The 144,179-nt window shown below is 45.4% G+C and overlaps 3 protein-coding genes across 8 annotated transcripts; 1 reads left to right on the forward strand and 2 right to left on the reverse strand.

Moving 5' to 3' along the window:
• Nucleotides 1-4,426: 4,426 nt before the first annotated feature.
• On the reverse strand, nucleotides 4,427-102,617 carry LOC126538912 (N-fatty-acyl-amino acid synthase/hydrolase PM20D1-like). Its single transcript, XM_050185610.3, has 11 exons — nucleotides 101,959-102,617; nucleotides 94,112-94,247; nucleotides 90,255-90,487; nucleotides 89,594-89,817; nucleotides 71,774-71,893; nucleotides 69,576-69,651; nucleotides 51,122-51,183; nucleotides 49,201-49,279; nucleotides 40,321-40,392; nucleotides 36,307-36,475; nucleotides 4,427-18,780 (listed from the first exon to the last, which is right to left on the reverse strand). Exons 1-11 carry the CDS (start codon nucleotides 102,067-102,069, stop codon nucleotides 18,554-18,556), a joined length of 1,509 nt encoding a protein of 502 aa, XP_050041567.2. The 5' UTR covers nucleotides 102,070-102,617; the 3' UTR covers nucleotides 4,427-18,553.
• On the reverse strand, nucleotides 75,610-82,599 carry LOC129386835 (uncharacterized). 2 transcript variants are annotated; one of them, XM_055075088.2, is made up of 6 exons: nucleotides 79,849-82,599; nucleotides 79,679-79,787; nucleotides 78,924-79,002; nucleotides 78,747-78,815; nucleotides 77,843-77,955; nucleotides 75,610-77,148 (listed from the first exon to the last, which is right to left on the reverse strand). In XM_055075088.2, the coding sequence occupies exons 1-6, from the start codon at nucleotides 80,127-80,129 to the stop codon at nucleotides 76,975-76,977; spliced, it is 825 nt and encodes a 274-aa protein (XP_054931063.1). In that variant the 5' UTR covers nucleotides 80,130-82,599; the 3' UTR covers nucleotides 75,610-76,974. The 2 variants fall into 2 exon arrangements, with proteins under 2 accessions (XP_054931063.1, XP_054931062.1); XM_055075087.2 differs by having other exon boundaries at nucleotides 75,610-77,157.
• A 61-nt stretch (nucleotides 102,618-102,678) lies between the features above and the next one.
• Nucleotides 102,679-114,020, forward strand: LOC126538911 (inosine triphosphate pyrophosphatase). Of its 5 annotated transcripts, XR_008614114.2 has the most exons (5): nucleotides 102,679-102,851; nucleotides 105,632-105,844; nucleotides 107,871-108,170; nucleotides 112,107-112,224; nucleotides 112,305-113,182. XR_008614114.2 is itself a non-coding variant. In XM_055075085.2 (4 exons), exons 1-3 carry the CDS (start codon nucleotides 102,753-102,755, stop codon nucleotides 108,159-108,161), a joined length of 603 nt encoding a protein of 200 aa, XP_054931060.1. In that variant the 5' UTR covers nucleotides 102,679-102,752; the 3' UTR covers nucleotides 108,162-108,170; nucleotides 113,516-114,020. The 5 variants fall into 5 exon arrangements, 4 of the variants coding, with proteins under 4 accessions (XP_054931060.1, XP_050041566.1, XP_054931059.1 ...); XM_055075085.2 differs by lacking the exons at nucleotides 112,107-112,224; nucleotides 112,305-113,182 and adding an exon at nucleotides 113,516-114,020; XM_050185609.3 differs by lacking the exon at nucleotides 112,107-112,224.
• Nucleotides 114,021-144,179: the final 30,159 nt, after the last annotated feature.

A 144,179-nucleotide genomic window follows, 5' to 3' on the forward strand; every position in this document is an offset into this window, starting at 1 on the left:
GCTACCGGAGAAGTCAGCTCTGGAACTAAGAGGCGCCGGCTGGGGTCAAGCGTGACAACCTGGCTACGAGGACCCGCTCAACTCGGTGGGTTCTGGGAATCCAGTGCGTATGTGAGTTGTGAGCCCTCCCCCTCAAAGGTGGGTCGACTACGCCCTAACGACTGTGGACGGTCCGATCGGACGAAGGTTGGACAGCACTTTTCCCTTCCCCAGGGATCTAGGGAGGACAGAGGCTTTTTAAGCAGCAGTTTGTCGGCTGCTAGCGGTGTGCTTGTAGCTTTGTGCTCACGTGCTGTGTGTTTCGTAGTGGGAGCTTCGTGCTCCTTTTTAGTCATGCTAGGCTGTTGAAATGTATCACCTGTTTTAATGTAAATAAACCCTGTACTCCTAGTTCTCGATGAGAGCAAATTCTTCCCTACAACCACGTCCCAAGCGTGAGTTGGACGACGGCATGGGCCAGCTACCCCATAGTTCATGCCCGACTGCAAACCTTACAACTGGATGCCAGTAGTGAGATCGTCCTACCACTCGTAGACAGCACTGAGACCTCACGGACTTTGGGACATGGTGACCGACCGGTATCCCGATCAAGTTGGAGGCGACTTGGGATTGACCACCTCTTACAACTGACTGGATACGGCGGAGAAGGACTGGTGATATGGCGCTGCTTGAGTGGGTAAGCGTTTAGTTTTGGCTGTAAGATTTACCATGCTTCAATTTCTCTGTGTTTGTAGATTTGATTCGCTGGGGATCTTTTACTTGTATTCTGATTTGTGTGGGTATCGCAGCAAGTATTGTGTGACAGCAGAGCCAAAGCTCAAAGTAGCGACCATGGTCTTATTGTGTTTGACGAGAGCTGACCTGTTGTGGTTGTGTGAAGAGGTCGAGGTAGACTTACAGGAGGACTTGACGGAAGCAGAAATTCGTAAGACCATTCTGCAAAGTGGCAATGATTTGAAATTCATCGAACATCTAGGTAACCGAATTCTAAAGAAAATGGGAACAGGAAGAAATTAGGCAAAAAACATGAAGCTAGGCAGAAACTGAAAAGCATATCGCAGGAAAAAGGCCTAACAGAAGTAACGTGGCAGTGCGTTGCTGCATTGAACAAAGAGATTCACGCTTTGGAGCAGTCAGTCGAACGAAGTCAACAGCAGCTTGAGAAATCTGTAAGCTCGACGCAGGAAAGTGGGAGAAAATGGATAGCAGATTTTGGTCGAAAGCCCAGAGAAGGAGTAGCACCTGCGAGATTAGCAGCACATTCATAGGTGAACTCGAACTGCTAGCAGCTAACGATGCCTTAGTGGCAACAGAGGCCGTTAAAGGCCGTAGTGAGAGCGACGAGGTGCTGTGCCAACAGAGCACTGTAGAGACAGCTAGGCCAGCTGCGAATGAATTGGTACAGTCACCGCGTGTGCCCATCGCTTGTAATGTTAACTAGGTTGTTAACGAAGTACAGAGTACTGCTGACCCGACAGACGTGAGCACCCATGTCAAGTCAGATCTGCGTGCCGCAGTGAAGTGCCAGTTGGACAATGCAGTTGAGGGCAGGTCGCAGGATTGCGAGCTGCGTAGCTCAAGGGAAGACAACTGCATTGTTCAGGGATCGGTGCAACTGTCCGCCAGTCTAGGTAGCCAAGAGAGGGATGATTTAGTTAGGAATCATTCAGACTGTGCGGGTGAGACAGCGATCGGGGCCGATGAGCTGTGTGCCGATGCACAGCGTGAGCTGGGCAATGCAGTAGAGGGCAGTTTGCAGGAGTGCGAGTTGCATAGCTCGAGTAAAGACTGCTGCATTGTTCCAGAGTCGGTTGAGCTGTCCGCCAGTCGAGGCAAAGAGAGAGTTGATTTAAATGAAAATCACTCAGACTGTGTGGGTAGGAGACTGATCCGGACTGACGAGATGTGTACCGGCCCGCTTGAGGAGCGAGAAGGCGGCATGAAAGAGAATTCAAAGCGAAAACGCCGTAGAAAGAAGCACGGTAAAGATCGGAAAGCGGTAAATAATGTAGCGCAGCCAAAGACGGCGACAGACGCAAAAGGGCAGGGCGCGAGGAAAAGAAAGGTGAGATCGTCGTTGACGACGTTGGCGCATCCAGTACCTTCGAGCCACCGGACAAAGAGAGACCGAGAAGCAGGTTTTGCGCGAACGCGGACAAAGGGCACGAGGCAGTTATGTTCCTCGTCGTTCCGTCACTTTTCGGGGTGCAGCATGTAGTGCGAAGGAGCGCAAGGTGGCAAGACGAGACTAAATGATAGGGAGTCACGACGCGGTCAGTCGAGTTCGTGATGAAAGCCTGGTGTGTGTGTGTGAAGACTTTTATTGTAATGAGGTCCGGAGGCTCGACTTCTTAAGCCAAGGCGGGCCGCTCCCACGTTGGCACTGTCACGCCAAGCCTTTCAGCGACATCATGGGCCCTCTGGACGGCCCTTAGTTGGTCCTGAAACAATGAGCTTTGAATCCTTTTCTCCCACTGTGTACATTCTTCAACGAGATTGGCGAGAGTCGCGGGACACCCCGCCAGCATATGTCTGATTCCAATGATGCCTGGTGCCAGGACGCAAATTGGCCAGAGACTGTAACGTCTTGAAGGAGCTGATAGTGCTTCGGTCCTTTTGTTGTTCCTGTGTAGCCAGAATAGCTTACGAACCGCGACCACCTCGAGTACGGCTCAAAAGTATGAGTCAGTCTTAAACGTTTGGAACGGGAGGCCAAGACAGCTTTCGTAGGAATGAAACATGTTTTGTTTTCTTTTTGAGAATTTGAAAATTTTCACGATTGGAGACTGGAATTTCTTTCAATATGTAAGGTATCAGCTTTGTTTATATTTTGGTTTGAGAAGCTCCGAGATTTGAAAGATGCGTTTTCTGTTTACCTTTAGTTTCGCGAGGTGTTAATTAATGAGTAGATAGTTATTATTTTTATTGTGAGTAACCTGAAGTCAAGGTTATCGGTGAGAGGCCTATAGTAACGCGCGTGAATAGTTCACCTTCTTTATTTCTACAAGAGTTTTCGAAGTTTCTATGTTGAAGCGCGTAGGCTTTCAGTAAGTGCGTAAATTGCATGGAAAAGCGTTCTTAGTTCCATTAGCGCATGTCCTGTGCAGACGGAAGGAAGCAGAATGTTTATGACTGGGTTGCTCGTGTGTCTTGAGGGTGGCCGCGTTCTGACTTCTCTAGTAAGTGTGCGTCGAACTAGTCATTAGAAGACGCATTTGTTTAAGGGTTCTGCGGAGTCCGTAAGTTACGCAAGTTTAGTTTCTCGTTTAAGGTGCGTGTCCTGTATGGACTAGAAGAAACAAATCGCAACAAATCGCGAGCGGCAATGTTACTAGCCACGTTTACACTGATACGTTAGAAGTGTACCGTATTCATACGCTGACGCTTGCAACACGGCTAAGATATTCGCCCACTCTTAGCGGAAACGTGCCGTATTAGGATAGTAGTGAAGACAGATGCCGCAGTTTCTGCAGCATGCCGGCCATATGTTTCTGTCACTGGCAGCTATGCGCACCCATCTGTTTCTGTCCCCTCAAAGTGGACATGGCTACGTTATTGCCGCAAACTTGCCGATATTAACGATATTATTCATTACTAATACGAAAGAAACTGTTTCAATGCACGTAGTGTACTCACGAGAAGATAAATCACGTTCGGCGCATTCGGCTTGCTCCGCCAGCCGCCATTTTTGTTGTGGTGTCCCGCGGTACATACAGCGGCAGCCGCATATTTGTTGACCGGTTGTCATCCCGCAGCAAACGCGGGATGAAAAAAAAATTTTCTCTTTTTGCGGGAAACTTAACCCACGTAATGATCACACCCCTGAATTCGCGTCAATTTTTTTTACAAGAAAGTGTGATCATTATGCGAGTAAATACGGTAATTTCATAGCACAATTTACACATACTTTTTTTAAGTAAAGGTAGTCGGACATTAGGAAATACAGAATTTCGCTGAGCTGGTTGTTTTAGGTCTCAAAGAGTGTTCTACAGCTTCACATTGCCCAATTAGGTGGGGGGGAGGGAATAAACAATGTTAAGAACTGGCAAATAGGCCGGCCAGTGATGCATACGCCTGACAAGCTACTTTGTACTCCAGTAACTGGAAAGAGGAGCATGCCATTTGAGGAAGGAGGCCAAACACATAACAGGCAGGTCTAATCAAGCAATGAAGACCAAGCCAATGCTGTTTAAGAAGTGAAAGTCAGGATGTGGCCTCAAAACTAGATTTAAAGTTCTACCAAAGGTCTGAAAACCTTACGACAATAGTTGGTTGTTCTGAGAAGCAAGAACAGCAGCCTGCATCACTTAATTGCATGCATGCTGAGGATCAAGCATACAGCATACAAGCCACAGTTTCGGGAGCATGGCACAGCTACCCACGTGAGCTGCCTGCTCAAGACAACATTACACCAAGAAAGCCCACATGTATCCAAAGCATTTTATTTGCATGCCCCGAAAATGTGTTACAGATTGTATTTTAGTTTACAAGTTCACACTAAGACATTCTGCACCGATCACAAAATCAAATGAGGCAGTCGCAGTCCAGAAGATATAAGATAAATACAAGGCCTTCAATAGTTGCACACACCATATGGAAAGCACTGAAATCTAAATATTGTACAGAAATAGCCTGATGCATATGTCCCTAGAAAGTTCAAAAACAAGATCCAGCAAATCCGTTCATCAAATATTTGATGGAATGGTCTTTCGATGCTTGTGGACAGGTGGCCTCAATAACCACTGTCTCTAAATGTTGACTCAGGTGATTACAGATGAATAGTTATCTTAATGATAGCCTAAATTTACAGCAGCACCATAAATTGGAAACTGCATCAATGGCAAAGTTAACTTTAGCTAAAGCTCCGTGAATTTCCTATTTCATTAATGACTAAAGTGCACATGTTGCACCTCAGGATTATGAAGCCTGTCAGTTGTCATGGCATCTGCATTTTGTGCAAATATGAAGATTAGAACCAGTTTCAAGATGGCACTTCCAAACTTGTAGTGAAATGCACTGCCATTTCCATGGTCATTTTCTCACAAACCCTCCTTGAGCAATGTTGACAAAATGCGTGAAACACCGAGCTATTTGGTCACAGATTTCTGGAACTAATTTTGCAAACTCCACTAAACAAGCAATTAAACAATTTCTGGTGTATACCACTGCTATTATTATAGGTCAGCAAAAAAATTTTTCTTCCCCTATTAAATGGAAACAGTGATCACTGCAGTTCCCTGTATAGGAGCTATACTTATTTATTTTTACATGCTGCAGCCCACATGGTCTACAGTCAGAGTGAGCTAAAGACCTCACAAAATGCGAATAGCAAAGTCATGAGCATAAAGATTCAGCAGGACATGCAAGCGGCAAACACATATACTAACTAAATAGTGTAGAACACAAGAGATATTCAGTAGTAAAGACTATACAAAGCTGGAAGGCACAGCAGAAAAGTGTTGTGACAAAGTGTAACAGGGCACCGTCTAAAACCATTAAGCATCTCCAAATGATTGTAACAACTGGGATAAAAAAAAAACAATTTTTGCTGGGTATGTAACATACACCAAATGTTACTGGCCTGCATAACATAACTTCATGGACACCAAATCGCAGCCCAGTGCAGAGTGATGTGAGAGTAAGCCTAACAAACAGCAGGTACAAAATACTATATATTGTGGCACATAGAGGCACTCAAAGTGCCCAGTAGGCATCAACAGAAAAATGCAGGTGCACAGCCTCTTGACTGCAACAGCACTCATCAGCCAGAGGCACTGTGAGCATGCAATTGCTCCACGAATTGAGGTGCTGAACACTCTCTCACTTCCAATACCAATGGAAACGGGTTTTACCATTGCGATTAAGCCTGCGGGTTATTACTTTTGTGTAGAATAAACGAGTGTTGAGCCAGTTTGGGCTCTTTCATTTTTAACAGCCAATTTCTTGTACCAATACGACAATCGGCGATTACTTGATCAACTGTGCCATCGGTGGTTGAATTGTCTCAAAAAAGATATATCAGGTCTGACTGGTAGAGAAGAAATATGGTACTTCAAGTACATCAGTGCTACCGTCAGTAAAAGCTTGGCATGGCATGACAGCCAGAAGAAAAAACACGGAAACAACAAAAAGTTACCAGTTAAATAATAGCATTAAAGTATCTCAAACAAGAAAAAAAAACAATCTTTAGACTTTTTTTGCAGTAAGATGTTCAATACTTTAAGATATTTATGTTTTATCATACTGCAATGGAGTCATTGTTGATTATTGTATTCTGTATGCAATTATAAAAAAAGAGAAATTTGGCATCTAATTTGTCTTCTAATATCTAGCGATGTTTACTCCAAACAAACTTTGGGAAAATATAAGTGTACTAGTTTGAACAGATCTATAACCCGCCACGGTGGCTGAGTGGCTAAGGTGCTGTGCCGCTAAGCATGACGTCGCGGGATCAAATCGTAGCCATGGCGGCCGCATTCCAATGAGGCCGAAATTCAAAAACGCCCGCACCCCGTTCATTGCGGGCACATAAAAGATGCCCTGGTGGTCAGAATTAGTGCTGAATGAGTCCACCAATATGGGTGCCTCATAATATAATCGTCGTGTTAGCACGTAACACCCCAGAATTCTATTCTGATCAGACATATGTGCCCCTTTAGACTTAAAAATTCATGCTGCTGTATAATACTTACAATATGTGCACAGTGTGAGCATATTTTTCAAATGAAGCTGCAACAAATAGTTTCTTACAATAGTGTGTTACGTTTACAAGGCCTATGTATATGTGATGACGTGATTTGCTTAATCTTATATCGAGAAATTGTAAACAATTCAGGAAGAGGGCAAATTCTAACCAGGCATCTGAGGGCCCTTTCTTCCAGATTCTTCCTAGTTTTTAATATTTGTGAATCGAAACACAGCAAAACAAAATGCAAGCTAGATCATTAGGCAAAAGTAATTAAAGTACTGATATTTCATCTTCATTTTTTTTTGTCTTGAATGAAAGTCTCAGAACTAGAAACTATAGAAACAATACTAGCAAGTTGCAGCGCAACCTGAAGAATTTAGTAGCTTTTCTACAGCTGGTTTCTGTGTTGTTCCATAGGACGTTACTGTGTTGTGATGCAGAAGGTGGTCATATGGGAGCAGGAACCCGTGATGTTCTGACACTCGCTTGGTCATCTGCTAAGCTGCTAAATCGTACCTCACAAACGAGTAGCGGCACAGGACACAACTTGGCGAGCTGCAGTTCATGCCAAACAAAACAATACAATGTGAACTCTATAGTGAGTTGTCTCTTTGCAGTTAGCCCATGGTCGGACCCAGTCCTCAAATGGTGTCACCTCTTCAGGCTGGAACACACTACCCCGTAATGTAATGTGTCCTTCACATTCTCACGCAAGGTGATGGACATCTGAAGTTACCTCTCTTGAGCATTTCAGACTCAACCTAAGAAAAAACACATTTCACCTAATGCATTGTGGCCCGGGCTTTTCTGAAATTCTTATCATTGTTAAATGTAGATCAACCATGATTATATCTGTGAATGGCAATTGTATCTAGAATAGCAACATGAGAGCATTAAACCTTTTCAAAACGACTGCGAAGGAGTCAAATTACAAAGCGTGATGCAGAGGTGCAATGTGTTTGGATATGTTCAAGAAAAAAGAGCCACAGTTACTGTGTCTCAGCTGCAAGTGAGTAAAATATTATATATTTTAGGTAGTAGCACTTAACCTAAGCAAAATATAAGCCTATCGGCATATTACCTTGCCACCAGCACGTGACAGAACTTGTTTATTGTTTGCCATGGAGATGGGAGGCAAAGATCTGTTCATGCGCCGGAAGCTATATGCATTACAGGTAGGGGTGTGCAAATATGAAAATTTTCAAATAAAAATCGAATATGAATACCTAGCTTCGAATATAGAATAATGATATGCACATGCATTTATTAGCAAGTTGGGTTAACTTGTTATGTTGGAACAACGCAATTGCATTGCCAATATTAAAAACTAGACCAGTAAGTCATTATACTAAAATATTGTGCATTTGGATCAAGTTAACTTGGAATATTTAGTAATTCATACCAGCTGTCCTCGACAGCCTCTGCCTTATTCATTATCATCATCGGCCTAGTTAGGCCCACTGCAGGGCAAAGGCCTCTCCCATACTTCTCCAACTACCCCAGTCAGGTACTAATTGTGGCTATATCATCCCTGCAAACTTCTTAATCTCATCCGCCCACCTATCTTTCTGCTGCCCCTGCTACGCTTCCCTTCCCTTGGAATCCAGTCCGTAACCCTTAATGACCATCGGTTATCTTCCCTCCTCATTACATGTCCTAACCATGCCCATTTCTTTTTCTTGATTTCAACTAAGATGTCGTTAACTCGCGTTTGTTCCCTTACCCAATCTGCTCTTGTCTTATCCTTTAACGTTACACCTATCATTCTTCTTTCCATAGGTCGTTGCGTCGTCCTCAATTTAAGTAGAACCCTTTTCGTAAGCCTCCAGGTTTCTGCCCCGTACGTGAGTACTGGTTAGACACAGCTGTTATACACTCTTCTCTTGAGGGATAATGGCAACCTGCTGTTCTTTATCTGAAAATGCCTGCCAAATGCACCCCAGCCCCTTCTTATTCTTCTGATTATTTCAGCCTCATCATCCGGATCTGCGGTCACTACCTGTCCTAAGTAGATGTATTCCCTTACCACTTCCAGTGCCTCGCTACTTATCGCAAACTGCTGTTCTCTACCAAGACTGTTAAACATTACTTTAGTTTTCTGCAGATTAATTTTTAGACCAACCCTTCTGCTTTGCCCCTCCAGATCAGTGAGCTTGGACGCAGGGACCGCATTATGGATCCCTCTTGGACTTCATTAGGTCAGCAAATCTTTTTTCATTTATTTAATCATCCTTATTCACCCCATCCTATACCCCTGTATGCCGAGGCATTTACCTTCGCAATAAAAAAAAATCAGTGAGCATGCATTGCAGCTGGTCCCCTGAGTTACTAAGCAAGGCAATATCATCAGCGAATCGCAAGTTACTAAGGTATCCTGCATTAACTCTTATCCCCAATTCTTCCCAATCCAGGTCTCTGAATACCTCCTGTAAACACGCTGTGAATAGCATTGGAGAGATCGTATCTGCCTGCGTGACTCCTTTCTTTATTGGGATTTTGTTGCTTTCTTTATGGAGGACTACTGTGGCCGTGGAGCCACTATAGATATCTTTCAGTATTTTTACATACGGCTCGTCTACGCCCTGATTCCGAATGCCTCCATGACTGCTGAGGTTTCGACTGAATCAAACGCTTTCTCGTAATCAATGAAAGCTATATACAACCGTTGGTTATATTCTGCACATTTCTCTATCACCTGATTGATAGTGTGAATATGGTCTATTGTTGAGTAGCCTTTACGGAATCCTGCCTGGTCCTATGGTTGACAGAAGTCTAAGGTGTTCCCGATTCTATTCTGATTACCTTAGTAAATACTTTGTAGGCAACTGACAGTAAGCTGATCGGTCTATAATTTTTCAATTCTTTGGCGTCCCCTTTCTTATGGACTAGTATTATGTTAGCGTTCTTCCAAGATTCCGGTACACTCGAGGTCATGAGGCATTGCGTATAGAGGGTGGCAAGTTTTTTCGAGAACAATCTGCCCACCATCCTTCAACAAATCTGCTGTTACCTGATCTTCCCCAAATGCCTTCCCCCTTTGCATAGCTCACAAGTATTTCTTTACTACTTCCGGCGTTACTTGTGGGATTTCAAATTCCTCTAGACTATTCTCTCTTCCATTATAATCGTGGGTGCCACTGGTACTGTATAAACCTCTATAGAACTCAGCCACTTGAACTATCTCGTCCATATTAGTAATGATATTGCCGGCTTTGACTCTTAACGCATACATCTTGCCTATTCCTAGTTTCTTCTTCTCTGCTTTTAGGCTTCCTCAGTTCCTGAGAACATGTTGAATTCTATCCATATTATACTTCCTTATGTCAGCTGTTTTACGCTTGTTGATTAACTTGGAAAGTTCTCCCAGTTCTATCCTTGCTGTAGGGTTAGAGGCTGTCATACATTGGCGTTTCTTGTTCAGATCTTTCGTCTCCTGCGATAGCTTACTGGTTTCCTGTCTAACGGAGTTACAACCGAATTCTATTGCACACTCCTTAATGATGCCCATAAGATTGTCGTTTATTGTTTCGACACTAAGGTCCTCTTCCTGAGTTAAAGCCGAATGCCTGTTCTGTAGCTTGATCTGGAATTCCTCTATTTTCCCTCTTACCGCTTACTCATTGAATGGCTTCTTATGTACCAGTTTCTTCCGTGCCCTCCTCAAGTCTAGGCTAATTCGAGTTCTTACCATCCTATGGTCACTGCAGCGCACCTTGCCGAGTACGTCTACATCTTGTATGATGCCAGGGTTAGCGCAGAGTATAAGGTCTATTTCATTTCTAGTCTTGTCACTCAGGCTTCTCCACGTCCACTTTTGACTATCCAGCTTGCGGAAGAAGGTATTCATTATCCGCATATTATTCTGTTCTGCAAAGTCTACTAATAACTCTCCCCTGCTATTCCTAGTGCCTATGCCATATTCCCCCACTGACTTGTCTACAGCTTGCTTTTTGCCTACCCTGGCAGTGAGGTCGCCCATCAGTATAGTGCATTTTGTTTTGACTTTACCCACTGCCGATTCCATGTCTTCATAGAAGCTTTTGACTTCCTGGTCATCGTGACTGGATGTAGGGGCGTAGACCTGTGCGACCTTCAATTTGTACCTCTTATTAAGTTTCACAACAAGAACTGCCACCTTTTCGTTATTGCTATAGAGTTCCTGTATGTTACCAGCTATATTCTTATTAATCAGGAATGTGACTCCTAGTTCTCGTTTCTCCGCTAAGCCCCCGTAGCACAGGACGAGCCCGCTTTTTAGCACTGTATATGCTTCATTTGTCCTCCTAACTTCACTGAGCCCTATTATATCCCATTTACTGCCCTTTAATTTCTCCAATAGCACTGCTAGACTCTCCTCACTAGATAACGTTCTAGCGTTAAACGTTGCCAGGTTCAGATTCCAATGGCGGCATGTCCGGATCCAGGGATTCTTAGCACCCTCTGCTGCGTCACAGGTCTGACCGCCGCCGTGGTCAGTTGCTTGGCAGCTGCTGGGGACTGAGGGCTGGGGTTTGATTGTTGTATTCATATAGGAGATTGTGGCCAAGTAGTGCACCAGGGTGGCCAATCCTGCTCTGGTGAGGGAGTGCGTTACCGGTTCTGGTCACCGGGATCAGGCCGCAGTCCAGGCCTGTTTATGCAATTTCATCAACATGCGGATTTTTTTTTTTAATCCGGTGGAAAATTGTGTGGCACCGGGATTCGAGCCATGGTCCTCTTGCACGCGAGGCGGATGCTCTATCTCTACGCCACCGCTGCACTGCCTTATTATACCGTATCAAATGCCTGTAAACTGGAGGGTAATTAGTGTAAGTGGTCAATCATCGCACTTGTTGCCAAGCAATAAGCTCAGAACTGGGGCTGGCACAAGAAAAATTTAAAAAGAAGTATGCACCTTCGCGGTCCGCCAACCCGTGCCTTTTGCTACTGAGAGAATGGCTTCCTTACAATATGTAGACGTTTAGTGGCTAAGCATGCTTTACAGGCGAAATTTCACTGCGACATCAATGAATTCAGCACGAAATCGCCCCAATATTCTTAGATTAGATAGAAACAAATGCTAAGAACCGTGTTTGCTCCCGCCCAGCCAGCAATACATTCGTCTTGATGGGAATATTCGTAGTCAGTCGAATATTATAACATTTTCGTATATTTCTCAAATCGAGTATGAATATTAAAAATATATTCAATAATATTCGAACTTTTCGAATAATCGCGCAACCCCAAATACCAGTTAGTGGGTTCAAATGGTAATGTACACCTACAAGGGTGTGATCAGGAAGTTCTCGGAACAGGCCTCGACACAAGCTAACCTTTGGCCAAGTCTGACCAAGCACAGTTGCGTTCTGCCCATGTCGAGGGGCTACTCTACCAGTAGAGCTGTCATCTTGTACGGTTACCTATGCCTGTAACAGATCTGGTCTTATTAATTTCTTCCCCCTTTTCTTTTTTTGCCACCAATACTCTAAACATCCGCAGTTTTAGTTCCCAGTGCTTGTGGAAGGTGAACGTTACCAATGGGTCTCATTTCCACTGGGATGTGCAGAGTTGTCTCCGCATTGTTGCGGAGGCAGATGCGTGCCTCATCCTGCTGCAAATATCCGCACCGGTATGTTTTTGCCCTTCAGCAACCAGCTTCAACTTCAGATATCAAGGCACTGCCGTTTGTGTAACCGTACAGATTGTTCTTTATATTTCCTTTCTTGCCATTGTAAATCTCCGTGGTATTTTGTTTCCATCCTTCACATCCAATTATCTCTATCTGTTTCTTTCACTTTTTTTAAAAAAGACTTGATTTATTTACACTTTCAATTACCCTGCACTTGGCTGCCAATTTTCTTGACCTCTTCCTCCATTTCACATCCACGTGATCTAGGTAAAAATATTTTTGCACTTTAGCCAGCCATTTCTTTTTATCCATGTTTCTGAGTCTTTCTTTAAAGCTATTCTTGCTCTGTGCTTCTCTTGCTTTGGAAGAACTTCAAACCATGGTTTTACCCTATGCCTACAATGTCAGTCAGTCCACCGAGCTTTGGTTAACTTCCAAAGCCAGTAAAATATCCGATTTAAAGGGCCCCTCACCAGGTCTGGCCATTTTGAGCTGACAAACGCGGAGCATACAATGCACGCGAACGATTGTGTTTGCAAAGATTACATCGCTACGCACCGCATTTCAATCCGAACGCCATTTTTTCTTCTCCTCGCGGCCGCCGCATTCCAAGTCAGGCGTCGAGATACTCGTGTCCCTGCGCCTACGTACTCGTGTCCGCAGTGTGACATCGCTCATGGTGACATGTTACTTCGAGAATTATTCAAGGCAACATCTGTTGTGTGATCTGTTGCTTGAATTGACAAGCTGACGTTCAGAGAAATAATAAAACACACGAACGGTATGTCTGTTTTTTGTTTTACTTTGCACCAAAGCAAGAGAGATGTACCTCTGCTTCGTTTGCTTGTTCCCATGGACGTGTGTTCCAGTGTGTGATCATGCTCTACGATCCGCTTGTTCTGCCTCAGTATTCGTGTAGCACTGAATTATAGCGCTAGTCATGTGTCCTTGTGCACAGCGCGCAAAATTGTGCACTGCGTGGAACGAGTCAATCACAACACCTTGCACGCAATGCAGTCAACAAAAGTGCGCAGCGCTGAAAAAAAAAAAAGCGAGAAGAAAAAAACTGAAGGCGGGACCTGTGATGTATGTGTCACGCGATCATCGAGGTCCGGTATGGGAGAACGCAGGGAAGGAATTTCACTTGCGGAGGCTAGACGGCGCAAGTGGAGAGAGTGTCTTGCTATGCAGTGGAGCTCACCTCCTGAAATCATGGGTTCTTGGCACTGAAATATTTCTACCTTGTCTATTAATAAGCCGATTTGAAAACTCTTGCATCAAAACGCTCCCTAGAGGACACGTAACAATTTCCAATGTATAATGAAAATTTACTATTTCCTTTAAACCGCAGAATGGCATTTGCGAAGGTGAGCACAAAAGCTGCCACCGTCGACCTGGCGATCAATGCAAGAGCTAGATGTTGAGTGATTTGGCAGCATGAGAGCACCCTTAATTTTGCACCAGCAATATGCCTTATTTCATTTGGTGCCCTACTGTTCAATGCAAACTTTGCTTCACCTCTCCTCCTTGCCTTTCTATGCATTCTTTTCTCTCTCTCTCTCGCTTCACTTCAAGTACATTCATTGAACAGTGACCCCTAGTTTCTATTTAATTTCTAAATTCATCTGCATTAATGACTATATCCACAAAACTCATTTGTCAGCTGAAGAAGACACAGAAGTAAACTCGTAAAAGAGCAAAAAGCACAAAAGTGTTGAAGCATGAAATTTCTCGCTTCTCACTTCGAATTGTGACCAGCCTTGTTAGAATTAGGCATGGTATGAACTATCACAATGGAATGTGTGATTGGTACACAACTGGGTAGAATAAGCTCTCCAGACCCAAAATTGAACTGCAGCAATGTGCAAAATTAATCTAGTTTCTCTTGCATTCACATTGCATTTCAGTGTGGTGGTGCAATCACAGGTACGCATGACCATCGGAACAAAAGTTGTGCTTAGAAGTGCACACCTCGACAGACAAGAACAAGTCATTGCAAGTGAACTGGAAAGCGAAACCGAGGGGCTCGATTATTCCTTAGTCACAACCATGTTAGGTGAGCAGCCCATAGCCTTATATAAACTTAGTCATTCCACTTATATGTGTTCATTAGCAAACCTCCTAAGAAGGAGTCCCCTGCACACACTACATGAGAGGCTCAAGTACTCCAAAAGGCCTAGGGGAGACGGCTGCACAAATTTATCATGGGAACCATGACGGCCCAGGCAGGTGTGACCTGCCGAAATGCATAACGCAGGGTAAACCTTTAAATGTTGCAAGGACGACGAGTCTATATAGAAGAGTAACCTTGGACCCATTCAAAACTTTAGCCAATTGGTAGCACCCAGCCAACTGTAGCAAATTCCTGCTATAATGAATTTCCCAGACCACAGCAACAATGAAAAACTGCTGTTTGAAAAACCTGTTGCCACGAGCACGGCAAAAAGAGCCAGAGAGAAGGGCTGTATAGAGACAGGCTAAGCATGAGAGCATGTGAATAAGCTTCATTTTTATATTATTTGGATGTAACTCCTTTTCTTCCCACTTGCTTCTGACAGCATCCCTTTACACTCCGTCGATTACTACTTTGTGATAGTGCTACTGTGAGCAAAAAGATGTTATATGATGAATGCATCAAACATGAGGGGTACACGTGCGCACGTCCCATATATCTGGGCACACCTCTTAACCTCACGAAGCCGGAACACCATTCCTCATCATGAAAATTTTTACAATTTGGTCGCCTTCATTTCTGATCATTAGTATTATGAAATCAATAAAATGTTATTTACGTTAGAACGTACCAAGTACAGCAGTTATTTATTTGTAAATGTTTTGCTGAGTTATTTCCAACTGAAACTTCACTCCACTGTGTCCAAAATGCTGCTACCAGTTCTAAATTTTCAGCATTTGGAGGCATCAAATCCTTCACGTCACCTTTGCTTGAAGGCACAGTTGCCATGACACTAGGATGGACAGTTGGCTTAGTTGTTATTTCGTTGCCGGTAAACAAGTAAAGTGCTGGGACGATGAGACACGAAGATAGGGGGCACATAAAGAAAAGCTTGCATGCGCTCTCTTTCTTCGTGCCTGGTCATCCCATTACTCTACCAAGTTTCCCAGTGATGCCGTGGCACTTTTCATGGTGTTATGAACTTTGATTTATTGATTGATTTAGGTTGGATCACAAAGCACAATGAGGGCACTGAGAAATGCTGTAATGAGTACCTTTGGTTCTTAACAACTGGGGTTCTCTAATGTGCACCTAAACCTGGGTGGACCAGCATCTTTGTGCGTTCTGCTCCCATGAGTCAGTCAGTGGTGGCTGGGACTCAAACTTTATAAGTACTGTATTCAGAAGCACTGCATTTGGCAGGATTGTGCGAATGCATAGCCATATTGAATCTTTGTCGATGCATAACAAGTGTGTAAGCCGTGTCGTGCCTGTCACACGGACTGAACTCTCCGCCTCCAACTCCCCTAGTGAGGTAAGAATATTGTGGTGTTTGGACGTGAAGGCTTGAATCGCAAGCCTTCTCTTACTTTTTTTAAAGACTTTAGCTTGCGATATCTTTGTACAATAAATAATAAAAGATTTGTTTGTTTCGTGGAGTCCCAGTGCAGTTCCAGCTCAAAATATCATTCTTGATGTAAATTTTACTGGAGTGCAATCTGTTGTAGTGGGATTAGACTACAATGAGACTTTCAGCAGCACTTTCGCTTTTACGGAGCCTTCAGAATGACATTACATCATAGAGGTGGCCATTCAATAATGTCCAACCTGTTCACATGCAGGATGGCAATAAAGCAGGAAAATATAGCCGGTGGGTGGTGCACCAATCTATGAGTCTCTTTCTCGTAATATCCACCTGAGTAGCTCTGAACATTGAGTTCACCCTAAAAGTGTGTGCCCAGCAAATGATTACTGTAAACGCAATTTCATTCTGAACACCAACATTTTCCTATTGTGACTCACTTGTCATAGGGCAAGCATGAACAATGGACAATAGTACATAAAGGTGTACAAAAAAGGAATGTATAATCAGGTCACACTAACACAGCTAGGTTACACTTTGTGATTGCCATATGCTTCACTACTGTTTATGCCAGAAAAACAGGTATGCACGAAAGCTGGACATTTACTTACAGGGTGCAAACCTGTACAATGTCACATGCTGTTTTCAACAACTCGCTCACGAATAAAAAAACTAAACTACACTGCGTAAAAACGAACAGCAAACCCAACCTGGCAATCAAGTGGCCATATCCCACAGTCAAAATATGTGAGATCACACAGGAAGACGACGACTTCACAGGCGCCCCACGAAGAAACAAGGGGCAATCTGCCTCCAGCTCCAAATATTTCCGCTTGCTTCTTGTGCTGAATGAACGCTAAGGGCATTCGACAACGCTAAGGGCATTCGACAACCTAGCGCAATGTTTACCATCTGCCATTGGTATGCTGACACTGGTGCAGATAGCTCAATGTGACCACTGAACAGCGTTGCAACAAAGAGTCAGTCCAGGCACTTATATGTCATTAGAGAGTTTTAGCCTACCACCTCCATTTCACTACCAGCACTGCAGCTAGCTCTCTATGCACTAATTTTAGCTTTATGCATCTGGCGTGGCTTAGATAGCAAGCGCAAAGCTGGCGTAACGGTGGTGGCAGCGTAACAGTAGAGCATACGCAAAATGCTAAAACTATCATTTCAATAAATGCACAAATAAGGACAATCCACTGTGATTGCATATGATATGTCCCTGAGATGCAGAACCAAACAGCCCTCACTACTCATAAAGAGACACCGCAGATAAATGTTAAGTCAAGCTATATGGCTAGGTTACGCCTTAGTAGTGGCAAATCAGTCAGCCTCATTGCGTATGCTGGCTAAGTAATGCCAAAAGAAAGAAAATAAGGAAGACATGTGCCGATGCTGCTTTGAAATTACCGTGTGAAGTTTGCATGACATTACGTTGTTTGCAAGTGCATGTTCAGGGTTAATCATTTGTCAAAAAGACATGTCACAGTTGGCTCCGATCTAAGCCAACACGCATCTTGGCAACCTCTAGAGCATAAAAATGGCCTTAGTTGCGCAAAAATGTTATATGAAGTCTGCAACAATACACTGACATCACTAGCACTGCAGTTTAGGTGCAAAATGCAATAACGCGAAGATTGGCCTTCACTTTTTCCATTAAAAGCAAACTTTGCTTTTCCCCACCAAAGAAATTCAAATAAGGTAAGGTATGGAAAGAATACCTTTGGAGTCTAAAATGGCCTATCATTTGTTGTTAGTGTCCCTTTATTTGAGTTGTTTGGTGACTGACTGTTTGATGCACAATATTGTCTCATTCTGTTTTCTCACTTCCTCACTGAAAAAAAACAAAAGATTGCATGCCCAACCTTGCTCTCTATACCTTACTGCAGTGCTTGGAGCTTGAAAGACTAAAAAACAAAATACAGAAAAAGATGATTTGTCAGCATAACTTTCAAAGTATCAATCCATTAAATATCTTTGTAAAGTTCAGGACACTTTGCATATCAGTGTGTAACATGTCTTATTGCACTTATACCATTCAAATGCAAATGTACACTTTTGCAATATTTTAAAAATATCGGATGAATGCGTATCAATGATCCAGTCAGCACCATAAGCCGCATTTGTGGATGCTGCTGACAAAGTGATTATGAAAATGTGTATAGGACTGCTACAGGACAAGAAAATGTGTGACATGCGGACTGATACTACATGTATATAGGCAAAAGTATATTTCTTATCACATTTTTAGTTATTTGTATCATAGTAAAGAATGCCTGTGAAAAAATATACAGAGACATTGCAAGTGACCTTTCTATGCTTAGCTACAATTTCACTGCCACAGTTTTCCATGTAATACTGACAATCTTGCCAACTGACACTCGTGCAGTGTTATTCAGTATTACAGCAATGTACAATCAGCCAGGAGTGAAATGCAATCATTCATGCACAGAACATCCCTGAACTTTCCATATGCGCTATGTTCAGATGTGCTGAAGCATACGTGCTTTGTGTAATGGTGCAAAAGCCACACATGCTCCCTCAAACCATTTGCAGGGCCGTTTCACAGCACAATTATACATGTTATATGGCGCTTCAGAATGCCGGCTGCTAAAATTATTTCATTTCACTAATGTTGATGTTACACATAGGCCAACTTCCACGAGTCAATACTGCACACTCTGCTGACACGAAGGCTGAAGCAGGCGTGGCAGCCTAAAGTTCGTCACGTGACTGGTGTGAAATGCCAGCATGATCAGCGTAACGCATAATGAGCCGATAAAAATTGACAAGGCGCTCGTAGTTCAGGCGCGAGATACGCTCGTTGTCACCATGCAATCGACTAGAGGCCTCTTGAGGTGTCAGGAGTACTGGTGCGAACCGGTACACGTTTCGGGTAAGGTCCAGATAGTACCGTGTGTCCGTGTTTCCTAGTGCCAAGGCTGCACGAAAGAAAACCAGGCACATGTGAAGTTGCCCATTTCCCAGGTTTAAATCTAGCTGAAGATAGCTGAAGCAACTGAGAGCACAAAATCATGGGAATTATAAATGGGCGAGCAGAATGTGTCTGTGTGCAAAAGAGTGCAGATGCAAGTCACCCACATTATGTATACGGTGGCACAAAAAGACCCCTCACACATCAAAGTGTCTTGCTTGCTATTAGCAAAAGCCAGCAATACTGAGTAGCGGGGAACATGATGACCATAATGAGCACTACAGTTTAATGTGATAACTACATCAGGTGTGTCAAAGTACTACACTTGGAACATCAAAACGCCGGGAAGTTTAACGGGCAAGGGAACAATCAAGGTGTAAATACAGACTGCAGCATTTATTAACCTTGCGACAAGGTGTATTGTCATTCACAACCTTGTGGAACGTTAGGTAAATCAAGGGACTGCAAGGGCTGTCCGTCGCACGGGGCTCGCTCGCGATCACGGCACGGTCCTCTTCTTCCTCTTCAGTTGGCACATACGCAGGGGCGCGTCTGCTTCATTACAATGCCCTGGGATCAAAGCGTAGCCTTCCTGGCGACTCAGGGCGTGGAGCAGATGAGTGGGTCGTAATACGGTTTCAGGCGGTTGAAATGTATGTTCTCTCGTCCATGATGACGCAGGTCTGGTGACACTGTGAGTGGCTCGACGATGTAGTTGACCGGTGAAGTGGCCTCGATGATACGGTATGGAATGTGATAACGCGCCAGGAGTTTAGAAGAAAGGCCAGGAACGTGGGCTGGTATCCAAAGCCACACAAGTCAACCAGGAGCAAAGTTGTGCGGTGGTTGATGAGCACGGTCATGTCTTGTCTTTTGGCGTTCTTGTGTCTCACTAGTCAAGGCACGTGCCAGCTGACGGCAATCTTCAGCCTATTTGGCGACTTCGGAAAGCGGAGTACACTCTGTAGCGTCAGGTTGGTATGGTAGTATGGTGTTCAAGGGGCATGAAGGCTCTTGGCCATACACAAGGAAAAAAGGGGAAAAGCCGGTGGTCGCTGGCGTCGCGGTGTTGTATGCAAACGTAACAAAAGGGAGTACGGTGTCCCAGTTGGAGTGATCGGATGAAATGTACATTCGCAACATGTCGCCAAGTGTGCGATTGAACCGCTCGGTCAGACCGTTGGTTTGGGGATGGTACATGGTCGATTTGCAGTGAATTATCATGCACTCGGTGAGGAGGGCTTGGACGCCCTCTGACAGGAAGACTATCACTCCGTAGTTGTCGGGGAGCACCATGGCGAAGAACAAAATTGCGAAGGATGTAGAAACCAACGTCACGGGCGGTTGCTGCTGGCAGAGCTGCAGTCTCAGCGTAGCGAGTAAGGTGGTCTATGCCGACAATAATCCACCAATTTCCCTACCCGCTGCATGGAAGCGGGCCGTAGAGGTCGATGCCGACACGGTCAAATGGATGAGATGAGCACGATATAGGCTGCAACGGTCCTGTTAAATGCTCGGTAGGTGTCTTGCCTTGTTGGCATGTAGTACAAGAGTGAATGTACTTTTGCACAAAGTTGTACATGCCTCGCCAATAATAGCGCTGACACAACCTTGTGTAAGTTGAGGACACCGGGATGAGCGCTTAGGGGATCAGCGTGAAAAGACGCGCAGATGTCAGAGCGCCTATGATGAGGTATAACAAGGAGCTATTTCCGACCGTCGGGCATGTAGTTGCGGCGATATAGAATGTTGTACCGCACGGAAAAGTGGGTTGCTTGGCGACGCAGTGCTCGTGTCGAAGGGACATCAGACGGAGCGTCAAGGTATTCAAGTAACATTACAAGTGTTGGGTCCCTGCGCTGCTCTGTGAGCGTGTCAGCGATGGTCAACGGTGACAGTGTGGACAACGAAGGTGACAAAGACGCCAAATGAGGCATCAGTAAGGAGCGAGAGAGCGCATCAGCGTCAGAGTGCTTGCGACCGGAGCGGTACGTGATGCGGATTTCGTACTCTTGTAAGTGAAGGGCTGAACGTCCCAAGCGTCCCAACGGGTCTTTCAAGGAAGAAAGCCAACAAAGGGCGAAATTTCTGTTACGTACGCTTTCCCAGCACCAATGTTCGCAATCAAGAACATAAAAAATGGCCCAGTAGAGTTACGCTCATCTTTACTGCTTCATACGATAGTGGAAGACAATTTTTCAGCCCCAATGTACAGTACGTTACCAAATTGCGATCGTACGATATGTATTCCGGCTGCTAGATTCCATGTAAACAAGAAAATGTTCAAAACGCGCGCAGTTCAGAACATTATATAGCTGCCTGCCACGGCAGCTTCACTGCTATACACACCCACCTGTCTCACATGAAAACGACGGTGCGCACTGGGTTTCTCATTTCAGTACCAGCAAATCTTCTCTGGGGTCGTTGCACACGGCATTCACAGCTATCACCACCAATCCTACTACGATAAGCATCTTCGCCTATCTGTTTTACAGCACGTGTTGCGCAGTGCCATTGACAGCGTATTGCACGCTTTTGGTGGGCGATAATCCAAATGAGCCGCCGTTCCCTGCTGCAGGCGCCGCAACGTGGCCATCACATTTCGCTTCGTTCACATCCACTGTTGCCTGCCAGCTCGATTTCATTTCAGTTTCCCATCGCCCTCTTAAAGCACCACCCATTAGGAAAACCACAATATGCCTCTCGGGCTGCCAGGGCACCACCAGCATGACATGCATCAATGTCTTGTGCCGCAACGATCCGCATGACACTTCTTACGCAGTTGTCAACAATAGTCAAGTCTGTCATTTTTTTGGTTACTTCGGGTCGTACGTTTTCTCAGTTAGTACGTTTTTGTCGTCATTTTCGCCAGAACGTATGAACGACGTTGTATTGGAATCTCGATAATACGATCACGGCTAATACGAAATTCTGGATGATACAAATTTTTCTGTAGTCCTGGCCGAGCCCCATTACTTTGCAACGTGCTAGAGAACGGTTGTTACGAATCAATATTCGACCCGTGTCGGTTGATACGGAAATTATCGAAGACACTGGAAATTCTAAAGTGTTCTTGGCGAAAGACAGACGCTGCTGCCGTCTGCGCTCCGCTTCCCTGGCTTTGCCGTTTGGTGAAATGGCCAGTCGCTGCTGCCGTCTGTGCTCCAATTCATTCGCTTTGGTGTTCGGCGATATCGCCTGTCGCTGCTGCCGCTTTCGTTCTGCTTCCCTGACTTTGGTACCCCCCGATCTAATCAGTCGCTGTTGGCATTTCCGTTCTGCCTCCCTTGCTTTCGCATCTGGTGACATGTTCAGTCGTCGCATGCGCATTCGCTCCTTGTTCTTCTGGCGTTTGGTGTTGGGGGAATCCGGCGTCCGCTGCCGCTTCCCCGAACCGCTTGGCGCACAATCACTGGGCTGCTTCGGAGCTATGCGTCTCACTCACTCGACTGCAACGAGACGTTTGGCGAAGGAGCGGCGGTGCAGCCAGTGGGGGGGGGGAACTCCCCGGTTTCGGTGGCAGATGTGATTGGCGCCATCTCTGTATTGGGCAAACCCGAAAATCCGTTTACATTGCATGGCCTCGTAGATTGTCGCGCGCACGCGCGCCGATACAGGTGGCTGAGCCCTTCCCCCCCAAATCCTCTCCAATTGCCCTCCCTCGTTACTCCCTCACCTTTGACTGTCTCCCTGCGCACGCCGTGCGGCCCCGCCGGCCCGGCGCCAGCTCAGCCCGCTGCATGACGTTTCATGTTTCGTTATTTGCTCTTATCACGAAGCGTGCACTGCTGTGCGTTGACCGGCGTGGGTAGTTTCGTCAGTTTCGTGGTCCTCGGTAGCTGTGTGCTTGTGCTCCGCAATATTTCACCCGTTTCACGACTCGTAACGCTTGTGCATCGTGCAGTGGTGCACAAATACCTCAAAAACAAGCCCTGCAAGGTTGTTCCGGTTGCCTAAAGACAATAGATGAGCGCTCAGACCCAAGGACACCAGAAGGCGCATGTACACAAACAGCCCGGTCCATGTGTGTGCTCCATGAGGCTCTGGGCGTCGTTGCGCCTTGATTGTGCAACACTTGCCTCTTTCCGGTAGAGAAAGCTGAGAAATAGATGTTCCTTCTCATTGTCACCTGGTCTATGACTTGTATTTTTCTGCGCCAAGTCTCATTCTGGAACTTCAGTAACTTGCCCAGACTTCCATAGCGCCCTCAGTGCTTTTTCTGCGTGTCACGTTCTACAAACGTACTAACAGCTGAAAAATTACTGTTCGTGTACTATCTCAGTAACCGCCGATGGGAAAACCGCGCGAACAACCTTCATGTGTGGGCATGATACGCCTTTTTTTCTCCTGGAAAGCATGAGAATTGCAAGTGTCCTACATGCAGATTTGTGCCGTTCATGTTTATTATACAAAGGAAAAAAATTAAATTATGGGGTTTTACGTGCCAAAACCACTTTCTGATTATGAGGCATGCTGTAGTGGAGGACTCCGAAAATTTCGACCACCTGGGGTTTTTTAACGTGCACCTAAATCTAAGCACAGGGGTGTTTTCGCATTTCGCTCCTATCGAAATGCGGCCGCCGTGGCCGGGATTTGATCCCGCGACCTCGTGCTCAGCAGCCCAATGTCATAGCCACTGAGCAACCACGGCGGGTATTATACAAAGGAGTGCCCAGTAGGTGCGACTTGGTGCCTTAAGTAACGTAATTTTATTGCTAAGCATTACATTCGGGTCGAAAGAAAAGTCGTGTTGTTGGCTTATTTACCTGGTCTTTGATTGAAGAATAAGCCTTTCTGCGAATGTTTTCTATGTGCTGCTGCAAAAGCCAACTAGCTTCTGTTCCCCTTGCCACCGTTACTCAAGTTGTGGCCAAGTGCAAAATAATGTGATGTGTATTTCAGTTTTTAGTACAATGTTATTTTTGTTCTGCCATGTCTTTTTCAGCAGTAATGAACATGTCACACATTGCATATACTTTCGTGCAGATTTATAAGTAAGCTCTTTATAAGTAAGCATTTTATTCTATTTTTTAGGTATTTTGCGTGCCATTGTTTTTGCCATTACCAGTGAGTTTTCCCTTCTTATAGTTGTCATGACTATGTCATACATGTCGTCCAATTTGGTGAAATATCTCAGTGCATATATCAGAAGCTTGTCTACATTTCGGTCTTGAGGGCGTTATATAAATATCGTTTTTTTTATGTGTGTGTACATGAACCGGCATTCGCGTTTTACAGCGCTTTCCTTTGTTATTTCACCGTCTGTGAACTTTTGTGCTTAGTAGTCTTGTATATGTCATGCACCTTTCACTCTTGCTCATTTTTTGAGCGTGTATCACACCACGTTATCAGAAAAATCTGTTTTCCGTAACGAAGTCAATAAAGCGAGACTAAACATCTGTTCTGTTGGAAGTGTAGTTTTTTTTATGCCCCGGCACATGCTGGTATAATACAAGTATCGGCAAGACTGCGTGCGTGCCAAAGCATAGCCCACGGCGCACCACGCGCCAGCTCGCAAGCAATGCCAATGCGCTGCTTGCGAGCTGGCGCGTGGTGCGCCGTAGCACGCGCGCGATAAAAAGAAGCGCGCCGCCTACAGGTAAAAACAAAAAAAGGGAGCGGCGCGCGCGGCGTGGGGGAAAGGGTGAAAGTGAGCGGAGCGGACCGGGTCGGCATAGTAAAAACAAAAATAAAATAAACAACGTTTGGGAGAGGAGGCGCCGCGCGGCTGCTACTCCTACTGCCATGACAACGTAAGCAATCGGGTGCGCCGCCATTTTGCTTCTGCGTCGCCCATTGGTTAGGGCCGTAACTGAAGGGGACCTTGGCGCTAGCGTCGAAAGAGCGTCTGCTTGAAAACAGCCAATGGCAGCCATGCGGAGATTCGCCTCCTTGGTGCAGCTGCCACCGCCGACGCGCGCGCGCTCGTTCTACAGCTTCTACAGCTACTGTGTGACGTCACGGTTGCTATGCGTAGCTGCGCCCCCCACTGGCGCGCCGGTTGCTAAGAAGGGGAGGAGGTTGCGCCGCTGCGCGGAGGAGAGGTCACAGTTCGCACTATTCCAGCGCACGGATGGACGCGACCGCAGGCACGAACCCCACCGACAGCAGTGAAAGAGAACAGCGCGCAATAACGCCATTTCTCCTCTTCTCTTTTGGTGCGGAAGCGCGGACGCGGAGCTAGACGCGTTTTTAGGATTGCTAGTACGTACAGCGGGGCGTGGCACTTTTGACGGAGCTCGACGTTTCCGCGCAGGCGCGAGTAAGAGCGGGCGCGAGAGAGAAAATCTGGGGGCATTTGTTCCTTGAATATATGACTCAGCCTAGGCACTATGGAGGAGGTTTCTTATAGCATCCTCGATCACCCGCGCCGGTGCGCACCGGGGCGCCTTGGTGCGCACTTTCATCCTCGGTCAACCGCACCGGTGCGCACCGACCATCCTCGATCACCGGAAGCGCACCCTGTTGGAGCGGTTTTCCGTTGCCCCGTCTTGCACCGAGAAAATCGGCGGTGCGCCGGGGTGCAATCCCAGCAAGCACTGCGGGATGTGCGACGCGCGCGCGCACTGCCGACTGCAGAACCGCGGACGCTCTGGCCCGATATCTGCGCAAGCTGCGGTTGCAACGAAGTTGATGGAGTTAGCTAGTGGAGATGTCGGCAATGAGAAAGGAAGCGCTCCTAGTTGCTGCAGTCGATGAGCTTTTTTTCAAGTTCGTCTGACAGCGAAGACGATATGCTGGTCGACCTCGTCCAAAAACAATGTGGTGAAAAGGGGCCGGAAGTGGACAGGTTCGTTGAACAGGTCGTCAGGAACGGGTCGTCAGGATTAATTATAAAATCCATTGGCGTTTGCTTGCAACCAGGTATGTCGGAGCACGCAGTTTGACAAGGTTCGAGCGCTTGCCGCAGATACTCAGCAGCTGCAATAAAATGCGCGCGCGCGTGTTCGCGCACGTTTTTCGCGCTAGGGGCAATGTAGCGCTGCAGGGTGCAGTTTTGTCCTCGATGTTGACCCTCCGCAGTGCGCCACCACGGCGGTGCAAAGCGCACCATTCCGGTTTCGGGGCAACTCCGGGGCAAGGTGATCGAGGACGCCATTAGAGCGCGTTGTATTCGTTTGTCCCCTAGACATGCCGGCATTGCACAGTGCGGTCGAGTTGGTTTATACGCTCCGCCACTGGCTGCCCGCGCGGTGAGGCAGTGGACGCGGACGCCGCTTGTTGGTCGCTGTGTCTAATCTTCTGACTGGTGTTGTATAAGTCGCGGGTCGCTTTTTTCGTCGCGACGATAGATCAGATTTTTTACAAGCACTGCTCCAGGAGGGCACATGTAACCGGCAAAGGAGGCCTCAGGAGAGCACCTGAGGTTATATTAAAGCAGGCGGCGCAGGATCTCCAGGGCACCCAAGCGGTAGCGGGGGGATCAAAGCTGGAAGCAGGGCGGCCCCAACCCACAGGCCGCCCTGCTTCCAGCTTTGATCCTCCCGTTGCCGCTTTTGTGTCCTGGAGGCGCCACCAATGCGAAATAATGACACGTTGTTTTCATTAGTAAAAACATGATCGAATAAATATGACTGCGTCGAGCCGCCAACTTGCGATGCTAAGTTCAGCACTAGCGCGCCTTGCGACTTCTGCCGGCAAGCCTAGGGACAAGCGCATACAAGGCGTGCCAAGAAACTCCTCCGTAGTACCTAGGCAGAGTCGTAATTTCAAGGAGCAAAACTCCCCACATTTCCTCTCTCGCACCCGCTCTTACTCGCGCATGCGCGCAAACGTCCGTCGTCTCCGCAAGTGCCACGCCCCGCTTTACCTACAAGCTGTTGGAAATACACGCGCCGGACGCGTATTTTCATCCGCTAGCAGCTACAACGGGGCGTGCCACTTTTGACGGAGCTCGACGTTTCTGCGCAGGCGCGAGTAAGAGCGGGCGCGAGAGAGAAAATCTGGGGGCTTTTGCTCCTTGAATATATGACTCAGCCTAGGCACTACGGAGGAGGTTTCTTAGATTGCGTTGTATTCGTTTGTCCCCTGACATGCCGGCATTGCGGAGTTCGGTCGCGTTGGTTTATACGCTCCGCCGCTGGCTGCCCGCGCGGTGAGGCAGTGGGCGCGGACGCCGCTTGGTGATCGCTGTGTCTGAAGGGACAATGTTCTGACTGGTGTTTTATAAGTCACGGGTCGAATTTTTCGTCGCGACGATAGATCGGATTTTTTACAAGCACTGCTACAGGAGGGCACATGTAACCGGCAAACGGAGGCCTCAGGAGAGCACCTGAGGTTATATTAAAGCAGGCGGCGCAGGATCTCCGGGGCACCCAAGCGGTAGCGGGGGGATCAAAGCTGGAAGCCGGGCGGCCCGTGGGTTGGGGCCGCAGAGGCCGAAGCGTGCCTGGGGGTGTTCGCATAAAACATTGGCTGTCCGCGATAGCGGACAGCCGATCTTATACTCCCCTGGCACGCGCAGGCCTCTGCGAGCCCCAACCCACGGACCAGTCCGGCTTCTAGCTTTGATATCCCCGTTGCCGCTTTGGTGTCCTGGAGGCGCCGCCAATAATGCGAAATAATGACACGTTGTTTTCATTAGTAAAAACATGATCGATTAAATATGATTGCGTCGAGCCGCCAACTTGCGATGCTAAGTTCAGCACAACCGCGCCCCGCGACTTCTGCCGGCACGGCGCGCCTAGGGACAAGCGCATACACCGCGCCCCAAGATACTCCTCCGTAGTACCTAGGCAGAGTCGTATTTTCAAGAATCAAAACTCCCCACATTTCCTCTCTCGCACCCGCTCTCACTCGCGCATGCGCGCAAACGTCCGTCGTCTCCGCAAGTTCCACGCCCCGTTGTACCTACGAGCAGTTGGAAATACGCGCGCCGGACAGCGCGGAGGCCGTGACTGGGCGCGAAGAGTTTGAAGCGGTGGCACTTTTGTTGCTTTTGTGCTTTTCCTCCATTTCCGCGTGCCATCGGACGGAGTGGCTGCTGTGCTTCGGGCCGCATTCTTTGTGTTAGACGTGGGCGACGGCGAAGGACCACCACCGGCGGCTGAAATGCTGCACGCGCTCGAAGTTCTGAGGCGTGCTATGGCCGCGGATGAAATCAGCGACGACACGTGCACGCGTTTTTTATGGATTTGAACAAAGTCTGCTAATTGACCTGACAAAGAAAATGAAGCAGAAGGACATTAGATACTTTTTCTTCAACAAATAAATGCTTTTTACGTACGCGTGCTTGAATGAGTACAACCTTGACTCTTTAATCTAGCCAGTTTTAATTGTTTCAAAGATACGAATTTCGGCTAATACGAATATTTTTCGTGACCCCGTGAGATTCGTATCATCGAGATTCCACCGTACTAGGTAATTCAATATACCAAAGCTTGCCTACAACGAACCTAAACAAACTTTTGTGGTGTGTTGTTACATACAGATTGGTTAGCTTTAGTAGGGAAAAGAGGCAAGGAAGGAATCCATGTATTGCAAACAAAATAATGTGTACACTAAAACTTTATTTATTTTGATTTCACGGGACCGAAAAGCATGCCCAAATTCACTGAGTGTCACAATAAAAACAATAAACGAATGGCTACTACATCAACACACCTTTATTTACGCAATGAATTAGCAAATCTGCATCTATTTTGCACCAAAGCAGTGCAGAAGCTGCAATTCTCATCATCTCATGACTGATTAGCACTGTACTAGCAGCAAAGGCCTCGTCACTTCATTCGCAGTGTGGTTGCAGAGCACAACTTCATTCGAAACACGCATTTCACTATCGTGTGCACATCACGATTATATTTTAGCCAGTAAGCTGGTCCCTAACAAGTTGTCCATCCACTCCGATATAGCTGGTGCCCTTTTACAGCTTCTGCAATGTCTGTGACATTGCGTGCACAGCCACTGCACTGAATCAACGAAACTACTATTTGACGCAATTGCTGCAGAGATAACTGTGGTCACTGTGGATGCGATCATGGACGGAAATTACACAATTATAAAGGCACATGGCCTACGCGGTGTTATGCGCAATGGTAAATGCAAATAAAAGCTATAAAGGCACAAATGGGCACGAAGCGTTCGTTCCCGTCATTGCCGTATGGTTTCCAGTGCAGGGTTGCCAGATTTGGCTAATTTGCGCCAAATTGGCTACTTCTTGAGGCTGTTGACGGGGAAAAAATGCCTTGGCTACTTTTCTGGCTACTTTTGAAGTAGCTTGACTATTGTAAAAATTGGATAGGAACTTGTGTAGCTCATATTATGCAGCAGCATTAGCAAATAGAGAATTTTAGTTTAGGAGACGCAAGCAGCTTGCGTACGCAAAAACTAGGGGCGACGGTACTGCGCATGAGCAGACCGCTACGTCTACTTGCGTCCTTGGGGCGGCCAAAAACATCGCTGCCCCTAAGCGGTCACGTTACCCACGTGACTCTCGCGGTGTACGAGAACTTACGAGTAGCTAGCAGGTAGATAATCTTATAAATCTCTCGCCAAGTGTCGACAGACGTCGTTTTTATATATGTTAGAGAGGTATAGCGTGTCCAGTATTCGGGTAAACGCAGGCGGACGGGGCATTGGGGCGGAGCCGTAAACGAGAGCGGCCTGCATGGTGCACCCACCTGGTGGCGCAAAGCTAAAACGGACAAAAACAGCTAATATTGCTGTAACCAAGTCTATTCTACTTCACTGCTGGTGTAAATTTTCCGCACTGGCGTAATCGTGTTGCTGGCGAAAATTTACACCCGCAGCAAAGTAGAATAGACTTGGTTACAGCAATATTAGCTGTTTTTGACTGTTTCAGCATTGCGCCACAAGGTGGCTGCACCATGCAGGCCGTTCCCGTTTACGGCTCTACCCCAACGCCCCCCCGTCCGCCTGCGTTTACCCATATAGCGGACACGCTAAACCTCTCTATTAACTGCTTTTAATAACAATAGTTTTATGTGCTTTACTTCATATGCATGAGTTCATGTTTTTAAAAAATGATAACGCAGCAAAGATCACACCTGCGTGGCACTGCGAGCGCATGCAACCTCACTGCGGCTTGCGTTTGGGGCCGCTAACACATAACGTGTTTCTGCTTGCGTACGCAAATGCATCCAAGCGCTTGGGGCCCCAACGCCTTGCGTCCCCTAAACTAAAACTCTCTAATATTTAGGCCAACGCACGATGACGACACTTCAAATCTTTTTAAGCTGGTCAATCATCATCGTCAATCTGACTCTGGCGCTTTCATTTCATGCAAAGGATTTCGCACTGGTGACGTCACAGCGTGTTCCATCTCCGCATCAGGCCTTCCGCACATTGGGCTTCTTCGATTTTCAGAGTTCTGGCAGCCAGACGGCAGCCAGCTAGTGCCGATCCTGATGGGAAGTCAACGTGAGATGGGATCCTAAGACAACCCGAAGCTGCCCGAAGTTTGCAAAATCTAACAGTTGAAGAGCTGGCCTAAAACCCCTCAATCTCCCAAAGTAGCGCCATTCATTTCCCTCCTCCTCCTCTCGGTGCGGCCTCGACGGTGGCGCCGCCGGTGCTGGGCCTGCCATAGCAGACGACGGCTAACGCGCTACGGGAGGAAATCCGCAGAAAAGTTTGTTCGAGCCCTGCAGAGCAGTTTAACGCGACAGCGTTAAGGAGCTCATGTCGCAGAAAAGCCGGTGTCGTCGGCGTCGACCGTGAGCGATAAATCCCAACAGGCACTTCATGAATAAAAAACAACTTGCAAGATGGGCTGGGTGGGAATCGAACCAGGGTCTCCGGAGTGTGAGACGGAGACGTTACCACTGAGCCACGAGTTTTTTTTTTTTTTTTTTTTTCTTTAACCACTGAGCCACGAGTTCGATGCTTCAAAGCGGTACAAAAGCGCCTCTAGTGAACGCGGTGTTGCCTTAGAAACCAGCTGTTTCTAAGGCTCAAGTGTGCGTCGCTTGCTCAGGCGCACATTTCGTTGTCGCGCCGAACGCTGCGTTGCTCGACGCTCACCGCGTCCGATGTGGGGCGCGTAGTCGCTGCGCCGTAGCGCGTCTTACACCCCTTGGCGGGTCGACGGGAACGCTGTCGCGTTCCACTCTTGAAGGCGAAGCTTAAGCGTCCTCCAATTTTTTTTTCAATGGAGATCTTTCTTTGTCAGTCGGTAACTGGACTTTAGAATTTCGCGTTGGAATTGCGGAAGGAATAGAGAAAAGGACCATTATTCAAGGCGTATTTACGGCGTAAAGCGCGCGACGTTGAGAGTTCATGTTGCTGAAACACGACGCAAGCACGCGGTGTACTCAAACACGCGCGTAATTACCAAAGTTTCAGGTGTTGACAGCGTGAAAGTATGTGTACGTGGTTTCGTAGGTTCATTTGCGTACCTGCATGAGGATACTTTTGTTCGGCCGGCGCGTGAGAGATTCCGGCTGTGTGCGGTCAGCAACGCCTGGCAACAGGGCCGTTTTTTTTTTTTCATTGCGGGGTGATTTGGTAATCGTGACGATATATAACTTGAAAGAGCGTAGGTTAGGGCGTGTTGGTATTCCATAACTGAGGTTTTTTAGCGCACGAAAAGGGACGAAAGACAGTGGCGAAACGAGGACACAGCGCTACCTTCCAACAATGGTTTTATTCCACAAAGCGGTAGACATCTTTGATATCATCTTAACTTTCCATTACACATGTCTCGTTGCTGTCTCATTTGACTAAAAATCAGTACATATGCGCATGCGTACGGTTGTGGGTGTTACCTATATATATATGTGTCTACCGCTTTGTGGAATAAAACCATTGTTCGAAGTTAGCGCTGTGTCCTCGTTTCGCCACTGTCTTTCGTCCCTTTTCGTGCGCTAAAAAACCTCAGTGACGATATAGTTTTTTTTTTTACAAGTACTGCTCCAGGAGGGCAGATGTAATGGCTAACGGAGGCCTCTGAAGAGCACGTGACATTACAATAAAGCAGGCGGCGCAGGGAGTGTTCGCATACAAAATTGGCTGTCCGCGATCTTATACCCCCTTGGCATGCACAGGCTTCGGCGAGCCCCATCCAGCCCTGGTTCTATCCTTGGTGTTCCCGTTGGCGCTTTGGTGCCCTGGAGGCGCCGTCAATAATAACAAATAATGACAAGTTGTTACAACTAGTAAATAAAATTTATTGAAGAAATACAATCGCGCCGAGGCGCCAACTTCTAAAGCAGCGCTAGCGCGCCCGCGCGAGTATTATGAAACGCCAACGAGGAATTTACCGGCCCACGTACGACTCTACGATCAAAGTGCACGTTAAATATCCCCAGGCGAGCTAGATAAAGTTATCCGGAGCCATCCACTACGACCTCCATCCTAGCTTTAGTCGCTTCGCAACGTTAATCACCACAAACCAAATGAATACATGCGGGCGTACATTCGAAGCTAAAAGAGTGCATCGTAAGTCATAGTGAGCCTTGCAAAAGCGTCGAGAATGTGCTAACGTCTGGTGGAGCTCAAAACACAGCCTGATCAAAGTCGCTTTTATATCACAGGCCAGCTGCAGATGCGTGCATTTCACCGCAAGACGAAAATACATGAAACAAGGAGAGCTCATTCGAAAAAAAAAAAAGAAGTCAACCAACGCGCTAAAAACCACGCACAGCATGAACACACACACTTTTTCGAAGCGGAAGGCGTGAACTAGGCTAAAAAAATGGCTGTGGCTTAGCTAAGGTTAAGCCCAGGATGCGAAGCATACTAGAGTAGAAGTACTCTCAGATACACTCGCAACTTCATCCTTTACCTCAGACTCTGTGGAGGAACGCTGCTGTTTAGCCGCGTACTGTGCACGTCGCTTGGGAAGCCGAACTTCTCGTTCTTCGGCCGTTTCCGTGGCTCTTTGTAACTTGCGCTTTGCGGTCTGACGAGCGGCCCTTTCCTTTCCCGCCATCGCGCTATACAACTGGCCTCGACGAGAGCGCGCCACTCTTTTATACAGCTGTTATGACGCCAGTGCCCTAGCGGGAGGAACGGGAGTTAGGCCGCAGCACCGGCTGTGCGACCGCAGGCGAGCGCAAGAGTTGAGCCCGGCTTGCAGCTGTTGTGACGTCAGTGCCCTAGCGGGAGGAGCGGGAGTTAGGCCGCAGTACCATCTGTGCGACCGCAGGCGAGCGCACGAGCTGAGACCCGGCTATGAAGCTACGCGGCCGCAAGCGAGCGCACGAGTGGAGCCTCCGCTTTTGCAGCTGTTATGACGTCATATGGTAGCTACGCGGCCGCGCGCGGCGCAGCAAGGAAGAGCGTGGTTGTGCGGCTAGTATGCTTCGCATAAAAGAAGAGGTTGTGAGTAGCCGTGGCCCCTACTTCACAGAGCCGTGCGTTCTTTGCCACTTCCTCGAAGTCAGCCCGCCCGATCCTGTGAATCCACACTTCTTCTTGAGTTGCGCCCGCCGGATGGCAAAGCAAAAGGCTTTTTGCCCTCACTGTGTCTGTTGCGGCAACCGAAGGCGCAGCAGCACAGCATCGCAATTAAGTTCTCGGCCTTACACATTCTATTACGCTAACGCACTCCGTCGGTCCGCCTGCCGTACTTTCGTCGCGCAGGCCCAATAACGGAGGTCGGCGCGCGCTGGAAAGAAAAAATATACAAAAGCGCGGCGCCTGCTTCCACGTGACACAGATTGGCCAATGGGGGAGCGGAGGAGGCTGGGGCGACAAGAGGCGTGGAGGAGGACGCGCCAGAGTGAGCGGGGTGGTGGAAAGATCTAAGAATGGCGCTACTTTAAGCTGGCCGCGGGATAAACGTAAACATGCTACCAGCATGTCAGCGGCCGGTCTGGCTGGCACGCTCTCGGCGTAGTCGGTCCATTTATGTGTTCCCAGCTTGAAAATACACAGCTGTATTCGGGAATACGATCACTCTTGCGAGATTTCGCGCGATTGGGCATCTCACTTTGCAGAGCGTAGCAAAAGGCCTGCGACGCGTCCGATGTCAGGACGCAAAATCGCACGTAAATAATCGCGAAAACAATCGCTCGAGGATGCCTCGAGCTTTGACATTCTTTGAGAAATGTGTGCCAAGATTAACTCAGACATTTACACCTGAACTAGAGCTGTGATTCTGATTTGTGATAATATTCTAGTCATATTACATGCTGATCAAAGCGCTCTTAGCTATAGTCATTTATACATGTTTCATAATATTTTTTTTATGTTCCTACATTTACTAAAAGCAGCTTTAAGTGTTGGCTGTGATCTTCAGAGTTGCATAATAAATGAAAATGCAACGTTTTTCCATAACGCGGCTAATTTTTGGCTACATTTCTGTATGTGGCCAAAGTTAGCTACTTAACTTGCTACTTCCCATAATTTTTTGGCTACTTTTCAAATTTTGGACCTGGCAACCCTGGTTTCCACTAATGTCTACGACAACGTCGACTCCATTATGTGGTTTTGGTTGGACGCTAGCATTGCTATCGTTGTTTTGCATCGCACATTTGTGGCACTCTGCATTGAGAGAGTTGTCTGCATTAACCAGTGTGCAGTCAAGTAAGTCTGAATTAACGAGTTTGATTTCGTTCAGTAAGGCTTACGTTTGCTGGGACCAGAGGCTGAGCATGATTTATCCAATTTTCTAAATTAACAGTGGTTGAATTAAGGAGGTTATACTTAATTATCGAGGTTAGTAAGCAGTAAGTAGTGCCCGTCCCTTAAAGCTGTTTTTCGGCATCGCTAGCATAGCATTCTCGATGTCGCTACAGTACCTGCACAGCTCACGCACTACAGAATAATATCTCTCCTAAATGCCCCATCCAGGGTATTTGAGTAGCTTTATGATGCTGGCAGCTGACGCCCTGAGTTAGATATATTATCCAATGTCCAGCTGGTTATGAGGGATTTATCTTACGTAAGTATCAGTCAGCAATTTTCACATGTTTGACATAGAGAATAATTTCCTTTACCCAGGCTCATTATAAAGAGGTTCAACTGTACTGCAAATGCAAGAATGAAGCACAAACAACAGAGCGCCTGGGCTGAGATATGTTAACAATTCTTCTTTGGTTACATTACAAAAATGAACTCTGTTGCCATGGTCTCACCTACTGTACAGCTTATCAGCATTTTGTGAATGTGTCAGGGGAGTGCTGCAAGACTGAAATTTCATGCAACGTTTGTTGCTGCATGCTAGTGTAAAGAAATTCTTTCATTTTTATTCTTTTGAGGTGCTTGCTCATGTACAGCAAAGACCGTTGCATAAAATCAGAAGCTTGCAGCACTTCCCTTCCACATTCACAATTTGCTGGTGAAATGTGGGTGCCACTACTTGAGCATGCAAGATGATGGATAATGTGGACAGATAAATTACGGAAAGCACTCATCTAAATGGTGATGAAACAGCAGAAAATATTTCGCTGTGCTTTGGCAGTGCGCTGCGGGTTCCAGTGCATGGACCAGAGGCTTACCAAATCACAATTCATCACAAGAAGAACCCCCTCCCCCTTCTCCCCCTCCCAAACTTCTCAATCTCGGATTAACAGGAAAGACAATTTAATGACATGGTAGAAATAACAAAGAAATTTTGACTCCTCCAACTTCTGTGTAGCAAAGTTTTACTGTAGCAGTTGCTTCACTGCAAAGCTAAAACTTTCATAGCAAGAAAAAATAATATTAGCGATACAAAGGGAGAGGAACAGAATGTGCAGGTCAAGTAGGCATTGCATCCCTGTGCCCATCTTTTTCTAGCATGCTTTCTTTTTAAAAGGAGCATCATTGTGAAAATGTCACAACACTCAATTATGTGATGTTCAATAAAAAGAGACATGAAAAGTGCCTTTTACTAAAAGAACATATTCTAAAGGTAATGTTTCATTACCATTTATATCACAAAATGCAACAGTGCAACATATGCTAAAGTTTTCATTTGCCAATTTTGCACTTGCATGACATATTGCTGTAACTTTTTCTATTTTTTGTCCCTTTTGTTTCCACTGCGTGTACAATGTTGTGAAACCTTCCTTCTCACTGCTCTCTTTCACTCTCTTTGACTGGTTTTGATTGGTTTGTTTGCTTTTGTTAACAGCCTTGTGCAGAAGAGGCTGGGAACTTTAGTCATGCTGCTCTTTTAAGAGCAGTTTTTATCCGCAGCCTCTTCTATCACACCAGTTGAAAATAAAATATCATTGTTATTATTACAGGTATTCTACGTGTAGGGATACTGTACAAGTGTAAATAATCACGCCATATCACTAACTCACCTTTATGCCTGCCTCCTCAATTTCTTTTTTTTTACAGTTCGTTTCCTTGCGTCACATCTGTTTTGCCTGCCACATTTTCCATTTCTGTACATAGTGTCATGCGTATTAATTTTTGAGTGCACCAGTACAAAGGCCCCTTAGCTGTTCCTGGGCATTATAATAAACGTTTCATTGACTGACTGATTGATTGGTGATTATTATTATCTAGGTTCATATTTACATCAGTATTTTATTGTGTTATTCAAGAAATGTGTATTGGAGTAACACTTCTGGGTCCAATGTAGAATTCTAGAAGGCTGTCAATGATAGTAATGGTCTAAAAAAATAACAGCACCCACCAGGAACAGAAATTGCCTCGGGGAAGATCTTCCGTACGCTGCAGGCGATGGCACGGAAACCAAGCTCTTGCTCACTATGCGGTGACACGGGGTGTGCCTCCATGGCATGGAGAACCTCCAGGGAGACATTGGGCAGTCCACCCAGCAGCTGCCGGTCAAGCTCTATAACCTGCATTCACACACATGATTAACGGTGCCATGTTAGCCATTCCGTCGCTTGATTTACCGAATTTCTTGTCTGTCCAGCAACGTTTGTCAATCTGTAATCGACAGCTTTTTAGTGAGCTGAAAAAACAATTGCAGACATTTTAGCAATTTTGCTGTAATATTGCTTTGAAAATGGCCTTCTAGGACAAACTTTATCATTGAAAAGTTACACCTAACAGGCCGAAATTGGCTGTACGCCCCGTGGGCTCTGTCACCGTGATGAAGCATGCCATTACATGCGTAGTCTTCACATTGTGCTTGTGCTTCACAGCACAGTGCATTCACGGGCTTCACTTTGTGCTCACAAAATGCATGCCTTTTTTTTCCAATTCTTTACAAAATTGATTTGCGTGTTGTCCACTTTCACTAAATACGTTCGATTAGTGGATGTTCACAAGCATAGCAGTAAACTAATTTACCTAGACTTGTTACAGTAAATTGCATGGCGACATTTAGACCTCGGCAGCTCCAGGCCAATCTCAACCTGCTTCCGTTTCTCACGGATGTTAGGCAAATCAGTAACTGCCAAGTGGTGACTTGTATAATGTTCAGCTAATTGCCATCGCCTTGTTAACATGCAACCAAGTGTGTGTCGCAGAATTAAGCGAGCGCTGTGAACTAAAAGAATTTAACAGATAATGTGAACCAAGTGCCTTTTCCTGCTAGGAAAATGTAATTTCGTTTGCATCTTCTCTTTTTAACCTTACATTCTAAAGGTAAATGCAGAATTGAAGCTGTCATCATCTGTAGGAAATGCCCACTACACAACCTGCAGGTAAATTCACTGTTTACATCTGCAGGAACTGTAGAGAAATAGTAAATGTTCCGATAGAAATTTTACATAATGTTACCCTATATAATAGACTTATGTTAATTAGCTGGTTAATTAGATGTTTCTGTTTATTCAATCTCGACTGAACATCCCAGCTGGCATAGAAATCATTATCTTGATTAAAATTGGCCTTTGCCGGATAGTATTTCGAACTTGACTGGAAAGTGCGCACTTAATTGCGACCCTTCAATTTGCCGCGTCTGTTTTTGGAGGATCTTAAGGGACAGTGAATATGCTGAATGCACACTACCCCTGCTGAAAACCCCACTTTTGGTCTGTCATAAGAACATTTTCAAGTGAAAATCGTGACTCACAATAAATTATTACAGTGTTTACATGATTCTAACATGCACATTTTTTTTCAAGTAATATTTGTTTAAAAATAAACCTGCTCAGTGAATTGCATGAATATGAAATAGAAACCGCATTCAAGATGTTCGCAACAGTCTAGTGTCAGAGCCAAAACCAGCACCATCACCATCAAAAGATGGTGACCAATGGTGACAGACTTTGGTCCCTGCATCTCGCATACCATGCTTGCATAACATGACGACGATGCGCTGCTTTCAGTCTTTGATTGAGAAATTGCATTAAAAAATTGTTATATATGCTAAACTAGCGGGAACATCACGTTTTTGGCATTCCAGAGAATTGCTTGCGTAAAAGGACGAGCCAGCGAAGTGGTTTGTAAGGTGTGGGCCACCATCTAGTTTGCGATTGTTGCGTGTTGTTTGATAAATGCAGAATATTAAGTGCACAATCAACCGTTCAGAGGACATGTTGTGAGTGGTAGATGGCATTGAAGTGCTGTCTGAGAGTTGTGACAAACGACTAAAGATACAGATAAATATATTCTGTGAAGGTAAGCTTTGCTCATTTTAACCTTTTTTTGCTGCCTGAATCAGAGGCATGAGACATTTTTCTGGCTAAGAAATTGGGTACTTGTCAGATTTCTATGTTTGTTCTGTGCTTTGAGCCCACATAACGCTAGTGCCCATTTGATTTCTGTGAGTGTTAGAATCCCGCAAATGCAGTTAAACCTTAATACAACAAACTTCAGTATGATGAAAGTCTCCATATAACTAAGTATTTAATGTTTTATAACTTATTGATCATAGAATACCATGTTTTTTGATCCTCAATATAACTGTGTTTATGCACAATTTCAATATAATGAAATTTCACAGTTGCCATGAAGGAATACCGAGGCTACAGAATATTGTCATGTTTCAGTGACATTTGTAGTCAGTCGTAGCAGCAGTGGGACATCCAAGTCCTTGCAACATACAAGGTGACGCATACAGATGCTGGTAGAACACAGACAGCGCAAATAAACATTTAAAACAAAACATTGCCTACCAGACACCGCTGGGATTCAAAAGGGTGATACTGCAGCAATGTGCACATGGGAGCCGGACACACTGCCTACTACACTGTCGTGCGACTGATACTTCATCTAAGGTTCGTGCCACACATAAACTCTGAGTGGTGGCATGTGCACATGCATCTTCGAGGCAACAATCGGCCATGCTATTGCAAACAAGCATGATGTGCAAATCGTGACGACTTTGTTTCTAAAAAGAAATGTAATGTGCTGATGTTAAATCCTTTGTTGTGACGGTAATGAAAACAGCATCAACTGTTGAGCAAATAAAATTCTTAAAGGATGGATGGTGTCACTGATGTCATGACTATGCCCCGAATTCATCTACAACGTAGCTCTTATGATTCACAGCAGCCTAGTGCAAGACATAGTGTCGGTACTGCAAATGTAGAGAAAAATAGTTAATCCTTGGTGCTAATCTCGTAAGTATGACAAAAGAACAGCATCATTTCACTCAGAGCATCTATTGTGGCTGAAGTTATGATCACCGAGGCATGTGGATAAATTCTGAATGGGGCCTATGAGATGACTCGCCGAGGCTGAAAAGAGAGAAGCCTTTAATGTAGCGACTCGAGAAAGTCTGTCGCCTTTGCGTGCACACACAGGCATGCTTACTTTACTTTCAATTACAACATTATTCTTCCCACTGAATCTTCCCTGGTTCTAAACAACTCTAGAACTATTTTATTTTTGCCCATTTTTCTATATAGTTGAATGTTATTGTTTCAACAACTATCAAGCAAACAGGCAAGCAAGAAATGCTGTCACATTGTAGTGACAGCATTTCACATGCCTTCTGGAAACTACTACCCAATTCATGTCACACATACAATCTGATTACACAAGGTTTGGTGAGAACATACACAACAGATAGAATCAATGATAACATTTGAGCAAGTTCCAAATTATGCAGCCATGCTTTGCACTGAGCGATAACTTCAAGTTGATAGTGGGTGAAATGTAGTCCCAGGAAATAGGATAAGTAAGTACACATGTTAATATGACAGTCTCCACTTTGACAGAATGCTGAAATCCCAGTAAATGAGTTTACAACCGACAGAATCGCTGAAGTCTTTTTTTTTTCCTATGCGATGACTAACATTAAAAGCTTTCTAACGTCGAAAACGTTCCATATAAGAAATACACGATTTAACCGAGTTCAGAAAAATCAGGTCAGACCATACTGTCTTTTCTGGTTGACTTCCATAATGACACTTTTATGCTAGATTATAGCAAGGCTTATTGTGCCCACAAAACAGTGTTTATGTGCATTATTAACGTCCAATCATTCTTTTTCTTTATGTTTTCTGATGAAAACGTAGGATAACAGTGTTTGTTAATACATGAGTACTTCTACCATGGGACGGAGACCTGCTTGCCTTTCTGCATTTGCATCAACGTGGTGAACCTCACGAATGCAGCAATGCAATGCGAGCAATGCCACCATGGTTAATGCACAGATGAATATGTAAAAAAATCTATCATTTGAAACCACAATACACGAGTGCCCTTGCATGCTGCGAAGTGAAACCTAATTATGCTGAGACAGCAATGCTCGCTTTCACAACACTAGAGCACAGCATCCTCTCACCTCAGCCACCGACTGTGAAGGGTGCACCCGGTGGTTGATGTAGGCATGGGCCTCCGCTGGAACCACGTTGTCCTGTGGCAGCACAGTGGAGGGGGGGGGGGGGGGTAATGTTAAAACCTGCTTGTCACGCCTGCATCACAAATAACTTGCCCAGCATTCTAGCAACTGTTCTGCTTCACTGCGGGGATTGCATGCAGACTGTTTATTTATATGTGTGCTGTTCATGATACACGTGCAATATGTTTCTTTTTTTTTGCAAACATGTGCATGTGTATGTGAGTGACTGCCACTATATGTTGTACCTTTAATTCCTTCGTATCATCTATGAATCCTTCCCCTCCCTCCCCCTTGTATTGACTTTCGGCACTGTGGTTAATAATAGATGTATTTCACTAACAGTAAACTCATACTAGCTGGGCGGGCAGTTTACTGATAACCTTGGAAGGAAGAGAACGTGCTATGTGCATTTATTGCTGGTACAATCATATGGGGCTGGAACTTGGAGAATAACAAATGAACTTTTGAACAACGAAGAACCACACAATTAACAATGAAACAGCAAACAATATGTGCAACATTAGGAGACAGGAATGTAACAGTCTGGATAAGAGGTTGGAAGTGCATGGCTGATATATACTTGTGGAAATTGAGAGGAAGAAGTGGAGTTAGTAAGCAGGTAATCACACTCTAGAGAGGGGTACATAAGAGTAAAAAAGAAAAGAGAGAAACTAAAGACTGCAAGAAGCAACTACACACTCTCTGTAACAATTGTACAGAAAACATGGATATCGTTGGAATGTATGACTGTTTCAGCAGGCGTGTTTATCCGTTCTAAAAGCAAACTTTCAATACCCTTGAGGAATCATTTTGAATGCATTCTGTCGAGAGAAACAATTATCCCACAAACATGTCCACGGCAAGCTCAAGGGGGCTCCCACAATTTTTACTCAATTTGCTGGCACACGCAGGGGTCATCTTAGGCACAGATTTTCGCCAACTTCTCGAATTTACTGCACCTCAATAGCACCAATGGTTGCTCCTTACTGTATGCTGCTGAAATCAGCTGATGCCACACAATCCTTTATTCGTAAGCCTAATCACAGTACACAGCTTCTCACATTTGTGTTACACACTGCTATGAACACGAACAAACAGATCAAGTGGATGACAAGCTGTCGAACTAAGATCCTTGCAGCTTTGTTGTTTGCTAACATTTGCAACACACACTAAAAAGCTCAAATCCACATTCTTTTACATTATTACGGAAAATGTGCATTTAAGCGAATGTGTAGGAAGATCACGTTTCTTCCAGGTACACAAAAGTGAATATGACTGGCCATTCTACCTGCTCCACTAAAAAAACATCAACAAATCTCGATGCCTTGAAAATGCAATTTTCTAATTCAATAGTGAAACAAAAAGTGTCATTCGAGAAAATTGCCAGACAAAGAAATTGCCATAAAAAATTTTGCTACCCAAGGAGATTGACATTAAAGGAAGCAGCCATCCACAGAAATGATTGCCATACATGTTACTGAGAGGCATGCCACAAAAGTGCGCATTCTGGTCAATCACTTGTTAAATAGCAGCCACATAGAAGTTGCTGCACTGAGCAGCTTTGATGGAGCAGCCAGTGCCCTGCCCTCCCCCTCTCTCGATTTTATTTATTTATTTATTTTACTTTGTGATACTGTCAATCCAATAAGGGATTTTTACAGGAGTGGGTTAGAAGGGTCTGTAGACATTGTATTACAGGCGTTTACATAAGAAACAAAAGGGTACTTAGTAACTGTAAAGGATAATGGACCTATGTTAACAGCAATAAGTATGGCAATAACATAACGCACAATCAATTTATTTCAATTACATATGATGTTTTGCATAAAGACAGAAAAAGGGAAGAAAAGAAGGATAAGCATATGAGATATACAATTGATAGCATCATCCATAATTTCGCACCACAGATTTCCAAGAACACTTGGTAATTAAAACAATGATAAACACAATGTTGATAACATCACTTAGTCGTGGCTGACAGTACTGTTGGGCCAACAAATTCAACAAATTTGTCAACAGTGGGCTGGGCGACTACCGTCTGGGCTAAAGCATTCCAGCCGGGAACAGCTCGCGGGAAGAACGAAAAGCTAAATGCATTGTTAGTGCAAGAACATTCTTGAAGTGTAAGGTGATGCTTGTGACGGGTTTCTCTGGATGTGTTATAGGAAATATAGGTGTTAAAATCCACATGAACCTTATTATGCAGGGTGAGAAAAAAAATTTGAGTCGGTACAGCATCGCACGACTGCTTAGTGTATGGAGGCTGATCTCGGATAGCATCTGAGTAGGTGAGTCGGTGTGCCAAAATCGGTTACATTACTATTGATTTGACAGCAATGGGCAGGAAAATACAGCTGGTACATACTACTTTGAACAGGCATTCAAGCATATAATATGCATGGACAAGTTATCCTTACATGAAAAAAAAAGGCAAAAACAACATTAGGGCGGAAAAAAAAGGAGAAGATTCCAATGACAGGAGGGCCTTTATGTTTCTCTATGTGTGCCAGAGCTAATGCAAAAGCTGAAAATGCAACAAAAAAGAAAAAAAAAATTTTCAAGATGCAATCATTCAGGAACACATACAACATAAACATTGTTGAAGATTGCTGAAGCAATCTTCAACATGCAGTCAAACTATGCAACAAACAATCTTCAAACTATGCAGTCTAGAGAAAAATGCATCCTGGTATGGACATTGAAGTCAGAGCTGCCATCTGTCTGGGACAGTGTGCTCTACCATTTTAGCTACAAAGGAGGCCAGCAAATGAAGAATAAGAATGTTAAAATATTTCAGACTTGTATATAAATATTGTGTAGACATCCCAGTGAGAAATGAACAGCCCAATATGGACAACTATGTTGATTTCAAGTAAGCTCCAAGGCAATGGCAATACATGCAAATAACAGGGAATTAACATTATTTATTGATTTATTCTAACAAGATTTTGACAATCATTCCATTCAATCTAACTGGGACTTGTTCTTAGATGAAATAAATGAATTAGTCACTAATTATATACCAACTCATATTATTACTTTAAAACCTCAAGCACCTTGGCATCAGGCACCTTGTTAACCAAAAGAAACATTTTTTTTTCCCACTTCGCTAAGAACTGGCCCGCTGAATCAAGAATCAAGGTTTGTCACCAACTTCTGTTGTTCAAACTAAGGAAACTAAATCTGGATCCTAAGCTCCTCACCCGCATTGATTGTTTCCTAACGAACTGCACTCAGTTTGTTGTAGCTACTGCATACACTTCTCTTTTCAGTGGCATTCACTGAAACCAAACCCAAAACCAGGGTTTGGTATTGGGCCCTTTTCTATTTCTCATTTATATTAACGGCCTTCTGCCTACAGTGTCCTCTAACATACATCTGTTCACTGACAACTGTGAGATATTTCAAGAAATAACTAATGAAACTAAGGTTAGCCAACTACAACTTAATCTTAACTCAATAGCTAAATGGCGTAACTCCCAGTTAATTACACTGAATATTAACTAGTGTAAAGTACCACATGTGTCCTTCGTGGTTCACCACTAAAATATTTGCTGCCTAAATAATGTTCCTCTAGAAACAGTCACCATCATCAGCCTGGTTACGCCCACTGCAGGGCAAAGGCCTCACCTCTCCCATACTTCTCCAACTACCCCGGTCCTGTACTAATTGTGGCCATGTCGTCCCTGCAAACTTCTTAATCTCATCCGCCCACATAACTTCCTGCCTCCCCCTGCTACACTTCCCTTCCCTTGGAATCCAGTCCGTAACCCTTATTGACCATCGGTTATTTTCCCTCCTCATTACATGTCCTGCCCATGCCCATTTCTTTTTCTTGATTTCAACTAAGATGTTATTCACTCGCGTTTGTTCCCTCACCCAATCTGCTCTTTTCTTATCCCTTAACTTTACACCCATCATTCTTCTTTCCATAGCTCGTTGCGTTGTCCTCAACTTAAGTAGAACCCTTTTCGTAAGCCTCCAGGTTTCTGCCCCGTACGTGAGTACTGGTAAGACACAGTTGTTATACACTTTTCCCTTAAGGGATAATGGCAACCTGCTGTTCATGATCTGAGAATGCCTGCCAAATGCACACCAGCCCATTCCTATTCTTCTGATTATTTCAGTCTCATGGTCCGGATCCGCGGTCACTACCTGTCCAAAGTAGATGTATTCCCTTACCACTTCCAGTACCTCGCTACCTATCGCAAACTGCTGTTATCTACCGAGACTGTTAAACATTACTTTAGTTTTCTGCAGATTAATTTTTAGACCAACCCTTCTGCTTTGCCCCTCCAGATCAGTGTGCATGCATTGCAGCTGGTCCCCAGAGTTACTAAGCAAGGCAATATCATCAGCGAATCGCAAGTTACTAAGGTATCCTGCATTAACTCTTATCCCCAATTCTTCCCAATCCAGGTCTCTGAATACCTCCTGTAAACACGCTGTGAATAGCATTGGAGAGATCGTATCTCCCTGTCTGACTCCTTTCTTTATTGGGATTTTGTTGCTTTCTTTATGGAGGACTACGGTGGCCGTGGAGCCGCTATAGATATCTTTCAGTATTTTTACATAAGGCTCGTCTACACCCCGATTCCGAATGCCTCCATGACTGCTGAGGTTTCGACTGAATCAAACGCTTTTTCGTAATCAATGAAAGCTATATATAACGGTTGGTTATATTCTACACATTTCTCTATCACCTGATTGATAGTGTGAATATGGTCTACTGTTGAGTAGCCTTTACGGAATCCTGCCTGGTCCTATGGTTGACAGAAGTCTAAGGTGTTCCCAATTCTATTTGCGATTACCTTAGTAAATACTTTGTAGGCAACTGACAGTAAGCTGATTGGTCTATAATTTTTCAATTCTTTGGCATCCCCTTTCTTATGGACTAGTATTATGTTAGCGTTCTTCCAAGATGCCGATACACTCGAGGTCATGAGGCATTGCGTATGCAGGGTGGCCAGTTTTTCTAGAACAATCTGCCCACCATCCTTCAACAAATCTGCTGTTACCTGATCCTCCCCAGCTGCCTTCCCCCTTTGGATAGCTCCCAAGGCTTTCTTTACTACAGTAAAGGCATGGCAGTAAACTCTTACAAATATCTGGGTGTCCATACAACTGCAAGCTTGTCATGGTCAGTTCACACCAAGTACACTATTAGCAACATTAACCGCATGTTAGGGTATCTGCGCTGTAACTTTTCTAGAGCTACATCTAATCTAAAATACTTTTTAAAACTTCAATACAGTCGAGACCGCTTATAACAAAGCTGAGCATTACGTGGCCTCTGTTCGTTATACCCCAAAGTTTGTAGTAAATGGACAGGCCTCAAAAAAAAAAAAAGAAAAGATGGCTAGTCAAAACACTAAATTTATTTCTTTGCTAAGAAGTTTGTGATGCTAATCTGTTTCTGCAGTGCAGACCCAACGAGGGCGGACTCCAGTTTATTTAAAGCAGAAGCGTGCTCTTCGCCAAGGCCCTTGGCATAGACAAGTTGCCTGAGGCTCTCTATTAAGCCCCTTGCTACAGGCACGCTTATGGGTGCTGGCTCCGAAGTTTCATCGTCATCCAATTCCTCCGCGCCTCTCTCCACCCGCACTTTGCAAGCGATGCTCTCTTCTGTGCACGGTTCCGCAATATCAGAGTCATCATCCGCCAAAATAAAGCCATTGCAACCAGTGTCAGCCCCCCATCTCAGAGTCGACGACGCGCTGCCACAAATCGCCACCGGACCGATCATCTTTGGAAGCATCAGGCTCGGCATCAGGCACTGCGTTGATGAAGCTGGCCTTGCAGAAGCAGTTCCACACACAAGCGGCCGTCACCTCTGTCTAAGCAAACCGGCAGGTCGGCGGCCGGGCGGTCGGCGGCCGGGCGATCGACAGCGATGAGCAAGCGCTCCACAGTATGGCGCCTATACGATGCCTTAAATGCGCGTATTAGGCCCAAATCAAGCAGCTGCACTTTCGAAGTGGTATTGGGCGGCGGGAAAAGTAGAGCGACTGCTGTCGGAGAAGATTACACATTGCGCGCAGAGCAGTTGTCGAGCACGAGCAGCACGAGCCTTCCTAGCCTGTGTATGTCGCATTAAAACTCGCCCAGCCACTCTGCAAATAAATTGCACGTCATCTACGCCTTAATATTGTGCCTGTAGCACACAGGTACACAGCTCTGAAAGAAATGCAGCTTCTTTTATTTTCCAATTACAAAGGGCACGTGTCGGCCACTGCCATCCATATTAGTGCACACAAGTACTGTAACATGCACTTTACTGTCCTTGCCACCAGCACCTGAGTCGCCTTTTGTGGCGCGAGTCTTGTGCGTCATCATCTAAGAGAATAACGTAGGTTCGTCTGTGTTATACACGTCCTGCTCCGTGTAGCTTGAAGTAATGGCTCGGTTTCTTACAAGCCAAGTGGCAACGTCTTGATCACCTACCGAAGCCACCTCGCCGACAATCGATTTAAAAATAATCCCATGCCCACTTTGAATAGATGTAGCCAGCCGTTGCCTGGGCAGAAGCCAGGACGATCTAGCAGGAATGCAAAGTTTCTGGCTTTGCCCAGCATCATTAGCCAACTTATCGGAATGTTGCAAGCCCGTGCGTCGGTGAACCACTTAAGCAGCGCGTCCTCTACGTCCACATAGGTGACCTTCTGCAGGTGCTTTCTGTTCGTCGAGTCGGCGGCAGAGCTGGTGATCTTTTCCTTGTTCTTTAGAATCGTCGAGATGGTTGACTTAGACACGTTGTACTTCTTCACCAACTCGCAATTTTTAGCACCTTGAGACACTTCCTTCAACATTGCTCGCTTCGTTGCCATGTTCAGCGTTTTCGTTTCGTGACCACTGCAGGCACATCATTCCTGCCCGCCATTCTGAATTACAACTATGGCTTGACTAGAACAAAGCGAGGAAGCATGGAGACTAGTGTGGAGAGGCCTGCTTCTCGGTAAAGGCCATAAAACAAAACTTCTGAACTTAAGCCGGCGCTGTAGCGCACGCGCCGTGACAGCAAGGGAGTTGCAAGAATGAGCGAGGAGAGGGGAGCGGAGTAGCGAGGACTAAAGCCCCTTAAGCTCCGTAGTGTAGTGACACTCCCCTCGTCTGCCTTCACTCCTCCTAATTTCTCCTCTCTTTCATGCTGCCTCCTTGACCATGGCACCGCCTACACTGCTCGAGCTTAGCAACGGCGCCAACATGCACTCCTCGCCACTCTGTTGACGCTTCTCGAGCAAAAATGGCATTGATGCACAGCGCGAGGGCCCACGTGATGCTATTAGGCAAATACCGACGCGGCGTCGGCTTCGGCCAGAGTGCGCGAGGAGGAGGCGGCATTCTTCAAAGCGTGGCAGTACTTTACGAAGTTTAAGGGGCTTTACCGAGGACGGGTGAGAGGGAGATCTTGCAAGCCACATGCCGACACTCGTGGGCAGCGTGTGATGGTGAAGAGAGGGTAGAGGGGCACGAAACGGATAGTTCACCTCGGAGGAGGCTTGGGAAAACAGACCACGTGCGCAAAAGGGTCGGAGGTTGTCGTTATTTCGCCTCGCGGCGGCAGGTTTATGACGTCCGTTCGCTGTAACCGATTGGCAGGACTCAAAGACGTTCGTTATACGTCTGATTTTATGCCACTGAAATAATGTATAGTTTGACCGTCGCATGGCTCTCGTTCATTTTGGGCGAAAGTTCATCTTAAATAGGGCCATTATATGCGGGCTCGACTGTACAACCTGAATTAGAATATGCTATATCCATGTGGGATCCTGGAGATAACCTAATTACTTTGCTGGAACTTGCCCAAAATAACGGTGCTTCTTTCTTTCTTTTCTATTTATAGCAGAACTGCAAGCATTACTCCAATTAATTGTAATTTTGACCTTTCTTTGCTGTCTTTTCACCTTAAGGTTGCACTTTCACAGTTTTTATCATCATCCTACATTGCATGCACAGTTGTTTACAAGACTACATTATTTATCCCATTGTACTCACCACTGTCATAAAGTTAGGAGTGATCTAAGTCTTACAAAGCATTTTTCAGGGAAAAGACGGGGAATGCGGGAGATGGCTCCTGCATTCACCTTGTTCACGTTTTGCTCAAAGCAATTTTCAGTTATTTTTGCCTTGCATGTGTATAGATTGTAACCACCTTCCTGCTGATGTTGTGGCAATTAATGATAACACTCTTTTTCCTTTTATAACCTTTTATAACTAGGAACTTTCGAATTTTTTTTAATGACATCTAATATTGCATAGCAGAAAACTTTTTTCACTGCATTTGTTTACAATGTACCCTGTATTGTACCACTCCTCTTTATGATGCCTCTGGCACTGACGGTAGGACAAATAAATATGTAAATAAAATTCTGCCCAATGAGACTCGCACTATGCTTCTGCATAATTTCCGGCCAATTGAAAGCGAAACTTTTTTCTTTAACCATTTTCTGTGACAATGTTCCAACTAGGTGAAATATAAACAAAGTTGCACACTTGTTGGAATAAACGAAAATAGCTGAAAAGTGTCCTGCTATTAGGTTTGCTGCTCGGTAATAGTAGTAACTCTTATTACAATACTGTAAGGAATGATAATGTAAAACATCATATTTTCCTAATTTTGATGTTTACACATCACGAAATACAAACACAGGAAATTTAGAAGAGACTGCAGATAGCTAATAGCCCTTGAAGCCAGAAGGGTGTTTATGTGTTGACAACAAAAGAACAATATCAATTCATTATTCCATGGATGTTCATTGTCCTCAGTATTGGTAGTCGTGCCCGTGATCCAACATCATGTTGGAACTCTTGCATGGAGCGTACCTTCACGCCGCCAGCAATGCGAGTGACCGTGGTAGTTGTGCGGATCATGGAGTCCAGCTGCTGGTTCCGTGACATGAACCTGCACATTTGCAGACATATTTTTTTCATTGCCATCATCATCGCCATCCTTATCCTTATGATTGGCAAAACCTGCTAGACACTGGTTAGGATTGCCACTTGGCTAGTTTTTCATCGGCACAGCTCGTTTTTCCCTTGCAATGCCGGCCGCTAGTTCAACCCATATACCGGCAAGCCACTTGCACATCTTCAAGTTTACCCCTAAATCAAAACATGTTACGCAAGAGTTCTGTAGGCTGAATTCTTGCAAGAAAATTCATTTCCAGTTCCTTAAGCTGTTCACTGTCATGAAATGGTCGGATTATCCAAAGCTGCGAGACTGATAAGTGCATCCCTTCACTTTTATTTAAAAAGAAAGAATTTTAACCAAGTGCAACTTGTGCTTCTCTCCCAAACACATCTTCTCTGGGGCCCAGCCACACTGCTGGCTGTTCTAGTGCCAACTTGCATGACCACTTTGTGTCAAATCCCAAATAATTGCACATCGTCAATTTTTGCGGCCTCGCACATCCCTGGGCTATGGAAACAATGCTAAATGGGCTGTTGACTTTACCCGCTGGTTGAAATTATTAATACGTGCCAAATTTTATAATGCCTTTCAATGAATTTCATTCATGCAAGGTCTGTGCTCAACATATCACCAATCTACTTTGTTTTTATTTTGTTTGTACCTTTGCATGCAGTACTAATCACAAGAAACATACTTAATGAATGTGGCAGCCCCAACATTGACACAAAAGATTATTAGCCTTGTGCGAGTATTAGATATTTTCGAATTTTCGATCGAATATTATGCTATCTGAAATTTGCTTGGGATCGGATTGCAGTATTCAAATTTTTCTAAGTATTAGAAAAAATGAAGAAATATACATATACTATTCCACGTATAAGCCTCATTCGTAGTCACAACACCCTCGAGAAAAATAAATAAAGACATTTGAGCGTATTATCACTGGAACTGAGGTTAAACAGCGCGAAAAAGACGAGGACACAAGGAAACAAATATCACAGACAAGCGCTGACTGCCAACTGGAAGTTTATTTGAAATTCACCGGACATTTATACCTTTTTCAGCATCGTTCAGAAGAATGATAACCTTTCAGAAGAAAGATTATAATGTTGTTGATTTGCAGATGTTTTTGCGACTGATGTGCACATGCCTATGCTGAAAAAGGTATAAATGTCCGGTGAATTTCAAATAAACTTCCAGCTGACAGTCAGCGCTTGTCTGTGGTATTTGTTTCCTTGTGTCTTCGTCTTTTTTGCGCTGTTTAACCTCAGTTCTAAGTATGAACCAACTAGCCCTCATCAAGATCTTGCTAATCACTGCAAATCAGTGCATGTAACACCTGAATATTTGTAAAAACATATTTGTAAAATCTATTTGGCGCATGCAGTCCACTTGGTAAGTCTTGAAGAGTCGTTTGCGTAGTATTCGACAGATGGCCAGCACAATCATCATCAGCTAGATTTGGCACACGACATATAGCTGCAGCAAGTTCCGGGTGTGATCATTACACGGGAAACAAAAAATCTAATTTTAACGACAAAACTCAGGGGTACGATCATTATGCAAGTATGATCATTATGCAAGTAAACACGATATTCACCCACCCCTAGGTACTAGAAATCTTGCTGGTGGGAGGAAGCGTAATGTGATGGCATCTCATTTTACACAACCACACAGGCAATGAGTGCACTTGTCTTATCTCGAAAGTGGAAGTGCCGGCTATTCACGCACAGTACAGAGCACCAAGGAACCGAACCCCTTGCCAGCCTTTTGCCCCAAAATGTTAGTTCCCTGTGACGTGTACCAAGGGAGGGGAGCCAATCAAGTGCTCACCAGCTGATGGCAGGTCCAAGAAGCCACATGTTGGCCAGTGCAAGTCGTAAGTGGAACGGTACCTGCAAGGATAAATCATCTCGTGAACGACCACTTCATGCCTGGGCAGCACAGAGGTGCTGTGTTGCACAGGCAAGAAACTACAGCAGAAACGAGACAGGCAGGGTGCTGATTTCCAACCGATATATTGCCATAGGACACACATACTTATAGGCACATGTTGCACAGGATGAAACAAACAAACAAACAAACAAACAAAAGACAATACACTACTATTTAACACTTGCACAGAAAAACAATTTCTGTGTCAAGTAAGGAAACGGAGGTGGTGCTGACACATTGCTCTGCTACCAAGCCAATCATATCTGCTTCAATTATCTCTCTAGTGAGCTGATGTTCTGCTCTACCTCTAATGCTGCATCTGTCATACAATGGAGCACAACCTCAACATATAACCTGCCATACAAACTCTCTTCATATTTGTATCCCAGATAGGAGTTCGATCATTAAAACATAAACTGCAAGCTCTGTTTCCTCATGGCTAAGCATGAGCAGCTCATACTACTATATACTAATAAAGGAGAAATGAGACATCCGCCTAATCATAATAATTGCTACAAAGAAAACCCATACGGCTTCCTCTAAAGAAAAGCCTGGCAGTTGAAGAAAAATTCTGCCTGCTCCAGGACTCGAAGCTGGGACCACCGCCTTTCCCAGGCAGCCGCTCTGCCATCTGAGCTAGGTTAGTGCTTCTTTGGAGCAATTGCTACAATTAGGTGTATGTCTCATTTTCCCTTTATTAATTGCTTCTCTTCACCTTGCGGGTTTCTGCAAAACTACTATATACTGTTTGATAACAGTCATCATCATCATTAATCTTTGTTATGTCTATAACAGGACTAATGCATCTCTCAGCGATCTCCCACTGAAGTTGACTTGTGTCACTCAACGTCTGCAGATTTTACTACAGTAGAACCTCGTTAATTTAGATTTCATGGGACCGCCAAAAATCTCCAAGTTAATCGAATGTTGAATTATTCAGGGTATCAAGAAAACAATAAACAAATGCTTACCACATAAACACACGTATTTACTGAATGAACCCGCAAATCCTGTTTATATTGACACATGTACTTATCTTTATCGGGCAACCACGTTTCGCCGCCTAACAAATGTCATCGCACAGCATGGGACGCACCTGCATGTATCCGAAGTTTCTGGAAAGTTATCGATGCTTCTATCCGCTGTCTGTTGTCGCGGAACCTTATGTTATCTGATTTAATCACCTGACGCGAATGGTGTAGAACTTTGTGGAAGGCACGCGGGTCCGAACGATTAGTCTGGAACATTCGACGACTGTTCTTTAAAAGCCGACGCGCTTGACCCGCTGATCAGATTTTCGCCGATCGCCGAGCGTGTTCGCCGCTATCGTTGTGCTATAAGTGTAGCCTGTTTTGTGGGCACAGGTTCGCCCAATAAAAGTTAGTTTTGTCGTTCACAGTATTTCTACTGTGTTATTCAACGTCACCACCACGTGACATCTGGTGGAGGTGCTTTATGTTCATGTACCGGACGCCCCCGACAAGCCGTAATTCAAGCCCGGACCGCAAAGACAACACCAGCGCCGTCCCGGAACATCGAGCAAGCCGCCGGCTACAGCAGCTGCCCCCGGAACACGGAATTCTACCAGAGACGACCAAGAAGAGCGTCAGAGAAGTTCGTCCAGAGATGACCAAGAAGACAGCCCCAATGGCAGCCGGAGCAGCCCCAATAGTTCTGCAGCAGCCCAGGGAGCCACCGACGTTCCGCGGTTCCACATTTGAGGACCCGGAAAGCTTCCTGGAGACGTATGAGAGGGTCGCTAAGTTTAACAGTTGGGACAGCGACGACAAGCTGCGGCATGTCTATTTCGCATTGTAAGACGCCGCCAGGACCTGGTTCGAGAATCGGGAAGCCACCTTAACGACGTGGGACCTGTTCCGAAGCGGCTTCTTACAAACGTTTACAAGCGTTGTGTGAAAAGAGCGAGCCCAAGCTCTACTAGAAACCAGAGTGCAGCTGCCAAATGAGAAGATCGCGATCTTCACGGAGGAGATGGCCCGTCTTTTCCGGCACGCCGACCCGGAAATGTTGGAGGAGAAAAAAGTTCGTTTCCTGATGCGGGGCATCAAGCAAGAACTTTTCGCCGAACTTATTCGTAACCCACCGAAGACTGTGGCTGAGTTTTCTGCAGAGGCATCGATGATAGAGAAAACTCTGGAGATGCACACCCGGCAATATAACAGCCAGGGGCACACGCCGCAGTATACCATCCAAGGACTGGGTTCGGACGACCTTCAAGAGACTATCAGGGCCATTGTGCGCGAAGAACTGCGCAAGGTCCTGCCTTCGTCGCAGCCTCAAGTAGCTTCGATCGCTGACATCGTGAAAGATGAGGTTCAGCGATCGCTTGGAGTTCCTGAGGTGCAACCTCAATTACCGCAGCCCCAGCCAGAAGCGATGACCTACGCCGCCGTCGCACGCCGTCAAGGTCCCCCTCCGCGACCACGCCAGGGCCCTGCAACGACACAATTCCGTCGTCCGCCGCCACCAGCGCGCCCACCCGTCGCCCAGCGCACCTACGCGAGGAAGACGGACATTTGGCGAGCCCCCGACCACCGCCCGCTCTGCTATCACTGCGGAGAAGCCGGCCATGTGTATCGCCGATGCCCATACCGGGAGATGGGACTGCGAGGTTTCGCCGTCAACGCTCCGCGCCCGCAGCAAGGTGAACGCCCTCGCGATATTGCCGACTACCTCGTCGCTACTCAGTGGAGCTCTCGACGACTGTCGCGTTCGCGATCACCAGGCCGCTACCTCTCGCCGCAGCGCCGACCATACACTGGCCCAGCCCGGGGCCGGTCAGCGAGCCCGTATCCGGAAAACTAAAAGCAGCAACCGATGGAGGTGCGGTTGCTGTTCGTCGAACTGACGAAGATCCTCCGCCGCCGACGAAGACGACGAAGAAACCATCTCGACGACCTAATGACGACACGCCGCCGTCCCGACGAAGTCAGGAAGCCAAGACTACACCGACGAAAGACGACTTGACGTTCCAGCTTCAGTTCAACACGACGCAACCGTGATCCGACGCCAAGACCCAACTGCAACGCCAGACAAAGAACCACCGACCTCGACGTGCTTCTCGACGGCCACGCAGTCACTGCCTTAGTCGACACAGGGGCCAATTACTCCGTAATGAGTAGACACATCGCCGCCCAGTTGAAGGTTAAGACTGCATGGGAGGGCCCCCAAATTCGGACCGCTGGAGGACACCTCATTACGCCGACTGGAATCTGCACGGCAAGAATAACCGTTCATGACCGGACTTACCCTGCCACCTTCGTTATCCTCCAACAGTGTTCACGAGACGTCCTTCTCGGCATGGACTTCCTGAACCAACACGGCGCAATCATAGACCTGAAGTCAAAATCGATAACGCTGTCGGAAGATCAAGCGATACCGCCGGAGAGCTTTCGTAGTCACCACGCCTTGAGTGTTCTCGAAGATCAAGTGAGCATCCCGCCTCACTCGAGCATTGTTATTTCGGTCGGCACCGAAACACCCGCTGACGTAGAAGGCGTCATTGAAGGCGACCAACGTCTACTAATCGACCGTGAAATTTGCGTCGCAAGAGGGATCGCTCGACTGCATGGAGGGAAAACTGAAGTGTTGCTGACAAACTTCAGCCAAGAGTTCAAGCACATCAACAAGGGCACGACGATCGCGTACATCGAGGAAATTCTGGAAACCAGTAACGCGTTTGTCCTCTCGGATTCTGCCGCATCTACCCCGACGACGATGGTTCCCGAACCAGACTACGACATTAATCCAAGTTTCCCCGTGATTAAGCAACAGCAGCTCAGAAGTCTGCTCCGACGATACAAAGGCTGCTTTTCGACGTCATCAAGGATTCGACAAACACCAGTCGCCAAGCATCGCATAATCACTGAGGAGTGCGCTCGACCACTCCGCCAGAGCCCTTACCGAGTTTCGCCGCGAGAACGTGCAGCTATAAGAGAACAAGTCGACGAAATGCTGCGCAACGACGTCATCCAGCCGTCGAAAAGCCCGTGGGCATCCCCTGTGGTCCTGGTAAAGAAAAAGGACGGAACCCTACGTTTCTGCGTCGATTATCGTCGTCTGAACAATATCACGAAGAAGGACGTATACCCCCTTCCACGAATAGACGACGCATTGGATTGACTCTGCAACGCCAAATACTTCTCGTCGATAGACCTCAAGTCTGGCTATTGGCAAATAGAAGTCGACGAAAGAGATCGTGAAAAGACGGCCTTCATCACCCCAGACGGCCTCTACGAGCTCAAGGTTATGCCATTCGGACTGTGCTCGGCGCCTGCAACGTTCCAGCGCGTCATGGACACGGTGTTAGCAGGATTGAAGTGGCAGACCTGTCTCGTTTATTTGGATGACGTCGTCGTCTTCGCCGGAAATTTCGACGATCACCTCAGGCGGCTTGCGACAGTACTAGAGGCCATCAAGTCGTCAGGGCTTACTCTGAAGCTGGAAAAATGCCGCTTCGCTTATGATGAGCTTCTGTTCCTAGGCCACGTAATCAGCAAATCTGGTGTTCATCCAGACCCGCAAAAGACAGCTGCCATCGCACAGTTCCCGCAACCCATCAACAAAAAGGCAGTGCGTAGATTCCTTGGCATGTGTGCCTACTACAGGCGCTTTGTCAAGGACTTTTCACGCATCGCCGAGCCGTTGACACGTCTAACTAAATGTGATGTTGAGTTCAAGTGGGAAACACCGCAGGCCGACGCATTTGAAGAACTCAAACGACGCATGCAGTCGCCGCCGGTACTTGCGCACTTCGACGAATACGCCGATACGGAAATCCATACTGACGCCAGTAGCCTAGGCCTCGGTGCCGTTCTAGTCCAGAGAAGAAACGGAGCCGAACAGGTGGTAGCTTACGCTAGCCGGTCGCTCTCAAAAGCGGAAGGCAACTATTCTACGACCGAAAAGGAATGCCTCGCCATCGTTTGGGCTACAGCTAAATTTCGCCCTTATCTTTATGGCAGGCCATTCAAAGTCGTCAGTGACCATCAGGCGTTGTGTTGGCTAGCGAATATAAAGGATCCTTCAGGACGACTGGCGCGGTGGAGCCTCAGACTACAAGAACACGACATCACTGTAACCTACAAGTCCGGACGAAAACACTCCGATGCCGATTGCCTATCACGCGCACCCGTTGACCCGCCACCGCAAGATGACGAGAATTACGATGCCTTCCTTGGAATGATAAGCGCGGTAGACTTCGCTGAACAGCAACGGGCAGACCCGGAGCTAAAAGGCCTCGTCGAATATTTGGAAGGGCACACCGACGTTGCCCCAGGGCATTTAAGCGCGGATTATCTTCCTTCACGCTTCAAAACAATCTACTCATGAAGAAGAACTTCTCACCAGTCCGCGCCAATCCCCTTCTTGTTGTCCCGTCAGGACTTCGTCCAGAAGTATTGCACGCCCTACATGACGATCCGACCGCTGCACACCTCAGATTTTCCCGGACACTATCGAGGATACAAGAAAAGTATTATTGGCCGCGCCTGACTGCCGACGTTGCCCGTTATGTCAGAACATGCCGAGACTGTCAGCGACGCAAGACACCGCCGACAAGGCCAGCCGGATTACTACAGCCAATCGAGCCTCCTTGCCGACCATTCCAGCAGATCGGGATGGACTTGCTGGGACCCTTTCCGACGTCAATCACCGGAAATAAGTGGATCGTCGTGGCGACGGACTACCTCACCCGCTTCGCTGAAACAAAAGCACTGCCGAAAGGTAGCGCAGCCGAAGTGGCAAAATTCTTTGTCGAAAACATCCTGCTGTGACATGGCGACCTAGAAGTCCTCATCACCGACAGAGGTACGGCCTTTACAGTGGAGCTCACCCAAGCCATTCTGAAATACAGTCAGACAAGGCACAGGAGGACAACGGCCTACCACCCGCACATGAATGGTCTTACGGAGCGACTGAATAAGACCCTCGCCGACATGCTAGCGATGTACGTCGACGTCGAACACAAAACCTGGGATGCCGTCCTGCCGTACGTAACATTCGCTTACAACACGGTGGTGCAAGAAACAACACAGATCACGCCGTTCAAGCTGGTCTACGGCAGGAACCCGACGACGACGCTCGACGCCATGCTGCCGCACGTCACTGACGAGGAGAACCTTGACGTCGCTACCTACCTCCAGCGCGCCGAAGAAGCCCGACAGCTCGCCCGCCTGCGGATCAAGAACCAGCAGAGGACCGACAGCCAACACTACAACCTCCGATGACGCTTCGAGTACCAGCCCGGTGCCCATGTTTGGGTTTGGACCCCTATACGCCGACGAGGACTGAGCGAGAAGCTTTTGCGTCGCTATTTCGGACCGTACAAGATCATCCGACCTATTGGCGCACTGGACTATGAGGTCGTGCCAGACGGCATTTCGCTATCACAGCAGCGCTGCTCACGACCTGAAATAGTCCACGTTGTGCGACTCAAGCCGTACTACCAGCGTTAATGAACTTTGGGGTTTCGCGTAACTGACCTTTGAACTTTATTTCTTTTCGTTGTTTTGTTACTTATGTTTAATAAGTGCCCGTTTGTATTTCACTTTCTTATATTTGTAGCATCGGGATGATGCTTTTTAAGAGGAGGGTATTGACACAAGTACTTATCTTTATCGGGCAACCACGTTTCGCTGCCTAACAAATGTAATCGCACAGCGTGGGACGCGCCTGCATGTATCCGAAGTTTCTGGAAAGTTATCGATGCTTCTATCCGCTGTCTGTTGTCGCCGAACCTTATGTTATCTGATTTCATCACCTGACGCGAATGGTGTAGAACTTTGTGGAAGGCACGCGGGTCCGAACGATTAGTCTGGAACATTCGACGACTGTTCTTTAAAAGCCGACGCGCTTGACCCGCTGACCAGATTTTCGACGATCGCCGAGCTTGTTCGCCGCTATCGTTGTGCTATAAGTGTAGCCTGTTTTGTGGGCATAGGTTCGCCCAATAAAAGTTAGTTTTGTCGTTCACAGTATTTCTACTGTGTTATTCAATGTCACCACCACGTGACAATATTTTGCACAAAAGCAGTGCAGAAGCTGCAATTCTTGTCATCTCATGACCGATTAGCACTCACAGTGGCGAAGGCCTGGCGACTTCCGCCGCAGCGTGAGACACGCTTTTCACTAATGCGTGCACATTCGGATAATTTCTCTCCAGTAAACTCACCATCTACAGATCATCCGTACATCACTATGTAACCAGTGCTCTCCATCCTCAACAGCTCTGCAGTGAGTCAAACTTAAACTACTCTTTGCCGCAACTGCTGCAGATGGAACCGCGGTCCCTAACAATGCGTTCATGAATGAAGACTATGCAATTATGAAGGCATGCAGCCAATGCAGTGTTATGCGCAGCGATAAATGCAAGGAAAGGCTTTAAGACACAAATAGGGATGAACCGTTCTGACGTTGATGCCATTCGCATAGGATTTATGGTGACGACTATGGCGATGTGGACTTTACCGCTTCGTTTCGGTTGAATGCTAGTGCTGGTATTGAACTTTTGTGCCACAAATTTGTGGCACTTTGTGCTCACAAAGCTCCTTGAGTTGTCTGCATGAACCGACGAGCAGCTAAATACGTCCAAATTAACAAGAATTTCACTGCATTAAATAATGCTGCATATGCCTGCTGGGACCAGCAGACAAGTCCAAATTATCCGATTTTCTGAATTAACAAGGGTTGAATTAGCAACGTTTTATTTCTCATTGCACAATGATATCCCCTGCCCTCCTTGACCGTGTTTTCCTTGACGTGTCAATCGTTCTGTTATACTATAGTAGGCTGCTGATTATCTGTTCTATGCGCTACATAATCTGTCAGCTCCAGTTATTGTTCTTTATCTCAAACTAGAATATCGGCGGCCTGCATTTGCTGAGTAATGCTTTCTGCAATTTCCCCATCTTGGAATATAATCTTTATATTTTTCGTTCTATCAATAATTGCATGGCTGTTACCTTCTCAATTTCTTTGTTATCTTCCGAGTTTCAGCTTGATGGGTTAGTGTTGCGATATTTCACTGAATAAATATTTTACAGCAAAGCTGTATATGCCTAGGCGAAACACTCGTGGTCCGACCACGGAAACCCTACTGTGGGGGTATGAGCCACTGTTTAGGGCGGGTATGAGTCATTGCATTCATCTTAAGTGACAGACGGAAAAATTTCTCGTTGGGTAGGCGTAGAAATGCTTATGCATTAAAAACATATACATTTATCTATGTATTATTGTATGGAAGGGACACAGAGGGGGACGGGGTGAAGACAATGTCAGCCCGATCCAGCGGCTCGTGTGGCCGAGCTAGTTCGTGAAGTGGAGCTAAAGTGGCAAAGTTAGCCACCGCTGCCAAGCGAGATCGCCAGCGGTGACGTCGGGCCGAGATCTGGGGTTCAAAAATGTGTGGCTCCGGTGTGTTACTTGGCAACTACAGTGCATAACTGAGTCATAAAGACTATGATTAAAGCATTACGAAACACAAATACGTAACGTAATTCAGAAAGACCTTGATGAACCCAATGGATTAGCACAATGAAATGCTCATTGCACCCCTCTGTGATTACGCAAAGCACAGTGTGCAGCATTTCAAATAAACAATGTGGTAAACCCAAGCCAAATGTGTGCGTAACCTCTTTAAGAAACACAAGAACGTAACCAATAATTGAGAAAGAGTTTAATAAACTGCTGGAATTAATGCAGAGATAAAAATACTGTGGCTGCAGATTTCAGCTAGTAATATTTTTTTTTAATTTCCAGCGACAATGTCAACAAACTCCCGTTCATGGCATAGTGACGGCACAGAGCTCCCTCAGTTTAAATATCCTCTCATACAGAATCGAATGTTTGGTATTCCTTTCCATATCACTGAAGTACCTAAGACAGCATCAAGTAAAGCATTCCTTTACCATCGCTTTTTTTTCTCTGTTCTAGCTTAATAAGGGCCTGCATATGAACCACACCTTCCATTTACCTCTGTCTCCTTGGTACTATGTATACAACTAACACTTCCTTTTTGCCTTCTTTATTTGGTAACCTCGCCACATTTCTCAATATGTAACGACGTAATCTTGAAGCTCTGCTAAAAGAAAAGCAAGTCAGTCAGTGCATTCACTCTTTGCACCGATATTTTCAGGGTGCTTCCTGTCATTTGGCTGCCCGTGGTTTCACAGCTATCTTAACGGCACCGTAATGTAAAGCGAGCGTGTTTTGCCTGCAGATGAGAGTCGAACTTTACAGCATTCTAACACTCTGTAGTGCTTTAATGCATACTGTTTCAACTAACTTGCACCAAACTTTAAATAAAAAGGTGCATCATATGTAAAAGCAACCACTGCAGTATTATTGACTGTCCTCTCGCGCAACTCCAAATGTTGATTACTATAAGCTGAAGTCGTAAATTATAAAAGTGAATTACCTAATGTTTAAAGTACTGATTTAAATGCAAAGTATTCAATGTAGATGTTGTGGAGCATATTGCGAATGTCTGAATTAATTATTTTCGTGAACATAGCTGTTGTGGTCTTATTTGTATCGAGGTTCCAAAGAAAGCATATGAAATCTGAAAAGTGCCATGAAAACAGGCATTTGCATAGTGCATTAGTGCCCGTAAACATGCTTCAAATGAATGATCAAAACTGCTAATTTAGCTAATTGGAATGTTGGATTCATAGTTACAAAAATGCAGTGCAAACAAAAGGGATAAAGAAGGAAATGCCAGAAGCAAATTAAATCTTGGGGAGAAGCGTTGACCTACAGAAAGCCAGAATATGCACTGGGTTGAGAGTCACATCTGTTTTGAGTGAAATTTTCTGAGCGGAAATTAACTGCAGTAGAAGATAAACTTAGTGGTTTGACGCAGCGCATATTCAGATATGGATATGATCACTTGATAGTAAAGTCGAACCCACTTATAATATTCAAGTGGCACAAAAATTCCGTTGTTATAGTAGATACTTGTTTTAACCGGGTTGCATGGAAAAAGAATCAGAATGGGTGATGGCGTAGCTGTTCCAAGAAAATTATAATGGCGGGGAGGCCAGTTCTCCTCCCCACCACCTTGGTCCAGCTTCTGACTGTGTTGACTCGTTTAACTGTTTAACTCTGCTTCCTGTGTGCTCTGATCGCATGTTGTTAACAAGCTGCCGCTGTCGGCGTTCAAGAATTGCACAGAGGGGTCACGGGTGGCAAGTTATATAGGTGCTCCGCCGAGGCATCACTTTGGTGGCCCCAGAAGGCACCTTTTAAAAGATGCGGGAAGGCTGATGCGACAGCACCTCAGCTTGAGGAATCCAGAAGAAAGGCTGGGACGTGATCAGCATAAGCCTCTTGCCACGTACTTCCCAGTGGCTTGCATGAGAAAACCACATGTCCGTCAGCCTTGCTTGCTTTACGCGAAGCTTGCCAACATCCTTCTTTAAGGCATCCAGGTGCTCCATGTAGTGAAGCGGAAGGTCCCTCGTGAAAACGAGCCCATAAGGGACTGAATCACCTACAGGACCTCCCGCGGGAACAATGTTGAGGCAGCCTGCCCATTTGCGTCATCCCTGCCGTCGTCGCCATCGCTATCCGATGCAAGCACGTTCACGATGATCACCTCATCGGCTAGAAGCACTTAGTTTCCAAATCTATAGCCATGCACTTTCTTTTCACCGGCTCATATGAGGGCCCAGCGAGCAACCTGGGAGCAGCGCAGTTGGCATGGTCCATTCGTGTTCAGAGGGGAGGAATGGTGACGGGAGAGATGTGCGCGAGGCTGGCAGCACGCGGCGGCCATTGGGGTGGTGGGCAATCGTGCATCGGCTCACAACTAACTTTTTCTTTTTTTGTTTTCAAGGATTCTGCATTCCATTACCTTTCAGCAGGGACACCCAGCAGCCAGACTTCATCGTTATAACCGATAATGTGGCATGGTGACATTGTAGTAAGCAGGTTATTTTCCCATAGAAAACATACAAGAGTTGACGGTGCCGGAACTTTTCATTGTTATAACTGATACATTGTTAAAACTGGTATTGTTACATGTGGGTTCAACTGTAATCATCCACTTGATAGTGGAGAGGAAGAGAAAGAAGTACCCAGGGCTCCTCAATGCTCTGAGCCTCTCGCTGTTATGTAGTTTTTTACGGTTTTGCTGGTTTCGTGAATGCACTTTCATCAAGAATGAGCAAGCAGACACTCGCATGACCACCCGAACAAGGTCAGCTGTCTACTTCATTGCTCACGTTTGGACGACATGCCTTTGGCAGCTCAGGCCAGCTCCATTGCTGGAAGAGCTCAACGCCTGAAGCCATGGACTGTGACAACGAATACACCACAGCCACGGACCATGGTACGAATAAGAAGATGCGCCAGATGTCAAGCAAGCAGGTTCCATCTAACCAGAGTAAGCAGCAATCTTTCATGGTTTCTTAGGTGCCGTTTACAGCGTCGCACCACCTGAACAGTTTTTAACAGAATATTTTTGAAGTGTGGCCCCTGAGCAAATCAACAAATTCCAGATCAACTCTCGAAAAAACATCCTGAAGGTAGATGCAAAATATTGAACTATAGTTAACAGAAGACTATTCCGACATGAAACGGAATTCCCATCCATCCCTTTATTAATTACGGGAAGGCGTCAATGACTGGTGTAATTTCTGATGTCGACCTTGAAATCAAAACACGGACCTCACTAATCTGTTGAGTTGATCGGTGCACATTCGTGAGATTCACCGCTTGGGGAAGACCCAGTACCTCAAACTAGTATTTGCTTCGTCGACTTTGCCACGTCTGTCAAAGTGGGGTACGTGATACACCGCGTCCGACCATGTGCCGAGAGGTCTATGCAATGTCAGAAGCGTCTCAAGACAGGCCACGTAAATGCTGTGTGCCGAAATCAAGTGACCTGGTTGTGGTGGGCAGCATAATACCGCCCACTGTGAGGCACCTTCATTGACATGTCCCAACTGTCCTGGCTCTCACCAAGCAACGTCGAAGGACTGCCTGAAGGCGCAACAGGAAGTTTGTATTCTCCGAAAAATGCCAAGAGACAAATCTTCCCATAGAGAAGCTGCTCAATCGGTTCGCTGAGACAGACAATGCTCGCGTAAGAAGTGCCACCCAGTGACTTCAGAAGACCCGCATTGCGGGGCGCAGGGGCCAGGAAAACCTCTGCCTGTGCCAGCACCAAAGACCGTAACTGAGCCTACTGCAAATTTGTGGTCGCTGAGAACAGGCGGCAAACAATCGTCGCCCCTGGGTGGCACAAACACGGGGTGGCCTTTGCTGCCCTGTAGACCCACTGGCACAACGCCCTGCCGTAGTGTTCCTCTACGTCGAGGAGTGGGTGCTAAGGCTAGTAAAGCCGATGACCCCATAGGAAAGCAAGGAGCCAAAAAGAACGACAAGGAAAGCATTGAAGAAATGTTGAAGTACCTGCTAGAATCAATGCGTGCGATTCTCTGTAGTCGGCAGACTACGGCCGCTAAAAGCACCATGCATGTCCTCAATGTACTGGAGCCGCTTATCGCTGCTCTTTACCTAACTTAAACACTTTTCTGGGCACCTGTACCGCTCACACAGGAGAAGCCCACACACAAGCTTCTTCGTTGCACGTTTTTGCCAAGTTTCAATTACATTGCTGACTCAAGCCATGCTGCCGGATAGTGAATGACACTTCTGAAATTTCTTGGATTTGTTGATAACCATGATAATGCCGAACTTGCCTTTGTTGTGCATCCCTCTTCTATCATCACCCCTCATCCAGTGTGTACGTCCCCTCCCCCTGTGCAGAGTAGCAGGCTAGAACACGTTAGCTCAGGCCAACCTCTCTGCCATCCCTGAAATAGGTTCTCTCTCTCTTTAATTGATAGTAATGAGCAACTTTGGTTTTCTGCAAGACAGTACAATGGTCTGGGAGCGCTTCAGGCATGAATCAAGAGTGCTGCAGTTAACGCATGAAATGCCAGTCAATGGCGAAATACAGTTTTTAGATGTCCATTTGAAGTTTGAAAACAAACGTGTTTGCTGGACGTACCATCCAAGATCTGAAAAAATAATTCTTCCATTTAATTCAGGCCATTCGAAGAGAGTAATAAAGAAATATGGCCTTTTTGTGTCTTATGTCCTCGGTTAAGAAATCTTGTGCACGTCACGCACAAGATAGCGTTTTCACACATAAACGCATTTAGAACAGGCTGGATTTCCTTACAGTGCTGTTACTGCTGTATGTGAAAAGCTGCTTTAAAAAATAAGAAAGCAGGTGAATTTTTTGCCAAATGATAAAAGAAAGCATAGAAATAAAAAAACATTTCGCTGTCGTTCTGTACGTGCACAAAATCGCACGTGGTCTTATGAACGTTGGTATGAGATATGGAGCTAACGTGCTGTTTTCCTCAAGCCATAGATTACAATACATCTGTTTGTTAATTGACAAGTGCGCATCGAAATTAGCTGGCAAAAGAGGGCCTTGCCCGGTTCGTTACGTCAAGTAAGTTGTTCCCTGTGCAGTAGGCATCGTTTACAAATCATCCTTATCGTGCGAAAAACTTTACATAGGACAAACTGGTAGATGCATTAACATGAGATTAGGGCAACATTTCACACCTTTCAGAAGCACTCCTATTTTGCCTGTGGATTCACACTGCAACAAATGCAGCTGTACACCAGAATTCAGCAGTTGCTCGATTTTGTATGAAAGCACACACCAGACAACCCGTGAACTAACAAAGTCGTTTTTCATTAAGAAACACAAAAAAACATGCATCAACCAGGAATCACTAACGTTACATGACAAAGATTATTACTACATTGACAAGTTGTTTTAGACTGTTCATGCCAATCAAGATTATGTCACACCTGCTGTTTCTGTATCTTCCTAGGATGCTGCCTAATTGTCTGGCTTTGGTTTTTCTGCGGTCTTTGTTCTGTTTTCTTTACTTCTTTTCGTATGTGTATAAATTCAGGGTAGTACATACCAATAAAAATTCAGCTGTAAGGTAGCATTCATGTGAATTTCCTTCTTTGTCTCTTGTTCTTGCACAAAATTTTCGTAACCATGAATGATCTAAGCAGCATGCAGACCAGATGTATGAATAGGCCATAAGCAAACAAGACGGTTCAGAGGTAACGGTGCTGGCTTCTACTTTTGCCAAAATAATTTGTCTGCCAAAGAGATAGAGCAAGTGGAGCCACAGGATATACAATCAAATCCACTTATAACAATACTGGTTTTAACAATAGATCGGTTATAACCATGAGAAGATGCTATACTATCGACTGTTGTATGCTTTCTACGATGAAATAGCCCATTTACTACAATGCCCCCATGCCACATTATCAGTTATAATGATAAAATCTGGCTCCTGGGTAACCATGCCAAAGGTAATGAATTGCAAAATCCCCGAAAAGAAAAAAAGTCTCAGTGCCCTTCCACTCTGTGGAGAAGGATTTCCAGCGAAGCTGTGTATGTGGGCCCCTTAATGGCAAACTACAGCTCTGCTGCAGGTCGGCACGGTATTGCACTATCTTCGGGATTGGCCCACGTATGGGGAGAGCTTAGCGCCTGCTTCACCTCTGCCACGGGTCGGCCTGGCGTTGCACTATCTTCGGGATCAGCCCACGTATGGGAAGCACTTCTGTGAGCATAGCTATAGGGGCTTGTTGGTGCGGCATACCTCATTTTGTTCTTGCGCAAGCTGAATGACAAGGACAACAGAAAGGCACACTTGACACACACAGCACTTCACGCCTGTTTCACTTCTGCTGCGGGTCGGCCCGGCATTTCACCATCTTCGGGATTCGCCCACATAAGGGGATTGCATGATGCCTGCATCACCTCCACCGCCAGTCCCCCCAGCATTTAGCTATCTTCGGGATCGGCCCACGTATGGGGAGCTCTGTCCTTACACAGGGACACACGATCCTGGGGGAACTGGCCCTTAACAGCTTCGCTGTAATTTGCTGTCAAATAGCCAAAGTCCTTGTGTTAATTAATTGATTAAATAATTAATGACGACAAACGCGGGAGCAGTGGCACAAGCGCGTTTGTGCGGTAATGCCGAGGGACACCAACGAGCCAGCTGTGCAAGAAGACGACGACGCTGGAGCCAATCCTGCTGATGATAGTTTTGTGTTAACAGACGGTCATGATCCTGGAGGAATTAGCCTTTAACAGCTTCGCTATAAAAAAGAAAAAGAGAAAGTTGAGCCTCTGCACCATTTTTCGCCGCCTCAACAGCCACTGCATGCTGATTTTACAGCCTTCTCCGCATTGCAAGCCTCATGTGCCTCTCTCCTGTTGCCCTTCCGCCCCTCTGAACATAAACGGACCGTGCCAACTATGCTGACTGCTTTGCTCTTCCCCAGATTGCTCGCTGGTCCTTCATTCAGCGCAGTTCTTCTAATAGAATAGGTCGCTCATGCTCGTCTTTGTTGGGAGCATCGAAGTCGTTCATGGCCACGTGGCTTCTCAGCCTCGTTTGACTCGCCGCCGAAACTGAAGATGGCTGATGCGCCCGCTGATCGTCGGCAATGCACGACGTTGCCCGTGAAAAGAAAGCGCACTGCCATAGATTTGGAAACAAAGTGCTTCTAACTGATGAGTCGATTGTCGTGAACATGCTTGCATCAGATAGTGACAGTGATGACGGAAGTGAAGGCGCGGTAGGGCAGGCTACCTCAATGTTGTCCTCGCAGGTGGCCCTGCAGATGATTCAGTCCCTTTGGGTCTTCATTTTCATGAGGGATCTTTGGCTACACTACATGGAGCATCTGAATGCCTTGGAGAAGGATCTTAACAAGCTTCGTGTAAAGCTAGCAAGGTCGACAGATATGTGGTTTTCTCGTGCAAGCCAGTAAGATGTATGTAGCAAGATGCTTGTGGTGATCTCGCCCCAGCATTTCTTCTGGATTTCTCAAGCTGACGGGCTGATGCGGCAACCTTCTCGAATTTTTTAAAAGGTCCCTGTTGGAGCCACCAAAATGATCGCCTTGGCAGAGCTCGCACGTCTCTTGCCGCCCATGACCCCTCTGTGCAGTTAGTATAGCAGTGCCATTCTTGAACGACGACAGCCAGGGCTTGTTATGCACGATTGGAGCGTGCAGGAAGCAGAGTTAAACAGTCAAATAAGTGAACACAATCAGCAGCTGGACAGAGGAAGGTGGTGGGGAAGGGCACTGGTTTCCCCGCAATTAGTTTTCTCACAACAGCTCTGCCATCTGCCTATTCTAAATTTTTTTTTCATGCAACCCGGCTATAATAATTATGGCTTATAACAATTATTGGTTATAACAATGGAATTTTTGTGGCACTTGAATATTGTTATAAGTGCATTCGATTGTAGTGACAAATAGTGCATAGAAATACTTGAATCCATATCAGCTGTTTGGTGTTGGCAGACTGCATGGTTCAGGAGGTTACGGTGGCGGATGGTGATGCATACGAGACAACTGTTGTGGCCATCACCTTGAGGCCATTACCCTTTGCTTGAGGCCTACTTAGTATGCTCAGTGTATGTGCAGCATTAATAATTTATTTGAAACGTGTTTGAGGGCACTAAAGTCGGTGTGTGCAAGCGCCTTATCATGCAGAGGCAGAGGCTACAAGTACTCAGCTAAGTGAAGCGAACAGTGCTTAATTTCTTTCTAATCACACATGCAGCATACAGAACAACATGTTGAAAACTGTCAGCAATGGCTCATACCCCATGAGCAATGGCTCGTATCCCCGTGAGCAATGTCTCGTACCCCTGTGAGCAATGTCTCGTACCCCTGTGAGCAATGTCTCGTACCCTAGCGAGCAATGTCTTGTACCCTAGCGAGCAATGTCTCATACCCCTGTGAGCAATGTCTCATACCCCCGTGAGCAATGGCTCAAGCCCCCGTGAGCAATGGCTCATACCCCCGTGAGCAATGGCTCATACCCCCCTGAGCAATAGCTCATACCCCCGTGAGCAAGCAAAAAATGCAATGACTCGTAGTCCTGTAAGGTTCATGGCTACTCACTTTGCGTGAATTAGCTGCAATGACACTACCCCTGTAGTCATTGTGGGTCATTTTAATGTGAAGGTGTCAGTACCGAAAAGGGAGTGGTTTACGCGTTCCATGTTCCAGAAATATTCCTTTCGATACCACACTGATCCGGCCAAACCACCCACCCAGCAGCGTACATGCATCGATTTGATTATTGAAGAATGTGATGACAGTTGCGAGTGGAACAATGACCACCGGTCGAAACAATAAATGAGTGTGCATACTGTTCGTCACGATGACCACCCATTTAGACAATAAATAAGTTTGTACCTTTGTTCAAAATTATGTATCACCTCCGTGTCATGCGCTAAACAGCTTTGCTGGTCAAACACCTACACAGAGTGGAATGGCTCATTATTTTTTTCCCATTTTTTTATCAGTGTGACTTACCTTCATTACTACTTTCGTAACTTTATTGGCTATCGAAGGCCTGTTTGGTTTTCATTTATCAGGAATGCATTTTGAAAGGACATGCTTTTTTAATATGTCCTAGTAAGCTCTTAAAGGTCTTCTAAGCTCTTTAAGGTATACTGCGCAAACCTTCAATATTTTGATAGTTTATTTTGGTTTTTAAATGCATACATCACCATCATCAGCAGCCTGGCTAGGCCCACTGCAGGGCAAAGGCCTCTCCCATACTTCAACTATCCCGGTCATGTGCTAATTGTGGCCATGTTGTCCCTGCAAACTTCTTAATCTCATCCATCCACCTAACTTTCTGCCGCCCCCTGCTACGCTTTCCTTCTCTTGGAATCCAGTCTGTAACCCTTAATGACCACCGGTTATCTTCCCTCCTCGTTATATGCCCTGCCCATGCCCCATTTCTTTTTCTTGATTTCAACTAAGATGTCATTGCCTCGCGTTTGTGCCCTCACCCAATCTGCTCTCTTCTTACCCCTTAGTTGCAGCGATGGAATAGAGGTAGAGCATCCGCCTTGCGTGCAAGAGGACCGTGGTTCGAATCCCAGTGCCATGCAATTTTTCACCGGATTAAAAAAAAATCCATGTGTTGACAAAATTTCATAAACAGGCCTGGAGTGCGGCCTGATCCCAGTGACCAGAACCGGTAACGCACTCCCTCACCAGAGCAGGATTGGCCAGCCTGGTGCAGTACCTGGCCACAACCTCCTATATGAATACAACAATCCTATCAATGCATACATGTGTGCATAAATTCTAAAAAAAGGAAACAAAGATTGTTTGAAAGAGAGTGATGTGTTTCATTCTTCACTTCTATAGTTAGTGCTGCTCCAGCACTGATTGCCTGCGACTGATTTCTCATTTGAGCTTGCCAAAGTGTTAAATTTTGGCTAGAACCCACCTCTGGAGCCAGGGCAGTGAACATCTCGGCCACCATTGAGCGGCTCAGCTGGGCAGGCTGGCACCGGCCGTGGAAACTGCATGGGACAGGACGTTTCACTTAATTGAACCAAAACCCATGCAAGTAGGACTGGTTGGCCATCATCCTCATCTCTGACTTGCAGAACAAATGCCTTTTCTGAGACTCTGGCAATCAAAATGCCATTGATTGGGTACCAAGTGCAGGAGTTTGAATGTTACGCTGACTGGTACATTTTGTAAACAGCTGCAATTTACCAGCGCAGCATGGACAACTTTATGGTATGTGACTGAGCTTCATTTGATGGGAGCAACATTAAAGGTATAGCAATATCATATCCGCAGATATGGAAGCTTTAAAGCTTGTAAAAATTCCATGGTTTCAACACCGGAAAGGGGAGTGGGGAGGAATAGCACACATTTTTCTGAATGTTTGCCCTGAGGACACACATCTTGTGGGATACATGCACATGTTATTAATCGCGATTTAATGTTAGACAGAACACATAAGAAGCAGCAAGCTTGGAACAGTGCAAACTGATAGAAAAGATACCATTTTTAGATTGCAGTGGCCTTTTTCAGCAATTTCCTTGTTGGTAATTTTCGCCTGCTTCAAGAACTTATCTGAATGAGCCTCCTCTAAGCAGGTGCCCCCTCAGGTGTCTCTTTAAGATCACAAGACTTCTAAGTGTATGACTGGAGACCAACAAACAAAACGTTTTCATGAGCAAACTTTAACTGTTGTGATATGGTGGAACATTGTACTACGAAGCAATACTAGAGACAAGAACATTAAGAACTAGGACACACATGCTGTACTTCATGTGTGCCTAGTGTGCAAGTTTTTCACATCTATGTCTGTAGTACTGCTCCACAGCACAGTGTTCAAAATATGTACATAATAGCACTCGAAACTGAACCTGTAGACAACTGACGAGCTTGTATAAGTGAGAAACAACTGCTTTCAGTAAGTATAAGGTGCACCATGACAATGATAGCAATGAAACATGTGAACAGCACGCCACCAGAACAGCACGCCACCAGGTATGGTGCTCTGTTAGTTGAATCGAAGAAGTCTGACGCTATAGCGTTGCCCTTTGCTGTAAGAGATGAACTAGGTGGAACTGGCCAAATAATAATTATAGGCTGCCTGAAAGCAAACTACTCTCATTTATTGAAAAGAAATCGTTCAACACAAGTTATCTGTCCAGTGTGCTCGGTCAAAGACTGGTGCCTGTGCGTAGCAATCGCAGCTTTCATGCAACAAAATAGACAACTTTTAGCATAGCGTATAGCAGGAAACACAAAGAGTTAACATTGTGTGCTCCACACTGCGCACGCACTATACTTGAATCATGCTGGAGCTCTTAAGTACGTACGCTATTTTCTGGATTTAGCGTTCAATGCTAACGCACATAAGGGGAACCTTACGTAGGGCAACACGGCATCACTTCAAACCACCTGCTTCGGATCTATTGAGCCACTGGCCTGCCCTATTCGTCTCATTCGTTCCCCACTAGTGCTCGTATTTGCTTTCGATTTGTGTGACGGTGCTTCAACAGGGGCGTACTGGCGACACGTGAGCATTGTTTTCGACATACAATCTCAATTAGTGGCACAGTAGGCTTAACGAGAGTTTGCTCACGTTTGCTGTAGCCACGTCGAGATGGCGCCAAAGCCTGCATTTTGCTCATTCGCGCAGTTAAAAAAATACGGCCACAAGTCAAGCCAATGTGTCACGTTTTCTGCGGCAAAGCAATTAGTGTGACCAATGCTGCGGACACGATGCGTGTGCACTTTACGAATGAAAACAAGAGGAACTTCCTGAAGGAGGTGTTTGCCTTGAATTAATTCGCACAGGCGTCGAGATGGGTGCCATATACGTTTGCATTAGCGTTGCCCGCTCATGCTAATGGAAGCATTTTACGCTGTACTAAAGCTGTCTAACACAATTCCAAACAGTTCCCACTTGCATCGGTATCTCTTCCTCAAAACTAAAGTAATCATAAATTTTATAGGAGGATGCTCGCTTTGCAGCATGAGGTAGATGAATGACGGTAAACGATTATATTTCCAAGGCCTCCATCCAAGCTGAAATCATTCCCAAAATAGCACTGGTTTGGTGTTCCCGTTATTATCGACATATAGGTAAGACCCAACAGCCCAGCCTGATATCCTCACCCAGAGAGTGCCTTGGACAGCGTAACGATCGCATTGTTCACAGGTGGCGCTGCCGAGTGACCGCTGGTACCACGTGCAGACACCCTAGCCAAGATGGAGCCTTTCTCCGTCACTGCCACCCTGTGTCAAGAGAAGCATGGGGCTGTGTGGTAGGAGAATATTTATTTATATTGCTTTTATTTTCACATACATTATCTGAAAAGAAGGGGCTAAGGCAGATGCCTAACAAAGGCCCCCACTACCCCTACATTGCCAAGAGGAGAAAAGCAACAAGCACACAACGAAACAACACAGAAACATCAAGAACAGTAAAAAGTCAATGCAAATGGCAAATACAAAACATACAAGAAGCTAAAATTGTTCAGCCATATACACTTCACAAGACGAGTAACAGCATGTACCATATTCATTCGAATTTAAGACGAGGTTTTTCTCCAGGCTCCTTATCCTCGAAGTTACCCCATGCCTTATCTCAAATTTTGCCTTTAAATCTGGCTTCACAGCAGCGTGAGCTACGATGCCATGGAGCCACATAATAAAACGCAATTTGCACTGCCGTGGAGCCACACCTACAGGCTAAATTTACAAGTAACTCGCATTCCATGTGTTGAAGCCCCCTTCCCTCCAATTCCACAGTCACCATTTTGTGCTTTGGCTGTGTTAGTAGTTCAGTATTTCAGGCAGTCCCAACTGAGCCTGAATAGCGATTCAGCTACTTTCTTTCACCTTATATTAGTGTGCATACTTTAGTTCTTTAAAGGGACACTAAAGGCAAATACCAAGTCAACGTGGACTGTTTAAATACCATTCCAGAAACATCGCAACACTTGTTTCGTGCCAAGAAAAGACTTAGTTTACGAGAAAATTACATCCAAAGGTTCCGAATACCTTTTAAAAATTTAAATCTCCCGCCACCCATCTGCGGGAGTGGGGACGTTGCATACACCATCACCGCCCTTCGCTGCCATTGATGAGCAAAACTGCTCCCGACAGCCGGCGGCACCGAGCACAGACAGAGCGGTGGATTCGACGCTGCAGCTGCTTTTTGGTCAAGGGGCGTAGACCGTTCAGGCATCCCCGACATCACATGAAACTTGAATTCTTTGCTACTTGCAGTATGCACGAGTTTCGCAAGCCAACAAAACCAGCACAGCTCTATGCGATAACGAAACTGCTGAAATGTGAAAGCGTGGGTGACGCAGAGTCGAGCGAAAATGAAACCCTTCGACCACTCGTGTCATTGTCAAGGGTAGCTTCAATTAGTTCCTGTTATCTAAAATTGAATTAGAACTGGATATGTAGCATTTTATTTCATCTTCTAATACAACACAATGACGTTTTTTTGCAATGAGTAGTTAAGTACTAGTGACTGAATTTAACTGAGGAGTGCTTTCGTCATCGGACAACTGCTCGAATGTCGTGGGGGAGTCTCTAATCATGTCCTGCATTTACCTCAGTTTCTCGATTATTAAAGCCCTGTTCACGACAATATTCACACCTTAGAGATTCTCAAGCACTAATCTATCACTTTACCTTGACTTAATATTTGCCTTTAGTGTCCCTTTAACTGTATCCCTTAACTGCACCCTGGCCTTATAATCGTGACTGCATTATAATTAATTAAATATAATATATATAGTACCGCTTTCCCAATATCTCCTACCACAGCCATCAGAACCATACATGGCAGAGGGCTCCAAAACAAGCAGGGGTGCGCAAATGGTACAGTAAAGACTTTTAATTCAAAGTTGTGAAAACTGGTAAAAATATTGAAATAAGCAGTGTTTCGAGATAAGTCATGTGAACTTGTTGTGGGCCTCCCAATTTGGGAACTCTTTACTGTCGACGCCGTCAGCAGTCGATGCGTGTGGTACGAGACCGCGTGGAGTGGTGCCAGGTGACTTGATGCGAATTTTCTGCTTTTGTATGTCATGTAGATTGGTCTTTACGAACCAATGATAATTCACAGAAACCAGCTGCCCTAAAAGGAAAAAAAAAAAAAGTATTTTCTGGAAGAAAGACTGGAAAGCAATGCTTTCTAAGCAAAAGAAGATCACCATTAAGCATAGTATGGCCTACGATTAATCTGGAAACCCTATTAGTGTTTAGACTAACTTCACTACTTCTTCAGCTTCAGAGGAAATAAAGCACTTCAGTCTATTCGACAGACAGTTTATCGATAAAAAATATTTTACAGATCTTCCTATACGAACCGAGTTGTTATCTGTGCTGGCATACCAATTTGGTGTTCCCTTTAAAAAGAATAGAGCATACTATGCATCTCGATTCATAGGTAGCTAAGTTACTGATAGCTAGCAAGATCCCTGTTAAGTAATGTGATTAGCCTCCTGAACATTTGCAGTATACTGTGTTTTTTGCACAAAGTTTGCAAACATAAAGGTTGGTCAAAAGCGTGGCAGTTTGGGCGAGTTGGTGTGTCATGACTTTTTTAGGCTTGTAGCGCAGCTCAGAAAGAGCAAAAAGGAAGGTGGAAGGGGTTCTCCGTTCTGTTCTCCATTCCCTTTCTTTACCCCTTCCACCTTCCATTTTGCTCTTTCTGAGCTGCGCTACAAGCCTAAAAAATCATAAAGGTTGGTATTAAATTTTCGGATATTCTATTCAATATATGGCTTTTCTTTCCTGAGTCAATTCGAAATCTACTATTCGAAATTCGCACGCTCCTTGTCAATGCTGTGTCTGCGGAGATGAAATTTGTTGTACATTTGCTGCAATTTTATGTTTAACCCTTTGAGGGCAGATTTTTTTCTTAAGGAGTTACTATTTCAAAAAAAAAAAAAAAAAACACTGGAATTTTTCTAGGGTAACCATAAAGTGAGAAAAAAATATTTGTGTTGGTATATATATGTACTCTTCATTCATGAATAACAACAGTTACCAACAATAACAAATTTGATGCATTCTTCAAGGCTTTGAAAATGTGCACACGAGAATATTTTGCAAGACTCAAATGTTTCAGCTCTTACACAAATATGTACATCCATAGCGTAATCGAACTGTATAGGTGCGCGCACTCAGGAAAACTGTGTGGTTGTGTGCCCATCAAAAAAGCAAAATGTGTGACAAGCTTCCGCTAATCTTCATCTTATCGCCAACCAGAGGCAATTAGTTTTCGCGAGTCTCAAAAGAAAAAACAACAACAACGGAAATGCATGCACGGCAGCATCCTTCCTATGGGCACCCCAGTGACCATTAAACGAGCGAGAAACAAGCGGTCGCCCTTTGAGCGAATAGTAACGAGATAGCCATCAGTTTTGCAAGTGCAAGAAGAAGGCGAAACCGCCCGCGGAACAAAGCCCAATCCGCCACCCGCCCGCCCGTGAGCGAACTAGCAGCGCTAAAGCAAACCATGCAAGGAAAACTGACAGAGGGAGACGCGCAAAATAAATTCCCTGTTTTCCCACACAGTGGCAGCACATGACAGATAAAGAAAAAGTTAGGAAATTGGTGCACTTTTTAAACACACAGACGGCACCGTAAATATACGGCATCAACCATTTCAGACTTTGTTTGCCGCGCCGTATATTTACGTCATTGACCCTCAAAGGGTTAAGTGCGCACTCTTGATGATGCAAAATATTGGAAAACTATTTCAAAGATATTCACATTTACAAATAGTGATTGTATGATTCGAAGACTGAATCGAATAGGACACTATTTGATTCATTAATCAAAGGTATCAAATATCTGCACAACCCTTATAAAGTCAGTGGGATCATTAATTCTTATAAACAAATTTGTACAGTATGACCATGCAAAAAGGCATTCATCCATTTGCAGACGTCAGACTGAGGTTGACCATGGTAAAACAAAGCAGAGTCCCAACACAATTATATTCTATAATGACAACTTTCCATAGATGAAGAGCCTCGCATGCTTCCACAGGGATCCACGAGCGAAATTCCAGCTTTTAGCAATCCCAGCCTGTTCTTGGCATTACATTATATTGCCGTAATCTATTCTTACATAAACAGTACTTTCCCAAGCTGCTAGCTGCACGTCACAAGTCGCACAACTGGCCCACACATTGAGCACTGACAGGTGTCCAAAGCGACGAAGCATGGATTCTGCAGCTGCCTTGCAAGCTCGGCACCAAGTACAGTGCATCACGAAAGTACGGAGACCCCCGATCGTCACTGTAGCTTGCCGACGTGTGTATCATAGCCGAGGACACCAGCTTCTGCCACTGACGAGAATAAGGCCCAATCTGTTCACCAAGTGTTCAGCAAGTGTAACGTATAAGCAAAGCTGGCAGTGCACTCCAGTGACTACACTCCATTTCATGCATGAGGTGCAACGCTGTGGAAGCTATGCAAGAAGTTTGGTCACCAACATTTATCACTCCATGTGTTCCTTCTATGCTCAGCTGCACGCCTGCGGCGGTTGCTCATGCAAGCATGCACGTGAGGCTGCAAATAATGAATACGGAAAAAAAAATTATGAAAAGCAAATTGATTCAAAACAATGTGTTAGCAGTCGTATGAGTACATGGTTCGCTTGCTTTTCAGGATATAATTTATTTTTGGTCAGAGTTGAGCCTATTATAAGGATCGTTTTCACAGAAATTGGCTAAAGAACACCCAACTACTTCTAAGCGTGAATGAAGCCACCGCAAAAGGTATCTCTAGCTTCCACAACGTTGCACCTGATGTACGAAACAGACTGTAGACCAGTCGCATTGACACTTCTGCACCTAACTGTATGGGTTCCCATGCATTCTGCTGATAGTGCCAGTAGCTGTTTGGAATGGTAAAGATAGCAGCAGGAGCCAAACTATTTCGCTCTTAAAGAGACTAAACAGCAAAACTAGTTGACCTGTATACATATATACAGTACGGTTACATTACGTTTACACAATAACACCTGTACAATAGGAAAAAAAAAAGTAACTATATGTACTACTATGCCAAGGAGGCTTGACGAGCCAGAAAAGATGCGAAAAACGAAGAATTGCCTATGTACGCGCTTGAATTCACCATAAAGAAAAATTTATTTCTGTGGTTTTAGGAGCTTGCCATAACATTTAGAATTTGATGGCACCTGCTTATGTGTAGTTAATTTTTTATCCCTAAAGATCAACTAAGTTGCACTCTAAAAAAGCCAAAGGGTAAATTTAGTAGTTTAATAAAATATTTGTGTGCCACAAATGCTCAAATACAAGAAAATTCTTGAAATCCATTTTGTCACACTGGCGCCATCCGTGTCAGGCTCCGCAGCTCCTGCAGCAGCTGAGTGTTCTGCTGCACTTGTTGCTCAGCAGCAGAAGCAAGACGCTCGGTGGCTACTGCTTGGCGCAACGTCGCCGCGCCTTGACTTTCCACTGCCGTTCTCAGCTGCTCCGCCGACCGGAGGAGGTCCTGTATTTGCTGTATAGGGACAGGTTAGAACCATACAATTATTAAGAACGTCTTAACCCTTTATTGTGCAGTGTACCTTCTATGCAATAGTGAGGTTCAATCTTCAACACACTCACTTAAGATTTCAACTCAACCACAATGAACAAGATGGCACAAGTCCTTAAGAAATTTCCTCTGAAGAAGCACTTTAAGCGGCATATGCATGCACTTTTAGACGCAGTGCACAAGAAAAATCCACACTTTGAACAGTGAAGACTGGTAAGCAAAAGATTCTCTCTAGATTGAGCGAACTTTTACAGGGACCTTACAGTTGCCCTTTTTGGCTGCTTCAAGTACTGCACCGAAAAACTTCGTCAAAGGTAATAACCCCCCTCATGTACGGCATCTTACAAAGCCACAAGCAGATGGTGCGAGAGGCACCCCAATTTTCTTGCAATGTTGTGTAACGCCATTATACAATACAATGGCCAAATCGGCAGGTATGCAGAGGTTCTACGACGTATGTCACCTGCTAATATCACGTGAGCATAGGTAATCTAACGAGTAATATTTATGGAACAGTACTATCAGAAGTAGTGCAGTAACATAAATCAGCTAAGTGCTGTAAGAAATACTAAGCATTTTCATTCACTCAGGAAAGCCTTTCGTGTATAGGGTGAAATCATGAGAATGATAACCTAGTTGGAATGCTTACGTTGTTGTGCTGTTGCGAGAGTGCAACAGACTCGGCATATTTCGCAACGACAGAGGACAGCAGGTCGTCCACTCCCTGCTCTGGCCTTCGGCCCCGTCCTGTCTGCCGTGGCTCTAAAAGTAGGGCAAAAGGGGCACCATTACTAATTTCCTCACATGCAACGCAAAACTTGTTTTTGTGCGTTATTGCGAATTGTTTACCACTGCTCATTGCAACTAGTTTGTATCAGAGATCACATATACCAAAATGTTTTCTTTAAGGAAAATCAAGAAAATGCCGTGTTAATGAGTGAGGCATTTCACATGGGGCCACTATTCTTTAAAGCAATCCCAGGCATTATTGTGCCTTTTGGCACCAAACAAAACTACACTGCTTGCGGCATTGCATAATTTCCTTTTTTAAGTAGCACCACAAATGTAGTTCCATTTGTTGCCTAGCCATTCTGTTCGTTCTCACAACCCTTCTTGCGTAACCATGAGAAATACTTTTTCCCTCTCTTCAACTTCTTTATTACCAAAGTTACTTGAAGTACATAACATACGACGGTGAGCCCATTCACTAATCATACAGCAAATACATACACATTCATTGTTCCCCTTGTACAATTACGTCCTCGCGTTGTCCATCAGCAAGCATGATCCAAATTAAGTCCTTGCAGTCAATGCGTAATACAGCTCATTTACATGTTCAACACGACTTGTGTTTGTGCTCCTAAATCTCTCCTTCTTTACTGTTCTGGGGAATTCTGAATGTGTTTGTGTGTTTGTTCTTTAGTTTTGTGAATTTAGTACGCTACTTATGGCTATGATTTTACAATGCACGTTCTATAATGACAATGTTTCTGAAAAGTATGTGTTCACAATAAGTAAGTAAAAAATTGTGAAGACGTCTGTTGTACACTTACGTGTCTGACTAATAGGGCCACCTGCATCGTCCCGACGCCTCTCCGCTGTCGCGGGCTGGAGTGGTCTCGCTAAGAATGAATACGACGCATAAGGAAAATAAGTACATGTCATACGTTTGGAAAAATACTGTAGAGATGTGTACAACAAATGAATGAAAGAAATGCCTTCCAACTTACCTCTTATGCCGCTTGTCCCAGGCGCTGTGCCGACAGACACATGGGACTCAGCACTTGCCGCGTCACCAGCGCTTTCCCCCTGCATATAGGCAATTGGCATCATTAATGATAACAGTTTTGTTGTTGTGATACCTGTCATGTACAGGAAATATTGTAGTCATATTTCAATGGCATCCAGACTGTTGCATTTCGAAATGGCTACACTAATAAAAGCCTGTGCTATGTCCTTTTATATGACCATCAATGACAAATGGTTGGTGCACGTCTGCTCAATAAATGAAACTCTTTTGTTCCTGTTGCAAACCACTCTAAGTGTTTGCTTACCTATTGAGTAAAAAGGTGGCATGCTACTGGTGTTTCTACACTAAGAAGTTATCTATTATGTCACTTTTATAAATCTGCATCGGCTCAACCCCAATTATTTACAAAACATATCACTGCATGCGGACATGCATAAGCTAACTATAGAATGATTAAACGGACTACACCAACATGGCTTATATGCCTAATTAAAAAGCAGAGAACATTGCCTTTACATAAAAACACAGGCACTGAGCAAGCATTTGTGTGCATGTTTCAGAGAAAGACGCAAGCGATAGTAAATAGCATGACGATTTCCGCTCAAGCTCGGGCTATCTTCTGAGCAGCAACACTAGCGCGCGACCACACATCAGCCATAACGGCGGTGACTGAGCGAATCGCGACAGCGCGTCGACTTGGCGTTGACCTATTGAAACCCATGCGCTGATGTTCACCTCTTCGTCGGGCTCGAAGAACGGCGGGCAGACTCCGATGGCGCTCGCCCTTCCAACTAGGGAGAGGATGCGCCCTCGCTGTCCGGGCAGGCTGCCTCCTCCGGTTCCTCTGTGATTAACACGTTTGTTAGAATATGGTGCGCAAAAGCTCCGTCAACGAGTGTGCTTACCTGCTTTCGGCGTGCAAGGCGGCCGCATCACGGCGGGCCTTATAGACGTCCTTTTTCCACACGGCGCGCCATTGGGCTGCAGTTTTCACTGCCGGGCCCTCAGTGTTCAGCAAGGCAGTCACTTGCTGCCAGAGCTCCTCCTTGCGCGCCGCCGTCAGCTGTTGACCCAGCACACACGACGCCTTCGCAAGGTAGGGGTGCTCTTCAACAAATGACACCAGTATCTCGCGCTGCCTCTCTGAAACATGAGGACCCAGCCACCGAACCTGCTGCGAGGACATCGTTTCGGATTCGGCGCGCAAACTGGCAAGCCCAAAACGTAAACAAAGCGAGGCAACTTGTTTGCATAACGTATGGCACACCACCTAGCGACTAAATAAGAAAACAACACAAATAAAATTACAACTCCCAGTAGCGGTCTGCGCCGCAAGCTCACATTTATTACTGAAAATATATTTGCAAGTGTTCTATACAAATCAATGTTTTTTTATCAAACCAGCAACATCCTTCAATTGCTATACCGTCCCCTAAGTACAAACAAAAATGATGACGTGATCTTTCGGCAGACCGCCGCTCGTTGATTGGTTCCCCTCACGCCGCCCCGTTCCACTCTTTCTCCGAGTGACGTAATCCAGACGTAACAGCCAAAGGGAACCGGTTCCCAAAGGAACCGCTACAGCAGAATACGGCCCCTGGTTGAAGAAAATTGAAGTCTCACCTTAAAGGGGTGAAGACATGAAAATTTTCGTTCTTGCGTTCTTCAATAGAAGCGTTGCGTACTGCTTCAGGAAGCACGATACACACCGCGGGATTCACATATACCCGATAAATAATTTAATAATAGCATTATTATACCGAGCGATTTCGATTTCTGGGCTCCGGGGGATGCTATGACGTCAGAGAGGAGGAAACGCAGGTCTCCTCGATTTGGCTGCACTTTCTGCACTAGTTCAGGGGGTGCAGAACTCTAGCACTCGATTCGCCAGTGCAGCTTGCGCCACCTGAACTTCGGCACTCGATTTGACGTCGTGCTGCACGAGTTCATGTACACTTCGGCACTAGACTCTCCGCAAGTTGTTTTCTCGTGCACGTAGTGCAAGGCTTTTGATAGCAGACGACACATGCGGCTCCGTGGCCATGCGGGTGTTGGTAGACGGCATCGACGGCGCCTGCTATTAGTAACGCAGCACGGACGCCAGTTTTCTTCAGGATGTGTACGCAGCATCTTGTTAAGGGCGCTTTCCGGGTTCAACTGCTGCTAAGTGCACTGAAGGCCTGGATTTTCCCTCAGGTCACAGTCGTTTGTATTAATTTTCACGAGCTTACCGCTACCTCGACGTTAAGTTTGCGCGAAACCACATCGGTCAGTCGTTTGAAACGTTGTGCCATATATGATTCAGAAAGGTGTGGAAACCACGCTTGGTCATGCTTTCTGAATAATGATACACCAACAAAAGAAAACCCACAGCCACCCAGTCGCAGCAGACGAAGGCCTGTACGTTTCTGCACTTTTGTCCTCGATTTGACCGCTGCACCGAAAGCGCTAGCGTCGCGCTACACTCACACTTCAAGAACTAGCGCTGCACTGGCACGACACTTTTCTGAACTAGTGCAAAAGGTGCAGCCAAATCGAGGAGACCTGCAACATGGCTTAAACTATGACGTAAAACTATGCTGCGTCGTCTGCTCGCGCATACGCGTGCTCTGCCAGCAGAGGTAAACAACTGGCGATTCGAAGTGCATGTCGCGATTATTATAATTATTGGGAAGAGCGACAACAACGGTAAGAGAATATTGCGGCTTGTGAGAGTCGGTGATTCATTCCGAAGCGCAGTAAGCTTTAGCTTTGAAGTGAACCGGAAAAGGCCTAGCGACGATATCGGCAGCGCCGAACGATCAACTGGAGGCGGTGAGGCTGCCGTCGGTGCCAGAGTGACCACTCCTCGGTCACTGATTGGCCGCTTCGCCGTACGGCTGCCGCACAAATGGGTCCCAGGCCCGTCTTCTCCACGGCAAGGAAATCTCGCCGTTCAACAACTATTCCACAGGTCCGTTCGCGAGCAAAACCGCCGTCGCACAGGGGCCCGCAAACGGCAAGTGGCGTGCGGCGAGTTTCCGTGCCGGTAACGTGGACGGGCCTTCACATTGAGAAAGGCCAAGCGAACGAGAAACCGCTCCGAGCTGCCGAACTATGCGACTATGCGAAGAGAGAAGCGGACAACACGAACGCCGCATATCCCTTTCGGAGTCGGCCGGACACGGCGGCAACTCGCCGCACGCAGTTTGCCGTTCGCGGGCCGCCGTGCGGCGTTCGTGTTGTCCACTTCTTTCCTCTTGTGTCCGTGTCTGCACGCCTTACCCCTTCTTTGCATTAAGAAAGGATTTCTATATGCCTGTAGCACGTACGCAGGATGTTTTTTCGGGGGGGGGGGGGCAACCCTAAGGTAACTTTTTATGCAAATGACGTGGAGGGTGCTTTACTGGTACTAATGTGAATAATGTCCACCATTTGCCATAAAGATGCGAAAAGCCGCAAAAGAGACTTGAAATAACGTGTATCTCGCAGGTATGCCTGTGAGATGCACCTCTTCTTCACTTGGCAAACAAAGAACCACATCAAATAGACTCGCGCATGAAAGATGCGCAGGAAAAACCTTGCCAAGAACAAGTTAACAAGCTAAAGTGCAAAATAAAGATTTCTAGTAACGTTTCTTTAATTAGCTCTGGAAAAATTTTAGAGAAATTTATATTAGTGGACAGACAGACAGACAATGAACTTTTAATGAGGTCCTGAGGGACTAGCCGGTGGAGACCCGTTGGGGCCCCCGGCTCGCCGCTGGCTGCTCCCATGTCGGAATCGGGAGGCCAAGCCTCTCCGCTCTTTCACGGGCCCTCTGGACGGCCATGGACTGGAGCTTGAGTTGCGTGCTAGATATGGCCTCGTCCCAGTCCCGTTCGCTGGTGAGGGACGTATCCCGTAACGCAGGACACTGCCAGAGCATATGAGGTAGAGTGCTAACCTCCCCACAATCCGGGCACTGTGGGTCAATTTCTGGATAAATCCTGCTTAAGAAACCTCGCGAGGGATATGACCTCGTCTGAAGCATCCTAAGCGTGATCGATTGTGATCTGCATAGATTTGGATGTGGAGGCGGGAAGCGCCTGCGTTCCTCTTTATAATGGGAGACGATCTCGTGAAAGGTTAATAAGGGGTCGCTGTGGCCGAGCTCCTCCGGATCCAATGTAGCCCCATCGCCGTCGCGGCGCGTTAATTGCGCGCGCACGGCGGTGAGCAATTTCATTGGGGTTCGGGCGGTCCGGCAGCACGTTGTCGCCCATGTGAGCTGGGAACCATATAATATAATGCACGGGGTCACAATTAGTTCTGGACTTGTTTTTCAGAATCGCCTCCACCTGTCTCGAAACCATTCCCGAAGCGAAAGCCATGACGGCCGCGCGTGAGTCAGTGTAGATATACGGCCTTTTTGAATCCTGCATCGCCAGCGCCACCGCCACCTGTTCTGCCACGTCGGCCGTCACAGCGCCTACCGAGGCCGCAGATAGGAGCTCGCCCTTTTCGCTGACCGCCGTGACCGTGAATTTACCGGAGCGCCCATATTGAGCTGCGTCCACGAAGGCTTCCATGCCGACCGTTTTCTTCAATATCGCCCTGGCACGAGCTGCTCGCCTGCCCGCATTATGTTGCGGGTGAACGTTTCTAGGGAAGGGGCTGACGACGTAGGTCCCTCTGGAGTTCTCGTCCAGCTGAACCACCTCGCTGTGACTGTAACGTGGCTGCAAGCCCGCAGCCTCCAAGAGGCGCCTACCGGCGCTGGAGCCCGAAAGCCTCGTGATCTGCGCCGCTCGTTGCGCCTCTATGAGTTCGAGGGTCGTGTTATGAACGCCGAGCTGCATTAGCCTGTCCGTGCTCGCCGTGATCGGAATACCCAGTACCTTCTTGACGCTTTTCCGCATCAACGTGTCAAGCTTGTCCCTTTCAGTCTTTGTCCACTGCAGGGCCGAGACCACATAGTTGATGTGGCTCATAAGAAAAGCGTGATGCACCCTAAGTAGGTTGTCCTCGCCTAGGCCCCCCTTCTTATTGGAGACTCTCATGATTAATCTGAGAATATTCTCGGTTTTGGCGGTCAGATGCGCAATGGTTTTGGCATTACAGCCCCTGGCATCGAGCAACAATCCTAGAACTCTAATCGAATTTACCCTGGGGATCTTCTGGCCGTCACGCGTGTATACATCTATGGGGATTTGCTCGAGCGGCACGAGCCCCCGAACCCCCTGCCTTGCCGGTCTGTATAACATGAGCTCTGACTTCGTCGGGGAGAGTTGGAGACCCGTGCCCTCCAGGAAGGACTGGGTCACGTCCAAGGCCTCCTGGAGCGCCTGTTCCACGGCCGCCTCCGAGCCTCCCGGACACCAGATCGTAATGTCATCGGCGTACAGCGCGTGTCCCACGTTTGGCACGGCGGCCAGCCGCTTCGAGAGTCCGTGCATTGCAATGTTAAATAGGAGGGGGGAGATCACCGCCCCTTGTGGCGTGCCTCTGTTTCCTAGCGGGAATGGTTCTGATTTGGTCTGCCCCACCTTGACGACCGCCGTCCTGCCCCTCAGGAAGGACTCCACAAAAGCGAAAAATCTACCTCCCAAGTTCAATGCCGAAATCTCACTTAAGATGAAGTCGTGCGACACGGTGTCGAAGGCTTTGGACAAGTCTAGTGTAAGAATGCCCCTGACGTCTCTAGTCCTGTTGTCAATAACCTGTCTTTTTAGCAGTAGCATGACGTCCTGCGTGGAAAGAGATGGTCTAAACCCTACCATATTGTACGAGAACAACCCCTCCCGCTCTATGTGTTTTGAGATCCTGTTATGAATAACGTGCTCGGCAACCTTACCTAAACATGACGTTAGCGAAATGGGCCGGAGGTTGTCCAGGCTTGGGGGCTTTCCAGGCTTAGGAATCAGTACCACCGTCGCCTGCTTCCACGAGTCCGGAACACTACCTTCCTCCCATACCTTGTTGATTTCCTTTGTAATGGTGCTAATGGACCGGTCGTCCAGGTTCCTCAAAACCCGATTGGTTATGCCATCCGGCCCAGGGGCCGACCTACCATTGAGATTGTAGAGCACCTCCCTGATATCTGCCTCAGAAAACGGATCATCGAGCTTTGGGGCGTCCTCCCCCACGTATTGAGGGCATTCCCGTAGTTCATCCTTTCCTACCGGAAGATACTTCCTTGCCAGGTCTCGGAGAAGGGACGTATCGGAATGACCTTCCTGCTTTTGCTTATGCACAAGTCTATCTACGGAGAGTCTCTGATTACCCTTGGTCTGTTTATCATCGAGCAGGTGCTTAAGAAGGTTCCATTTTCCCCCCGTGCGCATTCGCCCGTCTGCTGCCGAGCAGGCTTCGTTCCATTGTTGCCTGTTGAGCTCGAGACAGTGTGCCTCTATGCTGCGATTAAGCTCTGCGATCTTCTTTCTCAGCCTGCGGTTTAGCCTTTGCGTTTTCCACCTCTCCAGCACAGACCTCTTGGCCTCCAGGAGATGCGCCAGGCGCGCGTCCATCCTGGGGGTCCTAAGGTCCGTGGATATTTCCTTGGTGGCCCTTTCAACGTCTATCTTGACCTGCGCGAGTAGATCCTCCAGTGCACCGTACTCCGACTCATCTTCGTCCCGTATCTTTCGGAAGAGATCCCAATCAACGTACTTAAATATCCTAAGCGGGGCCGCTGTGATTCTGATTGATAACGCCACAATGTGATGGTCGCTCCCTAAATTTTCTTGCAAGTTAGTCCAGGCTGCGTCAGTGTTTCTAACAAAAGCCAGATCTGGCATCGTGTCCCTCGAGACCGAGGTGCCTATCCTCGTGGGAAAGCGGGGGTCCGCCACTAGGGTCAACGCGCAGTCTTCTGCCGTGCTCACTAAGTTCACTAATCTTATATTAGTGGAACAGTCAGTTTTTTTTGCATCCCTCGTAGACAGCAAAACCAACTCGTGGTGTTATTTGGGAAGTTGCGCGTAACGATCCGTCGTCAGCAGTCCCGTACAACCGCGTAGAGCGCAGGCCACTGCGATTCTAGACGTACTGCGCTCACCGCGAAAGGGTAGGACCCCCCTCCCCCCCCATTAGCACATCAGGGAAGTGGCTAAGTCAGGCGGCTCCATTGATAACTGTATAAGCGTCATTCAAGACACACGGAATTATTCTGCATTTCCGGCGGAGTTTTCTCTACTTTCTTTTTAAATAAAAAGATGTTGATCCATAAATATTTTTGCAAACAATTTTTGCTTTTCCTCCCTGTTTGGCTGTTGCCTTGGCTTTCTCCCTTAGTAGATCGCTTAGTTTCTCATCTCCTTGCGACTCTTGTTCCAGTTGCCACTTTTGCACGAAAAGTGCTGTACAATAAGGGAAGAACCAGATGAGGTAATGGGTGACAGTCATATTGCTTATGGGTTTGAGGGTTATTGCAGGGTCTGATGATCGACGCTGTTTTGCAATATTTTATTTTCCACCTTATCTAACCCACATCGCAGATATATGGTTCCGAGGATCTGTCAGCGTCGCGGCGAGCTGTCACTCGAGGAAATAATGAAGCAAAAGGAAAAGTTAAACGCAACTGGCATTTTCTCTGGCCACTATTTATTCCACGAGCATACAGACCAGCCGACTATGAACCGAATCTCTTTCCTGGCCCCTGGATCAGTCTAAACAGAGAAGGTAGAACTAATGAAGCAACAGGGATGCGCATGATCGTTGAATAGATGGTGACATAAAAATTGTGTTTGGCATTATAAATAAAATAAAATATTATAATGAAAACAATAAACTACGCCCTGCCTGCTGCAATAGATGGTGACAACTGAATTCATCTTGAGTTAATCGCGCGGGCACCGAATCGATGACAAAACTGGCCTCCACGCCCGAGGAGATGCCGATAACTATACCGCCATCCAAAAGGAGTGAAAAAATTGACAACTATTCCACTCCGTGAAGATGGAATGGCAGCGAAAGCTGACGACAGTCAGAGCTCTCAAACGAAAAGCAAAGTGTTTCATATCCGCTGCGGGTCGGCCTGAAGATATTCCAATACCGGGCCCACCTGCGGCGGGGTGAAGCAGGCGTTAAGCGCTCCCCTCACGTGGGTCCATCCCGAAGGTAATGCAATGCCGGGCCGACCCGCAGTGGAGGTGAAGCACGCATTAACTCCCTACACGTCGGCCAATCCTGAAGATATTCCAATACCGGGCCCACCTGCGGTGGGGTGAAGCAGCCGTTAAGTGCTCCCCTCACGTGGGTCCATCCCGAAGGTAATGCAACGCCGGGTCAACCCGCGGTGGAGGTGAAGCACGCATTAACTCCCCACACGTTGGCCAATCCTGAAGATATTGCAATACCGGGACCACCCGCGGCGGGGGTGAAGGAGGCGTTAAGTGCTCCCCTCACGTGGGTCTATCCCAAAGGTAATGCAATGTTGGGCCTACCCGCGGTGGATATGAAGCACGCATTAACTCCCAACACGTCGGCCAATCCCGAAGATTCCGAAGAGCGTGTTATAGGTTCCGGAGTCAACAGGGGTATATGCCATTGATCTTGGACTCTTTCTGCACTATCACCAGGATAGGCCCACGTAATGATTTTTTCTGTTAACGGACGCCGAAAATAAACTACGGTAGTCATACACTGCTTTAGCTGTAAAAGGCAGCAAAATGTTGACCGCCGAGTAGATTGATTTGTCGACGCTTTAGGGATGTTTGTGAGGAGCGGTGCCTTGGGCGGATGGGGGGGGGGGGGGGGTATGCCACTTAATTTCAGGGGGGGGCCCGGGCCCCCCTTGGGTACGTGCCTGCCTGTAGCTCAGTCATAGCGGAGGCTATGCTCGGTTGCTCGGCTCAGCAGGCTCCGTAATCGGCATTTCATCGCTACTCATCATACGTCACGTTTTTGTGCTAGTGTGCTATGACGTCAATATTTTCGTTCCTCCTCTGTGACGTCATAACTGCCGCGCTAGCGATGGGTCTCGACCACAAGAAGGAGCTTTTAATGACTTTTTGGAGCTGAATTAAAATTATTTTGAAATGTTTGCAGCGTCCAATACCTCGTTGTGGGTGTCCTTGCATACAGAAGCAGCCTACAACATACTTTTTATAGCCTCAAAATTTGGTGTCCCAACCCCTTTAACTTTCTCTTCTATTTTAATCAGCCTTTCATTGTGAAATTAAAGAAAATAGTGCCTTGAAAGAATAATTTGTCAGTGTAAACTGATAAAAGGTCCTGTATGCCGGGACATAACACAAGGGCATAATGAGCACAATAATTGCGTAACGTTCACTGGGAAGTACCTACTGATAAAAAAGCCTTCTGTGAATATGACAAACATTATCACAAACAGGATAACCCTAGGAGGAGACAGGACAAGATGCCTGTGCCTTCTCTTCATTGTATCATGCTGTCTGTGCTAAGGGTTATGATGAATGCCCGTCAACTTGCCTAGCAATGCAATCGATGGCACTCATTTCCCAGCAAGAATTACCAGAATTAGCTCGTACGGCTTCTTTTGGTTTCCAACATCGAATTCGCATGCTTGAATCCTCCAACATTGTCAAGAAAGATCTGGCAGCAGAGCATTTCAAATGAGGCTCCCGAGAAAGTGTTCATTTATGACAGCACCATTCAGCATGGAACAAGAACAACAAAATTGTGTGACTTGTATCGTTATTTTCTTTGGTAACAACCTAAATACACAGCTGAAATCCACTGCTCTCAAACTCAAAGACAATTACATATTATATACCAGCAAGTTATTATTGCACATTTTTGTGGTGTAATGGCACAGACAGTCTTTAATGCAGTGTCTCATGTTAATGTTAAGTTGGAGAGCATGGCTTCTGGGTGGCTAGATCTTGCAATGCAGGCGACCGCTGTTGACACAGCAATCGCAAACTGCCCACACTGTTATCTGCACTCTAATCCCCTATCTGGCTAATTTTCACACCTCGAGATCGAGCTACCATGCACAAGGGCCAACAGAAAGCACTCAGCTTGCCCACCGCACACTTCCAGCTCTCACCGATATATGCCAGTGGTTGTCAGCTGACAGCGCAAACCGCACTGTCAGCCGTGCGCTAATGTATTGCTATTAACAGATCTCATTCTGTACTCTGTGTTCGCTCAATAAATCTTCTTTCGATACTAACCCAATCATTTGAATATTTTTGCCAGTGATGTGAGATATGTTTTCACCAGTTTTACTGTATGCAGGTTTGCCTATATACATTCCAAGCAGCATGCATATACATTCAGTTATGTAGGTAAGAAAGCCAGTCTAAAGGTACGTCCTCACTTGCGGAAATAAGCGCAAGTAATGCGGTGCTTAAAAATGCGTGCCGCGTTCGGAAGTCCACACCACTGCACGTTCGCGGTCGCAGAGAGCGGCGGGCAGATGAGAGTTCTCGCCCTCGCTCAAGATGCCTCGGTAGCCTGCGAGAATTCCTGCGTGTTTCAGTCGTCGTTCCTCCGTTGTTGCTATAGAGCTAAGCTCATACAGTTTACCCCCACAGTTGCGTTTACAGAGACTAGCTAACCGCTGCCAGCTAAACCCATGCACATGGGTTTAGTGCATGAGTTTAGTCAACGTGCACATCTACCTGACAATGCTGTTGATATTTGTGGTCTTAAGCCTTGTACGCGTCATTGGTGAGCCTATCATGGTCATGAGCATGGACTCACATTGCGACTGGCCTCTGAAGTCCGGGGAGCAATCTCTCCAGGATCAACATACCCTCGTCCAGGATGAATTCCACCTGCTTAACGCCCTTGGCCCGCAGCACACGGCTAATGGCAGCTGCACCATCCAGACCTTGAACCTCTTCGTCGTGGCCAAAGGCCAAGAACAGACCACGACGGGGCAGGTCCCCCTGCTCCAGACGGAACTCAAGTGCCTCCATGATGCCCTGGGTATAACAGAGTCACAGTTTTGGCAAAAGCAACAGCACAATAGTTATTTATCTTGAGCTGCCCTCGATTAGTATGTGCTTGCACCTTACGTACTGAAGTAAGATATAAGGAACCTTTGGCTCTTTCAGTAGACTGGCACACAGTCAAAACGAAGACTGCTATTATATCACAGTAACTGCTTCAGGAACTTGCCTGTGCAAACATTCTTGAAAGAGATACCCTTCTTGCATCCTTTCACCATCAGAAAATTTTCAAAAGAGGGTCGGGGAACCGACAAGAGAAACCTTTTCGTAAGCAGAAAGTATTTTTTGTAAAACTTAAAGCAATATTCATAAAATTCTAAAATAAACCGACATTTGTAAAACATCACAGAAAATTCACTCATCTGGGCCTAAGTATAGATTGTATATGGTAGCCAGGGTGGGTTGCTCACCATGAGAATGCCCTTGGCATCGATGGCACCCCTGCCCCAGATTTCCCCGTCCAGCACCTGTCCCACAAATGGCGGGTGGTGCCACTTAGTCGCATCAGCTGGAACCACATCCGTGTGCGCACACAGCATGTAAGGCACGAGCTTGGGGTCCGAACCTTGGATCTCATAAAGCAGGCTATAGTTGGCCACCACATGACGTTTGACCAAATGGGATGAATGGACCCGTGGGAAGGCTGCGACAAACCAGCACGTGAGCGACAGTACTGGTAGCTCATTTTGTTCTAGCGATTAGTTGCTATCAGTAAGCACTGCTAAACATTACCATTAAGTGCAGAAATTGGCCTCTTAAGAAACTTCAGCAGAAGCAGGGTATCCACTATGTTGGCATAATTAAATTACCTAATTTTTCCAGGTGTGCGTTAAAGTTTTTATGAAAATTTGCTGACAGTCTATGACAATGGCAGTTCAGGCACAAGGAGAAAAAAACGTGCTTTATATCTCGGCCAAGTTGCTATGCCAACCCACAATTTCACACTATTACTAGCCGTAAGCTGTAAATTGGATAGGATGCGCTATCACATTTAACTGAATCTTGATGAGCAAAATGTGAACAAGGTGAATGCATGAGCCAACGTTTCGACAAGTGGACTTGTCTTCTTCAAGGTGACGTATGCTTTCTTCGCCACAGTATATATAGGTGGGGTTCTTCTAAAGGGGAGAGGGTGTGAGGCGGGAGGGTGCGGAAACGAGGGAAAATGTGTTAGCGTGTCGATTTGAGAGTAAGGGAACGCTGCGTACAAGGTCAAAGCCAGGGCACCCCCCCCACCCCAGCCCGGTTTGTCAACGCACGCGTGTTAGCCGGCGTGTCAAGGGCGTATGACACGCCGGCTGACAAAAAAAAAGGGGGGGGATAAGCCAAGAAATCAAACTAAGTGTTGTTGCCTATAGCTTGAAGTTTAGCATAGTGAATAGATTCTAAAGCTCCCTTTGAAACGTTTATGCCTATTGGTTGCAATGTCTTGAACTTATGGATAAGGTATGATTCTCTGTATTTTCTTTCTCGTTCAGAATGGAAATTTGACTGTAAGATGTAGAGTTTAAGTTCATCAAAGTTATGACCTGGTTGATTGAAATGCTCGGCGCCGGCTTTGGGAAGCTTTTTAGCTGTGTCCGGGCGATGTCCGTTTAATCTCACGTTCATTTATTGTCCTGTTTCACCGATATATTGTTTCTTACAGAAGGAACATTCAAGCATATAAATCACATCCGAACTTGTACAAGTGAAGCTAGATTTGACTTCATGTGTATAACTATTTGCGGTGCTTTTAATTTTAATGTCACTTTGAAGGTGCCTGCAGATTTTGCACCTAGGGCGACAACATGCTTTTATTACAGGGGAATGCTGTTGGCTGACTTTTGTGTGCACTAACATGTCTTTAAAGTTCTTGTTTCGGCGATAGGTAACCCTGGGTACATCCGGGAACGCTTTCTGCAGACGCTCGTTACTTGATAATATTGGGTGGTATTTTCTTAGGATGTTGTTTATGTTTGGGAGTGCATTAGAATATTTTGTTATAAACGCCGGTGGTCAGTCAGATTCTACTGTGGGCTGTCTCTTCGCCAATTCCGACTGTCTCTCCAATCTTGACGCGGCATCATAAGCTCTATCGAGAGCAACTTGGGGATAGTTCCTTTCTAGTAGCGTTGATTTAAGGTCATTTAGGTGGTGGATATAATCGTAGTCTTCGCTGCAGATTCTTCTTATACGTTTCGCTTGTCCGACAAAAATTCCTTGCTTGCAATGTCGCGGGTGATGACTGTTGTAGTCTAAATATTGCTGCCTATCTGTAGGCTTCCGGTAAAGTGTTGTTCTCAGTTTTCCATTTTCTATGTAGACCGTCGTGTCCAGGAAGTTGGTCTGACTAGGAGAGTGGTGAGCAGTAAATTTAATACTCAGGTGAAAGAGATTGAAATGGCTAATTAAGTCGGTTAAGGCGCTTGTGCCGTGTTCCCATATTATAAATATGTCGTCAATGTAACGAAGATAGGTGTGGGGTTTTAAAGGGTAGGATTTCAGCAGGTCTGCTTCAAGCTGTCCCATGAAAATGTTTGCGTACGTAGGAGCAAATGGCGTACCCATGCTAAAAATTGCCGAAAATTTGCAGGTAGTGTATAGAATCGAATTCGAAATAGTTGAGCGTGAGAACTAACCTAAGGAGCGATAAGTAAACTTCAGGAGCGTGCGCTTGGGCTTGCGAGGGATCTAGAAACGGCTTCAATTCCTTCACTCATGGGAATGTTGGTGTAAAGGGCAGAAACATCCAAAGTGACTAGAATAGCGCGGTCGGAAAGGATTTGGTTTGCGTTGATGCCGTCGATAATGCGAAGGAAGTGCGGCGTGTCTTGAACGAAAGATGGGAGGGTGATGGGTATGTTTGACAGGTGGTGATTTAAGAATTTAGATAGTGACTCAGTAGGTGTGTTGTTATTAGACACAATAGGCCGACCTGGGATTTCTGCTGTAAATATTTCTTCGACCGGAGCTTTATGTATTTTAGGAAGAAGATAAAAGCGGCCTGCTGTTTTGTTCTTTGGCATCATGAAGCGATATTCAGAGTGCGTGATTGGTTCCCTGGACAGGAGCTCCGCTATGGTGCTTATCACAATATTGCTGTAATCTGAAGTTGGGTTAGAGTCCAGTTTTCTGTAATGGGTGTGGTTGCTCAGTTGTTTAGAGCCTCATTCTTGTACTTTTCTAGAGGCCAGATTATGATACTGCCGCCTTTATCTGCTGGTTTTATTACAATATCATTCCTTTTCGCAAGTTCTTTAAGGATTTGGTGTTGAGCGGGAGTCAAATCTCGTGTTTCATGATATTCCAACCGCCCAGCCAGGCTCACACTCGGAAAGCCAGCAAAATACACTATTAGTATTTGCAGATAGTGTATAGGTTCAGATGAAAACTTTGTTTCATTCTGGCATACCACCAGCTTTGCCATAACCACTGTAGGTACAAATTTCTCCAACTCTTAGCAACTAGAGTTATAATGCCCCGAATTTTCCAGAACTAACAAATTCCCTGAAAACTCATTCCAGCTTTTCCTTAATGTTATGCAATCTGAGAAGGTAAAACACTTCTTCTTGGTCTCTGTTTTCATGGCTCTTAACAGCATTAATGATAAGTAACTGGCTTAAACTGCGTGCATTTGTGTGGCATACATATTTATTCCTTGCAATTTCAATTGAGATGCTTGGGAGAAGGAATTTGTGGCATTGCTTTAGAAGACTATATCCACCTGCAATATTATGCTCATCCACATTTTATTAACCACTGAACCTTCTCCAGTTGAGGGGGGCTATGGAAATACACAGAGGACACAAAGAGCAGGACCACACTGTCAGTATTAGCAGTGCAAGCTGATATTACTGTGGACCAGGAAGCACGGAGAATAGAAATAAAGTAAAAGAAGTGAACAGCTATTCATCAAACTTAACAAATTTTATAGAAAAGAGCCTTTGATTACAATGCATCCACTAACCTGTGCTGCCTACTTTATTTTTCGTCTGCTGCATGCAATCCAACAGTGTCCCATGCTTGCACAGTATAATTACAAGGACTCATTGTGTTGAACATGAATATGAGAAACTGTTATCATGATATGGAATATGGTCTTCTTCAAATCAGGAATCCCTGGAAAGTACAGACTCATGTTTTCACCATACGCACAGGCTTCAAGGTACTGTCAACTATAACTGTTTGTCGCTTATCTGCTTCAGCAGTGCTGTAAAGAAATCAAGCCTAGCTTATTTGTTCAGCTGGGTATGCAAACAAAACAAGCGAATGTAGGCGCACACACCTTTCTCAAGGAACTGGACGAAGTCCACTAGGGCCTCCCGATTGTACTCGTGTAGGCCTGTGCTGACAGTGGGGAACCGCAGGGCTGCCGCCAGCCTCTCGGACAGATGACGCTCATTATCTTTAATGGCCAGCTCCTGGAATTTAAAAGAACAATTACTACTTCCTTCATCCACATTTCTTTCCCCACAAGGCAGTCAAAACAAAGACAAGAATGATAGGAGAGAAGCAAGAATGCCAAGCACGCATGCATGGGTATGCAAGCTACCGTCCGCTTCAACACAGGCACCTAAGTTCCCTTCGAACTGCAGGAACCAAATCTCATCGCAGCTGTGGCGTTCCAGGTGACGACTGCGTGCCGGCGCCCTGCCCCATTAATCCTGCACCTATGCTTCCAATGCGAGGCACGCCAGTGCTCACACGGAAAGCTCGCACATAAGCGACCTGTACAGAGGACACGACAAAATGGAGAAGGAGCATACAAGAGTGATGCCCGTCTGGCCAAAGTTGTACCAATGACATAATGTCAGATCTTTGACACCCACCATCGACATGTTGAACCAGCAGTACTAGTGCCAGCCCAATGATTCACTGCTCATTCATGGGGTGCGTCCGCCAACGTTGTAACGTAAAGCAAGATTTGCTGCTTTTGTGCAGAAACGAGGCCAGATTTCGCTCATAAGGAAATGGACGAGAGTGCTGCGCATGTTTGTCCTGGCAATGCTCCCACGTGGCAGTAGCAGCGATCGAAGAATCAGAATGAGCTAGTGGGTGATGACATCATCATGCATCCACACCATTTGTATCAAAGCTGGTTTGTAGAAACAACTATTACTTAGCAGTAAATTATCTTGGGTGCTGTGAGGATTGCCAGTATTTTTGCTACGGTTGAGAGGGTCTGGACTTCCATTTACCGACAATGTTAGAAACGTCGCATTAATGCTCCTTTAAACACTACTTTTTCACAGCGACTGCATGAATAATCAACATGATTTTACTGCACAATTCATGTTCATTTCTGTCCACATATTAGGGATTACAGTATGGCACATACTGGAGTCTGGAGGAAGAGCGGCTGAAGCAAGTGAGGGTTGTTCTAAATGACTCTTTAGCAAGAGACATTGTTACGCAGAGGTACCAGTTCCTGAACGAACGCATGTGGTGGGTAACTTCTGCTCAATCATTTCCAGTCAACAACAAGAATCAAAAGGTTAATGGTTGACCACGCACTATTACTAATGAAGCTAGCTTGCTTTGGATTTTGTGACGTAGCATTAAACTTTTCTCAAAGCTATCTCACAAAGTGACAGCAGAGAGTGCATACAGAAACAGACACTTCCGATTTCTTGCCAATCTCACATAGGGTACCACAAGGATCAGCTTGCATGATAGTGATGCCATTATAAGTACAACTGATTACACAGCTGCACTTATTACCCGTAAAGATAATGATCAAACAGAAGAAGCTGCTAATAAAGAACTAAATAATATAGCTAAATGGTTCACTGCAAATAAACATTCATTAAACTGCACCAAAACTAACTACGTAATATTTACATCCTCTGGCAACAAAAATAAAGGTTCAATAACACTAACAATCGGTAACAAAGAAATCATTCAGGTGGAAGCATGCCGATAACTTGGCGTTATGCTTGATTAGTAACACATATTAGTAACATGTGTAAGAAACTAAGTCATGCATGTATTGTGCTCAATCAAGCATGTCAGCACTTTCCTGCAAGTAGTACAGTGACAATGATATATACTTCGCAATTTTTCACTGTCATCTTGCCTACAGTGTAGAATCATGGGGATATACCTATTCTTTGGATCTAGCATCACTCATCACTTTGAAAAAACGTGCCCAGCATATTTTAACTTTTTCAAACTGCAGAGAACATACTGTGCCGTTATTCCACTAACTACAGAACCCCTTATAGTTGCATGTGATTATCAAACAGCATGTGCTATGCGCACAATTCCGTCGAGTAATAACCCACTTCCCACCACCATCGTTATCCCTGCCAAAAGACCCGCAAGAAAGATAACCACAATTTCAACATACCGGCTCTTCGTAACTTGTACAGTAGGTGACCCTCAGCATATACAGGCAGAAAAATATGGAATACTCTTCCAGTAGAGATGAAAAGAAGCCACAATTTTTCTCGCTCACTAAAAGACATTATTGCCAAAAACAATTTTCAATTTCTAGCCAAATTATAGTGCTATGACAATAGTATGCTATGCTGTTTTTTAACTACAATGTGCTAACATTTTTTACTACTCTCAGCACTCTGTATTTTTGCACATGGTAAAATGACAACTGATTTTTCATTTGTTGGTTACTTACATGATTATTATTAATTCTGGTCGTTCTTAGTTTCATGTAATTATTTTATAAATGTAAAAGTTCTCAAATTTTATTCATGTTCCCTACTGGCACCTGCATACATTAATTTCATGCACTTATTGCAAGGGCCCGAACTAGCAGATTGCTAAGGGCCCAGATGCTTTCGTCACCCGTTCTTGTATGTATCTGTCGTAAATGAAATTAAATCTCCTCAGGCAACCTGTATATCAGTTTGTGCTGTCAATATTGGCAAAACGATTTGTTACCTGACCGCTCTCACCATGTTTGTATCCCCTTAAAAACTATGTGCAGTGCTGCAGTATCACGCATCTCTCCTATGCGCCTCCTTTACTTCATTACTACCACTGCTATAAATTAAAGCAGTTTGCCATTCACATGCAAGCCCTGCAGTTGAGGAACACATGTTTGTGTGTGCGACTTGTTTCTGGCGCTTCTGTCCGGTAGCGGAAGGAAAGAAACCACGGACATTCAGGTAAACTGAACACTCTGCTTACCTAATGTGCCAGCATTCCACTTCAGAGTTCAGTGTACTGTCACAGCCGACCATTCTACTGATGGCACTACCATACTTGACAGAACGTTCTGTGTGCCAAGTTCCGTGAGCAATAACAAAAGGGTAGTTCTTCCTGTTTCGTAGTGCCTGCAGCCAATGATTAACTTGTGCATGTGGTTTGACACAGGCGTTCAATAGTTCTTTTATGAAAAAAATGCGGAATGAGTGACTGTGCTATCAATAGACATTTAATTCTCCCGATTATGATTACTCACCAGCAGATTTACAAAGCGTCACCCTGCCGCCTTGACTTACAACTGTCTTACGCATTGTACTCCTCTCTGGGTACGCATATCCTCATCATTCTTCCCTCGACAAACACCACCCTTGTCCTCGTGACATAACTGCGTTGATGTCTCACAGTATGCCTTCGCAGGAACTGCTGCTTGCATTTCAGCACAGACTGTGAACGACACAGTCCAAAAACCAAAACACTGCACGAGATTAAAGTTGTAACCTGTGCTGTGCATAAACAAACGTTTGATGAGATTACATGTTGCATAGGAGGACAACAAAGAGTTTTCTATGCATCGCATTTAGCTTTATAGCACTTATAACTGCCTGCTGCGCAAGAGCTTCACTTCACAAATTTGAAGAAATGTGTTGGATCTGCATAAATTATTTTTCTCTGGGCCTTGGTTTTGGCCAGTTCACTTACTATTGTTGGTCTGCTTCATTGGTGGCCAGCACTTTTCGTTCTGTGGCTAGCTTTGTTCTAGTTTGAACATTTACCACAGCTTTTATTATTTTTCTGTTACGCTTTGGCCGTACTGCCTGTGAAAATTCTTGTACTCTCCTACTCTTGCTGTTAGAAACCTTATGGGCATCAGAATGCATGGGAAAAGGTGGACAACTACACGACTTCCACACTCATCGAGCACTCTGTGGCTGAGGCAGTGTCTCTTTTGTTCTTTTTGTTGCAGTCATAATAGCAGCACTTGTCCTGTGGGGCATGTTATTTCTTTTTTTTTTTTCTGTCATCATTTCAATCACACTATTACAGGTTTTACTAAACGTTGACCCCATATGATGCAGCAGTAAAAAGGCAGGAGTCTTCACGGTCTGGTGCTGATCAAATCATCCACGGCGTGTTTGTTGCCATATATAATAAAGAAAACATGTTGACTGTGTTGCCTGAATGCGTACTCATGCTACAAAGAACTCCAGTTTGTTAGAAATACATCATATAAAGTTTAATAGCTTATAAGCAGCTAAGTGTGTGTTGCATTCTGTTTAGCTTTCAATGTTGAACAAAACAAACAATAACGCCCAATGATTAACACACAAAGAGTGCAGCGTATAAAAGCACCCATTTGTAATGCGAACACACACTAACGGAAATTATTTATTCAGAAAGACCTCACAGGCCTACTAAGAGGCATAGGTGGCAAATTTGCATTTTGCAGTAAATGCAGGTAAGCGAGATGGGCCTGTAATTGTCACAGAAGTCTCTACTTCCATTTTTGTAAATCAGTACAACTTTTGCTGTCTTCCAGTTGGAGGGAAGCATACCAGGCGCTAAGGCCTGCCTGAATATATGAAACAGGATGAAGCTTGAAACAGAAGTGGTATTTTTTAATTCAAGGGTTGTCTTAATTATTCTCAATCTCAATGTCTGAATATTATGCATTAGCAGTTTATCCCTTTTTATATGCTCCCCAATAAGTGAAGTGCACAGGTCCCACCATTTCTACAAAGCCTAGCATAACATAACATAGCATAACATGAGTGAAGCCTTCTTTTGACACCTACTTAAAGATCACCTTCAATGTGAGAACTACCCCTGGTTCCATATCTTGTTCCGTGTCAAGCAATGTCCTTTGTTTTCACCGTTTTTCCAAACATAGCAGAGGTACCCTTACCCCATTTTACAGTCCAGATGCGGCACACTCTGGCTTCTTTATGTACCTCACGGTAAAAAGGGACATGGCTTTGACATGGAACCAGGTGTGGTTCACACATTGGAGGCGATATTTCGGTAGGCATCAAAAGATGGCTTCACTCATGTTAGCTATAGGACTGGTAGAAACGGTGGGATGCATGCCTCTAGCTTTCTGGGGAACATATAAAAAAGGATAAAAGTGCCGACGAATCATTTTCAGAAATTAAGATTTCAAAGCACCAGCCTCAGTCTTTATTGAACAACCGTCGTATCTCAGAATTTATTCCATCAATGTCACAACAAGAACTTTTAACGTTGTTTACTAGCAATGCAATGGCCTCGGCCATAATGTTTATTGGTGCCATGTAATGGTAGTCGAAATCAAGTACAAAGGGTGCATTTTAGCTATTCCCACCTGTGAACACGGACACGAGAAAGGAATTGAAAACCATTCGACACTCACTCTCAGAAAGAGCGACTGCATTATCACGGTGTAACAGAATAATGTAACCATATTCTGAGAATATGGTTACTCTCTTGACTCGGGCTTATTGTTTTCCAAAACTATGTTGGATTGTTGAGTAACTCTGGAAGGTCATTAGAAAAGTATGTATCCTTTGCTGTGCATAGTGCTGTGCAATATGATTTAATGTAGGCCTTGTATTCAATCCGCAATGAAGGTGTTATATATGGTGAAGAAGGCGTTAAACGTCAATTAATGAGGACACCTTTTCCTTGAACATCAACCAAATTTCTTCAAGTGATTGGTCGTAACATGACAGTAGCATTTTATTCTCCCAAAATGTTCTTAGTTCAGTGGTGATGACTACAATGGCGAATTAGTTTTGGCAAGATATTAGAAACAGGAGAAGGTATATTTAAGGTGAGTTGAAGCAAGTTATGATCACTAAAACCATTTTATGTGATCTACTGTTACAGGATTGTAAGTTATAAGGTCTAGTACATTACAGCCAAGAGTTGGCTGCGATAAAATTTGGGGACGTTGTAATCAACCTCAATCAAATAATGAATTCAGTTGAAAAGTTGCATGGCGACAAAAGTTTGTCCTAGTCAATTAATAGAAACTTGAAGTCACCAAACAGATAGGTAATGTCAGCGGGGAAGAGCTCAGATGTCTTGCCTATGCTAATGTGCGACTGATCATTGAAATAGCTGTTCAAATCTGGTGGGTGGTAACGGCAGCAGATCAGCATCTTGATAGAAAATACTGTGCAGGCAACCTAGACAGCTTCAATGTTGGAACTGGTATTGATGAGGAATGACGCAAGACTTTCTTTTATGCCTAACAAGACACCGCCTCCTCTTTTGCAAGTGCGATCACAGCTATATGTATTGTAGGTACTACTTGTTAAGGCAATAATTTCATTGTCAGATTCTATGGGATACTGCCAAGTCTCAGTGAAAGCTATAACACCAGAGTCAGCATCATCGAGATAACTTGAAATGAAATCGCCCTTCGACATCAGGCTATGTGTGTTAACAAATGACACTAATAAAGAAGGAGCGTTACGAACTGGCTTTACTGTTAGATTAAAACTAGAACAAGTGCCTTGACGTAGCTATCTGTTTAACTCGACGACTGCGTTAGTAATGCCGCCATACACGTATGTTACAGAGCCGATTTGTAGTTTGTAAACCGAAAGCTTAAAGGATTTATTCTGTGTCTTTTCAATTAGCTACTTTCTGACCTCATGAGTTGCCAGCTAAAAATAAATGAGACTGGGAACGCTGTCCCCTTAAGCTTCGATTCACAAGACAAAATGCACTGTTTATCTTTGAAGAGAGTTAGCTAGGCGATAAAAGGGTTTCATTTTCTGGAAATAAATGTACCACATCGGTGCATGTGTTCCGATTCTTGACCTGCTAGTGTAACACCTAGCTTTTTTGAGCAAAATTTGATTACATGCTATTCGGATGCTGCCGAATTCTCCTAGGGATCATCGTCTAGGCTGAAGAAAGTATTAAAAGATTAGAATGCTGAAATCTGCTTTTCGTGTCATTACATTTGGATGTAATGGCCGTCATTTGGTTTGACACAATGCAGAGAGCATCAGCATTTGTCCTGGTCTCCACATTGTCCGGTGACGCTACAGAATTTTCTAATGTCCCCACTCTAGCGTTTAGCTGCTTAATTTAATCACAAGCAGCAGCCTGCTTTTCAGCACTATATTTAAACTCGGTTAACAGAGCGGCAAGGTCATTTTCAAGCTTCTGCTTGGTGTTCATGCTCCTTTATAAAAAGATACAAGTGATCCATATATAGTTGGTGAAAGCGAGGATTCAGATTATAGCTATAGCTGCAGTGCGACTGCTTTTAAGAAAAGCGAGAATAAATAACAAAGATGGTCAGCGCACGTTTTGTCATTTATTCATTTTAATCCCATTGCATCCCTTCAGCAATGTAAACTTTAGTTCAGTTTCAGTTTATTTCTTTAATAAGTAGATATACATGCTTATACACAAGTATACAGAAGGAGGATTAAGAACACGCTATCTTTATTTTAAATTCTTGCTCCGCGCGTGTTCCTTAATCAGCACTTGCTTAGAAACCGAAGTACCTGCTAATCTTCGGCAGAAAAACGTTTTGGAAACAAAAATGCACACGTTCATGCACAGGCTCGGCGATAAATATGGCTTTTGTAGAACACGTATTGAAAGCAGATCAAGTTGAAATTAATTTTGGATCGATGATATAAGCTCGAAAATTAGGACACACGTTGAATCACAAATGTGACCTTCACGATTGTAGTTTCGTTACAAAGCACGAACCTACAGGATGCGCGAGCACTCATTCACCCGCCCTCCTAATGGTCAAGGCGCGATGCTTGAATCAAGCTACGAGCGCAAATTATCGCCGCGTTATCAGGTTGGACGTTGAATATATCGATGAGAGTCACACAATGTACAGCCACAAATTGTGGACGTAGGCGAAAAATGCACACGAATAACGTTTTTGAGCGCTGCAAATGATCCGGCTCTGTTATCTCATGTGAAAGTCGTACACACAAGAATAATTCACACCTGTTCGCCGTCCGGCCAAGTGCAGGGCACGTCTGGAGCCTTGATAAGTATCGCACGTACCACGACAGCAATTAAGAGGCTCAGTGTAGAAGCCGCGACCAGCGTAAACATAGCGAAAAGCACAGCTAGGCTTGTCGCAAAATGCGCACTGCGGGGCCGAACCTTGTTTTAGCACGAGCATTGGCACGAGCCATGGCGTTGCGACGAAATAGTTCCCCAAGTTGACGGAAATGTCTGACAGCTCAAGTATCTCGTACGGCTTGGCCGATGCTTCCGATACACGCCTCAGAGAGACACTGACAAAGCGCGTGAACCGCGACCGATAGCAGACGAACAAGTGAAACTGTATGAACAGCTGACTGCGGCGCAAGGCCGGTGCCCGATCGTCGAGGGCAAGAGATCACGCCGGTGCCCGCCGAGAGCAAGAGATCACCCGTCCGGCGTGCCCGCGACCGGGCCGGCGGGCTAGATCTGCCGGTCCCGACGTGGGACTAGCCGGGTGCGCGACGAGTTCGCGTCCTCGCCGGACCTGCAATGAAGTTTATTCACTCATTCACTCACTCACTCACTCAGAGATCACGCGGTCAAGCTTATATCGCGAAGCCTCCAAGATATTAATCTCGTAGATCAACACGGCCTCCGAGATAGCAAAAGCGAACAAAGCTCGCCTGCTAACCGCCAGACGACGCCACTGCACAAGGCTAGTCGACTCCACTGATCTGTCGACTCCATTTAGCTCCAGCTGTCCAACTTGTCCAGTCGCATCAGGTCCAGCAATACACGCAAATTCGCAAATGGCTTCGAGCGTCGCCTCTCGCATCATATTTGTAACCGGCAACAAAGACAAGCTGCGAGAAGTAGTCGCTATATTGGGCAAGATACCTGGTTTCGAAGTAAGTGGACTTTCCCGCCGGCAGATGCACGTGCCGGCACTGCTCAGGCAGTCTTCGATGGGCAGCATCGGGCGAAGCGCGAATTCTCGACTTGTGCGTAAACAATTCGAACTTGCCGTGGAAACGAGAAACCCGCACATTCCAGCTAGCATTACAAATTGAGATAAAACTCTGGAAGGTAGCAAAAACGAGGCGCGCAGCGTTATCAGCAGTCGTTGTTTTGCCTAAAGCACGCGCCGTTTTTCAATTGCGTACTGAGTGGTGTCAAATTCGGCAGAGGCCCGACAAGTCAGTCACTTGAATGTCGTTGATTTATGATGGCCGACACGTTAAGGTGTTATCTAAGTTAGCTGACGAAAATGTGGATGGTTAAAGATGCTTGGAATCGTTTGTTTTACAGCTAAGCAATAACCTAATGTTTGTTTGTGAACGGCAGAGGCGCTGCTGTCGGTACCGATGGACTCCTGGTAGGCAGGTTGTTTGAGCAGACGCCACACTTCTACACTCTTAGAAAAGTTTACACCCTTTGGGGCTTATCTTGTACCACAACAATACACTCTAAATATCTTTGCACCCTTTGGGATGTATATTTGCCACACAACGATAATCGTCATCTGCCTTGATACGTTTCCTTTCTTGAAAACGCCGCGCCCGCAACTTTCCTGTCGGGAATGCTATGTCATGGTGCTAACTCGCATGCCGTTCGTTACTGGAAACTACCGGGCTCGCGGCGTTAAAGAAAGGAAACGCATCAAGGCATCATTGTTCAATCATGCAATCATTGTTACCGTCATTGTCTTGGTGCTGTCATCAGTCCCATGCACTTGCGCTAATTCTGGTTCACTGTACACCCGTCACACACAACTACTGGATTTATGTAAACACATTGGTCAGCCTGGCAACACTTTGCGGAACCGTAAGCACTGCTGCATAGCCAGCTGCCTGCAATATGCTTCACAGAATGTCGAATCCCACAGTGTGTGGGATATACACAATTTCTTTTTTCACTTTTGATGCTCAAAACATACATTTTTGCCAAGTTTTCTGTGACCATGTATTTCAAGCATTAGATTTTGCATGGAGGCTGCGCTATATCCTCCTGAGAACCGGGATGCATTTGGGTGCACTGATTTTCCCCAAACTTTCAGAATAAATCAGTAGGGTTATGAAGGTGAAAAGTGTTAAATATTTTTTCAATAGCCCTGATAGTTTCCGCTCAGCACGATGTCCAACATATTGGACACTGGGATGCTACCCGGTCTTTTTTCACCCAGTGCACACATAATGACGTACTGCAGATATTGCGCTCAAACTCGTGTGCAAAAATATTTTAATAACTCGAAAGAGAAAGTAGTGAATAAAGTACATAAAAAGAGCATTCCTCCGCTCAACAAAAATTTTGCTCTTGTGTTCACTTCCCGCGGGCAATTTCAAAACACCTTTTTGTTCTTGGTGATGCAGCAGAAGAGCCAACATTTGGTGCAAAAGAACTTTGTTTTCATGTCGCAGCCCTTCAGTCTGCAACGGGCAGCGTTTGCAGTGTCTGCCAGCATTGTGCAGTGGGTAGTGCTCTTTTCTTCGGGTTCTTGAGGAGACAGTCGAGCCTGCTTTGATGGTGGATGCTACACGGCCTCGTTCTCACTCTCCGTTTCATCCTGCTTCTTCCCTTGAGCCACGAGAGTCTCAGCAGCAGATTGGCGGAACTGCATATATTTGAGTATTTCTTTCCGCTCTTTCTTTAGGGAGCGTATGTCCCGCGTGTACTGCACCCAGGAGTTATTGAGGGCAATGTCGATGAGGTGAAAGATGGCTCTGATTGTGCACTTGTTGACGCGTGCTTTTATCCTTTAGTAACTTATCATTCGGTCTGCCTTGTCAACACCGCCCATGTTGATGTTGTACATGCGAACAATATCTCGTAGAGGGATATCGATATTTTTTCCCTTACGACACCACCTGCGACAGCTGGTGTCTTGCGGGTCCAAGCCATGCACTGAAAAAGAAAAGTTATCGGCTTAATTCATCAGACCAACGAGGCCGGTCCACTAAAAAGAAAAAGAGACGTGATTTCTTCCACAAGCCGCTAAATGCCAACAGTACTCGCCTGCTGTTCATAACAAGGCCATCGCAAAAGTGCGGTCAAAATAACCGGGTACAGTCTTAGCGTCCAACGCAATGGACACGCGAAATCAAAGGAAGTGTAAAAAAAAGTAAGTGCGCGAACAGTTGAAATTTCTTATTTTGCGCGTACGCTGTTGTATTAACTTTAATATAAAACCAAAGATATGCCCTAAAAGCAGGTACAAATGCGAGAAACAGTGCTTACTTCTCCGGCAGCTGCCGTAAAATGCCGCACCGCTGATTGCCGCCATTGTGGAACTGTTTTGGCGGGAACTTGAATGATGTATTTTCATCAATGCTGCATAGATGGCACAAGCAGGTGTCCAATAAGTTGGACAGCGCAGTTTTATGAGGATGAAAGCCTTATCACAGGAGTACTGTCTCATATCTGAATGTCCAATATGTTGGACAAATCCCCAAAACGGGGTCTCAGGAGGATATCTGAAACTAGGTTTTTTAAACAAAGACTGAAGCTTTGTTGCAGTTTGCCTTTAATGCAAGCATTTATAGACACATCGGTCAAGTAATAAGGCAATACTGAATATTCTTTTGGCATGTAGAGAAACTGGGCTTTAATGAAACAGTCACATGTGTGAAAGTGACAGTGGCAATAAAAGTAAATTCTTAGCAAATTTCTAATTGGCTACCACGCCGTGCAGTTGGATAACCGTGCAGTGGAGCTGGTGGAGCCCCAGGGTGAAAGTGACGCCGTCTGTCGGACCAAATGTGAGGCTGCTGCACGCCTAGTGGGTGGCCCGGTGCTGGTAGAGGATACATCACTGTGCTTCAATGCCCTGGGCGGCCTACCCGGACCCTACGTCAAGTGGTTCCTCGACAAGATCGGCTCCGAGGGACTCCATCGCATGCTGGCGGTTAGTGGCGGCGTCAGCCTGTATGTTGTCACGTGTGTGCGTTTCGTTCGCATATGATAAAATTTGCTGAACATAACGAGAAGCTGATAGCCACTGTGGCCGTGTAGTCCACAGTGGTAGTCCACATCTTCTAAAGATAAAATTATCGTAGCTAGGTGGACTACATGAATTGTCATAAAAGGGAAAAAATAGTCATCCACGTCACAGTAGCACAAGGCTACAAACAAAACGTAGAAAGAAAGCTTTGTGCTTAACCCTTCCTAATGAGTGCTGGTAACACACCAAGAAAATGTTATTTTCCTGCTGAGTTTTCGTATTGAGTAGGAAGTTTTTTGCTAAATGTTGTCGGCCAACACTGAATGGCAGGCAGCAACTATAATTTGTTGGCTTAGAGCCAGGAATATAGGACGAAAAAGAAGTTTACCATGCCACTCGCTTCCTTCTGAATGCACAGTCGGAAGAGACAGACTGATGCTAGATATCCTGCTACAGTGGTGTCAGACACGTGATATGAAGTGCACCTATGGTTCACATACGAGCTGTCTGTACCAATTCTGTATGAAGCCCACTTCCAGGTTTTTGCCCGACGGTTCCACCTTACTGCTGCAAAAGTTTCCGCTTACCCGCCATAGTTGCTTAGTGGCTATGGTGGTGGGCTTAGCCACTGGATGTCTGAGTTGTGCAAGATAGCAAGCCTCTCAGTATCAAGGGGTCGCGGGTTTGCAAACATCGAGGGTGTGCTCTTTTGTAGGTTCCACACCCAATCCTGAGCTTATTGCTTGACAGCAAATGCGATGAGTGATGACTGGTACAGGGTCAAATGCGTTCGAGTGCAGAAAATTGATGCAGGATAATACGGCACAGGTTGGTGAGAACAGACAACTAGCAGAAATAATTCAGTTTTCCAAAGCTAACATGAGCCAAAGAAGATGAAGGTACAACTGCCACATGCAGACTATATCAAGAATTTAAGCACTTTCTTTGATTAAAGCCACTGACAGTTTACGCATTGATCTCCTGCCCGTGCGATCTCGGTAGCTTCTACATTTTCCTGGTTAAGCTATTGGAAGCATCACTTACAGCGCGTACATAGACAGGGACCAACAGAATGACGAAGACAAGCACTGACTTCCAACTAATCTTCATTTTGAGTAACACGCATATTTGCCAAGACACTGAGACAAAAGCTCCCCCCCCCCCCTCCGAAAGCACAAAACCGGCATGAGTTATACATTCAAAATTCAAAGGAACCATGACCGCCTCCTTAAGATGAACGAGCGTGTATGTGCGACTTCAGAAAAGCAAGTTCTTTATCTGTTAATGCAACTGACAGCTTACTGAGTCACCTTTAGCGGTTGCTGCTGCTTGAATGATAAGTCTAGTGTTTTCATTAGGATGCCTTCCTTAGATACTCGTTTTTTCAGGCAGCAGAATACAGCCGCATTGTGTGCAATGGACATCTAGAAACCCTTCCCGCCCTTTGCGCACTTTATTGCTATGTTCTTGCAATCTAGAAATAAAGTGCCAAAAATAGCCAATCATTCTTGCCATAGCCTACTGTAACATTTCCGACACGTTGAGCGAGCTGTAAGTTGTTGGTTAAGAAACCAGTTAGTACCAATCAAGTTTTGTCTCAGATGACACCTAGTCATTTTTTTGTTTGTGCAATTGTACTCTCCATGGCCCGAAATATACGTGAGCAACATCCTGACTGAAGGCTGGGCTAGTTGGTTTGGTTCTCTAATGCAAAAAATAGCAAAGAAAAAATTATGATCAAGAAAACTGTTTCTCACATTGTCAGTTTCAGTGTTAAACACTGAAAAAAGTTTTCTAACTGTTGCACATATTTGTGCTGCTTATCGTAAAGGTAAGCCAGTTATTTTCCTTTACGTGAAACTACGTTTGGGCATTACAGGGTTAACATTGCAGCAAACACATTTATTAAGAATATTTCCGAACAGTAAGCTAATTCAGCTAAAGACCTACAAACCCAGGAGAGAAAGCCAGTTTTCGCAACACTGTGCAGGGCTTTGAGGACAAACATGCAGAGGCGGTGTGCACGCTGGGCTTCAGCCCGGGTCCCGAGAAGCCGGTGCACTTGTTCCACGGCCGCACGCAGGGCACCATAGTGGCACCCCGGGGCAGCAACAACTTTGGCTGGGACACGTGCTTCCAGCCCGAGGGGCACAGCCGCACCTACGCCGAGATGAGCACGGCTGAGAAGAACGCCATCTCTCACCGGCACAGGGCGGTGGAGGCGCTGCGCCAGTTCCTGCTCTCGCCGGACGCCGCCCGCGAGTGTGGCGGCAGCTTTTGACATTTTCTAGTAGGTGCAGTAGGATGCATGTACATAAATGGCAGGTGGGAGTAATTTGCCATAAATTTTGAATGTGACACAAGGATGCGCCCCTGTGTTTTGTTATGTCTTGTTTAATGGACTATTAGAACATTGAGCTTTTGTTAAACAAGGGTTGACTAGGTTTTAAGCACTGGCTTACAAGAATGGGTGTGGCTACATGGCAACAATAGAGAGACAGGAGAGCCAAGAAGCCCAAGAGCGAGAAGCCACTTGCTACTACGTCTGCTCAAGTTCACAGAGGAGAAGGAGGGTTGTGGAGTATTTAGAAGGAGCACTTGGCCAGTGCGCAACCTTGCACAGGATGGTGGCACCATTTTTCTGTCCTTTTAACAGCTTGTGCTCTCTCATTCACTGATGTGGGTTAGATTTTTTTTGTTTAACTGCCTCTGCCACAATTGTGCCTTTTATGATGTGATTAGACAAGTTGGTGGCGATAGTTTTGAAATTGCAACTATTTTGTTGTGATGTATGTGTGACGCATTAGAAATACACTATACAGAAGGAAGTCCGTTAGTCGGTGATTGAAATGCGGTGTTTTGGGCTTAATAGGATCACAGATTAGGAGCAAAACAGTACTGATATAGTGCAAAACTGACAGTTCCACTACCTATTGCAGTATTCATGTTGCCTACTAGCAGTGCTTTACGCATTAACATTTGATTATTTAATTGCGGAAGTATTGAAGCCATGCGCAGTTCACAAAATTCCGGAGACACTCACTACTTTAGAAATATTCTCTCCTGAAATGCACTGTGAAATTCATTGTTGCTTTGTTAGGTATTTTGCGAAAGGCCTCCAAATATACACATATTTGAAAAAAGGTGTATGATGGCAGATTCAGGGGATGAAAATATATAGCAAACAGTTACAGTCAGCTTCTCTTAATCCGATCCCAATGGGAAAGATGCAATAGAATTATCGAATGGGTTGAATTAAACAAGAGACAAGAAAAGCACTGCAACTTGCCACTGATTTGTCAACACACCCTCCAATGCAACGCACACCCATTCTTTTACGACTTCACAGGTTAACCTACAAATGACATTACTAGCCCTAGGGCTTTATCCGGTGTACACCATGAACCATTTAGTAGCCGCCTTTGATTGATGGCTCGCAAATTTATAAAAAAAACTCTAGGTTACACTGGGGCAACACTTCAAAAACATAACGTTGCTGACAAAGTCTTCTTGCAGTATCGGCCCTCTCCACACCCTCCCACGTTACACGCTCTCCTTTAGAAGAACCCCACCTATATATACTGTGGTGAGGAATGCATATGTTGCCTTAAAGAAGACAAGTTCACTTGTCGAAACGTTGGCTCCAGCTTTCACCTTGTTCTCGTTTTGCGCACCATTAGCTCCTATAGAAAGTACAAATTTAATTTAAACCTGATCTTTTTAATAAGAAAATCTTAGTACACCTCTGATTCTTGCAATAAGAAAAAGATGATACCAGGAAACTTTAGCTTCACGTAGTCAAAATTTGTTTACGTATACTCATTGTCATCATTCTTGGTCCGCACTTTGTCACCACAATGTGTGTTCCGTACAGTCCGTAGCCATTTGATATCCTGCATTGATGAAACGACTCTGCAAGAATTGCGAATGGGATGGTGGGCCATTCCTAGAATAACCACTTCGCTAATTCTTCATGTGGCACATGTACTTTCTGTAATGGCAAAAAATGCTTGAAGTGACTTGCTTGTTGTCGCTATATAGCTTAGCATTAAAATAACTAGGGATGTGTAAGTACCGAATCGTAGATTTCAAATTTAATATCGGATCAAGAAAAAAAAGCCGAATATTGAATTAGGAAGAAATCCCCTTTCAGCCACATGCTCTGGGACCTCCTTCTGTATACTTATTTAAGCATGTATATCCACTTATTAAATAAATAAACTGGAATATCAGAAAATTTATCACCAAGTTTAGTGCTTACAAATTTTGGCCAACAAATTTGGTGCTGCACATAATTAAGAAATCTACTAGCATTGCATAACAAGAATGTAGCAAGCTATCAGTAACCTAAGTACATAGAAATCAAGATTTTCATGGTATTACCTTGCAAGTTTGCGAGTTTCGAATAAAATGGAACGAAAGGTTCAGAGTTCCCCTCAAGAAGCTCATTAGAAGAGTGCTCCAAAATTATTGAAAACTCTGACTCAGGGTCGACTTCCATTATGCATAGGTTGGTCTTCATTGTCATGGTTGTGCACCTCTTCCGTGTCTTCACGAAGCCAGGGCTTTGTCCGGACTACACCGTGAACCATGCAGTAGCCACCTTTGATCGATAGCTCGCAAATTTATCAAAAGACCCCTATTTTACACTGGGGCGACACTTCAAAAACATAATGTTGCTGATAAAGTCTTCTTGCAGTGTCGGCCCTTTCATCCTGGTGGCAGGAGTGCGTGCCTGACTTAGTGTAGTCGTTTAACGTGTCACAAGTCTGGTTCGACACGAGACTTACAAGGCGCCGACGCCAACCATTGGCCGACTCTTCATGACAGTGTATCGCTGGGACCATTTTATGCCAGGCAGGCAATGATGCAACCAACATGTGCAAGTTGTCAAAGTTGGCGACGGAACCAACAGCATTAACGTACTGGCCGTTACACGACTGGTCTCCCACGTGATTGGCCGCCAAACCGACAATGCGATAGCTGCAATGCCTTCACTTGTATGTTTCAGTTTATTGAGCATCCTTTGTCACACCATGGTATGTTTAAATACAATGATCCAATATTCATATACAACGATAGTGGTTACACACAAAAAAAATATATAATGATACAGTGAAAAAGATGCAAGCACAGGAATTGAAAGCTGCTGAAATAGCAGCTTGGCGGGATTCCTGACCCTGATATTTTAGAGCAGTTTGTCAGCAAATAGTAAAATAAAATACATGTACATAAAAAATATGTCAAATATTAAAGGAAAACACATACATATATAAAGACACATAAAAGAACTTCGCTGTAATGATTGAGTGCATTCAGCAGTGCTACATGCCATTTCTAAATAAATATTCTTTCCATTCTTTCCTTGTCATTGTATTGGTAATACCCTTGCTGTCTATGAAATTAAAAAAAAATGGCATAATGTACTGTAGACATTTTAAACCATAGCCTGTTTGTGAAAAGGTGTATACCATGTGTCTCTTTGCCTCATGTTATAAGGTGCTACAGGTGATTTGCTTAGTTCGCACAGTGTGCGAAAGTAATTGTTTCTCATTTTTGGACCATGCTTCTATTTTACCAAAAGGCTATAATTGTACAGCCGTTCTATTTTAAACATGTTAAATGTTTTGAATAAGTTAGATGCATAAGTATCATGTGGGACAGCTACAGTATGCCAGATTGCCTTTTTTTTGTAGTATGAGCTATTTTAAGTTGTTCTTTTGCATGGTGCTTCCCCATAAGTCATATGTGATTGAAAAAGGGCATTATAAATGAGTAGGTTGATTTTGGATGTGGCTACAGCTTGAAATCTTGAAAGTACACAATTGTAATAAATTGTGCTCAATATGAGTGGAAATATGTTTTTGAAGCTGAAACATGCAAACTTCAGCCCATAAAGCTGTGCACGTTAAGTTTGAGCTGCTGTTGACCTTTTTCAGCATAGGTTAGGCCTAGTGGAGCCGTCGAGTTTGTGCACTGGCTACTGGTGGGCCTGCGCTGAATAGCAAAGCAATTAGGCTGAACGCAACTGCTTTTACAGTTTTTTTATGACCTTAGCAATTGGAAACAATTACTCTTCACACATTGTGTGCACCATAGCCATTGATAGCGGTGACATAGTGCTGTAACGTAACCGTACATCACCATTCTCGAAGGCTACCAGTCCCATTTGCTATGTAGATGGGTGGATCTGTACTTGTTATGCTGACATGTTTCTTAATTACAGAGATGCACTATTTGCCTCTGCGTCAAATGGGAAACAAGAGATGGTGCATTTGGTACAGCAACAGAAAGAACCTCCTCGCTCAGTTACCAATGGTGTCAATGATGGCATCCGTGTTCTTGTGAGCGAACCCGAATTTTCACATGCCACTGCAAGGTGCTTCCACTTTAAAATCTAATTCTGGTTCACTCCTTTTCTTAGATTCCTTGTGAAACGAGCGACCAAACCTGCCCTTTTTCGTGTTCACAAATCCAACACCCACGCGGGACGATATCTTCACTTTAATTCAAATCACCCTACCTGCCACAAGGTTTCTTTGTTCTGAAGCCTTCTCTAGAGAGCTGAAAGAATTTGCTTGTCTCCGCACTTCCAGGAGGAAGAAAAGAACACAGTAATCAATCTGTGACCTTGGGATGAACGGTTATACAGTGTGATTTATTCAACCCACCCTCTGCTGACGGAATGAGAATGAAAGATGGCGGCTGCTGCACCACCCAGGCAATGGCACCATGTCTCGATGCCATACGTTCGAGGCGTCACTGAGATATCAGCCCATGTGCCACGAGAGGCAGGGGTTGACATCGCTCACAAGCCACTCTCTACAGCCACTTCAACAGACCACGTTCCTGTTGAAAATGCGCAGGGCATTGTGTACAAGATTACCTCACTGAATGCCCCGCATCATATATTGGTGAGCCCAAAAGCTTCCCGGGAAGAATTCAACACAAGAATGACCTTCACCACCTAAACAGAGAACGAAGTGCTGTGGCAGAACATTGCGAGCCTTTTGATCACCAGATTAGCCCTAATGGCACTGTCATCTTAGAGAGAGAAAACAACCACTGGCGGCGGCTTCTTGTGGAAACCCGGCACATCCAGAAGACGCCAGGTAGTATCAATTGTTTGTCAAGAACACTTTCCACCGTTTACTCTCAAGGTCTACCGAAAGTGGCTGCACTCCTGCTAAAGCGCCAAAAATTTATCTAAGCACTGCTACACTTTACACCATCCCACCCCTGAAGGAGCCAGTCGGGCTTCGAAACTTCTGGTTTTTAAAATAAATATTGGTTGGAGTTTTCCTTCTCTTTAATGCATTTGTCCCCAACCAGGCAGATATCTTCTAAACGTTTGCTTTCTATTCAGTGTTTTGAGGCAAAACATGAATGGTGCATTTCAGTCAATATAGTACCCATGTAAGTCTCAGGTGGTGCAGGAGTGGTGAATTAGCAGATCATTGTTTAAAGCTACAGCTCATGTGTGCTCGCATATTTTTTCAAATGAATCTTAAATTTTAAGCACAGTGCTTGTCCTATCTGTTTTTTTGTGCTGTGTCTTCAATGTGTGCTTTTTCCCGCCTTTAGTGAGGTTGCTGACCCTGTTCCCACTCAGATCGAAACTTCTTTCAAACGCAGCGGCAGCATGGAAGTGAGTGCAAAGAATTCATGCCTGAGAAAGAATGGGTGAGGATGAAGAGCCTCTATTCTCTGCAGCCCTTTAGGAAGTACGAGTCAGCATCTGTTCATGCCTTAAGGTGGCAGTCCCACTCCGGCGGCACGCGCTCCAAATTTCAGTCATTGTTTGCGGACGCACTGTACTTTCTGCGCTCATTGGATGGATGTGAATTATATTGCATTAGAAAGCTTACTTTCTGCACTTTACAATGACACCTAGTATTTTTGCCGAGCCTGAAGCATTACGTGACGGCAATCAAAGCAGTGTGAGTAAAGAACTGCATTTTTGTGGTACTAGCCTCCGTTGTACTGCATTCCCGGCGAAACTTTTCAACATAACAAAATGAAGTTTGCTGTGTCTTTAGATGAAACGTTATACAAGATTTCTATGAAGAGATATTGCATGTAAAGCAACTAGAAATTTATATGGGCCCTAATAAAAATAGTCAAAACAATAAAAGTTTATGAATTAATATGTTTTTCTTTTCAAAGCAGAACAACAATATTGTTTATTTAGTGCACTTACTATTTATACGAAGTTGTTCTGTGTTCTGATGATCAGTTCATGAGTTAATATTCTTTCAAATTGGCAATTTATGGCTAGGTCATGCATCACCGAAGAGGCAAAACGATTCAAGCTGAAACTGAAATTTTCTATAATCAAGCAGCAAGCCCTCTTCTGCAATTCTATGAAAAGAAAATTGTCTTATAGTTCAGGAACCTCCAAGGTAGCAGTGAGTTTAGCCCATTTTTCTGCTGGCCATGTTCTTGCTAATTGACATTCATTTTCATGTACACGCTAATTAACAACCAGTGTTGCACATTAGTAGAGCCATACAGTGTCTTGTAATTACAAGCACTCACGAATTTTACTAAGCAGTGCTTGAAACAAAAGATTTCCAATGAATATAAATCTCACAGGCATTTTTTGCTGGTGGTGCCATCTGCACAAAAAAATGTCGAGCTGCTTCACGTCAGTTCCAACATATATAAAATGTTGCGCCACTAAACATTACAAATTGGGCATAACGTGAATGGATTCTTTCTCCATATTTGAGCGTTTGGCTCAGTGTAGTCATCTCGCCACATTCCTTCAAGCCCATGCGTCTGCAGCCAAGCTTTCAGCATGGGCCTAGGGCAGCTCACTCAGTTGTGGCTGCTGGGAGAAAAAGGAAGAAAGAAAGCGTCATGCACGATACACCATGACAGCATGCCAGCTAGCCAGCAGGTTAGGCTATTGTGCCATTGCACCTAGGAGAACTGCACATAAAGTAAGATGCCAGGAATTTCCTAGGTGCTCACTTTTGTTCACAGGTGACTGTGGAAGTGTTCTTGAAGTGCACACAAAACTTGCCCTCACCTCATCCTAGTTCCCAGGCTCATACGGCGATACCTGGAAACTTGCTTTCTCCATACGGAGAGGTCCGATGTGTTTGGCAGAGTACTGTGTTTGCCCTATTCTACGCGATGCCGGTTGAACGAGAGGATTAGCAGCAAACAATGAGCGAGCCTTTACTTCCCCAACTGCAGCGAGAAGTGCAGATGGCTGTGTGACTTGTAGCATTCGATGACGCGCGCAGCCAACCGAATGTCGTGTTCCGACGCCCAGTGAAGTTTTTAAACACGTGATTTGCAGTAGGTGGTCTTCTGGCACAAAGATATATCGTATTTACTCGCATAATCATCGCTGTCACTTAATGCTCGAACCCACACATTGCCCACTTTCTTTTTCGAGTAATCGTCGTGCCCTCGAAAATTACTGCACTGATTGCCATCTGCATGCTGCGGTGCATGGCAGCCGAATGAGCAGAGTATTCGGCCATTTCTTTTAGTGAAGCCCTTCCGCCATTGCATGCGCAATGGTGCACATGGGCTCGAAAGTCTCCGAATTCAGCAGGAAAAAAAAAAAGGACGGACAGCATGAAAAAGGCAGACAACACGTGCCCAATTTACGTTATATGTAGACTGATGACCTTTAGAAGAAAGTACTTTTGGCAAATAATCTGTTTATGCAGTTCCAGCATGACACTTGTGCCGGAAGTGTGTGCGTGATTTCTATCCCAATAAAACAGCCTAACCACGTTTACTATGCTGTCTATTTCATAAAGGTGCGCCAATAACAACTTTTGACACTGAATCGAATTCTGCCAAAGACAAATCAAATCATGATTATTTGATTTGACAACCAAATTGAATATGACATTATTATATCTATGTTATTCAAATTTCTCCGCTAAGCCCCGGTAGCACAGGACGTGCCCGCTTCTGAGCACTGTATATGCTTCTTTTGGCCTCGTAACTTCACTGAGCCCTATTATATCATATTGACTGCCCTCTAATTCTTCCAATAGCACTGCTAGACTCGCCTCACTAGATAACGTTCTAGCGTTAAACGTTGCCAGGTTCATATTCCAATGGCGGCCTGTCCGGAGCCAGGGATTCTTAGCACCCTCTGCAGCATCGCAGGTCTGACCGCCGCCGTGGACAGTTGCTTCGCAGCTGCTGGGGACTGAGGGCTTAGCGGAGAGACGAGAACTAGGAGTCGGATTCCTGATTATTAAGAATATAGCTGGTAACATGCAGGAATTTTATAGCATTAACGAGAGGGTGGCATGTCTTGTTCTGAAACTTAATAAGAGGTACAAAATGAAGGTTGTACAGGTCTACGCTCCTACATCCAGTCATGATGACCAGGAAGTCGAAAGCTTCTATGAAGACGTGGAATCGGCGATGGGTAGAGTGAAAACAAAATACACTATACTAATGGGCGACTTCAATGCCAAGGTAGGCAAGAAGCAGGCTGGAGACAAGGCAGTGGGGGAATACGGCATAGGCACTAGGAATAGCAGGGGAGAGTTATTAGTAGAGTTTGCGGAACAGAATAATATGCGGATAATGAATACCTTCTTCCGCAAGCGGGATAGCCGAAAGTGGACGTGGAGAAGCCCGAACGGCGAGACTAGAAATGAAATAGGCTTCATACTCTGCGCTAACCCTGGCATCATACAAGATGTGGACGTGCTCGGTAAGGTGCGCTGTAGTGACCATAGGATGGTAAGAACTCGAATTAGCCTAGACTTGAGGAGGGAACGGAAGAAACTGGTACATAAGAAGCCGATCAATGAGTTAGCGGTAAGAGGGAAAATGGAGGAATTCCAGATCAAGCTACAGAACAGGTATTCGGCTTTAACTCGGGAAGAGGACCTTAGTGTTGAAGCAATGAACGACAATCTTGTGGGCATCATTAAGGAGTGTGCAATAGAAGTCGGCGGTAACTCTGTTAGACAGGATACCAGTAAGCTATCGCAGGAGACGAAAGATCTGATCAAGAAACGCCAATGTATGAAAGCCTCTAACCCTACAGCTAGAATAGAACTGGCAGAACTTTCGAAGTTAATCAACAAGCGTAAGACAGCTGACATAAGGAAGTATAATATGGATAGAATTGAACAAGCTCTAAGGAACGGAGGAAGCCTAAAAGCAGGGAAGAAGAAACTAGGAATTGGCAAGAATCAGATGTATGCGTTAAGAGACAAAGGCGGCAATATCATTACTGATATGGATGAGATAGTTCAAGTGGCTGAGGAGTTCTATAGAAATTTATACAGTACGAGTGGAACCCACGATGATAATGGAAGAGAGAATAGTCAAGAGGAATTCGAAATCCCACAAGTAACGCCTGAAGAAGTAAGGAAAGCCTTGGGAGCTATGCAAAGGGGGAAGGCAGCTGGGGAGGATCAGGTAACAGCAGATTTGTTGAAGGACGGTGGGCAGATTGTTCTAGAAAAACTGGCCACCCTGTATACACAATGCCTCATGACCTCGAGCGTTCCGGAATCTTGGAAGAACGCTAACATAATCCTAATCCATAAGGAAGGGGACGCCAAAGACTTGAAAAATTATAGACTGATCAGCTTACTGTCCGTTGCCTACAAAGTATTTACTAAGGTAATTGCAAATAGAATCAGGAACACCTTAGACTTCCGTCAACCAAAGGACCAGGCAGGATTCCGTAAAGGCTACTCAACAATAGATCATATTCACACTATCAATCAGGTGATAGAAAAATGTGCGGAATATAACCAACCATTATATATAGCTTTCATTGATTATGAGAAAGCGTTTGATTCAGTCGAAACCTCAGCAGTCATGGAGGCATTGCGGAATCAGGGTGTAGACGAGCCGTACGTAAAAATACTGAAAGAGATCTATAGCGGCTCCACAGCCACTGTAGTCCATAAAGAAAGCAACAAAATCCCTATAAAGAAAGGCGTCAGGCAGGGAGATACGATCTCTCCAATGCTATTCACAGCATGTTTACAGGAGGTGTTCAGAGACCTGGATTGGGAAGAATTGGGGATAAGAGTAAATGGAGAATACCTTAGTAACTTGCGCTTCGCTGATGATATTGCCTTGCTTAGTAACTCAGGGGACCAACTGCAATGCATGCTCACTGACCTGGAGAGGCAGAGCATAAGGGTGGGACTAAAAATTAATCTGCAGAAAACTAAAGTAATGTTTAACAGTCTCAGAGGGGAACAGCAGTTTACGATAGGTAGCGAGGCACTGGAAGTGGTAAGGGAATTCATCTACTTAGGACAGGTAGTGACTGCGGATCCGGATCATGAGAGTGAAATAATCAGAAGAATAAGAATGGGCTGGGGTGCGTTTGGCAGGCATTCTGAGATCATGAACAGCAGGTTGCCATTATCCCTCAAGAGAAAAGTTTATAACAGCTGTGTCTTACCAGTACTCACGTACGGGGCAGAAACCTGGAGGCTTACGAAAAGGGCTCTACTTAAATTGAGGACGACGCAACGAGCTATGGAAAGAAGAATGATAGGTGTAACATTAAGGGATAAGAAAAGAGCAGATTGGGTGAGGGAACAAACGCGCGTTAATGACATCTTAGTTGAAATCAAGAAAAAGAAATGGGCATGGGCAGGACATGTAATGAGGAGGGAAGATAACCGATGGTCATTAAGGGTTACGGACTGGATTCCGAGGGAAGGGAAGCGTAGCAGGGGGCGACAGAAAGTTAGGTGGGCCGATGAGATTAGGAAGTTTGGAGGGTCAACATGGCCACAATTAGTACATGACCGGGGCAGTTGGAGAAGTATGGGAGAGGCCTTTGCCCTGCAGTGGGCGTAACCAGGCTGGTGATGATGATGATGATGATGATTCAAATTTCGTGCACCCCTACTAGTATTTCATTTCCGGAGCACTTATCTCCACAGCACACCTGCAACCTTCTAATTTATAGCTGCTGTCCCCATGATAGAGTTCTACGACTGCAATATACTTGTGTAAACAACCAAATAAGCGGACATCACCAATTGACAGATGGCATAATAAATATGTTTTATGTACGCACATACGCATATACATGTCATTGAATGACACTTATCAGTTAAATCATGAGGCCTTTTTTTAGTTTTTATCTGCAGAGAATACAGTGACACGCAAGCAGTTTTCTTTGGGTTGCATTCCTTCCTACACATGTTTCGCTTGTCGAATTATTCATGAATAAGTTGCTTAGGCAGTGGGTGCACACGAAACAAGGATGATTTTCTGTGTAATATCATAATTGTGGGACACATATTTGTGCTAAGTGGCACACAAGCAGGTGCATCATTGAGCAGGTGTGAAAGAACACAACTGTAAGTTGTGTGTTTATCTGTGCTACATAATACAAATGGCATCCTCAAGTTTCTCTCACAGCCCATCCCACACCAATAGCGAGCTAAAGGCACACGCGCACGGGGACGAAAGAATTGGAAATAATTCTGCACCATTGCTGCATGAGGTAAACAGGCACTAGGGAACCCTGGCTTTATCACGTGACTTTGTCCGGCAGTGCTGCCGTCTGCGCTTCGTGCATGGGCCATACAGGCCGAAAATCTCGGCTATTTATGACATCTGTATTCTGGCGGCTGCGCAATGCAGGTACTGATGACAAGCATTGCAAGGGCTTTGTTCGCATGCTTCGACATGACGACGAGAAGGCGACATCTTTCGAAAGGGAGAGAAGGCAACGTCTAGTGCACGGGGGAATGGAAGCAGGCCAGCGACAGAGAATAGGGGCGCTGGCTGCATCTGATTACATTGACCTATGTGTGGATAGCGTTTAACCTTCCTTCAGATTTTTATCCAATTTTGGCGATGAGGGATTCTTGTTAGTGTGGGGGAAGGAGACATCTCTTGCCGCCTTTGCTGTAACTATATCGCGCAAGGTGAACATTTAACTATTCAACGGCAGGCAGAGCTATCATTTGACATTTCTGGAAGTGGTCACCCTCTCATGTACTAGCTCAGATAGACGCTGCTTAGCTTCGGCGATTGCGGGAGCAGGCACTTTTTTGCACCAAAGCATGGGCGATGCCGAAGTCCATATTCATGTTCATGCAGTTTGCAAACAACGCTGAAAAAAAAAAAAACTGCGCCTCTTACATAAACGACACCTGTTTTGAGATGTGTGAGGATAGTGTTTAGTTGGCTACACGCAAAGCCTTTCCATCACGCATGTATATAAAAAGCACTCTTTGGCACAGTGCAAGGCACGCGAAAGGGCTTTTCTTTACTGTTAGCACCGCAGTAATGGAAATGAACTGGGTGGGCTTCTGAACGTAAAGAAATAGGCATCAGGTCACACGGCTACGTGTGGTCAAAAGAAAACTAGTGTCGGCGGTGCACACAACTCTAATTTCTATGCATGTGCACGTGGTGCGGGGTAGCTTCAAAAGCACTGCGACTTCTGTGAACAGTCTCGCCTCACCACCCCGCTGTTCCATGTGAATTCATAACAGTGCAGATGACAACCTTTCTCAAGGCCTGGAACTCGTTCCACAAGCGTACTGTCTCTCATGTTTATTTTTACCTAGTCACTCTGTTGTAAATATTTAGTTTTTACTCTGTACTAACCTCCGCGCCTACTCTTTTATCACCGCCCCTCCACCACAGGTGTCGACAAACTGTACTAAACAGTTACGGCGGTCATGCAATAACAATTTCCTTCCCTTTCTACCTATGTGTTTATAGGCACAAAGCTACATTTCCTGTCTTAAGCATAGAACATTCCTTTAGTGAACCCATGCTTTGTAGGATGCTAAAAAGAGAAAAAAAAGTATACGCACTAGAAAGAAAAAGAAACAGAACTAGTTGACGATCAGCGTCACTCAAGATACCGTTGTCAGATATGGGAAGAAGGCTTGACACCCGGATGTGCCGCATCCCATAGCTTACACGCACTCATCAACCCAGCATCATTCAGTACATTGACCGCGATACCCCCCCCCCCCCCCCCCTCAACCAGAGTTGACTGGGCAGGGGGCTTTGTTTCTGGTCAACGGTCATTCCCGGACAAGGGGGCTGCTGTGCTGCAGTACGACTTAGTTACTGCACTCAACACACAAACTGCCATGTCGGCCTTACAGGACTCGAGCCCGACAGGCCCTCGGATTGCCTTAACCCAGAATAGGCCAAGGCAAACAACCATAGAAGCCACCAAAGCCGTTCGTGGAGCAGTGCAACCGCACGACGGTACGCCACAATCTGTTCTGGTTCTGGGTTCCAGTGAGTCGGATAAAACCTCGTGGATCGACTGGCACACACGGCCGAGTCGAGCGACCTTAGACGCATGCATTATAACTTACTGGAGAGCATTCCCCCCGATTCCTCAAAAACTTAAGCAGGGTGAGCCCACACTTCGAGAAACTTCTTCTCACCTAAGTGATGCCGCTTCAGGGTGACGTGGAACCAGACCTCCTTCCGTGCTTTCGCAAGCACTTCGTGAAGGCCCCGTGCCCGCCCCCCGAAAACCGCGTCACAGCCTTGAGCTCATCTGACGTTTGTCTAGATCGTGTAAGCAGGATCTTTCACGTAAGCCAAAAGAAAGAAATCGAGTGTGGAGAGGTGAGGTGACCTAGCCGGCCATTTTACATGCCCATTTGTTCCAATCTATTTCTCATGAAAAGTCACATTAAGCCAGTTTCATGCTTGGCTGCTGTTGTGTGCTGGCGCCCCATCTTGCTGATACCACAGAAGGGGAGGAAGTGACAGCGCGAATTCACTCAGAAACCCCGGCCATCACTCCTTCAAGAATTTTGTCCACGTAATGCTGTCCAGTGTGTGGGTGATCGAAAAAGATGGGACCGATTGTAGCACTGGCATAAGTACCAAACCCCACATTAAATGACCACTGGTACTGGTGCCTAACGCGCTTTACCCACTCTGGATTGGAGTCGCTCCAATAGTGTGCATTAAGCAAATTTACATGGCTGTTTCTGCAATAATTGGCTTCATCTGTGCACATGACGTTGCTCAAAAAGTAAGGTGACTCATAGGCTTTTGTGAGAATCATATTTGAGAAATCTAAATGATTCTGCAGGTCCCTATCTTCCAAGCATTGGTGCTGCTTAAGGTGGTATGGCTGAAATGCCGTCGTTTAGAATCCCCCAAACTGAGGGCTTGGAAATCGATACCTGGCCGGCCATGTCCCACATACTGGAATGAGGGTTTGAGGCTATGAATGCTAGAACATCCATGCGTAGGGTATGACTCAAAGAAGGAGTCCTCCGCCGCTCTTTCTGAAAGCTGCCAGTTGGTCTCGGGTTTTCATAATTTCTGTAGATTGTCGATGCATTAGGTCTACTGCCACACTTCCATGACTGCTAAATATTTTGCAGCCTTCTTGTCGCCATTGACAGGTCCCAAGGCAAGGATCATGTTTTCCTTCTGCTCATTTGAGAAAGACGTGGCAACTGGGACGAAACACAACGCACCATTAAACCTTTGCACTGACGTTGTCAATTCGCTTTTGTGATCATAGGCATTGTGGCAAAAAAGAGAGAAAAAAAAACATCCATGCACTTTACCCTAAGACAACAGCTACGACAGCTTGTTTGCAACTAACACCAGACACAACATATTACTTCAGCTGGGGCACGGCAGATAAGGAACTAGCTCGATCATGATGTATTTCTTTATTGCCTTTATTTCGTTGTGGCTAACTCAGAGGGAGCTTGTTCGAGGGTGCTACCTTATGATATGGGTGGGATCGCAGTCACGTGGTATATTTCATATTTTGCGGGGTTTATTTATTAGTCTGAACAAATTAGTATGCAATTAGTATGTCACTGAAAATACTGCAGTTAGATGTCCCTTGGCTGTGCTTACAAATGCCTCGTTGACACTTTCGTAATTAGGATAGTACGTCTCAAATTAGATAATTAGTTACAATTACATGATTAAGTTTCAGTAATGAAAAAGTTACTGGCAGCTACTGCGATGTACAGGAGACAATTTGCACTGGTTTTCTTCGAGTAACACAATAGCACTCTTTTTAAGTCTGGGTGCATGATAGTTAATTGGGACACCCTGTATATATTTATGACCTCTGCATGCAAGTATCGATGTTTATCCATAATAAATGTAAATTATTAGAAGAGTTTTTTTTTTCATGAGTCGTTAGCATTGCTTACTTGAAAGAAAAGCAATACCGATCGAGACACATATAATTCACGTACGTTTCACACACCGTTGATAAAAGACTCTGCCGGAAAGGTCACTGAAGTCTGCAGGTTTCTTTTAGGGTCAAAGAAGGACGCAAAGCAATTTGAAGCGAAATGAACATACAGCAATATATTCATTCTCTAGACATGGGCTATCCGTACCTTTAGAAATAATGTTTAGTTGGCTACCTATGCCTCTTTCAAAAATATAATAAACTTTGCCCTGAATGTAAATTTAAATATATCGTATACGTGCACGGTGTTTACAGTGTAAACTGAAAACAATGTTGAAGTGAGAAAGTACAGATGAGGCAACCACTGCTAGTGCTTATAAGTGCGTCCCCCCTATTGTCAGGATTTGCTGAAATAAAGCGAAAGTATGAATTGAAAGCCGTTCATGTCCGCACCAACAATGATGAAGTAAGCTGTTAGCCACAATAAAATTCTAAAGGAAAAGGTCGAGGCAAGTAAAAAGTAACATCAAGTGATGTGGGTGACAGAACTCTTGTAATGGCATTATAGGTATTTTAGTATGCGTGTTTCTGAAGGGGCCAGATTCGGTATCACTGGGGGGTGGGGAGGGGGAGGCTCTTCCCCCCTCCGGAAAACTCGGGAGGGGGCTCGGACCCCGGAGCCCTCCCGTAGTCGCACCTATGACGTAGGGTTCTTTAACATGCACCAAAATATAATTACACGAACATTATTCCCTTTCCACCCGATCAAATTTCACGGCCTGGATGAACCCCTGAGTTGCAATTTCAAAGCCAAATGTCAAAGCAAGTATTGCCACTAATTAGGCTACCTCGTAATTTTAGAATTTTTTTTAAAGCATGGACTGGGAAGAAAGTTGAACACAGCTTATTGAACATTAGCCTAATGAACAATAAAGTAGTTATTGTTAGCTGAAAGCTTTTCTTTTTTGATTTTGTATTGTTGAACATAATTTTGTGAGATAAATGCAGCCTCCGAAGGCGCACCAGTATGGTTCTTTGGCTCGAATTGATCGTCCGAAAATGGAGCTGAAACGTGGTAGCGCTTTGTGAATACATTTGAGGCAAGAAAACAAACTCAACGTATTTCTATTTAATTACATTGTTCCATAAAAACGGTGCACGTATGGAGCAGTTTTTATTGTACACATGTCAAAAGATGTTAGTCATCTACTGTGTCATATCATAGTAGGATTGATGTCTTGCACCATCAGAAAAAAATGCTTGTATGAAAAAAATTACTATTTGCCGCACAGAAAACACGTAAACACAAATAGAAAAAAGTATCAGGCTTCCATGGCTTGCCTAGTGCTATACTCAAAAGTTATGAAGGCAAGCGAGGTACATAATTATCTGGGCGAACGCCTAGTCGCAGGCACAATACTTTAAAGGTTATATGGTTTAATAAGAATGCGGATGCAAAAAGAAACTTTGTATCATGATGCGGTGAACTCATATAAAAAAGTTTGCGACATGTTTTACACACGCTAAATGTACAGTGCACTGCTGCGCTGTGATGAATTTAACAAAGAGTCTGGCTTGTAAAAATTATAAAATACAAGTATAAGAGAAGTACAGTGCTGCCTCGCAAAGAACGGCATGTTTCAAAGGTGTGAAGTATTTTCTTTCAATGTTGTGCGAATATTATTTTCACCGCACGACGTCCTGTTTTCCTCCTGGGATTACAAACAACGCTAGTCCTTTTTCCCGCCTGCTGCTGCATTGAAAAGTACAGCAACCAAGCATTATTCTGGCAAACTAAACTCATCTAATTTGCAAAACACACGTGTGCCGTGGCCACGCGGTCACCACGTGGCCCACGAATGGCGGCCGGAACGAAAGCAAAAAATAGCTAAAAGAAGTTTCATGGCCTCTTCTTGACATGATGTCAGATAAGGCGGTTTCACGCACCGCAGTCACTCAGCATGCGGGAAGCGCAGGCGTGGCGATAGCGAGGAGGAAGAGAGGAGTACAGTGGCGTGGGCTAGGAAGCGGCGGCAAAAATCTAAGAGTGTCAGCTACTTTACAGAATAAACGTGTTTTAAGTCCACTTTGATCGCAGCACTGCCACAGTATTTTTCCTCGTCGGGCTCCTCACTGCGAAGCATGCGCTGCTTCGGCCACTCGTCCCGCTCAACCGTATTCTGCTACACTTTCGTCCTGGGGCAGAAAACACATCTCGCTCAAAAGCTTCATAACCACGTCGTTTATCCTGTTGATGGTGTCGGCAAAACCTTGAAATATGGCCACGGATGCCGCACTCATAGCAAATCGGCCAGGGTGGGCGCCATATGTTTTCATAAGGCTGAGCTGGTACTTTTGCTGAGAGGTAAGTGAGAGAATCATGTGGTGCAGCCGCAAGTGGCGGGGGCTGCGGGAAAGGTGATGCCACCGGAGCAATCTGAGTGCAAGTGCGTGCTGGTAGGGGCAGAGAGCTTGGGCCTTGCGCCTGTGCTACTGAAGCTAGTTCTTCATTCACAATGTTATGTAGGCCACCCCTAGACGACGCTGTATGGCCATTGAAAGCACACGGTGAAGTTTGTGCATGCAGTTTCTCGTGACAAATGGTACGGATGAGAGCACGCAGCTCGTTGTCGCTGGTTGCCCTGTAATCAGACGCGCCAGGCTGCAAGCGGATCGAATGATGTTCATCGAGGCGCTGGCACGTGGTGATAATGTCTGTTTCAGTATCGGGGTTCTTCGCGACAAGGGCATTAAACGCTACGGTCCCAATGCCTTTGAATAAGTGGCGCACACTATCATTCTCAGCCATAGAGATGTTGACACGGCGGCATATAGCGAGGACGTCTTCTGTATATGAAGTGTACGACTCACCGATGTGCTGAACAAGCACGGCAAGGTTCTTTTTCGCGACCTCTGAGCAGACGGTGCGGATGGGAAAAATCTCTCGCAGCTGCTGTTTGAGAGAGGTCCAGTCTAAAAAGTCGCGTTCATGGTTGAGAAACCAAGTCTTCGCGACATTGGTTAGATAGAAGGCTACGTGAGTGAGCTTCGTGGAATCGTCCCAATGGGTAAACGCACTCACGCGGTCGTAATCTTACACTCCTCGACATTGTCGCCGTGGAGACCGGTGAACGTTTGACGACCCTTCCGAGGGCAAGTAATGGCCAAAGAAGGGCCTCCCGAAGGAGCAGGCACAGTGGAAGCTGCTCTGTTGGGCTGTTGATCTTGTGTCGTGGCTGAGGGCAGTTGATAAAAGCAGCGACAAGAGCGGAGCTCCCGGGATGTACTCGAGGGAAAACTAGATGGAGATGACTGCGGGACCGGAGAGAAACCTCCACCACTTGTGAGACAACGGTTAGGCCACAGGTCTACTTTTTCTTTCAGCGAGCGCGCCACCCACTATTACGGTCCCTTGTGGTGACGACCAGTATGTATAGGTGGGGAAGATAAAATGCACACGCACAATATATATTAGTGGAGAATATGCATGCGGCGCTGTAGGCACTGCCATCGCTTCGACGCGAGACCTGAGCTCGCGTTGTTGATGCCAAGATCAAGGACTGTGCGTACAGAGCACCTTTCAATCCCTTTGACGAGTTGCGTGGTAACCTCGAAAACTTAGCTCAAAAGCCAGATGCTGTCCACTGCTGCGACCATGCCTATAAAACCACCCACAAAGATGTACCCCAGCCTCCGGCAGCCATCGTTTTTGGTGTGTTGTGCCAGCGTGATTCTGCCATCTTTCGAGGCAACCATGACCATGACTTCGAAGTGTGTCATCTTACGATCCGTTGAGCCAACACAATAAGTGGGATGACGCGACTAAGTTGCACAACGTGCTATTTTATTTCACCGGCGTCGCGAACCTCTGGTTCCGATACCACGAACACGATTTCACAACATGGAGTGCGTTCAAGACAAGTTTCGGAGAATTGCTTGCCCTGGGCGCAAGCTTTGCGCGGGGCAACGCTTACGTGGGCGGGTGCAACATCACGCCTAAACTTTCACAAGTTACATGGAAAGCGTCATTCACCTGTGTAAGCGCGTGAATCCGTCAGTGGTAGAACAGGACAAGATCAATTACATTGATAAGACATTGATGAGGACGCTTTTCTAATGTTTCCAGCAAGGGAGCTGCGCATCGTTGCTGAAGTAACCAATTTGCGCCAAAGTTCTGACGAGCTACGGAAACAACGAGTCTTAGCTCGGCACCGAACACACACGGAACAACACACACAATGCCCTAGCAGCATTGGTTATTGACGACAACCAAACAACTCTGCTGACGCAGACAAAAGGATTTGTTCGCTAGGAGGTCGTGTGACAGCTCTCCACTTTGCTGATCACGGAGAAGCCTTCCCACTATTTGGCTCTAGTGATCTGACAGATCATTCAGTAGCAAGTCACCGAAGCTCTGCCATCTACGTGTCAGCCGGCTCCCGTCGCCGCACCTCTGACGTACGCTGAAGCCACTGTATGGGCGCCTTGTATGCCGATGTTGCCTCCTACGCCTTTGCCTTGACAGTTGGTGACTCCCTTTTTCGGTGCACAGCAGCAGGGCGCAAATCCTTGGTGCACAGCTGAGAACCACCCAATGTGGTACGCCTGCGGCACTCCGTGACATATGTAGTGCGCTTTTTCCACTGGTGCTTCCCGGCATTCATGGGCACCGCGCGATCCCCTAGCTATGGCCATAGAGCTACGGCTTCCGAGCATTTCGTATTCCACAACCACGTGGCCACAACAGTCGCCACCGGAAGTGTACGCTGCTGTTGTCCACCTAGTGGACATATAAATTTTGGCTGCTGCTGAAGTTCTGATTGGCTGGGCTGGGGACGCGTCAGAAGGAGACAGGCGCTCCCTGCCAATCAGTACTTCTGCAGCAGACATCCGAAATAGACATGCCCACTAGGTAGACACAGAATACACCCCACGCCCCCACCCCATTTGCAGACATTTTGTTTAGATCGAATTCTTTGTGTTAAATTGTTGCTCGGACGAAGTGATTCTCATCTGGGATTTTCTGTCGCAAGTCTAATGGATAGCAAGTCCCAATGGATAAGTGCGACCGCTCAAAGGTAGCTTTCATTATGCCTGACAGGCATGCATCAATTTTCAGTGATGCCATTCGGTCCATGCAATGCGCCCGCGACATCGGCTAACAATGCGCCGGATGGATTGATGGATGTATGGATGGATGGATGGATGGATGGGTGTTATGAGCAACCCCATTGGAACGGGGCGGTGGGTTGCACCACCAAGCCCTTGTTATTTTATTGCCTAATGTCCTACCTAAATTAAATAAAAAGAACAAGGAAAACAAAAACACGATGAATTCCTATAACTAAAATATCTGAGCCCCTATTGTGAATATTCTTTTTGTAGGCCTCCATTGATTTTCATTTCCCTACTTTTCTTCCACCAATCTTCCAACCGCCTCTCTCTATCGCAGACATGTTTACTTTCCTCTTGCTCCAGCTGAACCCAAGGGCTTCAAGGAGGCCAGTGATTCCTAAATCAACCGCTGGGCAGATATTTTCACATGCTAATACAACATGTTGCATCGTTTCCCTAGCTTTACGACATCAAGCATATGCTTCTTCTTCCTTCTTATATCTGGCTTTACAAGTGCGTGTTCTAATCCATCCTGACCATGCTTCGAAAAGTAATGAGCTTACCTTTAAGTTATCATAAATTGTTTCTTTCCTGATTTCGTTTTTCCTCTTAAGTAGTTACTCATGGTAGGTTTCTTTTCCATTGACGCCATCCATGAGATAATCTCAGCCTCTCTGACTTTCCGCTTGACGTTCTTTGTTGCTCACCCTACAGGCCACATACTTGCTGGTAAGCTTCCTAGTCCTTTTCCTCCAATGTGAATCAATGTTTTTCCTGTACAGATACCTCAAAACTCACCCAGCCCATTTACTTTCTTCCATATTCCTCAGTCGTTCTTCATAATCAATTTTACTGTGAGCTACCCTCACTTCAAAACTAGTCCAGCCCGTACCACACCTTTAGAGCTTAATTTGTAGTCTTCCCATGAGCGCCCAATGCGAGACGTCCCACTGACCTTTGGTTGTCATCGAGTCCTAATTGTACCCCTGATTGCAAGCAAATAACCGCATTTCCAAATGTAAGTCCTGGAACCATTACACCTTTCCGCATATATATCCCGGAGCACCCGGTACTTACTGTATCCTCATAGCGCTCTGTGTTTCATTATGGCTGCATTTCAGTTCCCCTTTACTGTCATTGTTTTTTCCTGTGTTTCCATATATTGCCTTCGTTTATCCATATACCGAGGTATTTATATTCTTTTACGCGAGGTATTTCCTGGCCCTGTATTGTCACTCTTTTCGCTGCCTTTTCGCTCTTTTCATTGAGTACCACAACACCTGATTTTTTAACGCTAAATCTCAGACCTAACTTATCGTCTTCCTGTACACAGATATTAGCCAGATGTTGCATACCACTTTGCTTGTTAGCTAGCAAAAAATTGTCGTCAGCATAAAACAAACCTGGAAGCGGCTGCTCTACTACTGTACCCGTCCGTTTGTATGAGAGATTGGATCCGATATTACTTTCTTCTAACGCCCTTTCCATCCTCACCATGTACATCATAAACAGCAGTGGGAATAAAGGGTACCTTTTCCTCAGTCCCTTGTTGATCTCAACTTTCCCCTCGCTCCTTATCTCTTCCCAATCAATGCAAACGGTATTTCCTCAGTAAATCTCTCTCAAAATCTGCAGACAATCGTCGCCTAAGCCTTAGCTTTCCAGAATATCCCACAAAATGTCGCGGTCGACGTTGTCATACGCTCCTGCAATGCCTAAAAAGGCCACATATAACGGTCTCCTTTCCACTCTTGATATTTCAACATACTGAGTAAGGAAAAATAAGTTATCATCCAAACGCCTACCTATTGTTACGCCATTTTGAAGTTCTCCCAAAATGTCATTGTTCTCTGCCGATGCTTGCAGCTTTAATTCGATTGCATGCATTGCTAACCTATATATATTATCGATGGAATGGTCAACGGTCTATACGAGTGAATTCTATCTTTCTCCCCCTTTATAAATTAAGTTCATTCCACTTTTTTATGCGTATTTATTCTTTATTTATAATAATCAGGTTACAAATGGGGATTATACATACATACAGAGGGAGGTCCCATAGTCAACAGACTGTACAGGGGACCTCCCATTACAAATGAGTAGAATATATAAATACAACGCAGCTATATGCAAACACAAAAGACACCATATTAAGTTAGTCACTAGCTTACGCTGTAAAATATTTAACGACACAAAACACTTATTAATATAACGATAACGATGAAATTGTTATATTGAGTGCAAAAATTTACGAAGGTTTGATTTGAATGTGTAAAAATGAGAGAATATCTTAATATGACACGGTAATGAGTTCCAAAGTAATGTGGCTGAAAAATTAGTAGTAAATTTACCATAATTAGTTCTAGGTTTTGGTAGTAAATAGCTGTTGGTAGAAGCGAAACGGGTAGACGTGGAATATGGATACTGGCTGGTAGTAATTATGGGGAACGGGAGCTTTCCGTTGACAGATTTATAAACAAGTATTCCAAGTGAGTATTTATTTAGTTTCTGTAACGATAAAATGCCGTTAGATCTGAGCAATGGAGATGCTTCCGATGTGTAGCTGCTACGTGTAATGATGCGAATTGCTTGATTTTGGGTATGCTGTAGTGGAGATAAATGTGTCGAATACGTGTTTCCCCATGATGATATGCAATAGTTAATATGCGTGTGAATAAAAGCGTAGTAGAGGGAGATGAGTGTCTTCATATTAAAGAAATTGCGAACTTTAATTAATATTCTAATTCCATATGCTGCCTTCTTTGTTAAGGATAAAACATGCTCGTCAAATTTTAGGTGTTTATCTAATATGACGCCAAGAAACAGTGCACTATCAGTAGGATAAAGTACACTGGAGGCAAAGGTTAGCGATGGATACACTGAGATATGTTTTTGTTTAGCTGAGAAGATGACGAAGTTAGATTTGGCAGTATTAATGTGTAGTTTGTTTTGTTGGCACCAGGTTACAATATTTGCCGCGTCGTGATTAAGCTTACGCATCAATGAATCAATACTTTTGTCTGAGGAGAAGATGGTAGTGTCGTCAGCGTAAAGGATACAGTCAGAGGACTTTAGGTACTTTGGGAGGTCATTAATGTATATTAAAAACAAGAGAGGTCCTAATATAGATCCTTGTGGTACACCAATGTTAGTTGTTTTAGGGTGCGAGTAAGTGCTGGAGATTGATACAGTGTATTCTCTATCTTTCAAATAGTTACGTAGTAATTGCAGTGCCGGGCCAGTTATACCAATAGAGTCTAATTTAGCAAAAAGGATGTTATGAACAAGTGAATCGAATGCTTTAGAGAGGTCAATAAATAATGCACCAGCGTAATTTCCAGTGTCAATTGCCTGCCGAATCTTGTCTGTTAGAAATATTAATGCCAAATCAGTTGAGTAACCTTCCCGAAACCCAAATTGATTTGGTGATAGGATGCAAAATTTTGATAAATAGCTTGATAAGCGTGTTACGATTAGTTTTTCGATAATTTTACTGAAGAATGAAAGTATAGCTATAGGGCGGTAGTTAGATGTTAGACGCTTATCTCCCTTCTTGAAAACAGGGATTATTTTGGCTTTCTTCAAAGAACTTGGATAGATTCCTGTTTTAAAGATAAGGTTCACTATGTGACAGAATATTTCAGATATTAGGTAAGCTATCGTTTTTATGAGAGATGGGCTGAAGTTATCGAGACCAGGTCCTGTATTTTTTAGACTTGAAATGACTGTGACTATGTCTTCGGGTGTTGCGGGATGAAGGAAAAAGCTATGGGGCACACGGGGGTAAGTCTCGGTCAATGAATCTTCGCACTCTTCGTTATCTGCACAGAAGGAATTAATGAAAGAGTTTGCAATATCCAAGGGAGTATCAAGGAGAAGATCCCCCGATTGTATCATAGTTATTTCGGAATTATGATTCGACCGACCTAAAAAAGAGTTTAATACTTTCCATTGCTTTCTGACATCATTACCTGCAGACTTAATTTCATTTTCATAATACGCCGTTTTAGCCTGTTTGAGCAGTTTTCCTAGTAAGTTAGAATATTTGTTATACCTTTCGTGAAGTGCTGTGTTAAATGGTAGTTTTTTTGTTTTTCTGTAAAGGTTATCTTTTTTCCTTAAGCAATTTAGCAAACTGGTGGATAACCATGGGTTACGAGGAGCTGAAAACGTTTTTTTACAATTCATTAGTACCGTGGAATCTGAAATAGCTTTAGAAATTATTTGTGAGAATGTATTATAGGCAGTTTCAGGGTTATCACATACCATTACTGGGGACCAGTCTGAAGCGGCAATTAATTCAATAAAAATTGACGAATTAAACTTCTTTCTGGTGAAGCTTGCATCGGTAATGCGAGCAGTAGAAGTTAAGCGCACGAATGTTGGGTAATGATCGGTTATTGAAGCTTCGACAACGCCACAGTCAGGGTTAGTAAGAAGATTGGATACTATGTGGTCGATAAGCGTGCCCTGTTTATCCGTGGGACAACGAGTCGGAAGGGTAATTAGGTTTTCATATCCGAACCCATTGAGGCAGCTAACGTAGTCATTAAGTAGTGCATTGGATGTATCTAAAAGGTTAATATTAATATCGCCCATGATAATGACATTTTTCTGTTCGAATGTTAAATTATGTAGCAAATTACCTAGGGCTAAGCAAAACGCGCTTCCAGATGATGAGGGTGAACGATAGATGCAGCCAACTATTAGGTTTTTCTTATCTTGTGAAAAGAATGTATCATCAAATTCGACCCAGACAGATTCACAGTTCGCCACGTTGAGTGTCAAGTCAGATCGCCTGTGAAAACGCAACTCTGAGGACACAAAAATAGCAGCACCACCATGATTACTGTTATCACGGTGGCAGTATTCGGCTGAGTACGAAGGAAAGCAATACAAGTTATTGTGGGAAGCGGAGAGCCAGGTTTCACTAACGCAGATAACAGAAAAATTATGACGGGTAGATGATAAAAAATTTGTGATGCCATCCATGTTTTTTTGCAGACTTCGCGCATTGAAATGGATTAGTGTCCCCAACTCTCTGGTATCCTTATATCTTTTTTGGACTTTTTTCTACTGCTATCAACAGAGCTTCCTTACTTTTTGGCCCTAGTTCATTAATCAGTCTAACGGGAACCTCGTCTAGCCCTGTAGCTGTGCGCTTGTATTTGAAATTTGTCAGCACCAGCTCCTTCTCCAGCTGGGTCTCTTTCATGCTTTTTTTTTTCTTCAAATACAACCTCGTCAATGCCTTGGAAAGATTCGGCTGTTATTTATCGGATGTAATTTAATGCCGCGTCCTCTTCCAGTTTGTTCCCATTTTCGTCTAGGATATGTTGGTGTATTGTTCCAGACTTCCTGCCTAATAATCTTATGTGGTTCCAAAATATTCTTGGTGCGGCCTTCTTTTTCTCACGTATTTCTGACAACCCACGTTCACTTTCACATTTTATCTTTGCTTGCTCCAGTATTCGAACCATAGACTTTTTCTCCAAGTATATTTCCCATTTACTAGTTACTTCATCCTGCGGCAACTGCGCCTTCTTTGCCTGCCTGTGCTCTTGGAATGCTTTCTCTCGTTAGGCGATCGCTTCCAGTATCTCCCTGTTCCACCAGGTTTTCGGTTTTGTTTTTCCTTTCCAACGAACATGTTGCTTCTTTTTCCGTATTTCTGTCGTTATTACACTTAGAAGCTCACTATATTCCTACTGTTTGCTCGGCCATTTGTCAAGTTCTTTATCGAATCTTGTGACTATATTTGTTATTTGTTCAGCGTTCACATTTAGACTGGTCATTTTGCGCTCCTTGCTTTCTTTCCCAACTGCATATCCTATTTTCAAAATGATGCGTTTATGGTCATTTCCTATGCTGCAATACCCTTCCTTGTCAATGACCATTTCTTTCAAGTTATCATGAATTCCTTCTGTCATCAGACAGTAGTCAATGGTCGATTGCCAGTTACCCACTTCCCACGTGATCTGCCCTTCACACTTAGGCCCTGTATCTAGCATGGACTTCCCGTTGTTGTCGGTATCGCCATCTAAATCCTGTATGTGGGCATTCATGTCACCTAATAGGACAATTTCAACACCATTCCCGAAACCCTTAATATTAGCGCTTATGCATTCCACTAACTCTTTAGCCTTCTCTGTGCAATTTTTTCCGGTCCACAAATACGTAACGCCCAGCCAAGTTTTCTTTCCACTCATTGTACCTAATAACCAAAGATGCTCTTGACATTTTGAATTTACTGTTTTCCATTTGGCTCCCTGATGGATAAGCATTCCGACTCCTCCTCCCTTTCTTTCCGATTCAGTTCTGTTGCACCCTTCCCAAACATAATTCTCAATCACTGGCGCTTCTTCCGAGTCTCTAAGGTGCGTTTCTGTAAACGCATGCACCCCTATTTGTTCTCTATTTAACTGCTCCTCTATCTCTGCCGACTTTTCCTTTCTTCTGCCGCCTTGCAAGCTTATGTAGCTTATTGCATGGCGAGCTCGCTTCCTTGTTTTCCTCCTTTTCCTCTTATTGAGGCAATGCTGCGCTGAGGTTCCCCTAGCGGATCGTCTTCATTACTACTTACTCGCCTCCTGAGCATCCGTGGGTCTCCTCAAAAAGCAACCGCGCCACCAGCAAGTCGCCAGCCCACTTCTCGTCCAAGTCTGTTGGGAGCTGTTGGTCGAAGCCTTGGGAGCTAAAGCTTCCTCAAGAGGAAGCTTTAGCTCGGGTGCTTCTATCTAAATACATGTAAAAGGAGAATTCGTTTTTCTTGGCAACCACTGCACCAAACTTGACAAGGTTTGCTGAATATAGAAGGAAAGAAAGTCTAACGACTGTTGGTTTCAAGTTTTTTTATTTAGGTCGCAAATTTTCTACTAAATATTGGCAAAAATCGAAAATTTTCTGAAAACGAAACAGTAGGTTTACAACGCTAACTCCGCAATGAAAAATAATATCACTATTCTGTGAATTGCATCTCATAGTACATCTAAAGCGGACAAAACTGATATGTTACACGTGAATCTAAAAGAATTTAGCACTGTGTAAATATATGTTTTGAAGAACCCTTGTACACAACGTAACGAATTCACGTTATATATACCATGACATACCGAATTTTTCCGCTTCGAATCATCTAATGGATGCCGTTTACAGAATTGCAATATCTGTTCTTGACGGAGAGCTATTAATTTGTAAACTTCGTGCTTGTACTTTTTTTTGGAACTTTGGAATTTTTGAAAATTCGTTCAGTAAAATTGAGGCGCAATATCTTTATCTCAAAAAAGCGTTTTTGCGTCCTACATGTGTTTGAATAGGCCGTGTCGGAATTGGGCCCGAGCTCAAGCTTCGTCTTAAGATAAAGTGCTTTCATTCTGTCTCGAATAGGAATTGACTGTGTGCTTGAGTGTGATTGTTGTTTTCGTCCTCTACGAGTAATGAATCGCCCACCTGTACCTCGCGTTGGTGATGGTTTCACTGTTAAACACTAGTGCCTTGAGTCCCACAAGGCAGCTGTCAGTATTGTATAAATACACACGTACATAAAAAGCTAAGTACAGATCGATAAATAAAGAACCTGCGGCTCTGCTGAGCCTTTGCGTGATGGCGATTGTTAGTGTGAGCACCGTGGTATTTGCATGTACTTCGTTGTCGTCAACTGTATGTACCCGTCAACACCCCCATTCTCGCCATTCGCAGCTACTCCGAATTAAACATCTGGGCTGCAGTTTAAGGTCAAGTTGGTTGAATTTGATCAAAGACAATGTCTTGCTGAACAAGTTGTGGCTGAGAATATGGCAGGGCCACTGTATACGCCACTTCGTCGCCCCTCCCCTCACTTCAGGGAAGTATTGTTGGACTGCTTTGATTTTTTACTGTACCATATTTGCAAAATGCCCACGTTTTGACATATATGGACCTGTTCCCTATTTTAAGTAATGTCTGGTCTATTAAGCATAAAAAAACGATGTCAATATCAGGCACATCTTATATGAAATTCAAATTCATTGCCTAATGTTAAAATATTGGGTGTCTGTGCTAGAGGTACTTATTCTGAATATGGGCGTTGGTCAAATTTATTTCTATATAGTTTCCGTCCGTACTTATTTATTTATTTATTCATTCATTTATTTATTTGTTTATTTATTTATTTATTTATTTATTTATACATACTGCAACCTCAATGAGGCTATTTGGAGTGGGATGAACAGCAAACATACAAACATTTATAAACAAGCTTGCGTGAATTGTTTCAGTGGTAGTGAACAGATGTCGCCTGGTAATGAATTCCAGACTTCAATTGTTGATGAAAAAAAAAACAATGTTTAAAGGAATTAGTGCGGGCACAAAGGGTTGAGACATTTAGAGCATGGTGACTCCTCGTACATGAGGGTTTGGAAAGTCAAATAGTTGTCTAGAGAGGAGAGGCAAGGAGAATTGATTAACATGTGAAGGAATTTTAGGCATTCAAGTTCACGACGCTCTGCAAGAGGAGTGAGACCAAGTACTAGGGAAGAAAGTTAGACGGCAAGAATTCCTTTCCATATCTCCCACAAACAAAACGCACTGCCTTTTTTTGCACTGTCTAGTTTTTTGACGTCACAGTGTTTGTGTGGATTCTATACAATGCAACCATATCTGAGGATGGGGCGAATGAGGGTTCTATATTGTCACATGGTAGTGACTGGGACGAAAACAGTAGCAGAACTGTAAATGGCAAAACCAAATCTTTATTAGGCGAACTTGTGCCCTCAAAAGCAAGTTACACTTAAAGCACAACGATAGCGGCGAACACAGTAGGCAATCGTCGGAAATCTGATCAGCGGGCCAAACGCGTCCGCTTTTATACATCAGTCATCAAATGTTTCAGAGTAATCGCTTGGACCCGCGTGCCTTCCGCAAAGTTCTACATTATTTGCGTCACGCACACATGCAATCAGATTACACAAGGTTCGGTCACAGACAGCGGATGGAACCATCGATAACATTCCAGAAACTTCCGATACATGCAGGCGTGTCCTGCGCTGTCCGATAACATTTGTTAGGCAGTGAAACGTGGTCGCTCGATAAAGATGAATAAGTACACGTGTCAATACCCCCCTCTTAAAGAGCATCGACCCGATGCTGCAAGCAAACGAAAGTAATAAAGAGAAACACCCGTAGCAAAGAAACAACAAAATAAGGAAGTTCGTCAGCTTGCATAAAAGGGTTTAAGACGCACCACGTGGACCACTTCAGATCATGCGCGGCGCCACTGGGAATGCGATATGCCGTCTGGCACGACCTCAGAGTCCAGTGCGCCAATACGTCGGATGACTTTGTAGGGTCCGAAATAACGTCGCAATAGTTTCTCACTGAGACCTCGTCGGTATATCGGGGTCCAAACCCAAACACGGTCGCCGGGCTGGTACTCGACGTAGCGTCGTCGGAGGTTGTAGTGTTGGCTGTCTGTACGCTGCTGGTTCTTGATCCCTAGGCGGGCGAGCTGTTGGGCTTCTTTGGCGCGCCGGAGATAGGTAGCAACGTTATGATTCTCCTCGTCAGTGCGTGCGGCAGTATGGCGTCGAGCGTCGTCGTCGGATTCCTGCCGTAAACCAGCTTAAACGGCGTGATCTGTGTTGTTTCTTGCACCACCGTGTTGTAAGCGAAGGTTACGTACGGCAGGACGGCATCCCAGGTCTTGTATTTGACGTCGACGTACATTGCTAGCATGTCGGCGAGGGTTTTATTCAGGTGCTCCGTAAGACCATTCGTCTGTGGGCGGTAGGCAGTTGTCCTCCTGTGCGTTGTCTGACTGTACTGCAGAATGGCTTGGGTGAGCTCCGCTGTAAAGGCCGTTCCTCTGTCGGTAATCAGGACTTCTGGGTCACCATGTCGCAGCATGATGTTCTAGACGAAGAATTTCGTCACTTCGGTTGCGCTACCTTTCAGCAGAGCTTTCGTTTCATCGAAGCAGGTGAGGTAGTCCGTCGCCATGAGGATCCACCTATTTCCGGTTGTTGACGTCAGAAAGAGTCCGAACAAGTCCATCCCGATCTGCTGAAATGTTTGGCAAGGAGGCTCGATCGGCTGTACTAATCCCGCTGGCCTTGGTGGTGTCTTGCATCGCTGACAGTCCTGGCTTGTCTTGACGTAACGGGCGACGTCGGTGGTCAGGCGCGGAGAGTATTATATTTCCTGTATGCTCGATAGTGTCCGGGAGAATCCGAGGTGTCCGGCGGTCGGATCGTCATGTAGGGCATGCAGTACTTCTGGACGCAACGCTGAGGGTGCAACAAGAAGGCAGTTGGCTCGGACTGGTGAGTAGTTCTTTACGAGTAGGTTGTTTTGAAGCGAGAACGAAGACAACCCTTGCTTAAACGCCCTAGGGACAATATCGGTGTGCCCTTCCGAATACTCTACGAGGCTTTTCAGTTCCTGGTCTGGTCGTTGCTGTTCAGCGAAGTATTCCACGCTTAACATTTCAAGGAAGGCGTCGTCATCCTCGTCGTGTTATGGCGGCGAGTCAATGGGGGCGCGTGATATGCAATCGTCATCAGAGTGTTTTTGTCCGGACTTGTAGGTTACAGTTATATCATATCCTTGCAGTCTTAGGCTCCACCGCGCCAGCCTTCCTGAAGGGTCCTTTAACTTCGCTAACCAACACAACGCGTGATGGTTGCTGACGACTTTGAATGGCCTGCCATATAGGTAAGGGCGAAATTTCGCTGTAGCCGAAATGATGGCGAGGCATTCCTTTTCCGTTGTAGAATAATTGCCTTCCGCTTTTGACAACGACCGGTTAGCGTAAGCTATCACGCGTTCAAGTCCGTCTTTTTTCTGGAATAGGGCGGCACCGAGGCCTAGGCTACTGGCGTCAGTGTGTATTTCTGTATCGGGGTCCTCGTCGAAGTGCGCAAGTACCGGTGGCTACTGCATGCGTCGTTTGAGTTCTTGAAATGCGTCGGCCTGCGGCGTTTCCCTCTTGAGCTCGACATCACATTTCGCTAGATGTGTCAGTGGCTCAGCGATGCGGGAAAAGTCCTTGACAAAGCACCTGTAGTAGGCGCACATGCCAAGGAATCTACGCACTGCCTTGTCGTTGGGCTGCTGGAACTTTGCGATGGCAGCTGTCTTCTGCGGGTTGGGGCGGACTCCAGACTTGCTGATGACGTGGCCTAGGAATAGAAGCTCATCGTAAGCGAAGCGGCACTTTTCTGGCTTCAGAGTGAGCCCTGATTACTTGATGGCCTCTAGTACTGTCGCTAGCCGCCTAAGGTAATCGTCAAAATTTCCGGCGAAGACGACGACATCATCCAAGTAAACAAGACAGGTCTGCCACTTCAATCTTGCTAACACCGTGTCCATGGCACACTGGAACGTTGCAGGCACCGAGCACAGACCGAATGGCATGACCTTGAACCCGTAGAGGCCGTCTGGCGTGATGAAGGCGGTCTTTTCGCGATCTCTCTCGTCGACTTCTATTTGCCAGTAGCCAGACTTGAGATCTATCGACGAGAATTATTTAGCGTTGCAGTGCCGATCCAAGGCGTCGTCTATCCGTGGTAGAGGGTATAATCCTTCTTTGTGATCTTGTTCAGTCGCCGATAATCGACGCAGAAACGGAAGATGCCATCCTTTTTCTTCACCAAGACAACAGGGGATGCCCACAAGCTTTTCGACGACTGGATGACGTCGTCGCGCAGCATTTGGTCGACTTGTTCTCTTATAACTTCAAGTTCTCGCGGCGAAACTCGGTAAGGGCTCTGGCGGAGTGGTCGAGCGCACTCCTCGGTGATTATGCGATGATTTGCGACTGGTGTTTGTCGAATCCTCGATGACGTCGAAAAGCAGTCTTTCTATCGTCGGAGCAGACTTCTGAGTTGTTGCTGATTAATCATGGGGAAACTTGGATTTATGTCGAATCAGTCCTCGAATTCCTCGAATCAGTCCAAAACAGAGCAGCCAGATTCATCCATTCATCATATTCTTACGACATCAGTGTGTCATCTTTCAAAGCTGAATCCTATTGCCCTTATCACTTCATTGCCGCATTGCCAGCCTTTGCTTGTTTCATAAATTTTTCTATAGTTCACAAGGCCGCGCACCCTACATCGTCTCTCCAGCCCGCATATCTCATCGCACTCGTCATCCGCTTCAAGTTTCCCGACCTCGTGCCCGAACTACCACCTCTGCCGCATCATTTTTTGCCGTACTGCAGCAGACTGGAACGACCTACCCAACGACATTGCAGCCATCACGTGCTCATCTAACTTTGCCAATAATGTTACCAGTCATGTTTCGTTGTGTTAAGACTTGCTCACCAAAATATATGTACCCACCCCTTATGTAATAAAATACTGCGAACCGCGAAGGTGAGGAAAGAAGCTACATGGATTTGTTTTCTGTCTAATTAGCGAACTACGGTGATCAAGCTATTTACTTCTCACACTCACGTGGCTAATCACAATGTAAGGTCTGAAGCTATCGAAGAGTTGATGCCATATCAGTTTTCAAAATGACGGAAAATGTTTTTTTTTTCTCCGAAGCTCCCCCTGCAAAATGTTTATTTTTTGTTGGAGAAGAGCTGGAAATCACATGCACGAGAAACGTCAGCTGTGGGCATGCTAAACGTTTCGTGGTCTGTTTACGTAAACCGTGCCCTATTCTCTATTTCGGCGTGCTGTCTACGGCTTGTTCAAGGCTTCACTCTAACAGCAACATTCTAGAACGCTGGCCAAATCTCCAGCTTCGTGAGTGTCACTTTGGACGGCCCACTTTATTAAACTTTTCGGCGCAATGATCGTAGCGCTGAATGATCGGCAGCGCTGAATTAACCGGGAATTTTACTTTATTGGCAACAATATAATTGACGTGTACTGCAAGCTTCTGCCCTCTGGTTGCTTTTCTTAGGGCAGGCTCCACTCAGCACAATAACCTGAAGTGCGCACTCCTTTCATACGGCGGTGAATGTGTAGCACATTGTGCATTCAGATTTGAAAGCACACTGTCGTTCTTGCAGGCATTCTTGTCGTCTGAATTGTTTTTGCTAAAATGCTTCTTTATCACTAGTGCAATGACGGCACCGTCATAACGCCGGTTTCCTGTGTCATAAAAGGTGCACATCTTGGCCGCATACGTACGCGCGCAAAAAGATGCTAAACTATCTTCCTGCTGCATGCAGCCAAGCATCCAGATAACGGTGTGTCGCCGCGTGCCAGGTTTAGATCCGTGTTAACCTTTAAACTGCTCTGGTTCGACGTACGTGGTATGTCTAAGTTTAGAAACGGAAGCGTTCAGCTAATGATGGAAATTAAATGGCTTTAGCAGCCATCAACATTAATTCACAAGCAAGCAAAACATAAATCGCAAAGACCTCTGGAAAAATCACGAGCTCCGTTTGAACAGAGAAGTGCCACCCACACTATATATGCGCCTCCATCATGAAGTGACAGTAGGCGACTGAAAACTGCATAGACTTTTGCAACTGCTGCTTTATTCAGTGCCACCAAAACCTTATTTTGTTAGAGGATGTTCTTTGGGCTCGTGAGGCACAGTTACGTAGGAACTCCAATTTGAACATGCGCAATCCGCACTATTGATGCGATATGTGGTATATTGGTATCACGGAAACTTGGTTACATGCGGGTATTCATGACTCGGAGTTTACACCGCCAGGTTACGTCACCGTGCGAAATGATCGTCATAATCAGACAGGAGGTGGTGTTGCATTGCTTTTTCGCTCGGATTTCAAATTCAAAGTCCTCTTTTCTCCACTAGACATAGTATCAGTCTGCTGTAGACTTTACTACGGTAAAAAATCCTTAAACATACGCATTTTCTATCGCCCTCCTAATAGTTAATGGGAAACTCTTGACAACCTGGACCAACTTTTACTACAAGCGAATTTAGCTTCCTCAAATTTCGTCTTACTGGGTGATTTTAATGCTCCCGGAATCGACTGGACGTCTGTCTCATTTTTTCATCATGGTAATGCATTAAACAGACAATTTGTTGAGTTCTCGTTATCTCTTGGCTTAATGCAAGTCGTTCACAGTAGCATCCGCGGTGACGCAGTACTGGATTTGATTTTTCTCGGCATTGATTTTGCAAAAACGGGTTACAAGTGCGAAATAATTGATGGTATCTCCGATCACAACGCTGTTTTTCTATGTGTAAACCGGCCGATCCATAACCAAAGTTTTACACTGTCCACGTTTCGAGACTTTTCCAGAGCTGATGACGTCCGTATCATAGATGAACTATCCAATAATTTCGACGCACTTTCGGCACTTGGACTATCTTGTGACGTTTATGCGCTCGTGGCGTGTTTTGAAAGCATTGTAAAATCATGTATATGCAACGGGGGTGTTCACCTAGCAAAAGGGTCACTAGTTATAGGTTGTAGCGCTAGGCTTAAAACAGGTCGGCGCTATATCGTAACAGGGAAGCAAGCACTTCTCGTCGTCTTCTTTTTCACAAGCACACCAGTACCATGCCCACTGCCCAGTGCCTTCAGTACAATCACTCCCCACCGAAAGAGTAGCCATCCTGGCGACCTAAGGACAGGGGAACACAGGGGGGTCATGGCACTGCTTGAGCCGGGAGACGTGGACAATTTCCTGGCCCCGACGACGCTGGTCGGAAGGCGTTTCAATTGGCTCGATGAGGTAGTTGACTGCGGATGTTTGTTTAAGTACCCGATAAGGACCGTGGTACTTGGAGAGCAGCTTGGACGAAAGGCCTGGAGGAGTAGAGGGCACCCACAACCAGACCAGCGAGCCAGGCGCAAAGCACGTAGCCGTAGATGATGAATCGTGGCGAAGCTTTTGGCGCCACTGGTCCTGGGATGTGAACGAACGAGCGAGCTGGCGACATTCTTCGGCGTAAGCAGCCGCTCTAGAAACAGTCGTCCACTCCGAGGCATCTGGCCGATAAGGTAGAATCGTGTCCATAGTGCATGAAGGTTCGTGTCCGTAAAGGAGAAAGAAAGGGGAGAACCCAGTGGTGCTTTGCGTGGCGGTATTGTAAGCGTAGGTGACGAAAGGTAGAATGCGATCCCAATTCGAGTGGTCAGATGAAGCATACATGGCCATCATGTCACCAAGGGTGCGGTTGAAACGTTCTGTCATCCCATTAGTTTGAGGATGATATGCCGTGGTAGTGCGGTGAATGATGCGACACTCCTTTAGCAATGCTGCAATGACGTCGGAGAGGAAAACGCGACCGCGGTCGCTCAGTAATTCGCGAGGTGCTCCATGGCGTAAAATCAGGTTTTGAAGGATAAAACTGGCGACGTCTTTTGCTGTGGCAGATGCTAGGGCTGAAGTTTCAGCGTACCGCGTGAGGTGGTCGATAGCAACAATAACCCAGCGGTTGCCGCTTGGAGTGTTGGGAAGCGGACCGTATAAGTCAATGCCGACGCGGTCGAACGCGCGCGCGGGGCATGGTAAAGGTTGCAAGGGGCCGGTGGCATGTTGAGGTGGCGTCTTGCGTCGTTGGCATAGGTGGCATGACCGGACATACTGGCGAACGAAACGGTACATACCGCGCCAGTAGTACCGAAGCTGGAGGCGAGAGTATGTCTTTAATACACCAGCATGGCCGCATTGTGGGTCGTCGTGGAACGTGGCGCAGATGTCGGAGCGTAGGTGTCGGGGTATAACAAGCAACCACTTACGGCCGCTGGAATTGTAGTTGCGGCGGTACAGCAGGTTATCTCGAATGATGAAGTGCGTGGCTTGGCGACGAAGCGTCCGAGAGGTCGGTGCTGGCGACTGGCTGGACAGGAAGTCAATAAGCGAAGAGATCCATGGGTCTTTGCGCTGCTCTGACGGCATGTCGGAAATGTTGAGGGCGAAGGCACCGCAGGTAGAAATAGACGAGTGGACAGGACCAGAGGGCAGGGGTGACCGGGATAGAGCGTCTGCGTCTGAATGCTTTCGGCCTGAGCGATAAACAACGCGGATGTCGTACTCTTGTAGGCGCAATGCCCAACGGGCAAGCCGACCAGTTGGATCTTTTAGTGAAGATAACCAGCATAGGGCATGATGGTCGGTCACGATGTCA

This window comes from Dermacentor andersoni, chromosome 8, assembly GCF_023375885.2.
Source record: "Dermacentor andersoni chromosome 8, qqDerAnde1_hic_scaffold, whole genome shotgun sequence".
Taxonomy (NCBI): domain Eukaryota; kingdom Metazoa; phylum Arthropoda; class Arachnida; order Ixodida; family Ixodidae; genus Dermacentor; species Dermacentor andersoni.

Bases quoted from the DNA above. Each gene is read 5' to 3' on its own strand.
- LOC126538912 (XM_050185610.3), bottom strand. From the start codon at position 102,069: ATGTTTACGCTGGTCGCGGCTTCTACACTGAGCCTCTTAATTGCTGTC. The intron at 69,652-71,773 runs GTGAGGATATCA...TGTCCCATGCAG, and splicing joins CTGTCCAAGGCACTCTCTGG to TTTCCACGGCCGGTGCCAGC. The intron at 51,184-69,575 runs GTGGGTTCTAGC...TTATCCTTGCAG, and splicing joins TCACTGCCCTGGCTCCAGAG to GTACCGTTCCACTTACGACT.
- LOC126538911 (XM_055075085.2), top strand. From the start codon at position 102,753: ATGGCTTCGAGCGTCGCCTCTCGCATCATATTTGTAACCGGCAACAAA. The intron at 102,852-105,631 runs GTAAGTGGACTT...CACGCCGTGCAG, and splicing joins GCAAGATACCTGGTTTCGAA to TTGGATAACCGTGCAGTGGA. The intron at 105,845-107,870 runs GTTAGTGGCGGC...AACACTGTGCAG, and splicing joins GACTCCATCGCATGCTGGCG to GGCTTTGAGGACAAACATGC.
- LOC129386835 (XM_055075087.2), bottom strand. From the start codon at position 80,129: ATGTCCTCGCAGCAGGTTCGGTGGCTGGGTCCTCATGTTTCAGAGAGG. The intron at 78,816-78,923 runs GTAAGTTGGAAG...ATTCATTCTTAG, and splicing joins TGGGACAAGCGGCATAAGAG to CGAGACCACTCCAGCCCGCG. The intron at 77,956-78,746 runs GTAAGTGTACAA...CCCTACTTTTAG, and splicing joins TGGCCCTATTAGTCAGACAC to AGCCACGGCAGACAGGACGG.